General features: G+C 44.7%; 3 protein-coding genes across 4 annotated transcripts; 1 reads left to right on the top strand and 2 right to left on the bottom strand.

Annotated features, from left to right (window-relative positions):
• Window positions 1–25,315: 25,315 nt before the first annotated feature.
• Window positions 25,316–48,303, bottom strand: LOC124010397 (CCR4-NOT transcription complex subunit 6-like). Of its 2 annotated transcripts, none has more exons than XM_046322796.1 (12): window positions 47,805–48,303; window positions 46,942–47,066; window positions 46,427–46,613; window positions 46,096–46,181; window positions 45,883–45,987; window positions 45,734–45,802; window positions 45,428–45,585; window positions 45,107–45,261; window positions 44,272–44,426; window positions 30,327–30,560; window positions 29,885–30,093; window positions 25,316–28,572 (listed from the first exon to the last, which is right to left on the bottom strand). In XM_046322796.1, exons 1-12 carry the CDS (start codon window positions 47,816–47,818, stop codon window positions 28,336–28,338), a joined length of 1,734 nt encoding a protein of 577 aa, XP_046178752.1. In that variant the 5' UTR covers window positions 47,819–48,303; the 3' UTR covers window positions 25,316–28,335. The 2 variants fall into 2 exon arrangements, with proteins under 2 accessions (XP_046178752.1, XP_046178753.1); XM_046322797.1 differs by having other exon boundaries at window positions 47,917–48,303.
• Window positions 48,304–48,426: 123 nt separating this feature from the next.
• simc1 (SUMO interacting motifs containing 1) lies at window positions 48,427–55,322 on the bottom strand. Its single transcript, XM_046322795.1, has 9 exons — window positions 54,663–55,322; window positions 52,430–53,971; window positions 52,022–52,348; window positions 51,683–51,843; window positions 51,411–51,521; window positions 51,122–51,253; window positions 50,853–51,009; window positions 49,565–49,649; window positions 48,427–48,827 (listed from the first exon to the last, which is right to left on the bottom strand). Exons 1-9 carry the CDS (start codon window positions 54,804–54,806, stop codon window positions 48,619–48,621), a joined length of 2,868 nt encoding a protein of 955 aa, XP_046178751.1. The 5' UTR covers window positions 54,807–55,322; the 3' UTR covers window positions 48,427–48,618.
• Window positions 55,323–92,875: 37,553 nt separating this feature from the next.
• LOC124011426 (alpha-2Db adrenergic receptor-like) lies at window positions 92,876–97,028 on the top strand. Its single transcript, XM_046324792.1, has one exon. It carries the CDS (start codon window positions 93,403–93,405, stop codon window positions 94,699–94,701), a length of 1,299 nt encoding a protein of 432 aa, XP_046180748.1. The 5' UTR covers window positions 92,876–93,402; the 3' UTR covers window positions 94,702–97,028.
• Window positions 97,029–124,756: the final 27,728 nt, after the last annotated feature.

Genomic DNA, 124,756 nt, shown 5'->3' with positions numbered 1-124,756 from the left:
GATTAGTGAAATCTGTGTGGGTAGCTGGACAGGTAGGATGACTGACAGTGAAGGTGAACAGGTGGTCACGTGTCAGGTGACAGAGGAATGTATGAGACTGAGGCAGGAATTCCTTTAACCATAAAGTGGTATATTTACTGGTAGTCTGTGCTGCATCACAAAGGAAACAAATAACATGTATACAATCAAATTCATAATCAAAGATCAAATCATAGCAGTCATTATTAACAATTCACATTACACAATATGTTTGAAGCGTGCGCTCCAAGCCGCGCTCGCGGTGATAACTATAAACAATAACTGAATGGCCCACTCTCCCGATCACCACAGATCATTCAGATGAAAGGTAAGAGTCGGTGGACTTACGTGGATTCATGGACGCACAGAACTTCTGGATCAGATGGATTTAGGGAAGAGAAAGCAGCGAGATCAGGCAATGGCAATTTCCTCCTTTTATGGAGTTGAGATCTGTAGGACATTTCCACCTGACCTAATTAAAGCGCCCCTGGCCCAGCTGAGTAAATGGCAATTAATTAAAGGAGTATTCCACCAACTCCATGGGCCTTTTCTACAGCCACCCCGGAAATTTGTTAATTTCCACATTCCTCAAAAAGGCTCATTGCTCCCCGTCCTCTGTCATCTCAGGGAGAGGAATCAGTCGGGCAACTGGCCGGATATATGTCCGGTTCTTCACCTGGATTTCCACTGATCTAACACGACCATCGGTCCCAGGCATGGTCTTAGTTATACGGCCCACCGGCCAGGAGGCTCGAGGCAGCTGAGGGTCCACCATCATTACTACTTGGCCAGTTTCCAGGCTGGCCATTTCTCTCCGCCATTTCCCTCTGTGCTGTAGACTTGGTAGGTAAGTCGCTCTGGATAAGAGCGTCTGCTAAATGACTTAAATGTAAAATGTAAATGTAATCCCGAATGAATCGGGCCCAAAAATGGTCAGCTAAGATTTGGCTGTGTCGCCACCGGAGTCTGCCTACGAGGTTGGTATCAGCATACATGGCTTGAGGAAGTGACGCATCTCGGCGTCCCATCAAGAGCATATTCGGTGTAACCGGATCGGGGTCAGCGATGTCTGCAGAGAGATATCCCAAGGGTTTGGAGTTCAGAATCCCTTCCACCTCTATCAGGACAGTCCTCAAGACAGTTTCAGTGACAGTTTGGTCCCCTAGTACGACTCGTAAGGCCGTCTTTACAGATTTGATCTCTCGCTCCCATGTTCCTCCAAAATGAGGAGCGCCTGGAGGGTTAAATTTGAATGAGATTTGTTGGTCCATCAGCTGATCCTGGAGGCTGGGTTCCATGGCTTGGAAGGCTTCCTCCAACCTGGCTTCTCCTGCCTTGAAGTTCGTACCTCTGTCAGCCAGGATCTCGTAGGGTTTCCCCCGTCGGGAGATAAACCGCCGTAGGGCCATGAGGAAGGCTTCCTTATCCAAACTCTCCAGTAGGTCCAGGTGGACACATCTGGTTGTCATACACTTGAATAGAATGCCCCAGCGCTTTTCCACACAATGACCTAACTTGATCATCAAGGGGCCGAAGCAATCTACTCCTGTTGACCAGAAGGGTGGTTTAAGGAGGCGCAAGCGAGCAGGGGGTAAATCTGCCATTTTGGGCACCGTAGCTCCGGCCCGCCATCTCTGACATTTTACGCAGGCGTATTGGTGCTTACGAATGGCTCCTCGTCCTCCAATTATCCAGTACTTCCGCCTCATCTCCCCATAGACCCTCTCTGGCCCTGGGTGGAGAAGCCGCTCATCATAACTCTTGATGAGGAGCCTGGTAAGAGGGTGTCTGGAGTCGAGGATAATTGGGTGGATAGCATCTGGGTCCAAAACCTCCGCTTGGCGCAGCCTCCTCCGACTCTGATCACTCCAAGGATTGGATCATATTCTGGGGCAAAGAGAGAGAAGACGGCTGCCCTTAGCCACTTCCCTACCGGCTTTCAGAGCTTTTAACTCCTCAGGGAAGCTAACTGCTTGTGCTTGCTGGAGGAGTAGTGTCTCTGCCGCGAGGGAGGTAGGTATAGAAGCCACCCCATCTGAGGTCTGGTTTGTGGCTGTGATCAGATCCGGCAGTGTTTGGGATTGTGTTAGGTCAGGGAGAGCCGTTGTTGGTTTCCGTAGAAATGCTGTAGCATTGGGCGGACTTCCTTAACTCATGAGCTTCAGTTGGTTGCGGAGGGGCCGCACGCCTGGGGGCTGTCGGCCACTCGTTCTCTGGTTGGGACAAGAATGGTGGTCCCAAGCTCCAGCGATGGGGTTTAGCCAATTCCTTAAGGGTTTTTACCTCTAGTAATGTCATCAGCAGGATTGTTTATGCTATCAACATAGCTCCAGTCCTGGACTTCTGTTAGGTCTTGGATTTCAGCGATGAGAGTTCCGACGAACACCTTATACCTGCAGGACTCCGACTTGAGCCAGGTCAATACAGTGGTCGAATCACTCCAGTAGATGACCCTTTGGATTGGCAAGGTGAGCTCGGCTCGCAAGGTAGAGGCCAACTGGGCTCCGGAAAGGGCAGCACTGAGTTCCAGCCTAGGCATTGACAACTGCTTCTTGGGTGCGACCCTGGACCTGGCCATGACAAAGGAGACATGGGTGTGGCCTGCCTCCATAAGGTTATGAATCTCTCGGTTATGAACTTCTGCAAGCTCAGGATTCTTCACCAGGCGTCGCTCTGTTCCACGCATTAGTGGGAGTACAGCCCGTGTCGTGGTTGCCAGAGGAGGATGGTTGGGCACCCGTAGCAGTGGGGTTGCATACCTGCGAACGCCATCCATTTCAGTGGTGGTGGTCCTCTTCTCCAGGAGGTCTAATGCATAGGAGTCATGTTTTGAGCGAGTGACCTCCTGTAGCTTCTGGTTGGAGAAGGTGTCCATCTTCCATAGCATCTCAACATTCCGAAGGAGGTCAGTGGCTGCATCTGGATTGCTTCTGGTGAAGAGGACTTGCTGTGACTGTACAGCTTGGGTGGAGAGAAGTAGATGGGATGGACCTTGCACAGCCCAACCCAAGGATGTATGGACAGCAATGGGTCCTCCTTCTGGTCCAGCTCGTATAGGCTCAGTCGGGGTGATGAGATGTGGGTGGTCTGACCCAATCAGGATAAGTGGTGCTACTCTGGCCAGGTTAGGAAGAGGCAATCCTCGTAGATGAGGATATTGTTTCTGTAGAACACTTACCGGGCAGGAGTGCTCTGCGAGATTCAAGCCATCTGCCGTGAAGGCATTGGTGATGTTATAGGCCACGTCCCTGTTTCCTGAAGGTGAAATGCTAAAGGTTACAGCAGAGCCTTTCATTTGGATAACATCATGTCGCACCGTTCTGAGATTAAGGGTCTCGGGGGTCCCTTCCAGGTTAAGCTGACGGGTGGCCGCTGTGAGAATGATTGTTCTTTCTGACCCATCATCTAGAAAGGCGAATGTATCAATGCTTCTCCCTTCACTTTGCAGAGTAACCTTGACCACCTTCAACATGACCCTTGGAGACCGGTTCTGCTGGTCGAGATACAGCTCCTTTGCAGCTCCTACCATGAGCATACTCTGCTCCTTATTTGCTTGGGGAAATAGATCATGCAACACGGTGAGATGGATTTCTTTACAGCGGTTGCAGGGTTTCCTCAATGTGCAGGTCTCCACCTTATGGCTACGGGCACACTTGTAGCATCGCTCGCCTGAAGTGATCCAGGCCTTCAATTGAGTTTGAGTGAGCTTTTTTACTCTGGGGCATGAGCCAAGGAAGTGCCCCTTACTATTGCAATATGGGCAGTAAGGCTGGAATTTGATGTTCTTGCTCTTGAGAGGGGTCTTCTTCCCGGGTTCCTCCCCGGCCTCACTATTTAAGTACATGGTAGTGGGATTTGGTCTTTTCTGTCCCTGCTGGCGTTCAAACTCCTTCCTTCCCCCTATGGCTATGGCGGAGATTGTGGCCTGGTGAGCGATGCTCTTCGCCTTTGCCTTCACCTCCAACCATGTGGCCAAGTCTCTGAGAGCATAGGTGCTTCTCGAGCCCTCTTTCAGGATGCCCTTATTCAAACAATGTTCAATGAAACTGTCTCTGAGGTACACTGGAAGTTTGCTGAGAAGCCTGTCCACGTGGGAGCCACATTTAAGCTCGTTCCCGTCTTCTCCTTCAACGGATTGGAGCATCGAGGTCAGGGATTGGACAGCCAGGGAGAATTCTTGGAAAGCAGCATGGTCTCCCATTTTAATTGGAGACGTGTTCAGGATGTTGTTTAGTTCATTCTGGACTAGCTGACGTGGCTCACCATATCTCGCCTTCAGGGCCTGGAGAGCTGCAGTGTATGGTGTTGCGGAGTGCATAAAGGATTGGGCCAGCCTGTATGCACTGGGAAACCGCAAATGATCCATTAGTACTTGGTATTTGTAGCGTTCTGACAGATGACCGTGAATACCCAGTAGGCTCTCCAATGCCATTTCCAAAAGGACAAATTCACTCTCCTTTCCGTTTTCAAAGTATGGCAGTTTGGGTCTGGGAATTCCATAGGCTGAGGCTACTAGAAGTTTCATAATGTTGGCTCCCTCTTCTGGTTGCGTGAAGGATAAACCCGGGACTTCTGATGAGCCCACTGTGGCCTCATTGGGCCGGTCACCTACTGTCCCAGACCCACCATTTGTGGCAGCCGGAATTGGGCGAGAGCCCTCCGACCTGTTGTTTGAGGACTGGCCTGGCCCCGGATGAAAGGAACGATTTGCCTTGGTTGGTAATTGGCGGAAAGGCGAAGGAGTGATGCTTTGTCCAGATGGAGGAATGCTAACTTGTGTCACTGGCATAGAGGGCGTTGGCGGAGCGGCCCGTCTTCCGTGCTCCGTGTTGGCTGTTGACCCCGGAGCCTCCGAGGACTGTGTGCCATGCTGTACCAGAGGGGCAGATTGGGAAAGAAAGGCAGGCAGTTCAGGTCCATGTGGAGGGGTGGTCAGGTCAACTCCCTGTTCGTTCCTCTCCAGGAAGGATGAGACCATCCGTGCCTCCTCTAATTCCCTTCTGGCTTGACGGTGCCGTCGCTGCTGTGCCAGGTCCTTGGCAATGAATTCCCTTTCCTGTAGAGCTCTACGGGCCTGCACATCCAATTGGTGACATCGTTCGTCAGCCTGTCGTTCCTCCTCAATCTGACGCTCAATTTCCTCCAAAGCTAATAGTTTCATCCTCTCTTGTAGGACAGCGTTCTGTGAATTGCTGAGGGCTAGTGAATGGCGGCTGCCATGGCCACTTCCAAAGGGGTATCCACTGGTCGAACTCCCACTCCGTCTAGAGTGCTTCGACGATTTCCCATTAGTTAAGGGGTGAGCGGAGCCTGCCTCTGGAAGCTGGTCGACCTGTGTAGTGGGAGTTACCTCTTCCATAGGTTCCTCACGTAGACCACTTTCCTGCTCCAAAGCAGTTTCCGGTCCTTGGCTCAGAGGGGATGGTTGATGGCTGAAACATATAGTTGATCCATCAACTCTTTGAGCTCTGGTGGGCTTGCCCTTTGATGTCGGAACCTCGACCACATAGTCCTTAAGATAACCAGGTGCTTGCCTAGTTGAGGATGAAGCCTTTGTTGCTTTAGGCTTAGCTCCTGGATATTTCCTTTGTTCCAAGACCTTTCCCTCAGCTGCTCTCTCCTCCTCTCTTCTTCCTTCCAGTGGAGACAATTCTTCCCTCTCCGCCTCCATTTCCTTTTCACCTGTCTTTGGTTCAGTCATCATCCGGCTCAAAGGACCATTGAAAGATTAGTGAAATCTGTGTGGGTAGCTGGACAGGTAGGATGACTGACAGTGAAGGTGAACAGGTGGTCACGTGTCAGGTGACAGAGGAATGTATGAGACTGAGGCAGGAATTCCTTTAACCATAAAGTGGTATATTTACTGGTAGTCTGTGCTGCATCACAAAGGAAACAAATAACATGTATACAATCAAATTCATAATCAAAGATCAAATCATAGCAGTCATTATTAACAATTCACATTACACAATATGTTTGAAGCGTGCGCTCCAAGCCGCGCTCCGCGGTGATAACTATAAACAATAACTGAATGGCCCACTCTCCCGATCACCACAGATCATTCAGATGAAAGGTAAGAGTCGGTGGACTTACGTGGATTCATGGACGCACAGAACTTCTGGATCAGATGGATTTAGGGAAGAGAAAGCAGCGAGATCAGGCAATGGCAATTTCCTCCTTTTATGGAGTTGAGATCTGTAGGACATTTCCACCTGACCTAATTAAAGCGCCCCTGGCCCAGCTGAGTAAATGGCAATTAATTAAAGGAGTATTCCACCAACTCCATGGGCCTTTTCTACAGTTATGCATATGCTTATCTTAATTCTTCTGTAAGAAACGTTTCAATTTATCCCGCTCAATAAAGGCCAATTACCACACGTCAATGGGGTTAACCCCATCATGACCGTACTAGTTTCAGTGACACATTGATGTGTAGGCAGACAGACAGTCAGAAGAGCATCCGTGAATCTAATTTACAGTGGAGCATTAGACACTTAGGAGGAAGAAGACAATGTAATAAGTTCAGGACAGGCCTTAATACTTAAGCTAAGTCCCAAATGGTACCCTATTCCCTATTGAAGCTGGAGTCTTATATCTCCCTCTCAACTTTAAGCATCAGCTGTCAGAGCAGCTTACCGATCATCATCTGTAAATAGCACACCCAACTACCTCATCCCCATATTGTTACTTATGCTCTTGCTCTTTTGCACCCCAGTATCTCTACTTGCACATCATCATCTGCACATCTATCACTCCAGTATTAATACTAAATTGAAATGTCTTCGCCTCCATGGCCTATTCATTGCCTTGCCTCCCGACTCTTTTACATTTGTACATAGATTTTTCTATTATGTTATTGACTGTATGTTTGTTTATGTGTAACTCTGTGTTGTTGTTTTTGTCACACTGTTTTGCTTTATCTTGGCCAGGTCGCAGTTGTAAATGAGAACTTGTTCTCAACTGGCCTTCCTGGTTAGATAACGGCGAAATAAATGTAAAAATATATATATATTTTTTTATATATATATATATATATATAGTGCACAACTTTTGACCCTGCCACTGTCCAAACCTAAGAAGGATTATTATTATAACTGACCTAGGAGCAGCTCTGCTGGAGCTTAATTTAAAGGTCAACTGCCACTTAGAACCAACTTATCTGGTTTTAAACGGCCAATGTGGCATCGATATGAGTCATATTCATTCCACTGTCAAAATGTATTACAAAGTGTAAATAGGATCATTTTGGTCATGAAGTCAGTCTCACCCAAAACTGAGTTTGGTAAGTGACTGCGTCATGACATACTTCAGGGTTTGGATTACAATTATTTCAACAATTACCAACATACCCCTTCTGCTGAATAACACGAGGTGGTACTGTGTTGACTGGGCGAGTATGCTGTGTATAGCCCGGTAGTAACCGGCGCCGACTGAGATGGCCGCCTCTCGTCGCGTTCCTAGGAAACTATGCAGTTTTTTGTTTTTTTACGTGTTATTTCTTACATTAGTACCCCAGGTCATCTTAGGTTTCATTACATACAGTCGAGAAGAACTACTGAATATAAGATCAGCGTCAACTCACCATCAGTACGACCAAGAATATGTTTTCCGCGACGCGGATCCTGTGTTCTGCCTTACAAACAGGACAACGGAATGGATCGCATGCAGCGACCCAAGGAAACGACTCCGAAAAAGAGGGAAACGCGGCGGTGTTCTGGTCAGACTCCGAAAAAGGGCACATCGCGCACCACTTCCCAGTATTCTTCTTGCCAATGTCCAGTCTCTCGACAACAAGGTTGATGAAATCCGAGCAAGGGTGGCATTCCAGAGGGACATCAGAGACTGCAACGTTCTTTGCTTTACGGAGACATGGCTTACTGGGAAAACGCTATCCAGGGCGGTGCAGCCAACGGGTTTCTCCACGCATCGCGCCGACAGAAACAAACATCTCTCTGGTAAGAAGAGTGGCGGGGGCGTCATGACTAACGGGACATGGTGTGATGAAGGAAACATACAGGAACTCAAATCCTTCTGTTCACCTGATTTAGAATTCCTCACAATCAAATGTAGACCGCATTATCTTCCAAGAGAATTCTCTTCGATTATAATCACAGCCGTATATATCCCCCCCAAGCAGACACATCGATGGCTCTGAACGAACTTTATTTAACTCTTTGCAAACTGGAAAACATTTATCCGGAGGCTGCATTCATTGTAGCTGGGGATTTTAACAAAGCCAATCTGAAAACAAGACTCCCTAAATTTTATCAGCATATCGATTGCGCAACCAGGGGTGGTAAAACCTTGGATCATTGTTACTCTAACTTCCGCGACGCATATAAGGCCCTGCCCCGCCCCCTTTCGGAAAAGCTGACCACGACTCCATTTTGCTGATCCCTGCCTACAGGCAGAAATTAAAACAAGAGGCTCCCACGCTGAGGTCTGTCCAACGCTGGTCAGACCAAGCTGACTCTACACTCCAAGACTGCTTCCATCACGTGGACTGGGACATGTTTCGTATTGCGTCAGATGGGAATATTGACGAATACGCTGATTCGGTGTGCGAGTTCATAAGAACGTGCGTCGAAGATGTCGTTCCCATAGCAACGATAAAAACATTCCCTAACCAGAAACCGTGGATTGATGGCAGCATTCGCGTGAAACTGAAAGCGCGAACCACTGCTTTTAATCAGGGCAAGGTGTCTGGCAACATGACTGAATTACAAACAGTGCAGCTATTCCCTCCGTAAGGCTATTAAGCAAGCTAAGCGTCAGTACAGTACAGACAAAGTGGAATCTCAATTCAATGGCTCAGACACAAGAGGCATGTGGCAGGGTCTACAGTCAATCACGGACTACAAGATGAAATCCAGCCCAGTCACGGACCAGGATGTCTTGCTCCCAGGCAGACTAACTTTTTTGCCCGCTTTGAGGACAATACAGTGCCACTGACACGGCCTGCAACGGAAACATGCGGTCTCTCCTTCACTGCAGCCGAGGTGAGTAAGACATTTAAACGTGTTAACCCTCGCAAGGCTGCAGGCCCAGACGGCATCCCCAGCCGCGCCCTCAGAGCATGCGCAGACCAGCTGGCCGGTGTGTTTACGGACATATTCAATCAATCCCTATACCAGTCTGCTGTTCCCACATGCTTCAAGAGGGCCACCATTGTTCCTGTTCCCAAGAAAGCTAAGGTAACTGAGCTAAACGACTACCGCCCGTAGCACTCACTTCCGTCATCATGAAGTGCTTTGAGAGACTAGTCAAGGACCATATCACCTCCACCCTACCTGACACCCTAGACCCACTCCAATTTGCTTACCGCCCAAATAGGTCCACAGACGATGCAATCTCAACCACACTGCACACTGCCCTAACCCACCTGGACAAGAGGAATACCTATGTGAGAATGCTGTTCATCGACTACAGCTCGGCATTCAACACCATAGTACCCTCCAAGCTCGTCATCAAGCTCGAGACCCTGGGTCTCGACCCCGCCCTGTGCAACTGGGTACTGGACTTCCTGACGGGCCACCCCAGGTGGTGAGGGTAGGCAACAACATCTCCTCCCCGCTGATCCTCAACACGGGGGCCCCACAAGGGTGCGTTCTGAGCCCTCTCCTGTACTCCCTGTTCACCCACGACTGCGTGGCCACGCACGCCTCCAACTCAATCATCAAGTTTGCGGACGACACAACAGTGGTAGGCTTGATTACCAACAACGACGAGACGGCCTACAGGGAGGAGGTGAGGGCCCTCGGAGTGTGGTGTCAGGAAAATAACCTCACACTCAACGTCAACAAAACTAAGGAGATGATTGTGGACTTCAGGAAACAGCAGAGGGAACACCCCCCTATCCACATCGATGGAACAGTAGTGGAGAGGGTAGCTAGTTTTAAGTTCCTCGGCATACACATCACAGACAAACTGAATTGGTCCACTCACACTGACAGCGTCGTGAAGAACGCGCAGCAGCGCCTATTCAACCTCAGGAGGCTGAAGAAATTCGGCTTGTCACCAAAAGCACTCACAAACTTCTACAGATGCACAATCGAGAGCATCCTGGCGGGCTGTATCACCGCCTGGTACGGCAACTGCTCCGCCCTCAACCGTAAGTCTCTCCAGAGGGTAGTGAGGACTGCACAACGCATCACCGGGGGCAAACTACCTGCCCTCCAGGACACCTACACCACCCGTTGTTACAGGAAGGCCATAAAGATCATCAAGGACATCAACCACCCGAACCACTGCCTGTTCACCCCGCTATCATCCAGAAGGCGAGGTCAGTACAGGTGCATCAAAGCTGGGACCGAGAGACTGAAAAACAGCTTCTATCTCAAGGCCATCAGACTGTTAAACAGCCACCACTAACACTGAGTGGCTGCTGCCAACACACTGTCATTGACACTGACCCAACTCCAGCCATTTTAATAATGGGAATTGATGGGAAATGATGTAAATATATCACTAGCCACTTTAAACAATGCTACCTTATATAATGTTACTTACCCTACATTATTCATCTCATATGCATATGTATATACTGTACTCTACATCATCGACTGCATCCTTATGTAACACATGTATCACTAGCCACTTTAACTATGCCACTTTGTTTACTTTGTCTACACACTCATCTCATATGTATATACTGTACTCGATACCATCTACTGTATGCTGCTCTGTACCATCACTCATTCATATATCCTTATGTACATGTTCCTTATCCCCTTACACTGTGTATAAGACAGTAGTTTTGGAATTGTTAGTTAGATTACTTGTTGGTTATCACTGCATTGTCGGAACTAGAAGCACAAGCATTTCGCTACACTCGCATTAACATCTGCTAACCATGTGTATGTGACAAATAAAATTTGATTTGATTTGATTTGATTTGGTCAGGGCCGGCTTTACTTTCTGTTCTCCTCTTGCGCTCTACTTTAACTCCAAAAAATAATTGAATTAGCCCTTGTTTGTTGTGATTGAATGGCAAAAACACACAAAACAAACACCCACATGAAACCACATCCTGAAGACTGCTCTCATTTGCCATTTCTTAATGCGCATTGTTGAAAAACAAGGCTAAATCACAAAGTGCAGTTCTCCTTTAAGACTGATTGTAGTAAGACATTCTTGGGTTGTGTCACAGCACGAAGCAGTGTGTGTGGAGTCCCGGAGGTTTGGCAGACATGTACCTTTACACTTCAATGCAAGGTATGGTCATATTATAACCTGCTTTCACTCTAAATAGACATATAAGCACACGCACATAGTGTATACACTACCGGTCAAACGTTTTAAAACATCTACTCATACAAGGGTTTTTCTTTATTTTTACTATTTTCTACATTGTAGAATAATAGTGAAGACATCAAAACTATAAAATTACCCATATGGATTCATGTAGTAACCAAAAAAGTGTCAAGTAGCCACCATTTGCCTTGATGAAAGCTTTGCACACACTTGGCATTCTCTCAACCAGCTTCATGAGGTAGTCACCCAGAATGCATTTCAATTAACAGGTTTCCTTCTTAAAAGTTCATTTGTGGAATTTCTTTCCTTCTTAATGCGTTTGAGCCAATCAGATGTGTTGTGACAAGGTAGGGCTGGTATACATTAAATAGCCCAATTTAATAAAAGACCAAGTCAATATTATGGCAAGAACAGCTCAAATAAGCAAAGAGAAATTTCAGTCCATCATTACTTTAAGACATGAATGTCAGTCAATACAGAACATTTCAAGAAGTTTGAAAGTTTCTTCAGGTGCAATCGCAAAAACCATCGAGCGCTATGAGCTTTTTGGTTCCAACCGCTGTGAGATGCGGAGTAGGTGAACGGATGATCTCTGCATGCGTGGTTCCCACTGTGAAGCATGGAGGAGGAGGTGTGATGGTGCTTTGCTGGTGACACTGTCTGGGATTTATTTTGAATTAATGGCACACTTAACCAGCATGGCTACCACAGCATTCTGCAGCGATACGCCATCCCATCTGGTTTGGGCTTGTTTTTCAACAGGACAATGACCCAACACACCTCCAGGCTGTGTAAGGGCTATTTGACAGAGAAGGAGAGTGATGGAGTGCTGCATTAGATGACATGGCCTCCACAATTACCCGACCTCAACCCAATTGATGGTTTGGGATGAGTTGGACCACAGACTGAAGGAAAAGCAGCCAACAAGTGCTCAGCATATCCTTCAAGACCGTTGGAAAAGCATCCCAGGTGAAGCTGGTTGAGAGAAAGCCAAGACTGTGCAAATCTGTCATCAAGGCAAAGGGTGGCTACTTTGATTAACACATTTTTGGTTAATACTTGATTCCATGTGTCAATTCATAGTTTTGATGTCTTCACGATTATTCTACAATGTATAAAATATTAAAAAATAAAGAAAAACCGGTAGTGCGCACACGCACACGCACACACACACACACACACACACACACACACACACACGCACACACGCACACACGCACACACGCACACACGCACACGCACACGCACGCACACACGCACACACGCACACGCACACGCAGCAGAAATCCCCTCCGCACTCTGTGGTGTATCCCAGCAGAGTGAAGAGGGAAAAACATCTCTGAATGCTTTAAAATCCCAACCAGCTATTACAGCAATCATTCTACAGCTGCAGTATAATTACTCTGTAGCCTTAGACTGCTACATACACACAAATACTAGACTACACAGGCATAAACAAAGGCTCACCCCAGCCAACAACAGTCTCTCAGAGATCTGTAACCCACTTCCATGGTTACTGTGCCACACAGCTAGGTCCCAGAACAACGACAGCCGAGGTCAGAGTGGCACCAGCTGAACCTCTCTCTCCCTTTCAGTCCTACAAATCAGATGGCTGCATGGTGGAGGCTATGGGGCCTCTGGTATGAAGACTGGGAGCAGGACACAGGAGGTTAACCAGGTCAAAGAGAGAGAAAGAGGGGGAAAGAAACCAACTGTGTGTCTCCCTCTGTGTGTGTCTCCGTCTCCCTCTCTGTGTGTGTCTCCGTCTCCCTCTCTGTGTGTGTCTCCGTCTCCCTCTCTGTGTGTGTCTCCGTGTCCCTCTCTGTGTGTGTCTCCGTGTCTCCGTCTCCTCTCTGTGTGTCTCCGTCTCCCTCTCTGTGTGTCTCCGTCTCCCTCTCTGTGTGTGTCTCCGTCTCGCTCTCTGTGTGTGTCTCCGTCTCCCTCTCTGTGTGTGTCTCCATCTCCCTCTCTGTGTGTGTGTGTGTGTCTCTCTTTCTCCCGCTCTTTGTCTGTCTGTCTCTCCCTCACTCTGTCTGTCCATCTGTCTCTCCCTCCGTTTGTCCGTATGTCCGTCTCTCCCTCCCTCCCTCCCTCCGTCTGTCTGTCTCTCCCTCCCTCCCCCTCCGTCCGTCTGTCTCTCCCTCCCTCCCTCCCTCCATCCGTCAGTCTCTCCCTCCCTCCCTCCGTCCGTTCGTCCGTCTCTCCCTCCCTCCTTCAGTCTCTCCGTCTCGCCCTCCCTCCGTCCATCTCGCCCTCCCTCCGTCCATCTCGCCCTCCCTCCGTCCATCTCCATCTCTCTCCCTCCCTCCCTCCCTCCCTCCCTCTCTCCGTCCGTCTCGTCCGTCCCTTCCTCCCTCCCTCCCTCCCTCCCTCCCTCCCTCCCTCCAATCATCCGTCAACTCCGTCCGTCCCTCCCTCCGTCCGTCTCTCCGTCCGTCCGTCCGTCTCTCCCTCTGTCCGTCCGTCTCTCCCTCTGTCCGTCCGTCTCTCCCTCCGTCCGTCCGTCTCTCCCTCCGTCCGCCCGTCTCTCCCTCCCTCAGTCCGTCTCGCCCTCCCCTCCCTCTGTCCCTCTGTCCCTCCCTTCCTCCGTCTCTCCCTCCCCCCGTCTGTCTGTCTCTCCCTCACTCCGTCTCTTCCTCCGTCCCTTCGTCCGTCTCTCCCTCCCTCCCTTCGTCCGTCTCTCCCTCCATCTCTCCCTCCCTCCCTCCTTCCCTCCCTCTGTCCGTCTCTCCCTCCCTCCCTCCCTCAGTCCTTCTCTCCCTCCCTCCGTCCTTCTCTCCCTCCCTCCGTCCGTCTCTCCCTCTCTCCGTCCATCTCTCCCTCCCGCCGTCCGTCTCTCCCTCCCGCCGTCGGTCTCTCCCTCCCGCAGTCTCTCTCTCCCTCCCTCCGTCGGTCTCTCCCTCCCTCCGTCGGTCTGTCTCTCTCTCCCTCCGCCTGTCTGTGTCTGTCTCTCCCAATCTCCGTCTGTCTGTCTCTCACTCAGTCTCTCCCTCCCCCTCCCTCAGTCTGTCTCTCCCTCCCACGCCTGTCTGTCTCTCCCTCCCACGCCTGTCTGTCTCTCCCTCCCACGCCTGTCTGTCTCTCCCTCCCACGCCTGTCTGTCGCTCCCTCCCTCTGCCTGTTTGTCCCTCCCTCCGCCTGTTTGTCCGTGTCTCTCTCCGCCCATCCGTGTCTCTCTCCGCCCATCTGTGTCTCTCTCTCTGCCCGTCTGTGTCTCTCTCTCTGCCCGTCTGTGTCTCTCTCTCTGCCCGTCTGTGTCTCTCTCTCTGCCCGTCTGTGTCTCTCTCTCTGCCCGTCTGTGTCTCTCTCTCTCTGTGTCTCTCTCTGTCTGTCTCTCTCGCTCTATCCACCTCTCTCCCACACACACAATCTCAGTATTGCCATCATGTCGTCCCGCTCCCCGTGTTGGCTATATTCATGGCCATCTACCTTCACACTCATTAGTCTGTATGGAGCGTAGGACCTGTCATCCTCTTTCCTGCTCTCCCTCACACACACACAGTGAGGAATGTAGGACCTGTCATCCACCCACCCAGGCGTCTCTGGAGCCTGTGACCCGCGGACACACCGTCTAGCCAGCCGCTTCCAGCCTCAATGACAATTAGCACGGCCAGCGCCTAGACAGGAGAGAGAGATAGAGGGAGAGAGGGTTTCTACCTGACTGTCATTGTGAGGCGACAGCTCCCTGAGGAGAGATGAGAGCATCGACCCCGGTGGATCCCTGAAGAGAGATGAGAGCATCGACCCCGGTGGCTCCCTGAAGAGAGATGAGAGCATCGACCCCGGTGGCTCCCTAAGGAGAGATGAGAGCATCGACCCCGGTGGCTCCCTGAGGAGAGATGAGAGCATCGACCCCGGTGGCTCCCTAAGGAGAGATGAGAGCTGCGACCCCGGTGGCTCCCTAAGGAGAGATGAGAGCATCGACCCCGGTAGCTCCCTGAAGAGAGATGAGAGCATCGACCCCGGTGGCTCCCTGAGGAGTAATGAGCATCGACCCCGGTGGCTCCCTAAGGAGAGATGAGAGCCGCGACCCCGGTGTCTCCCTATGGAGAGATGAGAGCTGCGACCCCGGTGGCTCCCTGAGGAGAGATGAGAGCATCGACCCCGGTGGCTCCCTGAGGAGAGACCAGAGCTGCGACCCCGGTGGCTCCCTGAGGAGAGATGAGAGCATCGACCCCGGTGGCTCCCTAAGGAGAGATGAGAGCTGCGACCCCAGTGGCTCCCTGAGGAGAGATGAGAGCTGCGACCCCGGTGGCTCCCTGAGGAGAGATGAGAGCATCGACCCCGGTGGCTCCCTGAGGAGAGACCAGAGCTGCGACCCCGGTGGCTCCCTGAGGAGAGATGAGAGCATCGACCCCGGTGGCTCCCTAAGGAGAGATGAGAGCTGCGACCCCAGTGGCTCCCTGAGGAGAGATGAGAGCTGCGACCCCGGTGGCTCCCTGAGGAGAGATGAGAGCATCGACCCCGGTGGCTCCCTGAGGAGAGACCAGAGCTGCGACCCCGGTGGCTCCCTGAGGAGAGATGAGAGCATCGACCCCGGTGGCTCCCTGAGGAGAGACCAAAGCTGCGACCCCGGTGGCTCCCTGAGGAGAGATGAGAGCATCGACCCCGGTGGCTCCCTAAGGAGAGATGAGAGCTGCGACCCCGGTGGCTCCCTGAGGAGAGATGAGAGCTGCGACCCCGGTGGCTCCCTGGCGAGAGACGAGAGCATCGACCCTGGTGGCTCCATGAGGAGAGATGAGCATCGACCCCGGTGGCTCCCTGAGGAGAGATGAGCATAAACCCCGGTGGCTCCCATAAGAGAGATGAGCCGCGACCCCGGTGGCTCCCTGAAGAGAGATGAGCTGCGACCCCGGTGGCTCCCTGAGGAGAGATGAGAGCATCGACCCCGGTGGCTCCCTAAGGAGAGATGAGAGCTGCGACCCCGGTGGCTCCCTGAGGAGAGATGAGAGCTGCGACCCCGGTGGCTCCCTGAGGAGAGATGAGGAGAGCTGCGACCCCGGTGGCATTTCTCATCTCCTCCTCTTGTTCAGTGTAATTCTATCCAGCTGCGAGCAATTATTCTATCCTCAACTAGTAATGCCTGTGCGTGAGTATGTGTCTGCCTGCGTGTGCGTATGTGGCTGCAGGTAGAGGAGCAGGCTGGTACAGTGTGAAATGCTGAGCAGTTTGGCTGATGACTTATCATTAAATACACATACCTTTAGATCCGCCTGACACTCAATAGTTCCTCTAGTAAATATAGAGCCATACCCTCTGAGACCTGCTCCATTACCTAACTGACAATATATACAGTGCCTTGCGAAAGTATTCGGCCGCCTTGAACTTTGCGACCTTTTGCCACATTTCAGGCTTCAAACAAAGATATAAAACTGTATTTTTTTGTGAAGAATCAACAACAAGTGGGACACAATCATGAAGTGGAACGACATTTATTGGATATTTCAAACTTTTTTAACAATTCAAAAACTGAAAAATTGGGCGTGCAAAATTATTCAGCCCCCTTAAGTTAATACTTTGTAGCGCCACCTTTTGCTGCAATTACAGCTGAAAGTCGCTTGGGGTATGTCTCTATCAGTTTTGCACATCGAGAGACTGACATTTTTTCCCTTTCCTCCTTGCAAAACAGCTCGAGCTCTGTGAGGTTGGATGGAGAGCATTTGTGAACAGCAGTTTTCAGTTCTTTCCACAGATTCTCAATTGGATCCAGGTCTGGACTTTGACTTGGCCATTCTAACACCTGGATATGTTTATTTTTGAACCATTCCATTGTAGATTTTGCTTTATGTTTTGGATCATTGTCTTGTTGGAAGACAAATCTCCATCCCAGTCTCAGGTCTTTTGCAGACTCCATCAGGTTTTCTTCCAAAATGGTCCTGTATTTGGCTCCATCCATCTTCCCATCAATTTTAACCATCTTCCCTGTCCCTGCTGAAGAAAAGCAGGCCCAAACCATGATGCTGCCATCACATTTGACAGTGGGGATGGTGTGTTCAGGGTGTTGCTTTTACGCCAAACATAACGTTTTGCATTGTTGCCATAAAGTTCAATTTTGGTTTCATCTGACCAGAGCACCTTCTTCCACATGTTTGGTGTGTCTCCCAGGTGGCTTGTGGCAAACTTTAAATGACACTTTTTATGGATATCTTTAAGAAATGGCTTTCTTCTTGCCACTCTTCCATAAAGGCCAGATTTGTGCAATATACGACTGATTGTTGTCCTATGGACAGAGTCTCCCACCTCAGCTGTAGATCTCTGCAGTTCATCCAGAGTGATCATGGGCCTCTTGGCTGCATCTCTGATCAGTCTTCTCCTTGTATGAGCTGAAAGTTTAGAGGGACGGCCAGGTCTTGGTAGATTTGCAGTGGTCTGATACTCCTTCCATTTCAATATTATCGCTTGCACAGTGCTCCTTGGGATGTTTAAAGCTTGGGAAATCTTTTTGTATCCAAATCCGGCTTTAAACTTCTTCACAACAGTATCTCGGACCTGCCTGGTGTGTTCCTTGTTCTTCATGATGCTCTCTGCGCTTTTAACGGACCTCTGAGACTATCACAGTGCAGGTGCATTTATACGGAGACTTGATTACACACAGGTGGATTGTATTTATCATCATTAGTCATTTAGGTCAACATTGGATCATTCAGAGATCCTCACTGAACTTCTGGAGAGAGTTTGCTGCACTGAAAGTAAAGGGGCTGAATAATTTTGCACGCCCAATTTTTCAGTTTTTGATTTGTTAAAAAAGTTTGAAATATCCAATAAATGTCGTTCCACTTCATGATTGTGTCCCACTTGTTGTTGATTCTTCACAAAACAATACAGTTTTATATCTTTATGTTTGAAGCCTGAAATGTGGCAAAAGGTCGCAAAGTTCAAGGGGGCCGAATACTTTCGCAAGGCACTGTACATACACACGCCGCTGTGGGTGTGCGCCAGTGGAGGCTGGTGACTTCAAGAGTTGAGGAGGATGGGAGACCCGCGGTACAGGTGCGTAAACGCATGGAGACGACAATGTGTGTTTCAAAAATCGTCAAAGACTAATTATTTTAACCTAAAGCATTTAATAAAGACATGTATAGTACAGTATTATTGGGGAATGGAAATGAGAGGGCTACTTACACAGTGTTGGAAAGGGATCACAGCAGTGATTGAAGGCGTGAGTTGAGGTTTTCAGAGGCTTGACTTCAGTGCAGGACAGGATTTGACTGGAAAGACAAATAACAATAACAACAAACTACACAGTTCGATAAAAGAGCTAAGAATGAGTTAGTCCACGAAAGGAGTCAAATCATTGATGTGCAATAATGTGATTGTGTTCGTGATTGACTCAAAATACAGTAATGAGAGAAAATTGATCGGCGTACTCACAAATTCAATGTGCAGTGGAGTAGTCATCACCTCTTAATCAGGGGACTTAGCTGGAAAATACAAATAGCAGAAACGTTCCATTACAGCTGCGCCATCGTAGGTTTGGACAACAAGTTTGTCTATAACTTAAACTCAGACATCTCAAAATGTACAAAGCCAAACAGACTGCGCATCTCACCCACTTGACAAATCACAGTAGCCCAAACAACGTTCCTGAATAAAGCCCTGATCGTCCCACATACCTGACAACTGCAAGCAGACTGGTGGCACCATGGGTCCCAGAGTGGGGGGCAAATTTTTACCCCCTGGGTCCTGGAGTTTGTCCTTATATGTTACCCTAACTAGGAAAACTCTGGAACCTATAAGGTATGACAATGAGGAGAGATAGTTGTAAAAGGGTTTATATGGGCTATGATGGGACCAGTTTTTCCATATGATTTTTAAAAACCCTGGCAAAATATTTGTTCATAAAATTATATTTAGACTAGATTAGAAGGAGGATTTCTTCTACCCAGACACATAGACAACTGATAGACAATATAACTCACAGGGCTGAGCTGGCTTTATGCATGTAAGCATCATGCAGGCCTACGCAACTGTAGGCCTTACAAAACATTTACTCACATCAGTCATCACTATTATGTTGATTCATTAATTCCAGTTAATCATTAGGGATTGATAACGTATTGGCAGCCTAGCCGGACCAATTTTGAATATTAACTCAATTTGATCACATTCATCCATTTTCTCCTGACACACAAGTGGACTTTAAATACATAATGCTACCAATGAGTTTAACCTGACCAGATGGACAGTGCATAGGCTATATGCAGCTGCTCTTAATAGTAGCCTACAGTTGATCAGAAAAATAGTCTCAATTTCATCCCATACAGCATGTCAGATCGCTAATGTTTAGAATACAGCATGTCAGATCTCTAATGTTTAGAATACAGCATGTCAGATCTCTAATGTTTAGAATACAGCATGCCAGATTTCTAATGTTTAGGATACAGCATGTCAGATCTCTAATGTTTAGAATACAGCATGTCAGATCGCTAATGTTTAGAATACAGCATGTCAGATCGCTAATGTTTAGAATACAGCATGTCAGATCGCTTATGTTTAGAATCCAGCATGTCAGATCTCTAATGTTTAGAATACAGCATGTCAGATCTCTAATGTTTAGAATACAGCATGTTAGATCTCTAATGTTTAGAATACAGCATGTCAGATCTCTAATGTTTAGAATACAGCATGTCAGATCTCTAATGTTTAGAATACAGCATGTCAGATCGCTAATGTTTAGAATACAGCATGTCAGATCTCTAATGTTTAGAATACAGCATGTCAGATCTCTAATGTTTAGAATACAGCATGTCAGATCTCTAATGTTTAGAATACAGCATGTCAGATCTCTAATGTTTAGAATACAGCATGTCAGATCTCTAATGCTTAGGTGTAGCCTAGGCTGCTGCAACATTTATGTAATGAGTTTTCGCTTGTGTCTGTCCGGAGTGATTATGTGTTATCATCTTTGCTAAATAAATACTGGAGGAAAGTGGAAAGCCTACTCAAGCGCAAGCGAAACAATGCGCTGCGTTAAACTCTATTTAATGGATGATGCGATAGAAGCTATCAAACCATTCAGAGTTGTTTTCAACATCCCATAAAAGACAGTCCAAAGTTCGATATGTTCAGCAAGTAAAGCATCGCAATTACCCCTGCAAGCTCCTTGAAGTTGCCCTTATCGTCGGAACTCTCCATCTCGTCGTATGCTCTAAAAGTAAATTACTGCATGCCCAAAAACGCAGGCAAGGCCAGTCGGATTGATGAAAGGCTCCCTGGTTAACCAGCTTCTTCTTCTTTCTTTATAAAACTGATCTCAGGCAGAGATCGACCCTCGCTTCTAATTTGCACCTTTTAAGGGGAACCCCAGATAATGAAAGAGGTTCTTCAACGAAAAGTCCACAACATTTTCGGCAACGTTGGCCATTCTACCATTCTGGCGCAGAAAACTGCACACTCGCTCTGGTAACGTTAGTTAGCTAGCTACTGTGGTTAGCAAGGTCATTTTAAATCAATTGCACTAACTGGACACAAAAATAAAGTTACAAAACCAAGAAAACAATTGATAATATACCTCCTCTGTGACCTGTAATTTGAAAAAAATCATTTGAGTTTAATAATATCCCAAAAATGCTCAACTATCAATCTCTATCCAACAATGTCACCAAGCTTCTCAATGTAACCCCCATAATGCTCTGTAGCACAATCCCAATACAACTCAATAGGTTCGTTCTCTGATCCTAATTATATGATTGGATGGACAATATGCCAGTTCATACTGCAAAAGCTTTGATTGATTGGAGGACGTCCTCCTGAAGTGGTCATAATTACCATATATGTCTATAGAAGGGGTGAGGCCTACGAGCCTCCTTGGTTTTGTATTGAAGTCAATGTAGGCAGAGGAGGACGGTAGCTAGCTGTCCTCTGGCTGAAACATGGTGCTACCACAGACAGTGCTGTTGAACTTTTTCTTCTTGTCAAAATAAATGTATTTAATCAATTATTTGGTGACATGAATATATTTATTATAGTTTCATCTAAAAATTATAACTTTTTTAATGTTTCCCTGTTTGTATTTTTAGGAAACTTCCCTGAGGAGGATGGCCCTTCCACCTCTGAGGAGCCTCCACTGGTGCGCGCACATCTGATTTTATCAAAGCTCTACATCATTTTATATGTTTGATGTGGAAATATGAAGAGTAGACCACCAAACACACCAGAAGGCTAAAACCCACTTCCACAATGTCAAACTCAAACAGATCCTTTAGACAGGTCAATTTAGACATTTAAGAGCAATATGAAATAACGCCTTAGTCTAGTCCTCTCCCCTTCACCGAAACCCACATGTGGCCTACCACCTGACCACACAGCTCTCCTCTCACAGAGAAAACCCTTCTGCTCTGTTAAAGACCTGCATCCCTTCCAAACACACACGCAAGAACGCACGCTCACACACACGGAATGTGCACGGCACTCACACACACACAGTAGGTTATGAGTGTTTCAGCCATGTGAGTTGGCCGCCAGTCATAACTCACGCATCTCACCTTTCTCGTTAATAAACGGTATACAGCACACACCCCAGCTTTAACAGGAGTGTGAAAGTTTACAGGCCTGCAGCTCAGGTGTCTCTTTGAACACGTGTGTAAAACAAATCTTTGTAAAGTTAGAATTTAGCGACAGCGTGTCAGAACATTACAAATAGGACTTTTGTTGTAACAATACCCGCTAAGTAATCTACCATTGATAATGTCAACCATCGGCTCAAATCCAGTCCTATTTCTCCACATCACTAGATGGCTTTATGAACCCTGCTGTCCATCATAAGTGTTTACATTTCTCATCTGGCTCAGTGTTCCATTCTGGAGCTTTATTAATGGAACCAACAACAGTAGAACCCAGAACAGTAGAACACAGAGCTTACAGCTCTTCACACACAAGAGACTCTGTTCTCCCCTCCTGCTCTGTTCTCTCCTACTTCGTTCTCCTCCCCCCTCCATGGAGAGACACTACATCAGCACCCAACTACATACACAAGCAAATAAGGACAAGTATGCACTCACACGCAAACACACCAAGTGATGTGCCAATGACAGAGAGCACAAGGCAGGCATGTTTACTGATCCTCATGTTCACGCTTGGTCATGTAGAGTTTCTTTTGTAAAGAGGGGGAAAAGGAGGAGGATAGAAGCTACATCTGCAAGCACTTTACAGGCTTCTGGACTTAGGCTGCCACGTTAGCACAACACTGATGTGCCAGCACTGGAGACAACCAGGCAGGATCACACACATGCATGCAGACATCCGCTTCAACATCAAATTCCACATTTACGAGAAAAAGGTTCATGACCTCAGTCTCTCAAAAGCCTAATCTTTAAATGTTTTAACTCCATTGAATTAAAAAAAACATGTTTTAAAAGCTCCGGCTGAATGGCCTACGATAGCAGCCTTAAATAAATTAAATGGGTGTTTTTTTCACAGGTAATTTCAGTGAGAATAACTTCACAGCAATTTCTGTTAGAACTTAAAGGCCCAGTGCAGTCAAAAACATGATTTGTGTTTTATATACATTTCCACACTCAGAGGTTGGAATAATGAAATTGTGAAAACTAGAATTCCCTTTTATTGTAAGAACGGTTTGAAAAGACTGCCTGAAAGTTCAGCCTATTTTGGTGGGATGGAGTTTTGTCCTTTCATGGTGACATCATGCAGTAAATGAGTTAATAGACTAGTGAGAAAGAGTTCCACACCTATCTGCCAAAAACAGATCATTTCCCCCTCCAAAATCAGACCACTCCCATTGCTAAGAAGCTATTTTAATTTACTTTCGAGAATGTTAAGTTAAAGCAATCACAGTAAGGTGCCTAATTGTTACCCAGAAATGATTTGATAGAGATAAAAGCAGCTGCATTGGGCCTTTAAAGAATACACTGGAGCTCAATAAACTAGACAAATAAAGTAAACAGAACAATAAACAGTCAGTATTGCACTTTCCACCAGATTATCAGCATTTAGTGAGATCCTGTACAGTACCTACTGTACCTATGATGTTGGGGAAAGCACTTTCCTCCTAATGTCCTGTCTTAACACCTATAGTGCCAGGTAGGTAGGCTAACCATTCTGGCTCTTTGGCTCAAGAGCTGTGTGTTTCACAGATCCTGAGGCTCAGTGTGTGTGGCTCTATATGCCTCTACGCAATAAGCACATCATCAGGGTTAGTTCCAGATGGAAGGCAAGTTCACCCCACCATCTGTTTCAAATTCTAAGGTGCCTATGGTCGTTCAACCCTAAACAACTCATTTTAAGGGTAAACACCTGCCCTACCTCAGCCATAAATGTCCCTTTTCATCCCAGCAGCCACCCTGTGACTCAGAATATTGGATTATACTGCAGTACATGTCATAATGTTCAATGAAATACCCTGACAGCATGGAAATGTACAACAGATCTGTTCAAACCACATCATCCTTATACAACTCAGCACAACGGTGTTCGTGATCTTAAAGCCCCATCTTGTGGTCAAAAAATCCTTACCTACTTCGTGGTCCTCCATCCAGTAGGGACATCAGGCTGCAACAATCTTCTGCCACTGGAATCCATCTTCTACCCATATTATAATACAGGGAGAAAAAGATCACATCAGGGAACCATATTATGTAACATCCACTGCAAAGAATCAGAGGGAGACAGATTGAAACAGTACTTGAATGTATTTATTACAACCATAAGTAGGAAAATACATAGCTAGGTAGGAGTAAAGAAAATGTGTTCAACAGAAAACTCATCCAGAGGTGAACCAAGGTGGCAAAATTTCCCAAAATTATTAAATAAACTTTACCATTGTCCCTTAATTTTGTATTATTGAGTTTATAAACAGCTGACTTGATTCTTTGAATGTTGTGCCAGTGTTTTTTGCTGGTATTCCATGAATGGTAAACAAGTAGTTGGTCCAGTGTATGTACACAGTGAGTGTACTCAGCTAGCTACAAATTGACAATCCTGACCAACCTACCACCACTATCAGCAGGGGCGAGTGTGAAGCCTAAATATACAAGCTGGAGGAAAGAAAATGCTGGAATGGGGTGATCGGAATCAACAGATATTGCCCTCTGTTTGATAGGGGAAAATAAATAACTGAAATTGTGTTAGATAAATTATTTTAGTTTGAAACCTTCAAAAACATTTTCTTAGTGACTGTCTGGGTATTGCCAACTTTCTGGGGAATGGAAATGACCCATCTGAAATTAGGACTATTGCAAGCCAAACTAATTTTGACATGGACAAATGCAACACTCAGGTTAAGGAAAATACTTTCTTTCCCTTACAGCCCTACAAGTCATTACAGTGGTATTTGGATGTACTGTATAGAAGGTTAAAGAGGGTGCTTCACATTTGGACAGAAAGCAACTGACAGGGAGCGCAGTCGGAGTCCTATAAAACATCTAGAAGTCAACAGTAAAAACACCTTGACAGGGAGCCAGTCAGTCCTATAAATACCCTAGAAGTTAACAGTAAACAGTTAGTGATCACTAACTAACCAATGTCAGTAACTAACTCATGGTGACATCAAGCCGTGTTATTCCCCCAATCAAAAACTATTTTGGGGGTTCAAAACGTGAGGGTTAGTAGGCTTGGCGACCTACTCTGTTTAGCCACTGTGAAACAAGAACAGTGAGATGGAACAAATAGTGCTCTCACAGGACCAGTCCATCTACCAGCAAAACACCTTCAGCTTAGTTTTACACTGGAGTTTGTTTCACACTAGTCAACAATAGTGCGGTCTACAACTGAATCAACCAGTAAGACGCTCCCCCGGTTCTAAGACAACATACATCTTAAGCGACAACCCCACCCCCCAAAATAAGTTGAGAAAAATAAAGTTCAATATCCACGTTTGGAAAGGCAAATTACTATTAGGAATTATTCCTTCAATAAGCATTCTGCGCCCACTTCTAGAGCAACCCAAAGTCGGCCAAGTCCACAGTCAAAAAAGAAAAGCAAATTATCTACCAAAAAGAGAACCATTGTTGGAGAGGTCTGGAAAAGCAATGAGTAAAAGTGAAAACTATGTAGCAATCAGAATACACATTAAAAACACAATTCAACATTTTAGAAAGGAAACATGATACATATTTTATTCACACTTTACAAAAAAGCTACTACAACAGTATCAGCAATTCAGGGTTATCAAACCAGACATTGGTTTCTGTTCAAAACAAACGGGGAAAGTAGGGACCGAAAACAGCTTTCAAACAAGGACATTAATATTTCAATCTTTTTCCTCTGTAAAAATTCATAAAATGCTAACTTTAGCACAGTGGCTTCAGTATCATATTTACTTTAAAAGGTGATATTTTATTTAATTGACAAATTGTGGGCTAGACAGGGCAACTATCATACGTGTGCATCATTACATTTCCTGTTAAAAATGTGACAGTTGCAAGTGTCAGTCACTATTGACATATTTCATGTTTTGGTCCCGGTGATAAAACAGATAGATAACAGCAACATGTCTGTGTGGGCCACCTGACAGCTTGCCCTACAGAGTGGCTGGAACCACACAGGGGCTTCAGTAGAGGGGTTAAAAAGACAGGACTAAAGGAATACACTTGACTGTTAAGGGGGTATGACATGGGACTGGGGGTTGGAGGTTATAGAGGAACATGCTTATGTAGATTCAGAATTCAGATCCGTGGTGGAGGCCGGGGCAGGGTCAAGAGAGGCTAGGTGGCTATGGGGAAAGTGAACAATAAAGGGGTTCTAAGGAGGGTTCCAGAGTACAAGGAGGGTGCAAAACATTATGGAACTGAGGGGGCTTTACAAGAGGTCTTTGCTTTGCCCCAGAAAAAAAAACAAGACAAATATTCCATACCTGATTACTAGATGGCTCACCAAGGAGGAGAGATACACACACACCCCATAACATGCTCACAGCTCATACAAAAAATAATATCCCTAACATAAGCCAAAAGCACATCAAATCTTCACAAATGTCTCCACAGTATTTAAAAATAAACCGAAGAGGTTGTTCCGGCGTTTGCCAATTGTAAATAGTGCAAGACTACAAACTGCGACGGTGAGGCACAATGTTCCGGTTGTACAACACTGGAGTTATGGGATAGTGGAGGTGTGATGTGAAATCCCTCTTAGGACAAATCTGAAATGACACCCTATTTCCCCATGTAGTACACGAGACCAGAACCACACAGGACTGGTCAACAGTAGTACACTAAAGGGAATAGGGTGTTATTGGTATCCACAAAGTGTCTCAGAGTAAGGATCAGTTGTGTCTTTTAGATCATAATGAATAATATGGACAGATCCTAGATCAGCAGTCCCACTCGTAGGCTTTTGTGAATACGGGCCTTGGTGTTACTATGGCCTGAACTGTGAATGGATGAATGATAGGTTAGGTTGGTGGCAGGAAGGCTTATTAATAGAATGGGTGAGAAGCATCAGGAGGTTTCGTCAGTAGATCTATTTACAACCTGAGCAACATGCCCTCAAATCAAAACGACAGCAGGAAACCAATCAATACTGACACATCAAAACAGTTAACCGGGGGGGGGGAGTGAACGCCCAGAACAACCCCTTACGTCTTTTGTACAAGCTGGTAATTTGAATTTCTTAACATTTCATGGATAAAAATGTAGTCATAGTTTACAATACAATCCTGTATTTTCCTCAAACCAGATCAGTACAAAAACCGCCAGAAAACAAGTCTTTAGTGGCTCATATACAATCATGTAAAGACTGAATCTACATTTATATTCTGTACAAACACTGGTGGAAAAAACCCCACTGCTGTAGAGTACGGAATTTATGGCTGGGGGAAAGTCACTACTGGCCTCAAGAGACAGCGCTACAAGATCTGTGTGTGACCGTGAGAGGATTGCTGGTTTAAACTCCTGCAAATCAGCTAGTGACCTCCCTCTGCTTAAAAAGTAACAAACTAAAGTGAAATTTGTTAACAATTCCCCATCCCATTGCCCCTCAGCCAAAACCCCAATTCCCTATTAGGAAAGGTGGTAACTGGTCCAAATGAAGTCATGAACAAGACAATGGATGTGTACGCAAACAGGAGGTAGTGTCCAAAAGGGGATTGCCACATGTTATGCAACTAAAATCACAAAATTTGGTGTCAGTCCAGAGAATCCAGATGCGTTTCTAGCACTATGCCTGACCGGCAAGCCGACAAACCTGCGCTAACTAGAGCTAAGCTTGCCACACGTGGGTCCAGACAAGTGTATTTGGTGGCCTGAAGGATAACACATCTAAAAATCTCAACAGTGAGTTTTAATGCACCAGTGGGGTTAGTTTCTATTGCACCACTTGGATAGGGAGACAATGGACTGAGTTACATTAGTCAATGCAGAGGACTGGTAGCACCAGGTGAGCACCACACTAGTGGACCCACAGAGATGGGCCCTGTAGCAGAGGGGAGGAGCGCTACTCTCTCCTATGGGATGCTCCAGATATATGGTAGATATCTAAGTACCATCACATTGAGCCCAGGTGAGAGAGAAGCGGAGGCCCACCGAGCCTTGGCTGGTAGGGAGTGTGAGACCGACAAGTCTAACACTGTTTTTGCTGGTTTGAGATTGGTATAGGACAGACCATCAGCTCAAATTGAGAAGTGGTGTCTTTTCTCTCCTTGCCTCGTGAAGGGTGTCCACAGCTCTCAAGTGACAGATTTTCTTGTGCCATTGTTCAAGACTGCACAGGTCATGTCAAAGTCAACAAGTCTGCTGGTATTGCTAAAAATTTATCTCAATACTTATAATGGTCCAAGGGGATATTGTGAGATTGGATGCTACCATCCTTTATCTGTTAAGGAGTTACAAAAGCATTATGGGTAAGAATGACAGGGGGATCTAAAACACAAGATAATATAATGGACAGACAGGATTTACTTTAGCATTATCAAAATGAAAACAAGGAAAATAAAAAATATATATCTATAATAACAGAAATCCCTGTCAGCCAGACCTCACTGTACGGCTGATTCTTTTTTAACAGGATGGTTGCCTGTCTTGTCTTGCTCCTTCAGTTTGAAGAAGAGAGGCGATGAGGGAGAGGCTGAAAACCAAATCACAGCACCCCCCTCCCCTCGGTGATGTCTCACGACTACCTGCGGCCTCCAGGCAGGTGGATGCCGTTGACCTGGTTGTTGACCTGGCCCTGGGGCAGGGTGCTGGGCAGCAGCAGCTCCAGCTGGGTGAACAGGGAGAAGTGGTCAGAAGGGATGTGGGGGTGCGGACAGCCGCTGATACTGTTCTCATGGAGCCAGTTGGAGTCCAGGGGACCCAGGATGCCCAACACGTTGAGCTGAGGCTTGGAGTAGAAGATGTAGTCAATCACACCCTGAGGAGAGAGAAAAAACAGAGGGGGATGAGTGAAGAGCAGCCTCTGTTAGGGAAAATGTGTGCCGGGCAATTGGCAGACCCCATTTTAGTTTACCGGACAAATGAGATTTACTGGCCAGATCGAATGGAAACCCAAATAGATCGTCATGTGGCTAATGCCGTTTTAGGAGTGCACAGACCACATGTAAGTGACTGCAATGAATATTGATCTACACAAGCAAAAATAATAAACAATCCAAAGGACAAACTGCTACACGTAACAGAAAGCCTACATGTCCAATGTGATTTGTACTAGCAGTTTAGACACTCAAGTTCACTGCACACTACCCTAGACTGTTGGCTAACCTTAGGCCTAACAGAAAAAAATGTCAGAGTTTCTAAACCCAGAGGGCCACCGCGCAATACTTCACGGAACGCTAGCGAAGCAGACTGCCAGGGTCTTGGGTTTGAGAAGTCAATAAAGGTGAAAAATTCCTTCTTGGGTTGTCAATTTGCTCGATCTCTAAAGGCACAGCCTAAATTGGAGCCAATGTCTTAAGTTGAACATGTTATTTCTCCAACGTTGTGAAAGTGACAAACTGACATGCCTTTGATTTGAAGGCCTGTCCATGTGCAGATCGGCACAAGATGACCATTAGACACGATGAAATGTTAATGTGCATGAGCTTAGCTAGCCAATGCCGCCATGACATTGCCTACACACGTGAACAGGGATTTTTATTGAGCAGCATTTTTTACACATCTTCATAACTAAATATTTATTGATGTACAGGAAAAGAGAAGTAAATTATACTCTTCCTTAAAATGGAATGATATGACATTTCTGTACAAACACTTCTCCGTGCAGGCATACAGCTATGTAGGTCAACCTCTGGTGCGGGCTAGTACCAGTTGATTCAAAGTTGCAAGTCTGACCTCAAAACAGGCAGGTAGACAGTAAGCTACAGAGATAATGCAATTGGAAAGACCTGCACCAACCTCCATAAAATGTGATTTATTATTGTTTTTATTTCTTTAAAATAAATCAGGATGTATTCTGCCAGACATTGTCCAGCAATGTAAGCTTGTGTATTTTGGGGTCAAAAGCAGTCTATTTTTCTGCACACGTCAGATTAGATGAAACCTTTACAAAGCAGGTGTAGGTTCCAGTAAAGACTGACAACAGTGGGGGGGATTAGGTCAATTATAATGTCAGAAAAACAGGATTTCCTGACTAATCAGGACCAGATCAAATAGCAATCTGTAATATGACAAGAGAAGGCCTCAGAGACAGTGCTTCTGATGTGCTTGTGATTGAGCGCCTCCCTCACCTTGAAGTCGAAGGTGTAGTTGGTGTAAGGCATCAGGCTGTCCTCGTAGGCGCTCTTCAGCTTGAAGCCGTGGGTGATCCTGGAGTTGGACGTGGAGTTCCCGTTCTTGCCGTTGCAGTTAAAGTTGGTGAGGCTGTCGAGGTAGCGCAGCTCCTTGAAGTCCTTGTGGGTGCAGTCCACTCCACCTTGACTCAGGTACTCCACCACGCCTGGGGAGAGACGGTAGGGATTTACATTGGTCCGGTTCAATATGGGGGAATGAGCCAACTAAACATTCAATAAGACATATGTTCATTTTCCATTGCCCTACTGAACACAATGAAGACACTTGTCCACCTCCCATACTTCATTCACAGTAACCATCACCTAACAGGCAGCTAGTGTGCCCATCACTACACTGCTTGCTTGTATCTTTCCCTTCATTTCTAACTCAGTCACTCACCAGAGTCTGGTAGAGAGTTGAGGTCAGCACAAAGCACTAGAGGGATGCTGTTGGTCTCCCCAGAGACCGAGGAGAGTTTGAGGCTGCGCGTGGCCTTGTCCACGATGTTCTTCACCTCAGACAGGAACATCATGGTCTGGACCAGCTTGACGTCAGAGTACTCCGGGTCCCAGTGCATGTGGGCATTGGCCACCAGTAGGAGCTGTTTCTCCATGCCGTGCAGAGACTTCCCCGCTGGAGAGGAGAGAGAAGTTTGGGGTTTACTTTAAAGGCAGAGCACAGCCAAGGAAGCGCAGCAGTCACTCCCCTTTTGAAGTAAAAAGAGTTGTACACTCTGGGCCAGATTAAGAAAATCACAGGCCCCGGGCATCGACTACTCAGACACTGACAAACAGATCAATCTGGTCTTTAATTCAAACAATAGCCCAGGTCAATGAAGTGACAATAAAATATTTTAGTTTAATCGATTACACATACAGTGCATTCGGATTGAAGTCACACCCCCTTGACTTTCTACCACATTGTTAAAGTTAGTTTTCTAAAGCCTGAATCTACACACAATATCCCATAATGACAAAGCTAAAACCAGATTGGAAATGTTTGTAAATGTATTAAAAATAAAAAGCAGAAATACCTTTACTTAAGTATTCAGACCCTTTGCTATGATACTAAAATCAAATATTTCTCACATGGATCGAATACAGATGTAGACCTTAGAGGTCGACCGATTAGGATTTTTCAACGCCGATATCGATTATTGGAGGACCAAAAAAACAGATACTGATTAATCGGACGATTTATATAAAAAATAATGACAATAACAATAATGAATGAACACTTATTTTAACTTGATATAATACATCAATAAAATCAATCTAGTCTCAAATAATGAAACATGTTCAATTTGGTTTAAATAATGCAAAAACAAAGTGTTAAAAAAGTAAGTGCAATATGTGCCATGTAAAAAAGCTAACGTTTAAGTTCCTTGCTCAGAACATGAGAACATGAAAGCTGGTGGTTCCTTTTATCATGAGTCTTCAATATTCCCAGGTAAGAAGTTTTAAGTTGTAGTTATTGTATGACTATTTCATATACCTTTGACTATTGGATGTTCTAATAGGTACTTTAGTATTGCCAGCCTAATCTCGAGGGTTGATAGGCTTGAAGTCATAAACAGCGCAATGCTTGAAGCATTACTAAGAGCTGCTGGCCAACGCAGGAAAGTGCGGTTAGAATGAATGCTTACGAGCCTGCTGCTGCCTACCACCACTCAGACAGACTGCTCGATCAAATCATAAACTTAATTATAACATAGAAATATGAGCCTTTGGTCATTAATATGGTCAAATCCGGAAACTATCATGTCGAAAACAAAACGTTTATTCTTTCAATGAAATACGGAACAGTTCCATATTTTATCTAACGGGTAGCATCCATAAGTCAAAATATTGCCATTACATTGCACAACCTTCAATGTTGTCATAATTATGTAAAATTCTGGCAAATTAGTTCACAACGAGCCAGGTGGCCCAAGCGGTTGCATATCCTGACTCTGCGTGCAATGAACGCGAGGTGACAAATTCCCTAGTTTAATATTGCCTACCAACATTAATTTCTTTGAACTATATATGGAGGTTTAAAAATATATACTTCTGTGTATTGATTTTAAAAGGCATTTAGGTGTATGGTTAGGTACATTCGTGCAATGATTCTGCTTTTTTCGCAAATGGGCCTTTGTGAACCTCTTGAGTGTAGGGGGCAGTATTTAGATTTTTGGATTAAAACCTACCCAAATTTAACTGCCTATTTCTCAGGCCCAGAATATGCATATAATTGTCAGATTAAGATTTTTTTTTAAAGTACAACAGAACTGATATTGCAGGCGAAAACCTGGGGGAAATCCAACCAGGAAGTGGCTTCTATTTTGAAAACTCCATGTTCCATAACCTGCCGTCGCTCCATTTAAAAGGGATATCAACCAGATTCCCTTTCCTACGGCTTCCCCATTGGTGTGAAGTCTTCAGACAGTTTCAGGCCTTTATTTTGAAAAATGAGCGAGGAAGATCACATCGCGTTATTGTATGGCTGGGTGCCAGTAGCGTTTGGTATGCGCAACAGAATGGAGCATCCATTTTCTCTCTCTGAAGCTATATTCCCAGTTGATATATTATCGATTATATATTGTAAAAACAACCCGAGGCTTGATTATAAAAAACATTTGACATGTTTCCTCGATCATTACGGATACTATTTGGAATTTGCCTGAGATGTCGTGACTGCTCGAGCCTGTTGATTTCTGAACATACCGTGCCAACCAAATGGAGGTATTTTGGATATAAAAATCATCTTTACGGAACAAAAGGAACATTTGGTTAACTGGGAGTCTTGTGAGTACAAACATCCGAAGATGAAAAGTAAGCGATTTAATTTATTGCTTTGACTTGTGACCAATCTACTTGGCTGCTAGCTGTTTGTAACATTTTGCCTACAGAGAGAAGTGCTTACATAAACACTTGGATAGCTTTCGCCAAAAATATTTATTGAAATCTAACACGCCAGGTGGATTAACAAGCTAAACTGTGTTTTGCTACATTGCACTTGTGATTTCATGAAAATTAAATATTTTTTGTAATTTAATTGGCGCTGTGCAATTTAGCGGATGTTGATGAAAATTATCCCACAAATGGGATGGGTGCGTCAAGAAGTTAACCTCTTCAGTCGACCCTCTACTTTTTCGAACATTCTGTTAAAAATCGCGCAACATTTCAGCGCCCTGCTACTCAGGCCAGGAATATAGTATATGCATATGATTAGTATGTGTGGATAGAAAACACTCAGACGTTTATAAAACTGGTTAAATCACGGCTGTGACTATAACAGAACGTGTGTTTCATCAAAAAGTGCAAGAAAATCTGATCACTTAAAATGGAAATAAATATCCATGTGCCACTTCCAGGAATTGTTCAAAGTGAACCGAATTACATGAGGCCGAGGTTTCAGTGCCTACAGCTTCCACACAATGTCTAGAGTCTTGTCATTTGATTCAGCTTTGATTCTTGGTCAAACCGAATCAAGGGAACTGATTCCCTCCGGTCACCGACCGGATGTTTTGGTCGAGCTCTCTTCAGACATCTTTTCGAGACGGACAGCTATAGAATTTACATCGCCTCCTGATGAATTTTATCGCTTATTAACGTGTACTAATACCTAAAGTTGCATTACAAAAGTATTTCGAAGTGTTTTGTGAAAGTTTATCGTCGACTTTTTGAATTTAAAAAAATGACGTTACGTTATTAAACACTATTTTTTTCCGTTTATCAAAGTCTTCATAGATTGATATCTAGGCTATATATGGACCGATTTAATCGAAAAAAAGACCCAATAGTGATTATGGGACATCTAGGAGTGCCAACAAAGAAGATGGTCAAAGGTAATGAATGTTTTATATTTTACTTGTGCGGTTTGTGTAGAGACGACTATGCTAATTATTTTGTTTACGTCCCCTGCGGGTCTTTTGGGGTGTTACATGCTATCAGATAATAGCTTCTCATGCTTTCGCCGAAAAGCATTTAAAAAATCTGACTTGTTGCCTGGATTCACAACGTGTCACGCCTTGGTCATTGTATTTTGTGTTTTTGTTATATGTTTGGGTAGGCCAGGGTGTGACATGGGTTTGTTTATATGTTGTGTTTCGCATTGGGGTTTGTAATATTTGGGATCGCGGCTGATTAGGGGTGTGTCTAGTTAGGCTTGGCTGCCTGAGGCGATTCTCAGAGTCAGGTGCTTGTCGTTGTCTCTGATTGGGAACCGTATTTAGGTAGCCTGAGTTCACGTTGTATTTTGTGGGTGTTTGTTCCTGTCTCTGTGTAGTGTTCACCAGATAGGTTTCACGTTCCGTTTGTTGTTTTTGTATTTATCAGTTATTTCATGTACCGCGATACTTTCATTAAAGTCATGAGTAACCTACACGCCGCATTTCGGTCTGACTCTCTTCATTCAACAGACGAACGCCGTTACACAACGAGTGTAGCTATAATTCAATAGCCTGCATGTGTATTTTAAATGAATGTTTGAGTTCTAACTAATACTATTAGCATTTAGCGTAGCACATTTGCATTTCCAGCGCTCTAGATGGGACGCCTGCGTGCCAGGTAGGAGCAAGAGGTTAACCTGTTAGTCCTACCCACACCGTATTCGGTAGCGTAATCATAGCCTCAAGCTCATTAACATAACGCAACGTTAGCGATTTCTAAAAATCGCAAATGAAATGAAATAAATATGCCTATCCTCAAGCTTATCCTTTTCTTAACAATCCTGTCGTCTCAGATTTTCAAAATATGCTTTAGAACCAGAGAAAATCAATAATTTGTGTAAGAGTGGTGATAGCTAGCTTAGCATTTAGCGTTAGCATTAGCACGCAACATATTCACAAAAACCAGCAAAGGGATCAAATAAAATAATTTACCTTTGAAGAACTTCAGATGTTTCAATGAGGAGACTCTCAGTTACATAGCAGATGTCCAGTTTTTCCTGAAAGATGCTTGTGTAGGACACAACGTTCCGTTTTGTTACTATGCATTTGGCTACCGAAACTAACCGAAAATTCAGTCACCTACACGTCAAACTTTTTTCCGAATTAACTCCATAATATCGACTGAAACATGGAAAACGTTGTTTGAATCCATCCTCAAGGTGTTTTGTCATATATCTCTTCATTGAAATGCCATTCCTGGAAGCCTGCATTGTTCTCAGATTCGGATGGAAAAATACTGGTAGGTGACTTTTGCGCACCAATTTCCACACAGACACCGTGCGGGACCCCTGGTAAATGTAGTCTCTTATGGTCAATCTTCCAATGATATGCCTACAAATACGTCACAATGCTGCAGACACCTTGGGGAAACGATAGGAAGTGTCCGTTCATTCCTGTCGCATTCACAGCCATATAAGGCGATCATGGAAAACGTGCCATCAGAAATCCTGTTGATTTCCTGGTCGCTCAAACATCTTGGTTTTGCCTGTAGGTTTTGTTCTAAGGCACTCACAGTGAAAATCTTTGCAGTTCTGGAATCGTCAGAGTGTCTTCTTTCCAAAACTATCAATTCCAAGCATAGTCGAGCATCTTTGTGACAAAATATTGCGCTAAAAACGGGCACGTCTTTTTATCCAAAAATGAAATACTGCCCCTAGAGTCTTAACCGGTTAAGGAACTACTGAACATAACGCACCAATGTAAACTCAGATTTTTGGGTATAAATATAAACTTTACAATACATGTATTGTGTAACATGAAGTCATACGAGTGTCAACTGATGAAGATCGAAAGGTTAGTGATTCATTTTATCTATATTTCTGCTTTTTGTGGCTCCTCTTTGGCTGGAAAAATGGCTGTGTTTTTATCACTTGGTGACGACCTAACAAACGTTTGCGGTGCTTTTGCTGAAGCATTTTTGAAATCAGACACTGGCTGGATTAACGAGAATTCCATCTTTAAAATGGTGTAAAATACTTGTATGCTTGAGGAATTTGAATGAGATGTGTTTTTATTTTATTTGGCGCCCTGCAGTTTTCACTGGCTGTTGACAGGTGGGACGCTACTGTCCCACGTACCATAGAGAGGCTAAGAGTTTGCCAAAAGGAACCTAAAGGACCTGCATGCCTCTGGTCAGAGGAAACCAAGATTTAACGCTTTGGCCTGAATGCCAAGCATCACATCTGGGAGAAACCTGGCACTATCCCTACAGTGAAGCATGGAGGTCGCAGTATCATGCTGTGGGGATATTTTCATGGACTGGGAGAATAGTCAAGGTCGAGGGAAAGATGAACAGAGCAAAGTAAAGAGAGATCCTTGATGAAAACCTGCTCCAGAGTGCTCAGAACCTCAGACAAGCAGATGGTGAAGTGTGATTCATTACTTCAGAGAATGCGTTTCTAAAGCGCCAGAGTACAATGCCTGCAAGCTTTACACCACTCCAGACAATGCGTGGCATTGCACATGGTGATCGTTCTTGTGAGCAGTTGCTTGGCCATGGAAACATTTCATGAAGCTCCCGACGAACAGTTCTTGTGCTGACATTGCTTCCAGGGGCAATTTGGTGGCATCCTATGACGGTACCATGTTCAAAGTCCGAGCTTTTCAGAACGGCCATTACACTGCCAATGTTTGTCTATGGAAATTGCATGGCTGTGTGTTAAATTTTATACACCTGTCAGCAACAGGTACAGCTGGAATAGACAAATCCACTAATTTCAAGGAGTGTCCACATACTTTGTAGTGTGTGATATATATTTAGAAACTGGGTTGTTCGAGCTCTGAATGCTGATTGGCTGACAGACGTGGTATATCAGACCGTATACCACAGGTATGACAAAGCATCTTTCTACAGCTCTAAATTAGGTTGGTAGCCAGTTTATAATAGCAATAAGGCATCTCAGTGCTTGGTGGTATACGGCCAATATACCATGGCTAAGGGCTGTACACAGGCACTCTACTTTGTGTTGTGCCAAGCCCTTAGCTATACCACACCTTCTCGTGCATAATTTTTTATATAACACTGAAAATAAATGAAATTTCACAGTTCGTAAGGAAATTTGTAAATTGAAAAATTCATTAGGCCCTAATGTGGATTTCACGACTGAGCAGGGGCACAGCCATGGGTTGGCATAGGCCCACCCAGACAACCAGAATAAATGTTTCCCCACAAAAAGTGCTTTATTATAGACAAATGTATGTGTATTTAACATTTCTGGGATCTTTATTTCAGCTCGGGAAACCGATAATTTGCATGTTGCATTTGAGAGGCTACATCTGAAGATGAGAAGTGCAGCTACTTTGAAAATATTTTGAAGATTAAACAGTGCGAAAATTTCAGCGAGACAGCTCGAAAGCGAAATCCATTAATGCCAAGATAATGTAATTCATTGCCCTTGACAATCAACCGCTCTGTTGTGGATGTTGCCTTTCGCCTACTGGTCGAGCACATCGAGACCTGGTTCACACGACCAAGTAGGCACTATTTTCCCCTACCAGAGTTGGAATATTGTTGAATCGCACCTCCACGAGCTACTTGCTATGGGTGTTTAATTTTTTTATTTTTTATTTTACCTTTATTTAACCAGGCAAGTCAGTTAAGAACAAATTCTTATTTTCAATGACGGCCTGGGAACAGTGGGTCAACTGCCTGTTCAGGGGCAGAACGACAGATTTGTACCTTGTCAGCTCGGGGGTTTGAACTCGCAACCTTCCGGTTACTAGTCCAACGCTCTAACCACTAGGCTACCCTGCAGCTATTAGAGTCACAACTGACATTTGGACGAGCGACATCAGCCCCATGAGCAAGCGGAGTCTGACAGCACAGTTGGTTGACGAGGATTTTGTATCGAGGAAAGCCATATTTAAAAAAATATATATTTTTACCTTTATTAAACCAGGTAGGCAAGTTGAGAACAAGTTCTCATTTACAATTGCGACCTGGCCAAGATAAAGCAAAGCAGTTCGACAGATACAACGACACAGAGTTACCCATGGAGTAAAAAAACATACGGTCAATAATACAGTATAAACAAGTCTATATACAATGTGAGCAAATGAGGTGAGAAGGGAGGTAAAGGCAAAAAAGTAAATACAATATAGCAAGTAAAACACTGGAATGGTAGTTTTGCAGTGGAAGAATGTGCAAAATAGAAATAAAAATGGGGTGCAAAGGAGCTAAATAAATAAATTAAATACAGTTGGGAAAGAGGTAGTTGTTTGGGCTAAATTATAGGTGGGCTATGTACAGGTGCAGTAATCTGTGAGCTGCTCTGACAGTTGGTGCTTAAAGCTACTGAGGGAGATAAGTGTTTCCAGTTTCAGAGATTTTTGTAGTTCCTTCCAGTCATGGGCAGCAGAGAACTGGAAGGAGAGGCGGCCAAAGAAATAATTGGTTTTGGGGGTGACTAGAGAGATATACCTGCTGGAGCGTGTGCTACAGGTGGGAGATGCTATGGTGACCAGCGAGCTGAGATAAGGGGTGACTTTATGTACATTTTACTTTTTGTAGGTGCAGGTAGCAATTGGTTGAAGGGCATGCATTTAGTTTTACTTGTATTTAAGAGCAATTGGAGGCCACGGAAGGAGAGTTGTATGGAATTGAAGCTTGCCTGGAGGGTTGTTAACACTGTGTCCAAAGAAGGGCCGGAAGGATACAGAATGGTGTCGTCTGCGTAGAGGTGGATCAGGGACTCACCAGCAGCAAGAGCGACCTCATTGATGTATACAGAGAAGAGACTCGGTCCAAGAATTGAACCCTGTGGCACCCCCATAGAGACTGCCAGAGGTCCGGACAGCAGACCCTCCAATTTGACACATTGAACTCTATCAGAGAAGTAGTTGGTGAACCAGGCGAGGCAATCATTTGAGAAACCAAGGCTGTCGAGTCTGCCGATGAGGAGATTGACAGAGACGAAAGCCTTGGCCAGATCAATGAATACGGCTGCACAGTAATGTTTCTTATCGATGGCGGTTAAGATATCGTTTAGGACCTTGAGCGTGGCTGAGGTGCACCCATGACCAGCTCTGAAACCAGATTGCATAGCAGAGAAGGTATGGTGAGATTGGAAATGGTCGGTAATCTGTTTGTTGACTTGGCTTTCGAAGACCTTAGAAAGGCATGGTAGGATATATATAGGTCTGTAGCAGTTTGGGTCAAGAGTGTCCCCCCCTTTGAAGAGGGGGATGACCGCAGCTGCTTTCCAATCTTTGGGAATGTCAGACGACACGAGAGGTTGAACAGGCTAGTAATAGGGGTTGCAACAATATCGGCAGATCATTTTAGAAAGAAAGGGTCCAGATTGTCTAGCCCGGCTGATTTGTAAGGGGTCCAGATTTTGCAGCTCTTTCAGAACATCAGCTGAATGGATTTGGGAGAAGGAGAAATGGGGAAGGCTTGGGCGAGTTGCTGTTGGGGGTGCAGTGCTGTTGACCGGGGTAGGAGTAGCCAGGTGGAAAGCATGGCCAGCCGTAGAAAAATGCTTATTGAAATTCTCAATTATGGTGGATTTATCAGTGGTGACAGTGTTTCCTCAGTGCAGTGGGCAGCTGGGAGGAGGTGTTCTTATTCTCCATGGACTTTACAGTGACCCAGAACTTTTTTGAGTTGGTGTTGCAGGAAGCAAATTTCTGCTTGAAAAAGCTAGCCTTGACTTTTTAACTGCCTGTGTATAATGGTTTCTAGCTTCCCTGAACAGCTGCATATCACGGGGGCTGTTCGATGCTAATGCAGAACACCATAGGATGTTTTTGTGTTGGTTAAGGGCAGTCAGGTCTGGGGAGAACCCAGGGCTATATCTGTTCCTGGTTCTAAATTTCTTGAATGGGGCATGTTTATTTAAGATGGTTAGGAAGGCATTAAAAAAAATATCCAGGCATCCTCTACTGACGGGATGAGATCAATATCCTTCCAGGATACCCCGGCCAGGTCGATTAGAAAGGCCTGCTCGCTGAAGTGTTTCAGGGAGCGTTTTGCAGTGATGAGTAGAGGTCGTTTGACCGCTGACCCATTACGGATGCAGGCAATGAGGCAGTGATCGCTGAGATCTTGGTTGAAGACAGCAGAGGTGTATTTGGAGGGCAAGTTGGTTAGGATGATATCTATGAGGGTGCCCGTGTTTAAGGCTTTGGGGAGGTACCTGGTAGGTTCATATTGAATGTTCAAGAATGTGCTGGTTCTCATACAGCGGCTGCCATTTCAATGGCATTTGAGAAAATGTTTGAAACTCTGAAAATCTCCCAAAAAGTTCACTCTGAATCGTGACAATGCACGTAACACGACAAAGGCTTCGGAAGAATACGGAGTCGCCAGTTTGCCATGCATGGCACACGGTGCAACTGGCTGTGAACTACGGTTTTGGTGCCCAATGTAGCATGTCTGACAATGGCAACAGGTAGGAAGATTAGGTAGGAAGTCATTTTAAAACACTCTCCGCTAGCATACAGCCACCTGCAAGCAATACAGGAGCAGCTTGGAGTGAAAATTCAAAGACTTAATTAAGTCGTTTCCAACAGATGGAACAGTCCTATTTACATGGAGAGCCTGCTGGAACAAAAATGAGTGCTTGGCATGTACACTACCGACTAGGAGCTCCCTGCAACAACCAGTACAAACCAGCGGACTCATTGAAAACATGAACAGTCCTAGCTCCATTCGAACAACTGACCCAAGAAATAAGCTCTTCAACTGCGCCTGCACAAGAAATTCTGTGGCATTCTGAGCCTCTTTACTGTGTCACCACCATGCTCGATGCTAGGTACAAGGAACGCTACTTCGACGCAGACAAAAAAAAAGGGTTACTGTGAAATGTTAGACAAGATGGAAACGGACACAGTAACAGCACACACCCAAGAAGACCCACGACTGAAGAGGCCATGGACAGACAGGGCTGACACTTCACTGTTTGATATATGATGAAATCCTGGTTGTAAGTGAAAGAAATACGTTTTGTTTATGTTTTACTGGTAATGGGGACATTTTTTTGTGGGGGGGGGCAGTGGGTGTGTCAGACCCATTTCCATTTTCTGTTACTACATCAGCCAACATTTGCCAAAGTTCACCTACAACTAATGATCCTTTGAAATGAAGGAATAAAGCAATACGTTGTATTAAAATGTACTACTACCCCCCCCCATTATTTGCAGATACTAGGATACCTGAGAACCTGCCATTCCCAGGAAAGATGCACTTGGATACTGGAGAAGGAACAAGCACCGTTTCCCCCCCATGCCCCCATCCTTGCCTGGGTTCTCCCTGTATTAGTGTGGCCAGTGAGCACCTTTTCAGTGCTGCTTCATACATTGTAGACGAAAAAAAGAAAGATTCTCTTGACAAAGCCGAGCAGGTCCTCTTTGTGAAGAAAAACCTCCACCAAATGTTAAAATTGTAAATGGTTGGTCATATTGTAACCCAGGCATCTAGTGTCACTGGAAAAATGTTTACTAAGCCCAATGGATTGTCTGTTCATTCATGGCTGGCATAGGTCAAGATTTCCATTTAATTATAAAGTAAGTGTTAATAAATATTTCTTAAATTAAAGATTAGATGCGTTGTAAATTTGCTCTCATTTTACTAATCAAGTCAGTTGAGCACACTTGAAAAGGTTAAGTTGTGCCATTTATAGCAGTTTACGACAGTCGAGTCATTTTGCCAAGCATTTAAAGCTAAAATGATTAACTGCATTTTAGTTTAAAATATTTATTTGAAAGCATTTAAGTTTCTCCATACGGTCAAAACTGGATAGTAGGAAGAGCCACCAACAACTTCACCATCTTTGTAACGCAGGGCAGCTAAAATATTTGTCTGTCGTGCGCTAAAATACATTCACGGATGTGTAATTTTTCTAATTTAAGTTAAAAAATGTGTTCCTAACTGAACAAATTGACATATTACACCATTTAAACAATTTAATGTAACTACAACCTCTTACAAGGTTGCTAAAATGTTAAATATCTTTATTTTCTGGGGGGGCGATATTGGAATCGGCCAAAAATGTCATATCGTTGCAACCCTACTTATACTTGTTCAGTCTTATGAACTCCAAAGGAGTAAGAACCAGATGCTAGGTGTGGGGTCTAGGGTGAGAAATAGGACGGGGCCACGGGCAGGGTCTAGGGCAGTGGTTCTTAACCTGGGTTCGATCGAACCCCAGGGGTTCGGTGAGTCAGTCTCAGGGGTTCGGCGGAGGTCAAGACACACATCCGACTCATATGATTCGTGATGACACGCCCTGCTTGGCCATCATTGGCTGCAGGTGATCACGCTACAACGCTTGGCCCATCTGTGCTGCAGGGAATTTGGTGGGCCAGTAGTCTACTTGTGACTGTCGTGATGGTATGTCTTGTGATTTCTTTCTTAATATTTGAATCCCTTCATACTTACCATGTCGAGCAAAAAAAGAAACCGGTCGGACGAATATGTACAATATGGATTCACATGTATAACGGAACGTGATGGGAGTCAGCATCCTAACTGCATGATTTGCAATGCCAAGTTGAGTAATTCTAGTCTAGGACCAGCAAAACTAAGAACACTTCCTTAAGCTGCATGGAGATGGAAAATACAAGAACACAACGCTCGCTGAATTCAAGGTGAAGAGAGCCAGATTCGATGTAAAAGCTACTCTGCCTGTTCTCGGCTTTGTACCCATCAACAAACTGACAGCATCGTACGAAGTTGCTTACCTGATCGCAAAGCAGGGCAAACCACACACCATTGGTGAAACACTCATAAAACCAGCTGTGTTGAAAATGGTGAATATATCATGCTGAGAAAAGAGGCTGAAGATAAGTTATCCCAAATTCCTCTTTCAAATGACACCATCAGAGACAGAATAGAGGACATGAGCAAAGACATCTTGGCTCAAGTAGTTGCAGATCTGATTTCAAGCCCGGCAAAATTCTGCCTTCAACTCGACGAGACCACAGACGTTTCCAATCTAAGCCAGCTTGCTCTATTCGTGCACTATGTGAAAGACGACGTGATAAAGGAAGATAGTTGTTGTAAGAGGCAAAATAAACAAAGGCAGCCGATGTGAAGAAACTTGTGGATGACTTCTTCAAAGACAACAATCTTTCGTGGGATATGGTTTCTGCAGTTTGTTTGGACGGAGCTCCAATAATGCTGGGAAGAAAGTCTGGTTTTGGTGCGCTAGTGAAAGCCGATGCACCACACATCATTGTTACGCATTGTATTCAGCACAGGCATGCGTTGGCAACAAAAACCTTGCCTCCAAAACTGGCAGAAGTATTAAATATTGTAGTGGAATGTGTGAACTATGTGCCAACTAGTGCTCTGAGGTACCGCATCTTCAGTGAGCTGTGTAAAGAAATGGGCTCTGAATTCAAGGTACTTCTGTACCATTCCAATGTTCGGTGGTGTCCCGGGGACAGGTGCTGAATCGTGTTTTTGCCGTGCGTGTGGAATTAGCCCTGTTTTTGCAAAAGCACCAACATTGTCATGCAGATTGCTACAAAAATTAGTTCATTCTCATTTTAGCGTACATGGCTGATATCTTCGCAGATCTCAATCAAAAGATGCAGGGCGGTGGAGTCAACATCATCGAAGTGGAGGAAAACCTGAAGGCTTTTCAAAAAAAGCTACCGTTATGGAAACGACGAACAGAGAACGATAACTTCGCAAACTTTTCCCTGCTGGACGACTGTGTAAGTAAGATCGAAGATGTATCTGGAATCGGAGACATTTCTGTACCTGCGGAACTGAAGCAAGCAATGGTCACACACTTAGATGAGCTTCCAAAGTCTCGACGGATACTTCCCTACAAGAGAGTCATATCCAGCATGGGTGAGACAGCCGTTCACGTTTAGTGTTGAGACAACAAGATGTCAATGATGAATACCTCGATGCAATCATTGAAATTCAGCAGAGCCAGGTTCATCAGCAACTCTTTAGAACAACAACGCTTTCAACATTTGTGTCAACAAATGGTAACATACCCTGTTATTGCTAAGAAAGCTCCTGAGATTTTCATACCGTTTGTTACAACATATCTTTGCGAGCAATCCTTTGAGGATGCTGGACATAAACGAAGAAAAGGAACAGACTTTGTTGCGAAAAGGACATGAGAGAAGCCGCGCATTTCTGAACTGGTCTCTGAAAGGCAACAGCAGAAGTCACACTGATTTGCAGTAAATATTCATTATTATGTTTGTTTTTGTGTGAAAATCATGTTTTGATGATTTTGTTCTTTGAACACAGTGATGTTGACGCACGGTTCATTTTGTGCACCAGTAAAATATATACCTATGTTTTGAATTTGAAAAAAAATCATAATTTATTTTTCCAATTCAGGGTTCGGTGAATGCGCATATGAAACTGGTGGGGTTCAGTACCTCCAACAAGGTTAAGAACCACTGGTCTAGGGTGAGAAATAGGACAGGGCCATAAGTACTCACAGGATTCCTCCATCATCTCCTTGCGGACCTCCAGCAGTACAGCCACTCCGATGTTGTCCTTGGTCATGACCCTGTTGAGCATGGCCTCAGAGCCCTCAGAGTTAGCCATGGCTAGCTGGTTAAACTCCACCGTGTGCTTCTGCACCACGCTGAACCTGAGAGAGGGAGGACAGACCAAGAAAGAGAGAAGCAAGGGTGGACAGGGAGAGAAGCAGGGAGAGGTGTTATAAAAGTATCACTAACCAGGTTTCCATCCAACCTTTATGCAATTAAAGTCAGATAGAAACGGACGGAAACATCACATTTGTCAGATTAATTTTCCAAATGTAGACAAGGTGGGATCTTTGTTTAAAAAATGTCATATTGATAACCATCACATTAAATAAACTTGAGTCAGGCGATGACGTGTTGGGCTCCCACTACAACTCGGAAAAGCATGCAGGTTATTAGGCTACAGATTAAATAAACTATTAACTTCAGGGTAGTGAAAGTGCACAGTGATGAGCTTTCCGTTCCTCTCCAATAAAAATCAAGGGTGTTATTCTGGTGACATGATCGATACTTGGTTGCTGTTTGACAAATAAATCGCCCTTATCCATAATAATCTCATCATGTAGGTAGCCTACCCATCCCATCTGCGAACTGTTGGCTAGAGAGCATGTGTCAAGACCAGAGTGGGCACATTAGCTATATAATAGCCATCAGCGGAGATTAAAATACAATGGAAACCAATGTAACTAGGAATTTTTTATATTCAAATTAAAATCTGTTGCCAATGGTATGGATACCTAGCAATTGAGTATTGAGGTCAGGGGGAAACTTCAGTTGCACTCACTTTTCTGTCCTGTAGAATACTGCGCACCCGTCCACATGTTTGCGGTCAGACTCATGCATGGTTCTGGCTCGAGACTTTGGGCTGAAGAAGCCCTCATAGCCCTGCTCCTTCAGCTCTGGCAGGAAGTACTGGTAGTACTGCTCGGTCTCCACTTCCTGTTGAAAACAAAGCAATAACATGAGTGGACAGATATGACTGAATGCAACCATAAGATGTACCAGAGAAATCCAGTGTGCGCACTTTGGGCAATCAGTTACATGAATTTATCAGAGAAACCAAAAGGACAAAAGCAGTTTATTCCTGGTTGAGGTAAACACGTACCTGTAGGCTGATGATGTCAGCGCTGCAGTTCATGATCTCCTGCATGATGGACTTCTTCCTGTACTCCCAGTTGAGGGCCCAGGAGGGGCAGTAGCCGTAGAGCTGGCGTGTGGCGTACTTATCACACAGCACGTTGTAGCACATTACAGAGAACAATGCTGAGAGGGAGGAACAGGGAGAAAAATAGGAAATAGCATCTTATTCAACTTAATGCTTTTTCCTCCCAATTTATACTTATATTGAATTGTGGTTGTGTGTCATGTGCTGGGGTACTGTGTGTACAGGAACTGTCTGCTGGCTTCTCACCAGAAGGCCTCGTCTGGTCAGGCTCCTGAAGTGCGATCCACGACCGGGACGGGGGCTGCTCTGTGGGGGCTGGGAAGACGGTTGTCCACCTTAGCCATAGATATTATTTAAAAAAATAGTACCAAAAACGGTGTGAGAGGCAGACTTACTGCATTTGATTGAACCTGCCAGATTGTCCAGCAGGTAGTTGAGCAGTTTCCTGGTGCCATCATGCTCCTGGTACAGGCTCATGATTTCTTGTGCAAGAGGGTTTCCTGTTAGGAGTGAAGAACACAATGTTGAATGACATCAAATAAATGCTACGGGATCAACAATGGGGTCTCGAGGACAGAATTGTTACCAAGACGATAAGCCACACTCACCTTTCAACCCCAGTGTTTGTAACTGAAACAGTTTCCCCAATTCAAATGGAAGAACCCGCAACTGGTTGTTATTTAAAAGCAGTTCCCTGTTGAGGGCGGACACATGGAAACGCAAGTGTCAGAGACTAGCCCCCCTGACAATACAGCCCCTTCCTCAACCTTCCCATAAACCATAAACACATTGACCAGTCATCAATACAGGCAAAAGCAAATCTTCTGTCAACCAAACAGGCTTTTTAAAATGGGACAATGGTTATTTTCAGCACCAACCAGTTACAAGCCCAGTTTAGATCAAAGTGAATCGTGGGAATCATGGTTCCCAGCGAATCACCTGAGAGACACCATGTTGCCGAGCTCTGCCGGCAGGCTCCTGATCTTATTGGACGATAGATCCAGGTACAACAGGTTGTGTAGTTTGGCAATGTCGGGTGGGATGCGCGACAGACAGTTGTCAGCGATGTGTAGGGCAGTGAGGTGGGTCAGAGTCCACAGAGACGGGCTCAGGCTCCTGACATTACCTGGAGACAGAAATGTGGAGGGGGGAGACCGGTAGATAAACATACACTGGTGAGTCAGGTCTCTGTTTGATGGCTTTCTATGCAAAGCAGATACAGGTTGACTTCTACCCAATTTGAATGGACATAAGTAAACACTCATGCTGGACTTCCTGGTCGAGACAATATACAGGCCTATAATAGAGGCCCTTATCCTCAAAGGATGACGAGAATGCTGGTCACGTTACAAAAAAGGTTGAGAGAAACTGGCCTAGACTATCCCCACATGCTGAGTCCTAATATGAGAACAGCACCCCTCCACAGCCTCCGGGCCAACCCCTGCCGTGCTCACCAGTGATTTCCAGCTCAGGCCAGTAAGACTTCTTTCCATTGGCTGCCTCCTCAGTTGACATGATGGTGTACATCCGCCTGGGGTCTGGCGGGTCATATTTTTCTTTGGGCATTCCTGCTGTAACACTGTGTAGAAAAGGTTTAATAACTATTAACAAAATTCACTGATAAAATACATTCCAAACACCTTGAGGTATACATTGTGCAAATCTAACATTTTTTAAAAGAATGAATTCACTAATGCTACTTTGCAAACACGCACAGGCCAGCCATTCAGCACATCCTTGTAACTTTTCAAGAGGGTGTCATTTGAGTTTGACAACTTCTGGAAATGAGGCTCAAGAAAGGTGTGGCTATTATTGGCTGGCAGATACTAATTTCAGAAATAATTACCTCAGTTACAATGTCACGAGAATGTATTGTTTTACAGATTACCGCCCAGTAATTTAAATAAAGTTGTATTTATGTAATATTCATGGTATGACTAGCCAATTAGCTAGCTACACACCAGGTCGCACAAAGCAATAACCACAATCACCAGCTAATTATAACAAATTGGCTTTCCAGCTAATTGAGTGGCGCGTTGAAGCCATAAAGTCAGGAAAACAATTGCTAACTGGCCTAACATGTTAGCTAGGGGCTAGGTAGCAAGTTAGCTAACGGTCATTAATACCGAATAACTTCGCGAGAATGATAGTTAGCTAACCAATTAATTAAGATAAGGTTCGCGTAATTATTTTATAACAGACCATAACATACGAGCTAGGCTAGCTGAGCAACAGCAAACATTAACTAGCTAACTCACTTATGTTATGGCTAACTAGCAAACCCCCGCTGAAAGCTAGATTGCCACATTTTTCTAACCTGTCCGACTTCATATGGCCAGGTAAGGTAATATCCACGCAGTAGTAATTTGAAACATGAGTTGTGGATCTGTCTCATCCAAATAAACTCGTCGCTTGTGTTGATGTTTTACCTGCAAACGCATACCAACTCGCGAGGACGTGTGCGTGCTCTTTTGTTTCTACTTGCTTCACTCGTTTCCGCTGCTGTATCACAGGGAGAAAACAAGCATCATGGCGACTGTCAGGACTATTTTTTTCCTTCTCTACGATGACAACGCTTGATGCTATTGGCTGGCTTTTGGACGGACCGCACCATCTGTGGTTGAACCAACGACTTTAGGTGAAAATTTATGGACCAAACGCAACTTCAGGGGTGTGTTCAAGAATCAACAGCTGTTAATCAAACTGCTATGATATCACATGGCTCTGAACTTAATGAGGTGAACCATTCATTGGTCATTATAATGACAAATCATGGCCACTGTAATCCAACTCCTAATGAAGGGGCAGGCTGAGCTATACACTAAACTATGTTCTTCATACACTTGTTTCTTCACTTGACTGGAGACCATGCAAACTATCAGCATATGGGTCTGGAATTACTGGCTTACTTCTTCTGATGCGGGAAAAAGAGAATTGGATGCAGTCAGACTGTCTACACAGGTCCCATCACTATTACATCAATAGCAAACATAGATAAGACAATTAGTTAAAAAAATAAATATTTATTTAAAACAATTCATTGGGGGAAAGATTAGAAAACTGAATGAATCATTACAAAAATAAATAGAAATCATTCAACAGCCGCTTGAACCGAAGCGCTGAGCTTATCGTCAATGAGAGGAGGCCAGCAGATGATCCTGCAGGTAGGTGAGGGACTCGTGGACGTGTGGAGGCAGGTCTTGGCCCAGGTCAGCCTGGGCTCTGGACAGGATGGCCTCTATAGCCTCCTGGACCGCCAACCGTGACAAAGAATCATTCACTGTCTGGATTGGAGCACGACCGTAGCCCCCTCGTTCGGTGACCGCAGAGCGCAGGTGACCTGGAGGTTAAGGGGTCAAAGTGCAAATGGGTTAGGACATGATTTCCCAAACTAAGGGTCGTCTGATTTGAAAATAGGTTTGCGAGAGAAATCGTGCTTGGTTTATAGAACCAGGTTGTCTAACTAGCCACTAGATGTGGTTGTAATAAACAGAGCGGTTTCTGTTTTCTTCCTACAAAATGTGGCTCTATCTTCGAACGGTTTAAGCAACAAAATATTATGACCATCACTGAAAGATAAGACTCTGAGGAAAAACGTGTCTTCCATTTCCCTCTGCAATGCCCACAAGTCTTATTAGAACAGAGTGGACAAGATTTCGGCACAAAATCAGACTGGGGAAAAATATATATATATTATATATTAGTGTTATTTTCTACACAGAAGATCATACACAATGATTGCCTGGTGATTTTCTGAACTTCCCAAAACCTTTCAGATACATTTCATTTACATTTCATTTACTTCAAACCATACTTCCGTCAGACTAAAATACTGTCAAAAGTACTTCAGACTGATTTTGTAATAGACTGTCAGACCTAATTAAAAAAGAAAGTACATGGTGGGGTTGTAAATTCTTGAAATATCAAAATGGGGTTGTGGGTCAAAAAAAGTTTGGAAACCCCTGGGTTAGGAGGACAAAACTAAGGGGAAAGCCTAAAGAGGCTGTGACCAACTTAAAAGTTAAATAAACTGTTCAGGAATGCTCGTTTTGATGGGTGAATCGTTCATTGACCCACCTTTCATCACTTCCTCATAGCTCAGCAACAACATCCATAGTAGTTGGACCAACTCCTCCCACTTCCTCCAGCTCTCAGCTCCATCCTGAAGAACAACAGAGACAGACTGAGCCTATGCTACATACCTTTGACTTGTCTTAATATTTTAGTAAAGAAATTGGTCCGTGTACTGTTTCTTGAGATGCCATAGAAATTAACGTGACTTCCTTCATCAATTCAAAATCTAGTGCTTGTACTCACCTTAGAGTCAGGTGGGAGGGTGGCGTTGTGCAGTACTAGTACTCACCGTAGGGTCAGGTGGGAGGGTGGCGTTGTGCAGTACTACTACTCACCGTAGGGTCAGGTGGGAGGGTGGCGTTGTGCAGTACTAGTACTCACCGTAGGGTCAGGTGGGAGGGTGGCGTTGTGCAGTACTAGTACTCACCGTAGGGTCAGGTGGGAGGGTGGCGTTGTGTAGTACTAGTACTCACCGTAGGGTCAGGTGGGAGGGTGGCGTTGTGCAGTACTGGTACTCACCGTAGGGTCAGGTGGGAGGGTGGCATTGTGTAGTACTAGTACTCACCATAGGGTCAGGTGGGAGGGTGGCGTTGTGCAGTACTAGTACTCACCGTAGGGTCAGGTGGGAGGGTGGCGTTGTGCGGGTACTAGTACTCACCGTAGGGTCAGGGTGGCGTTGTGCAGTACTACTACTCACCATAGGGTCAGGTGGGATGGTGGCGTTGTGCAGTACTAGTACTCACCGTAGGGTCAGGTGGGAGGGTGGCGTTGTGCAGTACTAGTACTCACCGTAGGGTCAGGTGAGAGGGTGGCGTTGTGCAGTACTAGTACTCACCGTAGGGTCAGGTGGGAGGGTGGCGTTGTGTAGTACTAGTACTCACCGTAGGGTAAGGTGGGAGGGTGGCGTTGTGCGGGTACTAGTACTCACCGTAGGGTCAGGTGGGAGGGTGGCGTTGTGTAGTACTAGTACTCACCGTAGGGTCAGGTGGGAGGGTGGCATTGTGTAGTACTAGTACTCACCATAGGGTCAGGTGGGAGGGTGGCGTTGTGCAGTACTAGTACTCACCGTAGGGTAAGGTGGGAGGGTGGCGTTGTGCGGGTACTAGTACTCACCGTAGGGTCAGGTGGGATGGTGGCGTTGTGCAGTTCTAGTACTCACTGTAGGGTCATGTGGGAGGGTGGCGTTGTGCGGGTACTAGTACTCACCGTAGGGTCAGGGTGGCGTTGTGCAGTACTACTACTCACCATAGGGTCAGGTGGGATGGTGGCGTTGTGCAGTACTAGTACTCACCGTAGGGTCAGGTGGGAGGGTGGCGTTGTGTAGGAAGTGTAGCAGCAGACTCAGAGACATGGGCAGAGGGGTCTTCTGTGGACTTGCATGGTGCAGCAGGTGCTCTATCAGCTTACACCTCAGTAGTCTGCTCTCCAGGGTCTCCAGCATCAGCATCCTAGGCAAGAAAGGAGAGGTGAAGCGTTGATGCTGTCTGTCTCTACACAGCAAGCATAGTCCTCTTGACGCGTCCATTCATCTCAACATCCCCTCCATCCTCAAACCCTGACCTGTGTTGTCTCAGACAGACAGTGCTGATGAGCGTGTGGAAGAGTTCCCCAGAGAGTTTGCTGGAGTTGAGAGCCGGGGAGCGGTCCACCTCCAAGGCAAAGGACAGCATCTTCTGGAGGAGGAACACCATTCTGACACACACAAGGCACATGACACACACACGCATTGGCTGTGTGTACTCTGTTTCTATTCTGAATCCTTCAAACTGACCTGATATGAAAGGTGGGGTGCTATATGTCCAATCTCAAAACAATCAAGTGGTATGGAATGTTGTCATTTTTAACTCACTTTAGATGTTCATCTTTTTCCTTCTGTGTTCTCAACTCAATGTCAGCAGACATGTTGTCTTTGTCCCCTGTTGATTTCACAATAGCAGCAAAGAGCCAATTGATAACATCTCTGATGGGAGGGAGAAGATGTAGAAAATAATTAAACACTAATAAAATTGTCATACAAACCTCAACAAAATGCACACCTGTCTCTCTTTTCAGGAACTGATCAAGACAAATATATATATATATTTTTTTTATTTTTTATTCTCCTGGACACACAATGCTCACCTGACCTGGGTGAACCGTACATCACATGACAGGGTTGCCTTGGCGATGGAATGGTGGAGATCACGGAAGGAAAGTTTGACCCGGAAGTCATCCTCCATGGTCTGGACGACGTACTGCAACAGCATACGCACCACCTCACAGCAGAGCCTCCTGCCACGGCTCTAAGGAAGAGGAGAATTGACAGGAAGGTGGTCAGATCAACTATCCTAGTAAAAGCATAATACCCCTGTAAACCTGATGCTTGTGGAAACATTGCTTCCCTCACTGCTCTAATAAAAACTGGGTGTATAATCATAATCAATTGTTAAGGTGCTGAGAGAGGCCTGTCACTGTCATTACCTGTTCAGCAGCCATGACTGACGTCAACAGTTCCCAGTCCCATGGAATAGTGGTCTGATCAGTGTGATTGTGCCTCTGGGTCCTCATGAGGAGAGTATAGGCCTCCAGACAGAGAAAGTCGGGACACTGGGGGTCCAGCAGGATGCCTCTGAGGAGGTGGGTGGTGATGTCGATGGGGGGGAAGAAGCGGGGCTGCAGCAGGTCAGACAGCAGCTGCAGGGTGCCCTCTGGGTAGTTCTCCTCCATGGTGCTATACACCAGGCTCAAGCTCTGTCTGCACAGAGGCTCTGGGTCACCAAAACCATCATCCTCCTCTTCCTCATCCTCCTGGAGAGGGAGAGAGAGAGAAACAACAGAAGAGTGAGAGAAACCACAGGAAAATGTGGGGAAAATGTCTCTCCTACTTACCAGGTGCTGAACTGGTCCAGCCATCAGCTGCCTCAGTTTCCTGAGCTGGATTGGACACACATAGCGCCTGTCCTCTCTGCTGACCTCCATGTCATTCTGTCCACCCATCTCCTCTCCTTCATTGTCATCCCTCCATGCAGTAGTCATCAAGCCCTCAGCCCCCAAACCAGGCTGGCTGGCCTCAGGAGATCTGGGCCCTGCCTCCACATCCATGTCCTCAGACCGCAGCGACATGGGAGGGTCACTAGGGATACTACTACACATGTACAGGGGGCTATCCATAACCAGGTCTGCCTCAGTCTCATCCACAGGCCAGTCTGGGGACTCCCCAGCTAGGATGACTGTGGACGTAGGGCTGGGGGTCCGGTTGGGCTGGCTCTCATTATTGCTATGAGTTCCTCCCATGCAGGAGCCAGGGGAGTTGGAGCCGGTGGTTAGCTGGGAATTCTGGGGAGCCTGTTGGTCTGGTTCTATGGAAGGAGAGCAGGGACTGAAGATGGTGCAGTTTAAGGCCTGAAGTTGATTTATTTCCTCCAACAGCACTGATCCTGTGCCATTGGTAGGAGAACAATAGTGGTAGACTGGATCCTGTTTAAGACTGTGTGTACTGGTGGGGTAGTTGTCTGGGTCACTCTGGTTGAGACACACTGTCTGATCATCAGGTAGAGGTGGAGAGAGAGAGCTTTCAAAGGGGATGTGTGTAGGGGAATAACAGGTGTCGTTGTGCCGAGTTTCATGTACACCCCAATCCTCTGAGAACCTGAAAGGGTCTGAGTCTATATCATCAGGGACGTAATAGGGGCTGTCTAGGCTTTGGGGGGAGAGGGAGAGAGTAGCATAGAGTAATGATTGTGGAGACCCTGGTTCTTCCCTTTCCTCTGTCAGAAGAGGTTTGTCCGTTGTAAACATAGACACTTGCTCTTCCAATGCATGCTTTTCTACTTTTCCAGTGCAGCTAGTCAGAGCTTCATTTGGAATGGTTGAGGTTTGGGTCTTGGCCTTGAGGCATTCTGGCTCTTCTTTCCCTTCACACAGTGGTTGAGAAGTTATACCCAAGCACTGTTGTGACTCCCAAGTTATCTGGTAAGAGGAAGACCCTGAGGCTTTTGCCTTCCCTGCTGGGGGTTCAGATTTAGGCACACTTGGTGATTTGACAGGACATTTTGGAATGTCTACATCTGAGCATTTCACAGCGTTCTTGACATCTGGTGTTCGAGTTGAAGATGAATCCCTGAGAGAACTCTGATTGGACTCAAGGATGTCACTTTCTTCTGCTTTTAAAACAGCTTTGTTCTCCAACTCTTGTTCAGTTGGGGAGCAGGACAGAGAATCTGGACTTTTGGTATGTGGTCCTTTGTGTTTTGAAAGTCCCTCAGTCTTTTTCTCTCCCTGAGGTAGTGGACTCACCGGCCCTGGATCTGAGTGATCCGAGAAGTTGCTGTCACTCAAGTCCACCACTTCTACAGGCCCACCTGGGTCCCTCCTCCTGCGCCTCCTTGGTGGTGGTAGTGCCCACCTCCGACCAGTAATGTCAATCACAAACTGAAAGAGACAGGTGAACCACAGTAAATAGAATCTCATTCTAGTTCTATGAGGTAAACATCAGCATAAATGAAATATACTTTAAGTGTATGTATTGACTGATCTCAGGTTGCTGAATATATATGCCATCGACTGCAGACGCAATTATTTAATATTCTCAATATCATCAACAACAAAAAACATTAACCCTGGCCTGACCAGGTGTGTTTTTGGACAGTCACGTCGTTACGTTATAACGGCGAACTATCTAACGTTAGCTAGCTGGAACACGATTTGGTCTACTCTCAAACTATTACCAGGTAAACTTGGTTAAGTGGCTACACCACATTGAATATCTTCAACAACAATGTAACGTTAGCTATAGTTTAAAAAATGTTGATAAAAAAAAGTTAGGTCGGGTCAACAAGTTCAGAAAATGCCAAACTGCCGCGGAGTTGGTGAGTGAAGTGGACCAACCAATGACCGTCTGCCTACAGTATCGCCAGTTTGCGGCACGCGCCACGCCGTCAGCTGGTTTTGCGTTACATTAACCTACAGATAATTAGCTAGCTGTCAATGCCAACAACTTTTTTTCTGAACTACTACATCATTTGGGCCTGCAAGTTACCTACTCTTGTATTTTCACACATGCCAAACATACCTCTTCTGTTGATGTACGGGTAGCCCTTGCAACTTCACGGGGAACACTTACCGGTGTGTAGGCAGCCAGATTGACCCATCCTCCTCTGATAAATGGTATTGCTTCGGCCTTGTTCTCGGTGTCACTGTAAACACCAACAACTTCAACATCCGAGTCCTCTCCGCTCCCGGAGCTGAGCGAAATTATATCATCCATCTCTAACTTTGAACTTCTCAAATTAGCTAGCCATTTAGCTAACACTTAGCTAGCTAGTTAGCCAGCGAACCAGCGGGAAGCACGCATGAGTCTGATGGTACGATAGCTATCTAACGTAACTAAAATACAGCGAGCAAATTCTATCCATTTTATGAAATCGATCCCGTAAATAAAGAGATGATCCAAAATGAGTCACAACATGTATCAAGTAGGCACAGAACAAAGCAAATCAGCAAACTTTTTCGTTTTTGCGGTCACGCGATACTTTAGCTAACGTTACATGGACTTCTTCCGTTTGTGACACCTGCCGCTGCGCTGTGTACGTTACTTATTAAAATTATTTTGATCATATCAGTTTCTAAATAAGAGATGTCACGCCTACTCAAGTTTCTTTACCATAACTAGACAATTCTAATTACAACGTGTATCAGTGATTGAAACCGCATCTAGCTAGCTACATTTTCCATTTCCTTGTTTTGAGCTGGGTCATACTGGAGGAAAATCTACCGCAGTTTAACTGACCCTACACCTACCAGTAGAGGGAGATGCAGGTCATGAATTTGTATTTTATTGTGTTTTTATTTAACGAGGGATGGTCATGAACGAGTAAAGTAGAAGGATCGCAAAGAGGAGACCATACATATTCTGTGGCCGGCCACAGGACATAATTTATCTGTAATGCATGTTTGTGTGGGGAAATTCCCTGCAATACTATGTTTAAAAAATATATATAATGCACCACAAATTGTGTTATGTAAAGGCCAGTTATGTAAAGTGTGTGTGTGTGTGTGTGTGTGTGTGTGTGTGTGTGTGTGTGTGTGTGTGTGTGTGTGTGTGTGTGTGTGTGTGTGTGTGTGTGTGTGTGTGTGTGTATGCGACGTGTGTGTATGAGACAGCTGTGCAGTTACTGTGACTCCAGGGTTATGGAAACTATAAGAGGTATTCCACTGAAAACAAAACATTGTGACATGTGAAGCACTGCCCTCTCCTCCCTGGTCCCTGGGATTTACTTCTGACACTTGACGGCCCCTGACGAACATTATAAAGATCCCAATTATCAGTGACCTTCAATGCCTTGGGCCACAAACCACACTGTGCCACAGCTGTAATTAGCTGTGACCTGGTAACCTGGTGCGGGGGTCTTTGAGTCTTCCTCCAGAATTTGTTTTGGCATCCAAAACTAATTTCCTGCATTTCTACACAATCTATATAATAATACGCATGGCTCTTCTAGCCGTCTCTATTTAGAATAACAAAAAGTAAGCAGAAACGCCCACAGTCATCAAGCTAAGTAAGAGATCATTATTAAATATGTTTAAGTGATTGATAAGACTGAACTAGATAAAAGATAATTCAATAATCAATATTGAGTTGCACCTTTAACCAATAGCCTAACAAATGAACGACTCTTTAAAACATAAAGTACAAATACTTAACATCTTTATCAAGACATCCTTTATATCACATTTCAGCCAGACCGCCCAGCCAGCCCGAGCCAGCTGCACGCCCAAACCCCAACAGTCTAGTCAATTCCTCAACTCTCCCGACCCCCACCAGTCTAGTCAATAAGTCAACTCTCTCCCGACCCCCAACAGTCTAGTCAATTCCTCAACTCTCTCCCGACCCCCACCAGTCTAGTCAATAACTCAACTCTCTCCCGACCCCCACCAGTCTAGTCAATAACTCAACTCTCTCCCGACCCCCACCAGTCTAGTCAATTCCTCAACTCTCTCCCGACCCCACCAGTCTAGTCAATAACTCAACTCTCTCCCGACCCCCACCATTCTAGTCAATAACTCAACTCTCTCCCGACCCCCACCAGTCTTGTCAATAACTCAACTCTCTCCCGACCCCCACCAGTCTAGTCAATAACTCAACTCTCTCCCGACCCCCACCATTCTAGTCAATAACTCAACTCTCTCCCGACCCCCACCAGTCTTGTCAATAACTCAACTCTCTCCCGACCCCCACCAGTCTAGTACAAGGGAAAGGTTTGGTAACAAAAGTAAAAAACACACAAAAAACACATCCACCTACACATACAGTGACAAGAAAAAGTACGTGAACCCTTTGGAAATACCTGGATTTCTGCATAAATTGGTCATCAAATTTGATCTGTTCTTCATCCAAGTCACAACAATAGACAAACATAGTGTGCTTAAACTAATAACACACAAATTATTGTGTTTTTATTGTCTATATTGAATACATAATTTAAACATTCACAATGTAGTTTGGAAAAAGTATGTGAACCCCTAGGCTAATGACTTCTCCAAAAGCTAATTGGAGTCAGGAGTCAGCTAACCTTGAGTCCAATCAATGAGACGAGATTGGAGACGGTCGTTAGAGCAGCCTTGCCCTATAAAAAACACTCACAAAATGTGAGGTTGTTATTCACAAGAAGCATTGTCTGATGTGAACCATGCCTCGAACAAAAGAGAGCGCAGAAGACCTAAGATTAAGAATTGTTGACTTGCATAAAGCTCGAAAGGTTTACAAAAGTATCTCTAAAAGCCTTGATGTTCATCAGTCCATGGTAAGACAAATTGTATGTAATTGGAGAAAGTTCAGCACTGTTGCTACTCTGCCTAGGAGTGGCCGTCCTGCAAAGATGACTGCAAGAGTGCAGAATTCTCAATGAGGTTAAGAAGAAACCTAGAGTGTCAGCTAAAGATTTACAGAAATCTCTGGAACACGCTAATACAGTGCCTTGCGAAAGTATTCGGCCCCCTTGAACTTTGCGACCTTTAGCCACATTTCAGGCTTCAAACATAAAGATATAAAACTGTATTTTTTTTGTGAAGAATCAACAACAAGTGGGACACAATCATGAAGTGGAACGACATTTATTGGATATTTCAAACTTTTTTAACAAATCAAAAACTGAAAAATTGGGCGTGCAAAATTATTCAGCCCCTTTACTTTCAGTGCATCAAACTCTCTCCAGAAGTTCAGTGAGGATCTCTGAATGATCCAATGTTGACCTAAATGACTAATGATGATAAATACAATCCACCTGTGTGTAATCAAGTCTCCGTATAAATGCACCTGCACTGTGATAATCTCAGAGGTCCGTTAAAAGCGCAGAGAGCATCATGAAGAACAAGGAACACACCAGGCAGGTCCGAGATACTGTTGTGAAGAAGTTTAAAGCCAGATTTGGATACAAAAAGATTTCCCAAGCTTTAAAACATCCCAAGGAGCACTGTGCAAGCGATAATATTGAAATGGAAGGAGTATCAGACCACTGCAAATCTACCAAGAACTGGCCGTCCTTCTAAACTTTCAGCTCCTACAAGGACAAGACTGATCAGAGATGCAGCCAAGAGGCCCATGATCACTCTGGATGAACTGCAGAGATCTACAGCTGTGGTGGGAGACTCTGTCCATAGGACAACAATCAGTCGTATATTGTACAAATCTGGCCTTTATGGAAGAGTGGCAAGAAGAAAGCCATTTCTTAAAGATATCCATAAAAAGTGTTGTTTAAAGTTTGCCACAAGCCACCTGGGAGACACACCAAACATGTGAAAGAAGGTGCTCTGGTCAGATGAAACCAAAATTGAACTTTTTGGCAACAATGCAAAACGTTATGTTTGGCGTAAAAGCAACACCCTGAACACACCATCCCCACTGTCAAACATGGTGGTGGCAGCATCATGGTTTGGGCCTGCTTTTCTTCAGCAGGGACAGGGAAGATGGTTAAAATTGATGGGAAGATGGATGGAGCCAAATACAGGACCATTCTGGAAGAAAACCTGATGGAGTCTGCAAAAGACCTGAGACTGGGACGGAGATTTGTCTTCCAACAAGACAATGATCCAAAACATAAAGCAAAATCTACAATGGAATGGTTCAAAAATGAACATATCCAGGTGTTAGAATGGCCAAGTCAAAGTCCAGACCTGAATCCAATCGAGAATCTGTGGAAAGAACTGAAAACTGCTGTTCACAAATGCTCTCCATCCAACCTCACTGAGCTCGAGCTGTTTTGCAAGGAGGAATGGGAAAAAAAATTCAGTCTCTCGATGTGCAAAACTGATAGAGACATACCCCAAGTGACTTACAGCTGTAATCGCAGCAAAAGGTGGCGCTACAAAGTATTAACTTAAGGGGGCTGAATAATTTTGCACGCCCAATTTTTCAGTTTTTGATATGTTAAAAAAGTTTGAAATATCCAATAAATGTCGTTCCACTTCATAATTGTGTCACACTTGTTGTTGATTCTTCACAAAAAATACAGTTTTATATCTTTATGTTTGAAGCCTGAAATGTGGCAAAAGGTCGCAAAGTTCAAGGGGGCCGAATGGGTGTAGGGCCTGATCAGAGCCTGGAGGTACTGAGGTGCCGTTCCCCTCACAGCTCCGTAGGCAAGCACCATGGTCTTGTAGCGGATGCGAGCTTCAACTGGAAGCCAGTGGAGAGAACGGAGGAGCGGGGTGACGTGAGAGAACTTGGGAAGGTTGAACACCAGACGGGCTGCGGCGTTCTGGATGAGTTGAAGGGGTTTAATGGCACAGGCAGGGAGCCCAGCCAACAGCGAGTTGCAGTAATCCAGACGGGAGATGACAAGTGCCTGGATTAGGACCTGCGCCGCTTCCTGTGTGAGGCAGGGTCGTACTCTGCGGATGTTGTAGAGCATGAACCTACAGGAACGGGCCACCGCCTTGATGTTGGTTGAGAACGACAGGGTGTTGTCCAGGATCACGCCAAGGTTCTTGGCGCTCTGGGAGGAGGACACAATGGAGTTGTCAACCGTGATGGCGAGATCATGGAACGGGCAGTCCTTCCCCGGGAGGAAGAGCAGCTCCGTCTTGCCGAGGTTCAGCTTGAGGTGGTGATCCGTCATCCACACTGATATGTCTGCCAGACATGCAGAGATGCGATTCGCCACCTGGTCATCAGAAGGGGGAAAGGAGAAGATTAATTGTGTGTCGTCTGCATAGCAATGATAAGAGAGACCATGTGAGGTTATGACAGAGCCAAGTGACTTGGTGTATAGCAAGAATAGGAGAGGGCCAAGAACAGAGCCCTGGGGGACACCAGTGGTGAGAGCGCGTGGTGAGGAGACAGATTCTCGCCACGCCACCTGGTAGGAGCGACCTGTCAGGTAGGACGCAATCCAAGCGTGGGCCGCGCCGGAGATGCCCAACTCGGAGAGGGTGGAGAGGAGGATCTGATGGTTCACAGTATCGAAGGCAGCCGATAGATCTAGAAGGATGAGAGCAGAGGAGAGAGAGTTAGCTTTAGCAGTGCGGAGCGCCTCCGTGATACAGAGGAGAGCAGTCTCAGTTGAATGACTAGTCTTGAAACCTGACTGATTTGGATCAAGAAGGTCATTCAGAGAGAGATAGCGGGAGAGCTGGCCAAGGACGGCACGTTCAAGAGTTTTGGAGAGAAAAGAAAGAAGGGATACTGGTCTGTAATTGTTGACATCGGAGGGATCGAGTGTAGGTTTTTTCAGAAGGGGTGCAACTCTCGCTCTCTTGAAGACTGAAGGGACGTAGCCAGCGGTCAGGGATGAGTTGATGAGCGAGGTGAGGTAAGGGAGAAGGTCTCCGGAAATGGTCTGGAGAAGAGAGGAGGGGATAGGGTCAAGCGGGCAGGTTGTTGGGCGGCCGGCCGTCACAAGACGCGAGATTTCATCTGGAGAGAGAGGGGAGAAAGAGGTCAGAGCACAGGGTAGGGCAGTGTGAGCAGAACCAGCGGTGTCGTTTGACTTAGCAAACGAGGATCGGATGTCGTCGACCTTCTTTTCAAAATGGTTGACGAAGTCATCTGCAGAGAGGGAGGAGGGGGGAGGAGGATTCAGGAGGGAGGAGAAGGTGGCAAAGAGCTTCCTAGGGTTAGAGGCAGATGCTTGGAATTTAGCGTGGTAGAAAGTGGCTTTAGCAGCAGAGACAGAGGAGGAAAATGTAGAGAGGAGGGAGTGAAAGGATGCCAGGTCCGCAGGGAGGCGAGTTTTCCTCCATTTCCGCTCGGCTGCCCGGAGCCCTGTTCTGTGAGCTCGCAATGAGTCATCGAGCCACGGAGCGGGAGGGGAGGACCGAGCCGGCCTGGAGGATAGGGGACATAGAGAGTCAAGGGATGCAGAGAGGGAGGAGAGGAGGGTTGAGGAGGCAGAATCAGGAGATAGGTGGGAGGAGGTTTGAGCGGAGGGAAGAGATGATAGGATGGAAGAGGAGAGAGTAGCGGGGGAGAGAGAGCGAAGGTTGGGACGGCACGATACCATCCGAGTAGGGGCAGTGTGGGAGGTGTTGGATGAGAGCGAGAAGGAAAAGGATACAAGGCAGTGGTCGGAGACTTGGAGGGGAGTTGCAATGAGGTTAGTGGAAGAACAGCATCTAGTAAAGATGAGGTCGAGCGTATTGCCTGCCTTGTGAGTAGGGGGGGAAGGTGAGAGGGTGAGGTCAAAAGAGGAGAGGAGTGGAAAGAAGGAGGCAGAGAGGAAAGAGTCAAAGGTAGACGTGGGGAGGTTAAAGTCGACCAGAACTGTGAGAGGTGAGCCGTCCTCAGGAAAGGAGCTTATCAAGGCATCAAGCTCATTGATGAACTCTCCGAGGGAACCTGGAGGGCGATAAATGATAAGGATGTTAAGCTTGAAAGGGCTAGTAACTGTGACAGAATGGAATTCAAAGGAGGCGATAGACAGATGGGTAAGGGGAGAAAGAGAGAATGACCACTTGGGAGAGATGAGGATCCCGGTGCCACCACCCCGCTGACCAGACGCTCTCGGGGTGTGCGAGAACACGTGGGCGGACGAAGAGAGAGCAGTAGGAGTAGCAGTGTTGTCTGTGGTGATCCATGTTTCCGTCAGTGCCAAGAAGTCGAGGGACTGGAGGGAGGCATAGGCTGAGATGAACTCTGCCTTGTTGACCGCAGATTGGCAGTTCCAGAGGCTACCGGAGACCTGGAACTCCACGTGGGTCGTGCGCGCTGGGACCACCAGAGTAGGGTGGCCGCGGCCACGCGGTGTGGAGCGTTTGTATGGTCTGTGCAGAGAGGAGAGAACAGGGATAAACAGACACATAGTTGACAGGCTACAGAAGAGGCTACGCTAATGCAAAGGAGATTGGAATGACAAGTGGACTACACGTCTCGAATGTTCAGAAAGTTAAGCTACGTAGCAAGAATCTTATTGACTAAAAATGATTAAAATGATACAGTACTGCTGAAGTAGGCCAGCTGGCAGTGGGTGCGTTGTTGACACTACACTAATCAAGTCGTTCCGTTGAGTGTAATAGTTTCTGCAGTGTTGCTATTCGAGGGCTAGCTGGCTAGCTAGCAGTGTTGTTTACGTTACGTTGCGTTAAAAGAACGACAATAGCTGGCTAGCGAACCTAGAAAATCGCTCTAGACTACACAATTATCTTTGATACAAAGACGGCTATGTAGCTAGCTATGTAGCTAGCTACGATCAAACAAATCAAACCGTTGTACTGTAATGAAATGAAGTGAAAATGTGATACTACCTGTGAATGCGACCGGGTTGTTGAGTTCTATACAGAAGACGTTGGCTAGCGTTGGCTAGCTAGCAGAGTCACCTACGTTAAGGACGACAAATAGCTGGCTAGCTAACCTCGGTAAATTAAGATAATCACTCTAAGACTACACACTCTAAACCTAAACAACACAATTATCTTGGATACGATGATACGAAGACAGCAAAGACAGCTATGTAGCTAGCTAACACTACACTAATCAAGTCGTTCAGTTGAGTGTAATAGTTTATAGTAATAGTTTCTCCAGTGCAGCTAATCAGTGGACGTTAGCTAGCTGGCTAGTGAAGACTACGTTAGGACGGACAATATTTAGTTTGTGCTTCGGTTAAACTGGGCCATTGTTGACATATTGTGCAAGTCGCATGTTAATTGCATCAGCATTGAAAATACAAACCAGAAATACAAACCGATATACAGACCAGTGTACTGAAAGTCGGGTTAATAAGATTACTCTGTGGATATTTTGTCTCAGATTACCTCATACCACAGGAGGCTGCTAAGGGGAGGACGGCTCATAATAATGGCTGGAAAGGAGTGAATGGAATGATATCAAACACATGGAAATCTTGTTTGATGTGTTCAATACCATTCCATTTATTTATTTTCCAGACATTTTTATGAGCCCGTCCACCCGAATTAAGGTGCCACCAGCCACAGGTGCCTTCCACATAAGGACAAAATCTGTAGCCTTTTTGTCCCATTTGAAAATACACTACCATTTAAAAGTTTGGGGTCAATTAGAAATGTCCTTGTTTTTGAAAGAAGCATATTTTTTGTCCATTAAAATAACATCTAATTGATCAGAAATACAGTGTAGACAATGTTAATGTTGTAAATGACTATTGTAGTTGGAAACGGCTGATTTTTAATGGAATATCTACATAGTCGTACAGAGGCCCGTTATCAGCAACCATCACTCCTGTGTTCCAATGGCACATTGTGTCAGCTAATCTGAGTTTATACTTTTAAAAGGCTAATTGATCATTAGAAAACCATTTTGCAATTATGTTAACACAGCTGAAAACTGTTGTTCTGATTAAATAAGCAATAAAACTGGCCTTCTTGAGACAAGTTGAGGATCTAGAGCATCAGCATTTGTGGGTTCGATTTCAAACTCAAAATGGCTAGAAACGAAGAACTTTCTTCTGAAACTCGTCAGTCTTTTCTTGTTCTGAGAAATGAAGGCTATTCCACGCGAGAAATTCCCAAGAAACTGAAGATCTCGTACAGCGCTGTGTACTACTCCCTTCACAGGACAATGCAAACTGGCTCTTACCAGAATAGAAAGAGTGGGAGGCCCCGGCGCACAACTGAGCAAGAGGACAAGTACATTAGAATGTCTAGTTTGAGAAACAGACTCCTCGCAAGTCCTCAACTGGCAGCTTCATTAAATAGTAACTGCAAAACACCAGTCTCAAAGTCAACAGTGAAGAGGCAACACTGGGATGCTGGCCTTCTAGGCAGAGTAGCAAAGAAAAACCCATATAAAAAGAAAAAAATATTCAGATGGGCAAAATAACAGACACTGGACAGAGGACACTGCCGTCCTGTGGGTTGTCACTGGCCTTGGCCTAACACATCTAAGGCTGAAACCAATAATGAATGTTTCACTAAAATCCTAAAGAGCTCTACAGTACTATTAGGCCTATGAGATTAATTATATGGAGGACGTGCTGTTTCTGTGTGTTAATGTATACTGAATGTGAACCCTTTGGAAATACCTGGATTTCTGCAAACATTGGTCATAAAATTTGATCTTCATCTAGGTCACAACAATAGACAAACAGTCTGCTTAAACTAATAACAAACAATTATACATGTTCATGTCTTTATTGAACACACCGTGTAAACATTCACAGTGCAGGGTGGAAAAAGTATGTGAACCCTTGGATGTAATAACTGGTTGACCCTCCTTTGGCAGCAATAACCTCAACCAAATATTTTCTGTAGTTGAGGATCAGACCTGCACAACAGTCAGAAGGAATTTTGGACCAGTCCTCTTTCCAAAACTGTTTCAGTTAAAACATGTTCCTTGGATGTCTGGTGTGAACTGCTCTCGAGGTCATGCCACAGCATCTCAAATCAGGTTGAGTTCAGGACTCTGACTGGGCCACTCCAGAAGGGATATTTTCTTTTATTGTTGATTTACTTCTGTGTTTTGGTTCGTTGTCCTGTTGCATCATTCAACTTCTGTTGAGCTTCAATTGGTGGACAGAGCCTTACATTCTCCTGCAAAATGTCTTGATCATTTTGGGAATTAATTTTCCCATCAGTGATAGCAAGCTGTCCAGGCCCTGAGTCAACAAAGCAGCCCCAAACCATGATGCTCCCTCCACCATACTTTACAGTTGGGTTGAGATTTTGATGTTGGTGTGCTGTGCCTTTTTTTCCTCCACTCAGTGTTGTGTGTTCCTTCCAAACAACTCAACTGTAGTTTCATCTGTCCACAGAATATTTTGCCAGTAGCGCTGTGGAACATCCAGGTGCACTTTTGCAAATTTCAGACGTGCAGTAATGTTTTTTTTGGACCGCAGTGGCTTCTTCCGTGGTGTCCTCCCATGAACACCATTCAAGTTTAGTGTTTCACGTATCATAGACTCGTCAACATAGCTACAGTGCCTTGCGAAAGTATTCGGCCCCCTTGAAATTTGCGACCTTTTACCACATTTCAGGCTTCAAACATAAAGATATAAAACTGTTTTTCTTTGTGAAGAATCAACAACAAGTGGGACACAATCATGAAGTGGAACGACATTTATTGGATATTTCAAACTTTAACAAATCAAAAACTGAAAAATTGGGCGTGCAAAATTATTCAGCCCCCTTCAGTTAATACTTTGTAGCGCCACCTTTTGCTGCGATTACAGCTGTAAGTCGCTTGGGGTATGTCTCTATTAGTTTTGCACATCGAGAGACTGAATTTTTTTCCCATTCCTCCTTGCAAAACAGCTCGAGCTCAGTGAGATTGGATGGAGAGCATTTGTAAACAGCAGTTTTTAGTTCTTTCCACAGATTCTCGATTGGATTCAGGTCTGGACTTTGACTTGGCCATTCTAACACCTGGATATGTTTATTTTTGAACCATTCCATTGTAGATTTTGCTTTATGTTTTGGATCATTGTCTTGTTGGAAGACAAATCTCCGTCCCAGTCTCAGGTCTTTTGCAGACTCCATCAGGTTTTCTTCCAGAATGGTCCTGTATTTGGCTCCATCCATCTTCCCATCAATTTTAACCATCTTCCCTGTCCCTGCTGAAGAAAAGCAGGCCCAAACCATGATGCTGCCACCACCATGTTTGACAGTGGGGATGGTAGGTTCAGGGTGTTGCTTTTACGGCAAACATAAAGTTTTGCATTGTTGCCAAAAAGTTCAATTTTGGTTTCATCTGACCAGAGCACCTTCTTCCACATGTTTGGTGTGTCTCCCAGGTGGCTTGTGGCAAACTTTAAACAACACTTTTTATGGATATCTTTAAGAAATGGCTTTCTTCTTGCCACTCTTCCATAAAGGCCAGATTTGTGCAATATACGACTGATTGTTGTCCTATGGACAGAGTCTCCCACCTCAGCTGTAGATCTCTGCAGTTCATCCAGAGTGATCATGGGCCTCTTGGCTGCATCTCTGATCAGTCTTCTCCTTGTATGAGCTGAAAGTTTAGAAGGATGGCCAGTTCTTGGTAGATTTGCAGTGGTCTGATACTCCTTCCATTTCAATATTATCGCTTGCACAGTGCTCCTTGGGATGTTTTAAAGCTTGGGAAATCTTTTTGTATCCAAATCCGGCTTTAAACTTCTTCACAACAGTATCTCGGACCTGCCTGGTGTGTTCCTTGTTCTTCATGATGCTCTCTGCGCTTTTAACGGACCTCTGAGACTATCACAGTGCAGGTGCATTTATACGGAGACTTGATTACACACAGGTGGATTGTATTTATCATCATTAGTCATTTAGGTCAACATTGGATCATTCAGAGATCCTCACTGAACTTCTGGAGAGAGTTTGCTGCACTGAAAGTAAAGGGGCTGAATAATTTTGCACGCCAAATTTTTCCGTTTTTGATTTGTTAAAGTTTGAAATTTCCAATAAATGTCGTTCCACTTCATGATTGTGTCCCACTTGTTGTTGATTCTTCACAAAAAAATACAGTTTTATATCTTTATGTTTGAAGCCTGAAATGTGGCAAAAGTTCGCAAAGTTCAAGGGGGCCGAATACTTTCGCAGGGCACTGTATCTATATTGAGTCAGTGTTCTGTACATAACATAGTTGTGAAGGTACTGACAGACTACCTGTACTTTTAGAGCTGAATACGAGGAATAATAATATTGTGCGTGTGCGTGTGTGTATCCGTGTGCATGTCTGTGTGTGCCTGAGGTGCAGTGAATCAGGATGTTACACAGAGAGAAAACAGACTGAGTTGAATACCACAAAAGCCACTGCCTGGTAAAGCATCGTCACCTTGATAGATATGTCTTTATACAGGAAATCAATGCTGCTGACAGCTGCATAAACGGCTTAGAAAAACAAACAATGAAATGTAATTGACAAAAATTGACTTTCATACATTTTTATATGTAATATTGTAGATATTCTTTCTAGCTGATATGGACAGATGCTACACCAAGATGTAGGAGTTTGTAATATAAGCACTTTGTCTTGCATAAAGTGGATATTGTCAATGTAATTCATTAACATTGTATATTCAATGAATTGTGTTTAATTTGTTAGCTTTGGAAATCGCCACAAAACTCCAACTTCTAAGCCTGATGAGTACTGATATTCAAAACCCACAAGAGAACGATTTCTCCAACAGACATGGCAGCTCTGCTTCTAGCTCCTAAGCAACTTTGCAATATTTTGTTTATTCCCCATCCTACGTCCTGATATTGCCATGTTCTGAACACTAGATGGTGCTGTTCCTGGTGTTAGGTGATTAAAATTCCATCCTTCCCTGATTTTTATTGGAATAGTTCAACAAATTGGAATAGTTCAACATATTGGTTTTCTTAGCCTGTAAGCATTCTATGGACAAGGTACAACAGCTTGTTCAGTCATATTAAATCATAATTTCCTAACAGTCTGTTTCTGTGTTTGGCCTGATATGGTTCTCAATCAGAGGCAGGTGTTAGTCATTGTCTCTGATTGGGAACCATATTTAGGTAGCCTGTTTGGTGTTGGGTTTTGTGGGTGATTGTCTCCTGTGTCAGTGTTTGTTCCACACGGGACTGTTTCGGGTTTACATGTTTGTTGTTTTTGGAGTTTATTCATGTGTAGTTTTCTTATTAAAAACAAACACTAATTTCAACCACGCCGCATTTTGGTCATACTCTCCTTCGACGGAAGAATCCCGTGACACCCACAACATGATGCTGCCACCCCCGTGCTTCACGGTTGGGATGGTGTTCTTCGGCTTGCAAGCCTCCCCCTTTTTCCTCCAAGCATAACGGTGGTCATTATGGCCAAGCAGTTCTATTTTTGTTTCATCAGACCAGAGGACATTTCTCCAAAAAGTACCATCTTTGTCCACATGTGCAGTTGCAAACCGTAGTCTGGCTTTATTATGGCGGATTTGAAGCAGTGGCTTCTTCCTTGCTTCCTTGCCTTTCAGGTTATGTTGATAGAGGACTCGTTTTACTGTGGATATAGATACTTTCTACCTGTTTCCTCCAACATCTTCACAAGGTCCTTTGCTGTTGTTCTGGGATTGATTTGTACTTTTCTCACCAAAGCACGTTCATCTCTAGGAGATAGAACGCGTCTCCTTCCTGAGTGGTATGATGGCTGTGTGGTCCCATGGTGTTTATACTTGCGTACTATTGTTTGTAAAGATGAATGTGGTACCTTCAGGTGTTTGGAAATTGCTCCCAAGGATGAACCAGACTTGTGGAGTTCTACAATTTTTTTCTGAGGTCTTGGCTGATTTCTTTGATTATCCAATGATGTCAAGCAAAGAGGCAAATAAAATTGACTCAAATGGTGTCAATTAGCCTATCAGAAGCTTCTAAAGCCATCGCTTTTAGCCATCGCCGCTCCACCTTTCATTTTCCATTTGTTTTGTCTTGTTTTTCCGCACACCTGTTTTACATCCCCTCATCGCTCTAGGTGTATATTATCCTCTGTTCCCCCATGTCTGTGTGTGTAATTGTTTATTACTTTTCATGTGTGATGCTTCATGCTGTTTTTTCGCCAGGTCTTGTTTGGAACCCATGGTATTGAATGCTGTACATTATTTGTGTGACGAGTGCGTTATTTGCTTTTGCCGGGAGTGTCGTTACACAGTTGCGTCCAACTGTTTTTCGTTCTACCAAATAAGGTGTGCCTGTTCACTCATCTCTGCTCTCCTGCACCTGACTTCAGTTCACCAGTTGTGCACACCATTGACACTGACCCACTGCCACTGGAATTGTGACACAGCGAAATTTAAATGCTACAATCTGTCTGTAAACAATTGTCGGAAAAATGACTTGTGTCATGCACAAAGTAGATGTCCTAACCGACTTGCCAAAACTATAGTTTGTTAACAAGAAATTTGTGGTGGTTGAAAAAAACCTCCGACTTCAACTGCAGGTACCATCAATTAATTAACTTGATTTGATTTGTGGAACAAATGCTAAAAGTTATTATTTGAAAGAAGTTTAACTACAAAAATGATTTCAGACCAGTCTGAGATGGTGGGTGTCAAAATCCTGTATCTTTTTCCACCTTTTGAAGTGGAACAACCACAGAGATATTTAATTTAAAAATAAATAATTCACAGACCTTGAACATAAAACATTCTCTGGATAGCTTATAATCACAGCAGGTCTGTGGAAGAAATAAAACATCAGAAAGATCCCCTCATCCGAACCCTATTATCTTGCATTACCAGGAATTAGCGTAGGGAGGGAGGACATTCTGCACACTAAATGTCTGGCTTTACTTAATGGCTGAGTCTGAATTGGAGTGCGTTAGTGGTACTTCAGAAGTACTGGTTCCCTTCGAGTTTCTCTGATATTCAGCAACACATCTTTTCACTTGGTATTGATTTTCACCTCTCTCTTTCTTAGCCTGTTAACACATCTCCCTGTGCCCGTTTGTCAGATAATCCTGTGTGCCTCAGACTCATGTAGGAGTTGACTGTAGTCATACCACGCAAGCCGACTCCAGATCGACTGACACTAAAGATCTAATTAACCCTTGGACGGGAAAAGAACTATCGTCCCATGAATCTAACAGGTAGAATAAGCCTATTCAGAATGGCATGGCTCGCAAAGTTTTTATACTTAATCTTGGTAATACCAATTACCCCATCGAAGACATTCTTTAAAAACGTATACTTGGTCATAACAGACTTTCGATGGGCAAATAAAACTCATAGAATTGAAAGGAAAGTTTTACATCATCCTAAGTTTGAGGGTGGTTTTAACTTTCCAGACTTGGAATTCTATCAACTCGCCACCCAAGGCCTTTACTTGCGACATATAGTTCAATGCACTAAAGAGGAATGATGGATACATATTGAAGATGATCATGTTCATCCCCAGAATCTTTTGATGTGTCTATTTTCTAAGGATAAAGCTAAGAACAATAACAACTTCAGAGTTAAGAACACTACAACAACATGGAAGAAAATGTTACGTACTCTACAAGAACTAATATCTTTCCCTAAAAACACGACCCTATGGAGCAATCCTTGGACAGCTTTTCAGAGATCACAGATAAAATTATCCACATGGAAAACAAAAGGCACAGAAACTGTAAATGGCTTGGTAATAGGAAATACATGTATTTGCATAACTGCATTATAGCTGACAGTCATCTGTCAAATATTCAAAAGATGACGTTTACATGACCCTAGAAAGGTCTGGATGGCTGTCTTCTGACTTGGGAAATCCATAATATAAGTAATGTAAACACATTTTTCTAAATGTATTCATCTGTCGAAGAAATGTGTTTGCTGCGTCATTACATCAATGTATATCACTTCACTGCAACGTCATGTCAAAGGGGCGGTCCTTAGAAAAACATTTATCCAGTTCGACTGCTTTACAGCACAGACATGGCAAAACAATCACTGTACAATAAAGAATTCGACCTAAACACTTCCTTAAACCTAAAATAAGTAAAGAACTAATTTTGTGTGGAATTTGTTTACGTTGGAGGCAGACACTGCATATGCTCAGAATGACAAAATTGAGACTTCTCACCTTGTAGGAGGGATGCATGCTGCTTAAATGGCCGAAAATGTTGATTTAGACGTTCGTCATAATCTGTTAAGTTTGCTATCTCCAATGTCATGATGTGTTTGATAAAGTAGTAAAGAAGGTGAAATATTTGGGGTAGATGTTCCTAAAACAGATGATAATGAAAAGGCTTATGCATTCACTCATTCACTCATTCACTCATTCACTCATTCACTCATTCACTCATTCACTCATTCACTCAACTTTAAAAAAAGATCAGATTTGTATATGTTTTATTATACTTTTCTTCCCAGACATAAATAAAAGTAAAAAATCATATCTTTCTAGAACACTGCTACATTAATCAAATATATTGCTAGACTGATGAATACAACTATAGCAAAACAGTGCAAAACAGCTCTCAGCTCAACTGGTTCAAAAGCTATTTTGGATCTATGTAGATATTCTCAAATACATGCAACATCAAAGTTTTATATCACACAATTTGGATTTGAAATCTTTAAGACATCAGAGCCACCTTGAGGGAAACCTATTTGACTCAGCAAAGGATATTCATATGATAGGTAAGATATACAAAATCTTGCGGAGAGCCTGTCCAACTGACAATCTCTTAGAAAAAAAAAATGAACTACGGGAACCAAAACTTAAAAAGAACTGATGTTGTCACAAGATGGAGGGAATGTTGGAGCATAACTAACAAGATTACAGTTAACAAAAATGTATGCTTTATCCAATATAAACACATTTCTGGCATTTATTATACAAGAGACAAAATTCCCAAATTCTACAGGACAATGGCAGTCATGCCTTAAGTGTAAATCTGACAATGACTTAATCATCTATACCTTCTGGGAATGTGATAAAATAATTGATATGTTTAAAGATAATGATTAAATACCCTGAAAATGAACCATTAGGGATTATAGTTTATCTAGCATGTATAAGGAATAATAAAAGTATTAAACATAAGTCCAACTAGGTTGGACTGGGAGGGAGAGAAATGTGTGTGTATGTGTGCCCAAGAAAATACAGAGAACAATTCAATTAAACCATGGTGTAAGGACTACAAGTCCTTACACCATGGCAACCCTGCCTCCCTACAAGCTATGGGTATTGATCAAATTCTGGCATCTATTAGAAAAGGGGACCGTCTTAAACAGTTTAACCAAAGGGAAGGATTTACAAACTACAGGCCACTAAATACCCTGGTTTAAATGAATATATGGATTTCTCACCCTTCCTTTAGGGTCATGATGGGTCCATTTGCTGTCATCTAGTGGACATTTTGCTCAATTGCCCTCGGCTATGGTTAAAAAAAAGAGTTTTTATTTAACCTTTATTTTACTAGGCAAGTCAGTTAAGAACAAATTCTTATCTTCAATGACGGCCTAGGAACAGTGGGTTAACTGCCTGTTCAGGGGCAGAACAACAGATTTGTACCATGTCAGTTTGGGGATTTGAACTTGCAACCTATTGGTTACTAGTCCAATGCTCTAACCACTAGGCTACCCTGCCAACTGTTGTTGTTCATGTTTTGCTGTGTTCTAGTGTACTATGGAATATATTGCTTTCTTATTCTTGACACTTCTCCCAGTCACATTTAAGGTTAGAACTACCTTTCTAAGTGTTCTGATACTTCTAGATTGGAGTTGTATTTTTATGATAACCTAGCTACAGTATTTCACATTTTATTGTGTATAGTATTGCTTACTAAGTGTGTCTAATCAATTTTGTAACCACTCCCCCTTCCAATTAGGGCTAATGGAAAAGCTGTTCAGAGAGGACATTGTATTTAATTTTTTTGTACTACCTGATGAAGGCCATGCAGCCAAAACGTGTCGGTTTAAAAAAATATTTGTTTCTATTGAACATGCCATACTAATAAAGACATTTTAATTAATTATATGAAGAGTGCTTTGGTCCTCCTTTCTTTTTGGTGACCGATTTACCCCTTTTTCCAAAGAGCACCTTCTATCCACCAAAATGTACTATTGTGTACCTTAGTAGCGCTTCCCTTCCTCCTCTTTCTAACAATTAAACTGTGTTTGAACCTACCTGGCTAGAACTCTGAGAAACGTATGATATTACAGGGAGTACCTCAAGGTTTCCCTAATCTCGGAGGAATGGAACTGTCGGCTGGGTAGTGATACACAGTGGTGAGAACTCTGGAGAAGGATAAAACTCACCTGCTGTTCGTGTGTATGAATGTGCGTAGGATATCGACTGTTTGTGTGAAAGTATGTGCATAATTAAGGAGCATGGTATAAAATGGATGTCTTTGTATAATGGACTTCAGAGTGCTCCCGTGAATAAACATTTTGACTATTGTAAGCTGGGACTCGTCTGTTTCATTCAACCAGAATCTTACAAACTCTGGGTTGCAGACTGAGTAGATTAATTGAAGTTTATGAACATCGATAAGGAAATTCTCATAACAGAATGCTATGAAGTCCAAAAGTCATGGTGTTGTCAGAAGTATTACAATATAACCTTTCTTTTAATCTGTCTGTCTGCATATTTCAAGACATGGCATATGGGGGTGTAGTGAGATACCCAATAGGTTGGATGATACTATTGTCATCAATCATCTTGAAAAAACATATACTTGAAAACTGTAAATCAACCAATCTGTCGTTAACACAATGGAAAGGTCAAATGCTGTATTATCTAAATGTTGAAAGTGCGTGGGTGACAGAGAGAAACAACATGGTGCAGTTTGAGGCCATGTGGCGGATCGTGATGCGGGCGCTGGAGATGGGGGTGTGAGCAGGTGGGTCTAGGAAGGGGTGATGTAGTTGACGTCTGTGTGAGGTTGTCGTTTGTATGTGTATGTTTTGAAATGTCAAAATATAAATAATAATGTTAACATAAAAAGGAAATCAAAATATACACTCACAATTGATTGAAACACAACTTTATTAATCTTCATCTTGGAATGCTAACCTACTTTTGTAGTTCACTTTATAGTCAACCTCCATTTGACTGTGGTTCTAAAGACAATGTATCACTGTGTTGTCCTCCCTATTCAGACAGCAGCAGTGTCCAGTTGACAGGAGGGGAGGTGGTTAAGGTTGGAGATAAGAAGCCCAGAGGATGCTGGGTACACGGAGGGACAGCAAGACAGGATGGGGTCTGGGGTAAGTTAAAGAAAATTAGAGCTGTGTCTCATTCCCAAAATTATATTCCATTCCATTCTTCCCTCACTCACTCTCCTTCCTTCTCCCGTCGCCCACACCCCATCACAGATCTGATAGGACTGGATAGGCTAAAGATCCAGTACCAGGCAAACGTTTGGACACCTACTCATTGCAGGCTTTTTATTTATTTGTACTATTTTCTACATTGTAAAATAATAGTGAAGACTTCAAAACTATGAAATAACACATACGGAATCATATAGTAACCAAAAAAGTGTTAAACAAAACAAAATATATTTTATATTTGAGATTCTACAAAGTAGCCACCCTTTGCCTTGATGATTGCTTTGCGCACTCTTGGCATTCTCTGAACCAGCTTCATGAGGTAGTCACCTGGAATGCATTTCAATAAACACGTGTTCCTTGTTAATTAAAAGTTAATTTGTGGAATTTCTTTCCTTCTTAATGCGTTTGAGCCAATCAGTTGAGTTGTGACATGGTAGGGGTGGCTTAGAGAAGTTAGCCCAATTTGGTAAAATACCAAGTACATAGTATGCCAAGAAGAGCTAAAATAAGAAAAGAGAAACGACAGTCCATCATTTATTTAAGACATGAAGGTCAGTCAATGCGGAAACTTTCAAGAACTTTTAAAGTTTCTTCAAGTGCAGTCGCAAAAACCATCAAGCACTATGAAGGAAAGACCCAGAGTTACCTCTGCTGCAGAAGACAAGTTCATTAGAGTTACCAGCCTCATAAATTGCAGCCCAAATAAATGCTTCAGAGTTCAAGTATCAGACACATTAAAACATCAACTGTTTAGAGGAGACTGCGTGAATCAGGCGTTCATTATAGAATTGCTGCAAAGAAACCACCACTAAAGGACACCAACAATAAGAAGAGACTTGCTTGGGCCAAGAAACATGAGCAATGGACATTAGACTGGTGGAAATCTGTCCTTTGGTCTGATGAGTCCAAATTTTAGATTTTTGATTCCAACCGCCGTTTATTTGTGAGATGCAGAGTAGGTGAATAGATGATCTCTGCATGTGTGATTCCCACCATGAAGCATGGAGGAAGAGGTGTGATGGTGTGGGTGTGCTTTGCTGGTGACATTGTGATTTATTTAGAATTCAAGGCACACTTAACCAGCATGGCTACCACAGCATTCTGCAGCAATACGCCACCCTATCTGGGACAATGACTCAACACACCACCAGGCTGGGTAAGGGCTATTTGACCAAGAAGGAGAGTGATGGAGTGCCGCATCAGATGACCTGGCCTGCACAGTCACCCGACTTCAACCCAAATTAGAAGGTTTGGGATGAGTTGGACTGCAGAGTGAAGGAAAAGCAGCCAACAAATGCTCAACATATGGGGGAATTCCTTCAACACTTTTGGAAAAGCACTCCAGATGAAGCTGGTTGAGAGAAAGCCAAGAGTGTACAAAGCTGTCATCAAGGCAAAGGGTGGCTACTTTGAAAAATCTCAAATCTATTCTGAATTGTTTAACACCTTTTTGGTTACTACATGATTCCATATGTGTTATTTCATAGTTTCCATGTATTCGCTATTATTCTAAAATATGGAAAAAAGTACAAATTAAAAAAAAAAATTGAATGAGTAGGTGTGTCCAAACCTTTGACCGATACTGTATATTTCAGAAACTAGATGAAGTATTTGCTCAGTGTCACCCAGTCATTACAGATCCATGAACGGGAGTGAAGAAAGGACAGCTCTTTTGGATTGAGATGCAGCCCTGAGGCTGAGTCACTGTACACATCTGCTGGGAGACACCAGACAACAGAGGGCCAAAGCAGAGAGGAGATAGATAACTATATTAACCCCTCAGCATCCTTGTCTGTCTCCTCAGAGCAGAGATTGCCCAGTGGACACACACACAACTTTCTCATCAAACCATCACAGAGTTTAGTTTCCACAGCCAGTGGCTGACCTCGGGCCGTATTCAATTCAATTAATAAATAATGGCAAACCAGTTCATAGCATGAATTTGAATCAATTTATAGATGGAATGTAGTGAACAACATCACAGAGTACATACTATTCGTTTTATGCTCTGTTCTGTGTAGTGAACAGCACAGAGTACATAGTATTAGTTTTATGCTCTGTTCAGTGTAGTGAACAGCACAGAGTACATAGTATTAGTTTTACGCTCTGTTCAGTGTAGTGAACAGCACAGAGTACATAGTATAAGTTTTACGCTCTGTTCAGTGTAGTGAACAGCACAGAGTACATAGTATAAGTTTTACGCTCTGTTCAGTGTAGTGAACAGCACAGAGTAAATAGTATTAGTTTTACGCTCTGCTCAGTGTAGTGAACAACATCACAGAGTACATAGTATTAGTTTTACGCTCTGTTCACTGTAGTGAACAACATCACAGAGTACATAGTATTAGTTTTACGCTCTGTTCAGTGTAGTGAACAACATCACAGAGTACATAGTATTAGTTTTACGCTCTGTTCAGTGTAGTGAACAACATCACAGAGTACATAGTATTAGTTTTACGCTCTGTTCAGTGTAGTGAACAGCACAGAGTACATAGTATTAGTTTTACGCTCTGCTCAGTGTAGTGAACAACATCACAGAGTACAGTGCATTTGAAAAGTTCAGACCCCTTGACAGTCTCCAAATGTTGCTACATTACAGCCATATTCTAAAATGGATTTAAAAAATAAGCAATCTACACATAATACCCAATAATGACAAAGTAAAAAAAGGGTTTTAGACATTTTTGCAAATGTACTAAAAATAAACCTTATTTACATAAGTATTCAGACACTTTGCTTTGAGACTCGAAATTGAGCTCAGGTGCATCCTGTTTCCATTGAACATCCTTGAGATGATTCTACAACTGGATTGGAGTCCACCTATGGCAAATTGAACTGATTGGACATGATTTGGAAAGGCACACGCACCTGTCTATGTAAGGTCCCACAGTTGACAGTGCATGTCAGAGCAAAAACCCAGCCATTGAAGGAATTACCAAAGAGCTTCGAGACAGATTTGCGTTGAGGCACAGTTCTGGGGAAGAGCATCAAAACATTTTTGCAGCATTGAAGGTCCGCGTGAGCACAGTGGCCTCCATCATTCTTAAATGGTAGAAGTTTGCCAAATTGAGCAAACAGGGGAGAAGGGCCTTGGTCAGGTGACCAAGAACCCGATGGTCACTCTGACAGAGCTCTAGAGTTCCTCTGTGGAGATGGGAGAACCTTCCAGAAGGACAACCATCTCTGCAGCACTCCATCAATCAGGCCTTTATTTTAGAGTGGCCAGACGGAAGCCATTCCTCAGTAAAAGACAGCTCGCTTGGAGTAAAGACTATAAAGACTCGCAGACCATGAGAAACAAGATTATTTGGTCTGATGAAACTAAGATTGAACTCTTTGGCCTGAATGCCAAGCTGGAGGAAACCTTGCACCATCCCTACGGTGAAGCATGGTGGTGGCAGCATCATGCTGTGAGGATGTTTTTCAGCTGCAGGGACTGGGAGACTAGTCAGGATCGAGGCACAGATGAACGGAGCAAAATACAGAGAGATCCTTAACGAAATCCTGCTCCAGAGCACTCAGGACCTAAGACTGGGGCAAAGTTTCACCTTCCAACAGGAACGACCCTAAGCACACAGCCAAGACAACGCAGGAGTGGCTTCTGAACAAGTCTCTGAATGTCCTTGAATGGCCCAGCCAGAGCCCGGACTTGAACCCGATCGAACATCTCTGGAGACACCTAAAAATAGGTGTGTGGCAACGCTCCCCATCCAACCTGACAGAACTTGAGAGGGTCTGCAGAGAAGAATAGGAGAAACTCTCCAAATACAGGTGTGCCAAGATTGTAGCATCATACCCAAGAAGACTCAAGGCTGTAATCGCTGCAAAAGGTGCTTCAACAAAGTACTGAATAAAGGGTCTGAATACTTATGTAAATGTTATATTTCATTTTTTTTAAATAAATTGGCAAACATTTCTAAAAACTGTTTTTGCTTTGTCATTATGGGCTATTTTGTGTAGATTGATGAGGGGGGAAAAAACAATTTAAGCGATTTTAGAATAAAGGACGTAATCTAATGTCAGTCGTGCGCGTACTTGTGGTGAAGTCAGGTGCAGGAGAGCAGAGAATTGTGAACAGGCGCACACTTTATTTCGGCAGGAGAGACATACAGACGGACGCAGCGCATCAAAAAAAATGCCAGCCAACAAGGCAAATGGTAAAGCGTGCAAAAACAGTCCCAAAACATCAAATGTATAACAATACAAACAGGCTTCGTGAAATAACACAGGAAAAAACGCATGCAAGCCTAGTGCGTACAAAAAAACATTTTCACACAAAGATATTAGGGGGAACAGAGGAGTAAATACATGTAGTGTGATTGTGGAATGACAACCAGGTGTGCAGAGAACAAGACAAAACAAATGGATACATGAAAAATGGAGCGGCGATGGCTAGAAAGCCGGTGACGTCGACTGCCGAACGTCGCCCAAACAAGGAGAGGAGTCGACTTGTGGGAAGATGTGACATCTAACAAAATGTGGAAAGAGTCAAGGGGTCTGAATACTTTCCGAAGGCCCTGTACATACTTTACTCTCAGCCAACCCTCTCTATCTGTTCTTTAAATTAACTTGTGCCTACTTGAAAAAATACTATAGCGTACTATTTTATAAAATACCTGTTTTTACAGACTTTATTGTAGTATTTACTGAAGTTTTTTTGCTGACTTTACTGTAGTATACTGTAGAATTTACTGTAGTGTTTTTGGGGACATTACCGTAGTATACTGCAGTGTTTATTGTAGTGTTTTTGGGGACATTACTGTACTTTTTACTATAGTGTTTATGTTTTATTATCTTTATAAAATTAGTGTTCAGTATTCTACAGCACACTATACAATTCTATAGTAAGTACTACACATGATCGTGGGATACAACAGAGTGGATTATAGCATACTACAGTATACAGTACTATTGATTACTACAGAATACTATAAGTACTATAAGAAAGTACTATAGTATTCTGTAGTAAACTGTAATATTCTTTATGTGGGTGTAGAAGTCTATATGAGTGTATTGATTAAGTTGTAATTTACATCTGGGATATTTAAACTCTGGATTAATGTGCCAAGCCCTTTTAGATACCTTTGGGCAGTTTTTAATGAATACAGCAGTAGGTGAAAAAATAAAGATGAACAAACAGGAGACTTTGCTTACTGTAGCACTTCCCAACTCTGCTGACCCATAAGGCCATATCCTCTGTGCATTGTTATTATCAATGATGGATCACTTACTGTTTGGTCTCTGGCCATACATTCTCATAACACAGATGAATTGGGTTCTATGAGTTTTTGACATTACTGTAAAAATGAAGGGTGTTAATAAATATTCAACAAGGCAATATTCCCTTTTGTGTCTGTTTTAGATATTGTTGTTGGATGCTCACAGAAACAATACAAAATGTGCTTCCAGCATTATTAAACAATGAATGCAACAGAATATCAACTCTAACTCAGAATTATGAAAGCTAAATAACTCTAAAATGAATCAAAGGTCATCCTTGTGCAAAAAGAGAACAAATCGGTTTGCCTGCCTGCCTGATCCTCAGACGTGGCTGTTGGCCTGTCACTGCTGTTCTGGCCAAGGTCAGAGTGGCATTTTGGAGTGGTGCACCTGTGACCCCTGGTATTGGTACAGTGATGATAGTTAGGCTGACAATGAGCGATCCTGTGTCGTTACCAGTGAGTTCTGTGGCTGGGATAAGAGCTAAGTGCTTGACAAGCTGGGCCAGATGGCCTGGATGGATGGATGGAGAGAGAAAGATTGTACAAACCCTTATACTTACCTAACTCCACAAAATCCAACCCGTCTCCGATCCCCATCCGCCAGCTATACGATCCAGTACAGACTAAAAGAGCCAGCAGCCTGGAACCACAACACACCTGTCATCCTGCATCCTGCCATGAACACCCCCGGCTCTGCTCTGCTAGTGGCCCCACCCTCTGGTGCTTAATATCCCCTAATCATGGTCCATCTGAGTGGTATAGCATGCCAGAGGCAGGATGTGTTGATGGCTGACCAGGGCTCTAGTGAGTCACACTAGGCTGCACAACGCTACCCACCTGACACTGTCCACAGTGTATGACAAGCGTCTGACGAGCGACAACTTCTGACTGAGAGGAAATAACACGTCATGATACGCAAACGGAGATTTAAAGGGATATAAAGCCTCAAACTGTGTTGTTGGAAATCCTACTTTAACTTAAAGATTGAGAGTGGGATGTTATGTTACTTTGTTAGAAGAGTGGAGCCATTTAAGTTCCCAAACTAAATTATGTAATGGAATAATGTCCATTGTAAGTGTGATAAAGAGGTTTCATATCTTACTTTACTTTTTTAGGGAAGAAATGTTTACTTGAAAAACTGTTGCCTCTGTTGGGTGGATAGAGAAAGAGTTGACGTTCAACTAATTGGAAGGACAAGAATAAATTAATCATGCTGTGAAATTAAGCTGAAAAAAATGACACAATGATTGCTCCATCTCTCCAATTTTTTTATTTGCTAAATGATCTGGAGTATCAAGGAGAGCGGCGTTCGCACCAAGGTAAACAAGCGTTCGTGGATATTTAGAGGAGATGTTTTCTGTGATAATAGAAGCCACAATCAAACTCACCGCCGCCTGACACAAAAATAACAGGGAAAGAGGCCAAACGTCAAATGAGATGAATGTGCTAATGAACACTTGGCACCAGGTAGAGATTCAGATGGATGCCTCGAATTTCGCAGGTCTGCTCCGTAAAATCCAGGAATGGCTGGGCCAAATGCAGTGCCTTCAGAAAGTATTCATACCCCTTGACTTATTCCTTATGTTGTTGTGTTACAGCCTGAATTCAAAATTGATTCAATTGCTGTTTGGGATTTTAGGCTGGGTTTCTGTATAGCACATTGCGACATCGGCTGATGTAAAAAGGGCTTTATAAATACATTTGATTGACTGAGATGTATTTTCTCATGCATCTACACACAGTACCCCATAATGACAAAGTGAAAACATGTTTTTAGAAATATTAGCAAATTGATTGAAAATTAAATACAGAAATATCTAATTTACATAAGTATTCATACCCCTGTGTCAATAAATTTATCAAATTACCTTTGGCAGTGTTTACAGCTATGAGTATTTTCAGATTTGCCTTAGATTTTCAAGTAGATATAAGTCAAAACTGTAACTTCGCCACTCAGATTAGATTTGGCCTTGTGTTTTAGGTTATTGTCCTGCTGAAAGGTGAATTAATCTCCCAGTGTCTGATGGAAAGCAGACTGTACCAGGTTTTCCTGAAGGATTTTGCCTGTGCTTAGCTCCATTCCGTTTATTTGTTATCCTGAAAAACTCCCCGGTTCTTAACGATTATAACCATAGTCATAACATGATGCAGCCACCGCTATGCTTGAAAATATGGAGAGTGGTACTCAGCAATGTATTGGATTTGCCCCAAACATAACACTTTGGATTTAGGACAAAAAGTTAATTGCTTTGCCACAATTTTTGACTTACAACTATAGTGCCTTGTTGCAAACAAGATGCATTGTTTGGATATTTTCACTCTGTCAATAAGGTTAGTATTACGGAGCAACTGCGGTGTAGTTGATCCATCCTCAGTTCTCTCCTATCACAGCCATTCAACTCTGTAACTGTTTTAAAGTGTCCATTGTCCTCAGGGCGAAATCCCAGAGCGGTTTCCTTCCTCTCCGAGTTAGGAAGGACACCTGTATATTTATAGTGACATGGTGTATTGATACACCATCCAAAGTGTAAGTAATAACTTCACCATGCTCATAGGGATATTCATTGTCTGCTTTTTTCTTTGTACCCATCTACCAATAGGTGCTCTTCTTTGCATGGCATTGGTTAACCTCAACCTTGTGGGTGAATCTGGGTTTGAAATTCGCTGCTACTGCTCCACTGAGGGACCTTACCTGTATGTGTGGGGTACAGAGATGAGGTAGTCATTCAAAAATCATGTTGAACACTAGTCCATGCAACTTATTATGTGACTCGTTAAGCACATTTTTACTCCTGAACTTATTTAAGCTTGCCATATCAAAGGGGTTGAACACTTATTGACTCAAGTAAACTTTCAATTTTTAATTAATTTGTAAAAATGTCTAAAAACATAATTCCACTTTGACATTAAGGGGTATTGTTTGCAGACCAGTGGCAAGTAATGTCAATTTTAAATTATGCTGTAACACAATTTTGTTTTGGGGTGGGGAGTGGGTGGGGGGGGATCAAGGGGTGTGAATACTTTCTGAATGCACTGTATCAGGTTGTGGCAGGAATGTGACAAATCTCAAATATGACCAAAGTCAAAAGTAAATGAATTGGCTTCAGAACCACTCGACATGACAGACATGGGAGCTGCCCATTACAAAGCCTTGAGGCTTACATGTGATTGAACATGGAATTCAACATCACTATAGTGTTGTTACAGTTAGTGCATTCATCTTAAAATAGCTAGATAACAATATCAATTAATCATGGATTTTCAGATACTTGAAGGTAGTCAGATACGTTCGGTATGTAGCAAGCTAGCTGAAGCAAACAAAATGTGTAATTTAGTTGCTTCATCAAAGATTAGGCTTTTAGAAAGAGCTTGACATCGTCCTGGTAACGTTGTCAGTCAGACTATTGTCATCACCACTATAGATGGCAATCAAATCAAACAATATTTGTATATAGCCAACTAGTTTGTCCCCTGAAAGTTAGCTTGTTAACTAGCCATATTGACGTGATCTGTTGTTAGCTAGCTAGCCAATTTGTCATTATTAGCTAGCTAGCCAATTCCATTAATCAATGTAACTTATCATGTCTGTCAGCAGCAATCGTGATTAAATACTCTTAAAAACAATGTTCAAAAAGGGATAATGTTAGCTAACGTCACTAGCTCAGTTGGTAGAGCATGGTGCTTGTAACGCCAGGGTAGTGGGTTCGATCCCCGGGACCACCCATACGTAGAATGTATGCACACATGACTGTAAGTCGCTTTGGATAAAAGCGTCTGCTAAATGGCATATATAATTATTATATTATAGGTCTACTTACCACTATTTTTAGCCAACTGTACAAAGTTTCTACTGGTAACTTGCAAAGTAAACATAATCAGCCAACAGTAACGTTGCATTGGCAAATGCGCTCTTCTGCTGCTTGACAGGCAGACCCAACAAAGGATGGGAAATGAACCTAAACCACTCATACTTGCCAGGTATAGTTCATTTTTCTTCATACCAATCAAATATACAATGGTATATAATGGTGGCCAATAATGAGAGATATCATGAGGCAATGCATCTGAAATGACATGATCAATTGATGTTTACTGATCATGAAAAGCTTGAAGTTAGGCCTACTTGCTGTGTAACTCGGATGATAGAGCTAAATGTGTGCAATTGTTTTGCATGGAATTGTCACACCTGATCTGTTTCACCTGTCTTTGTAATTGTCTTCACCCACCTCCAGGTGTCCCCTGTTTTCCCCATTAGTCCCCGGTGTATTTATCCCTGTGTTTCCTGTTTCTCTGTGCCAGTTCGTCTTGTTTTGCCAAGTCAACCAGCGATTTTCCTAGCTCTTATTTTCCCCAATCTCTGATTTTTCCTAGCCCTCCTGGTTTTTACCCTTGCCTGTCGTGACTCAGAATCCGCCCGCCTGACCACTCTGCCTGTTCTGACCTCGAGCCTGCCTATCCCCTTGAACTTTTTTGGACTCTGACCTGGTTTATGAACTCTCGCCTGTCCTCGTCCTGCCTTTTGTCGACCCCTTTAGTTATAATAAATATCGGAGCGCAACCATTTGCCTCCTGTGTCTGCGTTTGGGTCTCTCCTTGTGCCATTATAGGAATGATCAAAAATTTGTAGTTCTGACTATGCTCTTCAAGACTTGATGATATTACAACCAAATTGTTAACATTTATTTAACAATTCCTTGAAAACGGCACACCGTTGTCAATGGTTTTAGCGGAGCAGAAAGTTAAAATAACTTTTTGACAGCAATAGAGAGTGTAGGCCTAAAGCCTCAATCCCCTTTGATTAAGAAGTATATCTTAAAAGCACACAACACTTTGTATTGAATCTTTATTCTAAAGACATGATCAAGGTTTTGCAACAAAAGTTTAATTCTAAGTCTGCGGAGAGAAAGCACAAAGGATTATTAAATGAAAGTGCTTTGTCAGTATGTTCACTTCAAATTGAGGTCTGTAAGGTTAGTGTTTTAAATAAACTTTTAGACTCTGGTTCATTTCACTTGAAAAAGATAATAACATCCTACGACCCGAGACAAAGATAATAACATCCAACGACCCTAGGCAAAGATAATAACATCCTACGACCCTAGACAAAGACAATAGCAGCCTATAACAACATAGTTATAACAGCCTGTCCGACCTATGAATTGGGGATCGGTGCTTAGTACCAATCGAACAGAACAGTGAAAAGAAACTGCTGTATCATCCTAATTTGAGCATTAAATCAGTGAAACGTCACCAACAACTCCATTGATTTCCCATTTATCACCCTCTCCCAACCCTTCAGTCGATACAACAGATGGCTGCTGCTGCCTAATAGACCGTGTTTGGCTTTCATTACTACGCCAGGTATTTTAGCCCGAGGCAATTAGCCACATGTTTATTGTCATCTGGCTGAGGCCCAATACCCCCCCCCTCCCCCAAGAGAAATGACCTGGTCTCAACCTACTCTATCCACACAGCGCTAGGTACATTTCACATCAGGGAATTATCCCAGACGTTTGACCTTTTACCCAGAACTTAATTTGCCATGGTATAGCACGGATGTTCCAGTACAGTTTGTCCGAAGGTGCACACAATCTGAGGTAAATGTTGTCCTTTATTTTGGGCTAAATAAAGGTCAGTAGTCATGTATGTATCCAGAGCTGCCATCTGCCCTGCATACAAACAAACACACACTAAACTGAAACTGTTGTTGTTTTGGTGTAAGAGGAAAGGGCTGTGACTCTCACACACATGGACGATCACACGTGCACACATGTGCACACACACACACACACGCACGCACGCACACACACACAAACACACACATGGACGATCATGCGATATCGGCACACTCACACAGATAAGTGACCAACGGACAGTGTTTGTGTGTGTGTGTTTGCTGCTGACAGGCAAAATTGTGGTGGTGGTAGGTGAGAGTTGAAATCTTGGGAGTGAGATGGGAAGTGAGAGGTTGAATTGTGTTATGGGGTGTCAGGTCGCTGGTATGGGAGTCAGGACAGGGATGAGAGTCAGGACAGAGATGGGAGTCAGGACAGAGATGGGAGTCAGGGCAGGGATGGGAGTCAGGGCATGGATGGGAGTCAGGGCATGGATGGGAGTCAGGGCAGGGATGGGAGTCAGGACAGGGATGGGAGTCAGGGCAGGGATGGGAGTCAGGGCAGGGCTGGGAGTCAGGACGGGGATAAGAGTCAGGACAGGATGGGAGTCAGGACAGGGCTGGCAGTCAGGACGGACGGGGATGGGAGTCAGGACGGGGATGGGAGTCAGGACGGGGATGGGAGTCAGGACGGGGATGGGAGTCAGGGCGGGGATGGGAGTCAGGGCAGGGCTGGCAGTCAGGACAGGGATAAGAGTCAGGACAGGATGGGAGTCAGGACAGGGCTGGCAGTCAGGACGGGGATGGGAGTCAGGACGGGGATGGGAGTCAGGACGGGGATGGGAGTCAGGACGGGGATGGGAGTCAGGGCGGGGATGGGAGTCAGGGCAGGGCTGGCAGTCAGGACAGGGATAAGAGTCAGGACAGGATGGGAGACAGGACAGGACTGGCAGTCAGGACGGGGATGGGAGTCAGGACGCGGATGGGAGTCAGGACGGGGATGGGAGTCAGGACGGGGATGGGAGTCAGGGCGGGGATGGGAGTCAGGGCGGGGATGGGAGTCAGGACGGGGATGGGAGTCAGGGCAGGGATGGGAGTAGGGACGGGATGGGAGTCAGGGCAGGGATGGGAGTCAGGACGGGGATGGGAGTCAGGACAGGGATGGGAGTCAGGACATGGATGGGAGTCAGGACAGGGATGGGAGTCAGGACGGGGATGGGAGTCAAGACATGGATGGGAGTCAGGACAGGGATGGGAGTCAGGACAGGGATGGGAGTCGGACGGGGCTGTGATGCACATCCACCTCTAATTAGGTGTGTTGATAACATCACAGCAGGAAGCTGGAACCCAACCAGCAGGATGTGTGGTGTTGTTTCACAACTTGGAATAGAGATTGCTTGAAGGGGCTGGGATGTAGGCTAGTGAGTGAGTGAGTGAGTGAGTGAGTGAGTGAGTGAGTGAGTGAGTGAGTGAGTGAGTGAGTGAGTGAGTGGAGTGAGTGGGTGAGTGGGTGAGTGAGTGTGTGTGTGTGTGGAGGAAGTGTTTACAACTGTCATGAAACCCCCAACCTGTAGTCTCCGACACTGAAGTCTATATCAATCACTGAAGTCTAGATCAGACACTGAAGTCTATATCAGACACTGAAGTCTATATCAGACACTGAAGTCTATATCAGACACTGAAGTCTAGATCAGAAACTGAAGTCTAGATCAGACACTGAAGTCTAGATTTACATTTACATTTACATTTACATTTAAGTCATTTAGCAGACGCTCTTATCCAGAGCGACTTACAAATTGGTGCATTCACCTTATGACATCCAGTGGAACAGTCACTTTACAATAGTGCATCTAAATCTTAAGGGGGGGTGAGAGGGATTACTTATCCTATCCTAGGTATTCCTTAAAGAGGTGGGGTTTCAGGTGTCTCCGGAAGGTGGTGATTGACTCCGCTGTCCTGGCGTCGTGAGGGAGTTTGTTCCACCATTGGGGGGCCAGAGCAGCGAACAGTTTTGACTGGGCTGAGCGGGAGCTGTACTTCCTCAGTGGTAGGGAGGCGAGCAGGCCAGAGGTGGATGAACGCAGTGCCCTTGTTTGGGTGTAGGGCCTGGTCAGAGCCTGGAGGTACTGAGGTGCCATTCCCCTCGCAGTTCCGTAGGCAAGCACCATGGTCTTGTAGCGGATGCGAGCTTCAACTGGAAGCCAGTGGAGAGAACGGAGGAGCGGGGTGACGTGAGAGAACTTGGGAAGGTTGAACACCAGACGGGCTGCGGCGTTCTGGATGAGTTGAAGGGTTTAATGGCACAGGCAGGGAGCCCAGCCAACAGCGAGTTGCAGTAATCCAGACGGGAGATGACAAGTGCCTGGATTAGGACCTGCGCCGCTTCCTGTGTGAGGCAGGGTCGTACTCTGCGGATGTTGTAGAGCATGAACCTACAGGAACGGGCCACCGCCTTGATGTTGGTTGAGAACGACAGGGTGTTGTCCAGGATCACGCCAAGGTTCTTGGCGCTCTGGGAGGATGACACAATGGAGTTGTCAACCGTGATGGCGAGATCATGGAACGGGCAGTCCTTCCCCGGGAGGAAGAGCAGCTCCGTCTTGCCGAGGTTCAGCTTGAGGTGGTGATCCGTCATCCACACTGATATGTCTGCCAGACATGCAGAGATGCGATTCGCCACCTGGTCATCAGAAGGGGAAAGGAGAAGATTAATTGTGTGTCGTCTGCATAGCAATGATAGGAGAGACCATGTGAGGTTATGACAGAGCCAAGTGACTTGGTGTATAGCGAGAATAGGAGAGGGCCAAGAACAGAGCCCTGGGGGACACCAGTGGTGAGAGCGCGTGGTGAGGAGACAGATTCTCGCCACGCCACCTGGTAGGAGCGACCTGTCAGGTAGGACGCAATCCAAGCGTGGGCCGCGCCGGAGATGCCCAACTCGGAGAGGGTGGAGAGGAGGATCTGATGGTTCACAGTATCGAAGGCAGCCGATAGATCTAGAAGGATGAGAGCAGAGGAGAGAGAGTTAGCTTTAGCAGTGCGGAGCGCCTCCGTGATACAGAGGAGAGCAGTCTCAGTTGAATGACTAGTCTTGAAACCTGACTGATTTGGATCAAGAAGGTCATTCAGAGAGAGATAGCGGGAGAGCTGGCCAAGGACGGCACGTTCAAGAGTTTTGTAGAGAAAAGAAAGAAGGGATACTGGTCTGTAATTGTTGACATCGGAGGGATCGAGTGTAGGTTTTTTCAGAAGGGGTGCAACTCTCGCTCTCTTGAAGACGGAAGGGACGTAGCCAGCGGTCAGGGATGAGTTGATGAGCGAGGTGAGGTAAGGGAGAAGGTCTCCGGAAATGGTCTGGAGAAGAGAGGAGGGGATAGGGTCAAGCGGGCAGGTTGTTGGGCGGCCGGCCGTCACAAGAGGCGAGATTTCATCTGGAGAGAGAGGGGAGAAAGAGGTCAGAGCACAGGGTAGGGCAGTGTGAGCAGAACCAGCGGTGTCGTTTGACTTAGCAAACGAGGATCGGATGTCGTCGACCTTCTTTTCAAAATGGTTGACGAAGTCATCTGCAGAGAGGGAGGAGGGGGGGAGGGGGAGGAGGATTCAGGAGGGAGGAGAAGGTGGCAAAGAGCTTCCTAGGGTTAGAGGCAGATGCTTGGAATTTAGCGTGGTAGAAAGTGGCTTTAGCAGCAGAGACAGAGGAGGAAAATGTAGAGAGGAGGGAGTGAAAGGATGCCAGGTCCGCAGGGAGGCGAGTTTTCCTCCATTTCCGCTCGGCTGCCCAGAGCCCTGTTCTGTGAGCTCGCAATGAGTCATCGAGCCACGGAGCGGGAGGGGAGGACCGAGCCGGCCTGGAGGATAGGGGACATAGAGAGTCAAAGGATGCAGAGAGGGAGGAGAGGAGGGTTGAGGAGGCAGAATCAGGAGATAGGTTGGAGAAGGTTTGAGCGGAGGGAAGAGATGATAAGATGGAAGAGGAGAGAGTAGCGGGGGAGAGAGAGCGAAGGTTGGGACGGCGCGATACCATCCGAGTAGGGGCAGTGTGGGAGGTGTTGGATGAGAGCGAGAGGGAAAAGGATACAAGGTAGTGGTCGGAGACTTGGAGGGGAGTTGCAATGAGGTTAGTGGAAGAACAGCATCTAGTAAAGATGAGGTCGAGCGTATTGCCTGCCTTGTGAGTAGGGGGGAAGGTGAGAGGGTGAGGTCAAAAGAGGAGAGGAGTGGAAAGAAGGAGGCAGAGAGGAAAGAGTCAAAGGTAGACGTGGGGAGGTTAAAGTCGCCCAGAACTGTGAGAGGTGAGCCGTCCTCAGGAAAGGAGCTTATCAAGGCATCAAGCTCATTGATGAACTCTCTGAGGGAACCTGGAGGGCGATAAATGATAAGGATGTTAAGCTTGAAAGGGCTGGTAACTGTGACAGCATGGAATTCAAAGGAGGCGATAGACAGATGGGTAAGGGGAGAAAGAGAGAATGACCACTTGGGAGAGATGAGGATCCCGGTGCCACCACCCCGCTGACCAGAAGCTCTCGGGGTGTGCGAGAACACGTGGGCGGACGAAGAGAGAGCAGTAGGAGTAGCAGTGTTGTCTGTGGTGATCCATGTTTCTGTCAGTGCCAAGAAGTCGAGGGACTGGAGGGAGGCATAGGCTGAGATGAACTCTGCCTTGTTGACCGCAGATTGGCAGTTGTCAAGATCAGGCACAGCAACCCTGACTTTGACTTCTAGTTTTGAATGCTTAAATCAAATCACATTTTATTGGTCGCACACACATATTTTGAAGATGTGTTCTAGGTGCAGCTGTAACGTTCTGGGTGTAGTGGGTGAGAAGTTAGGCGCAGGAAGCAGAGAGTTCAGCGTAGTTCATGGTAATTTAATGCACAAAACGGCGAACATAAGCCAACCCCACGAAAAAACAGGGCGTACAACAAAACAAACGCCCCAAACACGGGGACTTAAACTGTCAAGCAAAACCCACGAAATGGGAAACACGTAACCCACAGACGTGCACACAAGTTACACAAAACAATCCCGCACAAAGAGCAGGCGGGCGGGCGGGCCGGCTGGCTAATAAATCCCAACTAATTAGCAAATACACAACAGGTGTAACCAAAAAAACAGACAAGGAGGGGGAGGAAAGAATCAGTGGCAGCTAGTAGGCCGGTGACGACGACCGCCGAGCGCTCCCGCAGCGCGCTGACACCGGCTTCGAGGTCGACCCGGAGGGCGAGGCGCAGGGCGATCCGGATGGAGGCGATGGAAATCCCTCAACATCGACGGATCCAAAATGTCCCCCACCGGTACCCAGCACCTTTCTTCCGGACCGTACCCCTCCCAGTCCACGAGGTACTGCAGGTCCCTCACCCGGCGTCTCGAGTCCAGAATGGCCCATATCGCCAGGGACCCCTCGATGTCCAGAGGGGAAGTAGGGACCTCCGGCACCTCACCGTCCTTCAGGGGACAAGCTACCACTGGCCTGAGGAGAGACACGTGAAACGAGGGATTAATATGACAATAGGAAGGGAGTCGTAATCGATGACACACCTTGTTTATTCTCCACAGGACTTTGAAGGGACCTACACACTGCGGCCCCAGCTTACGGCAGGACAAGCGGAGGGGTAGGTTTTGGGTCGAGAGCCAGACCCTGCCCCCCTGTCCAAACACGGGTGCCTCACTGCGGTGGCGGTCAGCACTCCTCTTCTGCCGTCCACTGGCTTGTTGGAGGGATTCCTGGACGGCCCTCCAGGCCTCCTTGGAGCGCTGCACCCACTCCTCCACCGCAGGAGCCTCGGTCTGGCTCGGACGCCATGTTGCCAGGACCGGCTGGTACCCCAACACGCACTGAAATGGGGACACGTTAGTAGAAGACAGGCGTAGTGAGTTCTGGGCCATCTCGCCCACTCCCCTGTCCGGTCCTGGCAATACGACCGCAGAAACCTACCCACCTCCTGGTTCACTCTCTCTACCTGCCCATTACTCTCGGGGTGATAACCGGAGGTCAGGCTGACCTGGCCAAAAACAAAGAAATACAAAAACATAGAAAAAGGAACATAGAATGCCCACCCTAGTCACACCCTGACCTCTTCTGTGTGGCACCGTCAAAACTGATATTTACTGTAAACCACATTTCTTTGAATGTAGTTGATGATTGTCCTGACGCTGCCTTAAACCTTTTCTGTGCTGTTGAGGAGATTGCTGAAGTAATGCCAGTCAGTCCAGGATGTGTTTTATCATCAGACCTTGATAAATGGGAGTGCTGTTTTTCTTTATCTAGACTGTGCCAGCACCTGAATACTGAAGACAACACAGTACAGGACTGCATCTCCTTATGGGGGGGGGGAGTTGATGCCGGTTATGCCTACAATTATTCAAACCACAACAACAAAGCCTTTATTGAAGTCACATACTTTACATGATACCAATTATAAAACTGCTCTTAATTCTCCCTCTGGTCTTTCACATCATCAAGGTTAAAAATAGCCTTACAACTGGATGAGTTAAAAATGTTTTGGTGTTGTGTGAAATGTTTTGGGGTTGTCTGAAATGTTTTGGTGTTGTGTGAAATGTTTTGGTGCTGTGTGAAATGTTTTGGTGTTGTGTGAAATGTTTTGGGGTTGTCTGAAATGTTTTGGTGTTGTCTGAAATGTTTTGGGGTTGTCTGAAATGTTTTGGGGTTGTCTGAAATGTTTTGGAGTTGTCTGAAATGTTTTGGTGTTGTCTGAAATGTTTTGGTGTTGTCTGAAATGTTTTTCTGCTCTTCTGCTATCTCAAAAAGCATGTTCTCCTGATAATGACTGGACTGGAGCAGAGGTGAGCTGAGGTGGGGCTGGGGCTGTGTCTGTATTACAGGTGGAGAACTAGGGGCATATCTGCATCACCAGACCTCGCTCTGATCCACTTTGACATTCACCCTTTAGGTGAGGAGAACCTCTCAGCATTCACTGGAAACTACAGCTTAGACTCAGGGATGGATGGGGGCAGGTTGGGGGGATGGTGGTGGGGAGGTAGGGGACCTGCAGAGGGAGGCTAGAACTGAGCCTCCCTGACAACATACACACATTCATGCCCCCCCCCCCCACACCCACTCTGAGTAATACACACAACACTGCACTCAGATAAGTACACACTCACACCTCCTGTCTGCACACCCTGTTTATTTAGCAAATGGAGTGCCCTGGATATTTGTGGCAAACCTAAAATGACTCAATCATAGATCTGCAGCAACGTGCTCAGAGCCGAGCTGCGTTTTGTCGAATTGCAATCAGCCTTGCTTTTCCCTGTTACCCTGGGTGGCCGTCATAGCTTTGTCTGCTCCGTCCACGTGTCTCCATGCCTCTATGGGGTAAATAGCTTTATCCTCAGCCCTACACAGCACAGCTGAACAGAGCACTCTGTCTGTTACGTCACTCTGCCCCTGCAGCAAATGTGGTCTGAGGAACAGACAGACAGGTATTCTGTCATTTCCGCCTCATTGTGTAATATGGGAGAAAGAGAGAGGTGAATGTAGAGTGCACAACATGTCATCACTGATAGGACAAATTAGGCATGCTTTTCTCTGTAAATTGAGACATCCTTATTCAAAACATAGCTAAGTTACTGGTTCAGTTTCCATCTCTTTATTATCAGCTCAGCATTGCATGATGACTGAAGTTCAAGTAGTGAAAATGAACACTATGAAAGCATTTTAAAAACCTGTGACATTGTAAAAACTGTTTAGTCCTTATTTGTTTGTCCCTAATCTCCTACTATCATCATGTAGATGATGATCCTAAACATAGTCCATTGTCTGGCCCTGAAGCTGCTATTATGCCTTGAACCTTACACACCATACCATCATATGATCCAGTCAGCAGACACATTGTCTCCTGCTTAAATGATCTCACTTTCCAGTCATGAACCTCACCTCAAGTCAACATACCAGCATACCAACATGCCATTCATGCTGTTCTCCATTTGTTATCAAAATGAAATAATGGATGCTAATAACAGTTGATGGTTAAATTATTCTTATGTTTATGAATCAACTTCCATTACCATCTGTAGGTGGGCTGTAACGGCTTTCTTTCTGTGCATGAGAGCTGAATAAAGAACCAATTAGGTCATTCTAGGAGCAGTCTCCCTTCAACTGTTCCTTATCCAAAGTAAACTCAAGACGGTCGGTCCTCTCTCTCTCTCTCTCTCTCTCTCTCTCTCTCTCTCTCTCTCTCTCTCTCTCTCTCTCTCTCTCTCTCTCTCTCTCTCTCTCTCTTTCTGTCTCGCTAAGCTTGGAGATGGGTTGGTCTTAGGAGTGATATCACCCACTTTACTCCTGCATGCACACATATACCACAAGAAGTGTCTCCATCTCGCAACGCGCGCTGCCCCTTGTGCTTCACAGAGGACACTCTTTTAACAAAACAACATACAGCACTGCGCGCACAAGACCGACAGAGAGATAACGGAAACAAAATGTTTTGATGCTGCTGGAATATCACCCTAATATGGAGACTTACTCATTTGGATTCCGGACTTCATAGTGGAAAAAACTTACTCAATACGCTGTGAGTACAGAGCAGGGAGCTGTTACGGAGCACTGAGCTGTTACCGAGCACTGAGCTGTTACCAAGCACAGAGCTGTTACCAAGCACGGAGCTGTTGCGGACCCTCCTCTATGGAACTGAAGATGAGGGCAGCTCGCCAGGATGCTGAGGGTCCTCACGTATTTGACCTATGTGCTCTAGGCTATATCTGTTCCCTGATCACACAACTTAGTGTACAGCGTGTCTCCATTGATTAAATGCTTTAAGACTAATGACTTGATCAACAATTGAATGCATCCAAGTTAAGCTGTTTGGGGGTGGAAAGGCGCACGCTATAAATAACCCAGGAGAAGATGCGTTTATGATGGATGTAGCCAAGTTTATCACCGTTACCTACAACACCTTGCAGGATGCCAACTCCTCGAGTGCACCAGGACCTCTCCCGCACACAGAGCTGGGCTCTGCGCTCATCATCCTGCTGGTCACCGTGATCATTCTGGTCACCATCGTTGGTAACGTGCTGGTCATCGTGGCCGTGCTCACCAGCAGGGCTCTCCGCGCGCCCCAGAACCTTTTCCTGGTGTCCTTGGCATGCGCGGACATACTCGTAGCCACACTGGTCATCCCGTTCTCTCTTGCCAATGAGGTCATGGGTTACTGGTACTTTGGGAGCCCCTGGTGCGCCTTTTATCTGGCACTGGATGTACTCTTCTGCACCTCGTCTATAGTCCACCTGTGCGCCATCAGTCTGGACCGCTACTGGTCCGTCACCAAGGCAGTGAGCTATAATCTGAAGCGGACCCCCAAGCGTATCAAGTCCATGATAGCCATGGTGTGGGTCATCTCCGCCGTCATCTCCTTTCCACCTCTTATCATGACCAAGCATGATGAGCACGAGTGTCTGTTAAACAACGAGACCTGGTACATCCTGTCCTCTTGCCTCGTGTCCTTCTTTGCCCCGGGCCTCATCATGATCCTAGTCTACTGTAAGATTTATAAAGTGGCCAAGCAGCGCTCTTCCACGGTGTTCGTGGCTAAGAATGGCCTGGAGAGGCAGCCCTCCCAGTCAGAGACGTGCTTCATGAGGAAGGAGCGGATGGAGATAGAGAGCCCCAGTAGCCAGAGCTCCGAGGACCACCACAGGCAGGAGGAGCTGGATGATATCGACCTGGAGGAGAGCTGCTGTGCATCGGACAAACCCCGTAACCAGCGCTTCTCCAAGCGAATGAAGGTGGAGGGCTCGGACTGCTGCCCACGCCAGAGCTGCCGCCTATCTTGGGCCTCGGCGCGCGCCACACAGCTTTTCCAAGACCCTAAAAATGCTGCCAACCCCGCCCTGGCAGCCCAGCGGCAGCACCTTGCGGCGGCCTCGTCCAAGACCAAAGTGGCCCAGATGCGTGAGAAGCGATTCACGTTCGTGCTCGCCGTGGTGATGGGGGTGTTTGTGCTCTGCTGGTTCCCCTTCTTCTTCACATATAGCCTGCACGCAATCTGCAGGGAGAGCTGCTACATCCCCGGTGGGCTCTTCAACACCTTCTTCTGGATTGGTTACTGTAACAGCTCCGTGAACCCTATCATATATACCATTTTCAACAGGGATTTCCGTAAGGCGTTTAAGAAAATAGTTTGCCGGACTTCAAAACGCACTAATGCCACTTGAAAAGAAGGGTCACTTTGATGGCCATGACTGATTGACTGTGCTTCACTGCTCATCGTATCCAGCGCTCAGCCCTACACCTCTGAATGACTATTAGTTTCAAAATGAACTTTTATATGTAAATAATATGATGATGTCATATCAAAATATCTCGTGTTGTGCACCAATATGTGAATATTAGAAACCATGTACAGAGGGAATAGGATGTATTAAACAAAAGTAATATATATATATATATATATATATATTGTCATAGATGCTTTAGTATGACTACTGAATCATATTGTCCCCTGCTTTCAAAGTTAAGAATTCATTTAATATTCAGTGATGTAGCTAAGTTATGTAAGGCCAAAGCATAATCATTCCAGCACCTTTGTACAACCCGTTCTTTTCTGTACTGTAATTAATATTTTATGTCCCATCTAGATAAAACAAATGATAATTTGGTTCAGAGTAAAAATAATGTCATGAACCCAGATTGCAGAGCTGATAAAGCTGTGTGGGGCGCTGGGTGTTTTAGAATCTAAACATGAATCATTCATCACACTGTCGTCAATAAGGAATGAGAGTGAGAACAGGGGTGTAGCGTCTACTTTTGATGAGTAGCCTATCCTAAATGATTACAAATGACTGCAATTGCTTGGTCGAGTTTGACAGAGGTATCAAAACGTAAAGATTTTATTTCTGTATTTTTTTTTAAACAATACAAAACATACACATACAAACAACAACATAGCGATGCACACAAACATCCACATCACCCCTGCCCAGACCCACCTGCTCACACCCCCATCTCCAGCGCCCGCATCACGATCCGCCACATGGCCTCAAACTGCACCATGTTGTTTCTCTCTGTCGCCGACGCACTTTCAACATTTAGATAATACAGCATTTGACCTTTCCATTGTATTAACGACAGATGATTGGTTGATTTCCAGAAGTTTGTTCAAGATGATTGACGAGAAAAGTATCGTCCAACCCATCGGGGATCTCACTGCACCCTCATAATTAGATGTAGTTTTCAGTCTATTTAAAATAAATCCAAAATGTTATTGATTACAACTTCTGTCAGACGGGTTTGAGTGGACCTCAGGTCTACCTCATTGCTGAACCCCCAAAACCCAGGCACTGTTGTCCATGGGGCTGAAACATGCACTCTGCACTGCTGGCACTATGCTGCGTGAGGAATGCATTGGCATGGCATATTCTATGGTTTACAAAACCACCTATCAAAATATGAGTGTGCCTCTTTTAGATACTTGTAGACAATGTATGTAAACAGGTAGATCATCACACTTTACACCTGCTTATATTATTTCATCCCAATGAGAAAGGAAGATCATGAGCATTTACCTATGGTTTGAGACGCCTTATATCATAATTATAATCTAACATGATTTATTGCTGAAATTATTATCATCTTCAGCCAAATATTTCATTTTAGAAAACTCAACATTTTTCCAAAATATAGCGTGTGTGCATTTGTGTGTGTGAGAAAGGAAGTGAGGAAAATATTAGATCAAACATGTTTTAGTTGGTCTACTACTTCCTCTTCTGTGTTTTGATTGTCATCGGCTTTGTGCGCAGGCAGACCTCCAGTGACAGGGAACCACTGTGTATTGGTTCAACAATGGCTTAACATCCCTTACCAAGCTTAAATCCTTAATCCTCTTTGTTCTGTATGATATTGCAATATAAGGCTTATATGGCTTAGTCTAATTAAACAGTAGGCTGAATGCTTCTGCTTTGGATTACAACTGTTCATCTACCTTTTTAAAAACCTTTTCAAACCGCAAAGCCTCAGGCGTTTATAGCATGACAAATTAATCCACAACTGGCCATGTTGCAGACGTGAGCCACATGACAGTGATGTCAAGGAAGATGTGATTCAGATCTCCAGATGTGGCAAATCTGGGGACTGAAAATGAATGTTGTCATATCATGCACACATCACAAAGAGCGAAGGGTTAAGCAAATGGAGATGCGGAGACTGACAAATTCCATTTGGAGGAAATGGGCTAGCCACTCCAAGGCTGTGGTTTTAATTCCCAGACAGGCCACATATAGAACCTCTGTTCTATAGATAGCTGATCAGAACTTATTACACCTGGGCCACGTTTCATGTTGGATCGGTTACGACAAAGAGGATGTAAGTCCAAATGCAGTGTTATAGGCCAGGATTTCCCAAACTCGGTCCTTGGGACTCCAAGGGGTGCACATTTAGTTTTTTTCCCTAGCACGACACAGCTGATTCAAATAAATCAAAGTTTGATGATGAGTTGGTTATTTGAATCTGCTGTGTAGTTCTAGAACAACAAAAAAAGACCTTGGGTTGCTTGTACGTGAGACATTGCGCTATTCCTCTATGAGAAACGCAGAATGTGGTCAGGGAGAGGGAAGTTATCTTGGTTCTATTGTCTGAGAAATAAATACACTATTTATATCCACTGAGGAATGTCTTCAAAGTCCCCATGCCATCAGATGTATGGGCTTGGTGCCAAAAACACTGAGCTGTTCTAACAGTATATAAGAGTAACACTGAGCTGTACTAATGGTATATAACAGTAACACTGAGCTGTACTAACGGTATATAACAATAACACTGAGGTGTACTAACAGTATATAAAAGTAACACTGAGGTGTACAAATTGTATAAAGCAATAACACTGAGCTGTACCAACGGTGTATATAACAGTAACACAGAGCTGTACTAACAGTATATAACAGAAACACTGAGCTGTACAAATTGTGTAAAACAATAACACTGAGCTGTACTAACAGCACATAACAGTAACACTGAACTGTACTAACGGTATATTACAATAACACTGAACTGTACTAACGGTATATTACAATAACACTGAGCTGTACTAACTGTATATAACAGGAACACTGAGCTGTAGTAACGGTATATAACAGTAACACTGAGCTGTACTAACAGCATATAACAGTAACACTGAGCTGTACTAACAGTATATAACAGTAACACTGAGCTGTACTAACGGCATATAACAGTAACACTGAGCTGTACTAACGGTATATAACAATAACACGGAGCTGTACAAACAGCATATAACAGTAACACTGAGCTGTACGAACAGCACATAACAGTAACACTGAGCTGTACTAACGGTATATAACAGTAACACTGAGCTGTACTAACAGAATAAAACAACAAAACTGAGCTGTACTAACGGTATATAACAATAACACTGAGCTGTACTAACAGCATATAACAGTAACACTGAGCTGTACTAACGGTATATTAAAATAACACTGAGGTGTACTAACAGTATATAAAAGTAACACTGAGCTGTACAAATTGTATAAAGCAATAACACTGAGCTGTACCAACGGTGAATATAACAGTAACACTGAGCTGTACTAACGGTATATAACAGAAACACTGAGCTGTACAAATTGTGTAAAACAATAACACTGAGCTGTACTAACAGCACATAACGGTAACACTGAACTGTACTAACGGTATATAACAATAACACTGAACTGTACTAACGGTATATTACAATAACACTGAACTGTACTAACGGTATATAACAGGAACACTGAGCTGTACTAATGGTATATTACAATAACACTGAACTGTACTAACGGTATATAACAGGAACACTGAGATGTACTAATGGTATATTACAGTAACACTGAGGTGTACTAACGGTGTATAACAATAACACTGAACTGTACTAACGGTATATAACAGGAACACTGAGCTGTACTAATGGTATATTACAATAACACTGAGGTGTACTAACGTTATATTACAATAACACTGAACTGTACTAACGGTATATAACAGGAACACTGAGCTGTACTAATGGTATATTACAGTAACACTGAGGTGTACTAACGGTGTATAACAGTAACACTGAGCTGTACTAACAGCACATAACAGTAACACTGAGCTGTACTAACGGTATATAACAGTAACACTGAGGTGTACTAACAGAATAAAACAGCAAAACTGAGCTGTACTAACAGCATATAACAGTAACACTGAGCTGTACTAAAGGTATATAACAGTAACACTGAGGTGTACCAACAGAATAAAACAGCAAAACTGAACTGTACTAACGGTATATAACAGTAACACTGAGCTGTACTAACGGTATATAACAGTAACACTGAGGTGTACTAACGGTATATTACAATAACACTGAACTGCACTAACGGTATATAACAGTAACACTGAGGTGTACTAACGTTATATTACAATAACACTGAACTGTACTAACAACACATAACAGTAACACTGAGCTGTACTAACAGCACATAACAGTAACACTGAGCTGCACTAACGGTATATAACAGTAACACTGAGGTGTACTAACAGAATAAAACAGCAAAACTGAGCTGTACTAACGGTATATAACAGTAACACTGAGCTGTACTAACAGCATATAACAGTAACACTGAGCTGTACTAATGGTATATAACAATAACTCTGAGCTGTACTAACAGCATATAACAGTAACACTGAGCTGTACTAACAGCACATAACAGTAACACTGAGCTGTACTAACGGTATATAACAGTAACACTGAGGTGTACTAACAGAATAAAACAGCAAAACTGAGCTGTACTAACGGTATATAACAGTAACACTGAGCTGTACTAACATCATATAACAGTAACACTGAGCTGTACTAACGGTATATAACAATAACATGGAGCTGTACAAACAGCATATAACAGTAACACTGAGCTGTACGAACAGCACATAACAGTAACACTGAGCTGTACTAACGGTATATAACAGTAACACTGAGCTGTACTAACAAAAACAACAAAACTGAGCTGTACTAACGGTATATAACAATAACACTGAGCTGTACAAACAGCATATAACAGTAACACTGTACTGTACTAATGGTATATAACAGTAACACTGAGCTGTACTAACGGTATATAACAGTAACACTGAGGTGTACTAACAGAATAAAACAGCAAAACTGAGCTGTACTAACGGTATATTACAATAACACTGAACTGTACTAACAAAAACAACAAAACTGAGCTGTACTAACGGTATATAACAATAACACTGAGCTGTACAAATAGCATATAACAGTAACACTGAGCTGTACTAATTGTATATAACAATAACACTGAGCTGTACTAACGGTATATTACAATAACACTGAACTGTACTAATGGTATATAAGAGTAACACTGAGCTGTACTAACGGTATATAACAACAAAACTGAGCTGTACTAACGGTATATTACAATAACACTAAACTGTACTAACAGTATATAAAAGTAACACTGAGCTGTACAAATTGTATAAAGCAATAACACTGAGCTGTACCAACGGTGTATATAACAGTAACACTGAGCTGTACTAACGGTATATAACAGAAACACTGAGCTGTACAAATTGTGTAAAACAATAACACTGAGCTGTACTAACAGCACATAACAGTAACACTGAACTGTACTAAAGGTATATTACAATAACACTGAACTGTACTAACGGTATATAACAGGAACACTGAGCTGTACGAATGGTATATTACAGTAACACTGAGGTGTACTAACGGTGTATAACAATAACACTGAACTGTACTAACTGGTATATTACAATAACACTGAACTGTACTAATGGTATATTACAATAACACTGAACTGTACTAACGGTATATAACAGTAACACTGAGCTGTACTAATGGTATATTACAATAACACTGAACTGTACTAACGGTATATAACAGTAACACTGAACTGTACTAACGGTATATAACAGTAACACTGAGCTGTACTAACGGTATATAACAGTAACACTGAGCTGTACTAATGGTATATTACAATAACACTGAACTGTACTAACAGCATATAACAGTAACACTGAGCTGTACTAATTGTGTAAGACAATAACACGGAGCTGTACTAATGGTATAATACAATAGCACTGAACTGTACTAACAGCATATAACAGTAACACTGAGCTGTACTAATGGTATATTACAACAACACTGAGCTGTTCTAACAGTATATAAAGTGAACACTGAGCTGTACTAACAGTATATAACAGTAACACTGAGGTGTACTAACAGAATATAACAGTAACACTGAGGTGTACTAACAGAATATAACAGTAACACTGAGCTGTACTAACGGTATATAACAATAACATGGAGCTGTACAAACAGTACGTAACAGTAACACTGAGCTGTACTAACATAACATAGCAATTACACTGAGCTGTACAAACAGCATGTAAGAGTAACACTGAGCTGTAAAAACAGCATGTGACAGTAACACTGAGCTGTACTAACAGCACATAACAATCACACGGAGCTGTACTAACGGTATATAACAGTAACACTGAGGTGTATTAACAGAATATAACAATCACACTGAGCTGTACTAATGGTATATAACAGTAACACTGAGCTGTACTAACGGTATATAACAGTAACACTGAGCTGTACTAACAGCACATAACAATCACACTGAGCTGTACTAACGGTATATAACAGTAACACTGAGGTGTACTAACAGAATATAACAATCACACTGAGCTGTACTAACGGTATATAACAGTAACACTGAGCTGTACTAACGGTATATAACAGTAACACTGAGCTGTACTAACAGCACATAACAATCACACTGAGCTGTACTAACGGTATATAACAGTAACACTGAGGTGTACTAACAGAATATAACAGTAACACTGAGGTGTACTAACAGAATATAACAATTACACTGAGCTGTACTAACGGTATATAACAGTAACACTGAGCTGTACTAACAGCATATAACAGTAACACTGAGCTGTACTAACGGTATATAACAGTAACACTGAGGTGTACTGACGGTATATAACAGTAACACTGAGCTGTACTAACAGAATATAACATTAACACTGAGCTGTACTAACAACATATAAGAGTTGCAATGATCTGTACTTATGGTATTTAGCAGTACCACTGAGCTGTACTAACAGTATGTAACAGTTACAGTCTCCCAGTGTGCATGGTCTAGTGGTTTAGAGGAAAAAGGCATCATATAAGCTGTCATCCAGTCCTCTTGGGTTTCACTGAAGCAGAGATGCTTGAATATGTTTTTGGCCTTTTTTCAGGAGGTGGTTGTCAGAGAAGGGAGTGATCCGGCACTCTTTTCATGTATATTTTCTCTCCAAGGGAGATGGTTTAAAGAGTGTGCACATTATTTATAAACTAAATTAGAGAGTGCATGAGATATTTAGGACTGATGTGTTGATGGAGACTTGCTCCAAAATATATATTTACCTCAAACACATCGATCATCAACCTCATTGTCACGCCTTGGTCTTAGTATTTTGTGTTTTCTTTATTTATTTGGTCAGGCCAGGGTGTGACATGGGTTATTGTGGTGTGTTTTTTGTCTTGGGGTTTTGTGGGGTGACTAATTAGTCTATGGCTGCCTGAGGCGGTTCTCAATAAGAGTCAGGTGATTTATCGTTGTCTCTGATTGGGAGCCATATTTAGGCAGCCATATTCTGTGAGTGTTTTCGTGAGTGATTGTTCCTGTCTCTGTGTTAGTTGACACCAGACAGGCTGTATAGGTTTTCTCGTTCCGTTTGTTGTTTTGTATATATATAGTTATTTCATGTATCGTCTATTCATCATTAAAGAACATGAGTAACCACCACGCTGCATTTTGGTCCGATCCTTGTTCTACCTCTTGTCAGAGGAGGAGATAGAAGAGAGCCGTTACACTCATCCCAAAACAATTATTTTCAAATTATTTTTAAGATTACAGTTCTGTACAGGTGTTATTGATGTGTAGCTCAATTTACCACAGGATATATTCTCTATGTAGCAATCATTATGCATTCCTTCTTCACCAGGTGTCAAGAATGCGAAACAATAATCAAGCACTCACATGCAATTTGTTTTGCAATAGCGTTGCACTGTTTCGATTACTATTGGACCAGGCATGAAACTCCCTTGTCAAATCTCGCTACCCAATTCAATTATCTTTCTAATCAACTCTCTAATCAATTGCTCCATTGCAGCAATAATGAAACACAATGCTGTTTAATTAGCAGTGCTGTTTCTCAGTGCTCTGATCCAAGTGTAATATCTCCAGGCCTCTTCTCTTCTCATGCACCACGAGCACTCCTCACCGACCTCTCAAACTCCACGACGACCGATCCTCTTCACTTTCTGATTGGTTAAGCAAGACTCAAGAAAGAGAACCATTTGCTTCCCTTGACTGTAGATAAACTAGGCCTACAAGAAGGTTTTTACATTAAGAAGATCAAGAGGATATCAGCCCCACTCGAGCAGGTGTGTCTCTCACTACTTTCCAAAGGCGACTTCAGCTGCACCCAACAGCCTATTAGCATGTATTGACACATTATGTGTTGTTTTGGCACTGTACTCCAGCACATTGGATTTGAAATGATACAAGGAGTATGAGGTTAAATTGCAGACTGTCAGCTTTAATTTGTGGGTATTTTCATCCATATCGGAGGAACCGTTAATAAATTCCAGCATTTTAGTACATAGTCCCCCTGTTTAAGAGAACCAAAATTATTGGGACAGATTAACTTACAGTGGAAGTTTGTGCAATTGTGCAAGTTCTCCCACTTAAAAAGATGAGAGATCTGTAATTTTCATCATAGGTAAACTTCAACTATGACAGACAAAATGAGAAAAAAAATCCAGAAAATCACATTGTAAGATTTTTAATGAATTAATTTGCAAATTATGGTGGAAAATAAGTATTTGGTCAATAACAAAAGTTTATCTCAATACTTTGTTATATACCCTTTGTTGGCAATGACAGAGGTCAAACGTTTTCTGTAAGCCTTCACAAGGTTTTCACACACTGTTGCTGGTATTTTGGCCCATTCCTCCATGCAGATCTCCTCTAGAGCAGTGATGTTTTGGGGCTGTTGCTGGGCAACAAGGAATTTTCAACTCCCTCCAAAGATTTTCTATGGGGTTGAGATCTGGAGACTGGCTAGGCCACTCCAGGACCTTGAAATGCTTCTTACGAAGCCACTCCTTCATTGCCCGGGCGGTGTGTTTGGGATCACTGTCACGCTGAAAGACCCTTTCAAAGACTCTTTCATCTTCAATGCCCTTGCTGATGGAAGGAGGTTTTCACTCAAAATCTCATGATATATGGCTTCATTCATTCTTTCCTTTACACGGATCAGTCGTCCTGGTCCCTTTGCACAAAAACAGCCCCAAAGCATGATGTTTCCACCCCCATGCTTCAAAGTAGGTATGGTGTTCTTTGGATGCAACTCAGCATTCTTTGTCCTCCAAACACGACGAGTTGAGTTTTTACCAAAAAGTTATTTGGGTTTCATCTGACCATGTGACATTCTCCCAATCTTCTTTTGGATCATCCAAATGCTCTCTAGCAATCTTCAGACGGGCCTGGACATGTACTGGCTTAAGCAGGGGGACATGTCTGGCACTGCAGGATTTGAGTCCCTGGCGGCGTAGTGTGTTACTGATGGCAGGCTTTGTTACTTTGGTCCCAGCTCTCTGCAGGTCACTAGGTCCCCCCGTGTGGTTCTGGGATTTTTGCTCACCGTTCTTAAATGTAAATGACCATTGTAGCTGGAAACAGCTGTTTTTTGTGGAAAATCTACATAGGTCCCGAGACCCATTGTCAGCAACCACCACTCCTGTGTTCCAATTTCACGTTGTGTTAGCTAATCCAAGTTTTTTTTAATGAATTTATTTGCAAATTATGGTGGAAAATAAGTATTTGGTCACCTACAAACAAGCAAGATTTCTGGCTCTCACAGACCTGTAACTTCTTCTTTTAGAGGCTCCTCTGTCCTCTAACTTTCTCACTCATCATTATTCACTATCCATTCAGGACTGTCCCCTAAAATGGTGTGACTTTGTATAAAAGGTGCTGTGATTTCTAAACAGTCTGCACTTTAACCTCATAGTCATTGTATCATTTCAAATTCTAAGTGCTGGAGTAAAGAGTCAAAACAAAAAATGTGTCACTGTCCCAATACTTTTGGAGCTCGTTGTACACTTTTAAAATGAAGAGTTTTGCAACACTACAACTAGTGGCAACTGAGCTGCCAACAACACGGTCACCACCGATAAATCCATGATTATCGAAAACTTCAACAAGCATTTCTCAACGGCTGGCCATGCCTTCCGCCTGGCTACTCTAACCTCGGCCAACAGCTCCACCCCCCCCCCCCCTCCCCCGCAGCTACTCGCCGAAGCCTCTCCAGGTTCTCCTTTACCCAAATCCAGATAGCAGATGTTCTGAAAGAGCTGCAAAACCTGGACCCGTACAAATCAGCTGGGCTTGACAATCTGGACCCTCTATTTCTGAAACTATCCGCCGCCATTGTCGCAACCCCTATTACCAGCCTGTTCAACCTCTCTTTCATATCGTCTGAGATTCCCAAGTATTGGAAAGCTGCCGCAGTCATCCCCATCTTCAGAGGGGGAGACACCCTGGACCCAAACTGTTACAGACCTATATCCATCCTGCCCTGCCTATCTAAGGTCTTCGAAAGCCAAGTCAACAAACAGGTCACTGACCATCTCGAATCCCACCATACCTTCTCCGCTGTGCAATCTGGTTTCCGAGGCGGTCACGGGTGCACCTCAGCCACGCTCAAGGTACTAAACAATATCATAACCGCCATCGATAAAAGACAGTACTGTGCAGCCATCTTCATCGACCTTGCCAAGGTTTTCGACTCGGTCAATCACCATATTCTTATCGGCAGACTCAGTAGCCTCGGATGACTGCCTTGCCTGGTTCACCAATTACTTTGCAGACAGAGTTCAGTGTGTCAAATCGGAGGGCATGCTGTCCGGTCCTCTGGCAGTCTCTGTGGGGGTGCCACAGGGTTCAATCCTCGGGCCGACTCTTTTTTCTGTATATATCAATGATGTTGCTCTTGCTGCGGGCGATTCCCTGATCCACCGCTACGCAGACGATACCATTCTATATACTTCCAGCCCGTCCTTGGACACTGTGCTATTTAACCTCCAAACGAGCTTCAATGCCATACAACACACCTTCCGTGGCCTCCAACTGCTCTTAAACGCTAGTAAAACCAAATGCATGCTTTTCAACCGTTCGCTGCCTGCACCCGCACGCCTGACCAGCATCACCACCCTGGATGGTTCCAACCTTGAATATGTGGACATCTATAAGTACCTAGGTATCTGGCTAGACTGTAAACTCTCCTTCCAGACTCATATCAAACATCTCCAATCGAAAATCAAATCAACAGTCGGCTTTCTATTCCGCAACAAAGCCTCCTTCACTCATGCCACCAAACTTACCCTAGTAAAACTGACTATCCTACCGATCCTCGACTTCGGCGATGTCATCTACAAAATTGTTTCCAACACTCTACTCAGCAAACTGGATGCAGTTTATCACAGTGCCATCCGTTTTGTCACCAAAGCACCTTATACCACCCACCACTGCGACTTGTATGCTCTAGTCGGCTGGCCCTCGCTACATATTCATCACCAGACCCACTGGCTCCAGGTCATCAACAAGTCCATGCTAGGTAAAGCTCCGCCTTATCTCAGTTCACTGGTCACGATGGCAACACCCATCCGTAGCACGCGCTCCAGCAGGTGTATCTCACTGATCATCCCTAAAGCCAACACCTCATTTGGCCGCCTTTCGTTCCAGTTTTCTGCTGCCTGTGACTGGAACGAATTGCAAAAATCGCTGAAGTTGGAGACTTTTATCTCCCTCACCAACTTCAAACATCTGCTATATGAGCAGCTAACCGATCGCTGCAGCTGTACATAGTCTATCGGTAAATATCCCCCCCATTTTTACCTACCTCATCCCCATACTGTTTTTATTAATTTACTTTTCTGCTCTTTTGCACACCAATATCTCTACCTGTACATGACCATCTGATCATTTATCACTCCAGTGTTAATCTGCAAAATTGTAATTATTCGCCTACTGTCACGCCTTGGTCTTAGTATTTTGTGTTTTTGTTAATTATTTGGTCAGGCCAGGGTGTGACATGGGTTTATATGTTGTGTTTCGTATTGGGGTTTTGTAGGCATTGGGATTGCGGCTGAGTAGGGGTGTAGCTTAGGTTGGCTGCCTGAGGCGGGTCTCAATCAGAGTCCTGTCTCCGTGTCCTGTCTCCGTGTTGTTGTTCACCAGACAGGCTGTATTAGGTTTTCATGTTCCGTTTGTTGTTTTGGTATTTATTAAGTTATTTCATGTATCGTCATTTGTTTCATTAAAGACATGAGTAACCACCACGCTGCATTTCGGTCCGACTCTCTTTCGACAAACGAAGAATGCCGTTACAGAATCACCCACCACACATGGACCGAGTGGCGTGGTAACAGGCAACGACAGCAGGAGCAGCGAAAGGAGGATTAATTATTCGGAGAATGGACATGGGAAGATGTGTTGGATGGCAAAGGTTGTTACACTTGGGAGGAGATACTGGCCGGAAGAGATCGCCTCCCATGGGAACAGGTGGAGGCACTTAGGAGAGCAGAGGCAGCAGGAGATAGGAGCCGACGATACGAGGGAGCACGGTTGGCAAGGAAGCCCGAAAAGCAGCCCCCAAAATGTATTGGGGGGTGGCTCAGGGGGCTTACAGGGAGTATGGCTATGCCAGGTAGTAGACCTGCGCAAACTCCCTGTGCTTACCGGGGGGCTAGAGAGACCGGGCAGGCACCGTGTTATGCTATGGAGCGCACAGTGTTTCCAGTGCGGGTGCATAGCCCGGTGCGGTTCATACCAGCTCTTCGTATTGGCCGGGCTAGAGTGGGCATCGAGCCAGGTAAGGTTGGGCAGGCTCGGTGCTCAAGAGCTCCAGTGCGCCTGCACGGTCCGGTCTATCCAGAGCCACCTCCACACACCAGTCCTCCGGTAGCAGCTCCCCGCACCAGGCTTCCTATGCATGTCCTCGGCCCAGTACCACCAGTGCCAGCACCACGCATCAGGCCTACAGTGTGCCTCGCCTCTCCTGCTCTGCTGGAGCTTCCCGCCTGTTCAGCGCTATCAGAGCCTTCCTCCTCTACAGCGCTGCCAGAGCCTCCTGCCTGTTCGGAGCAGCCTGAGCTGCCAGACTGCATGGAGCAGCCTGAGCTGTCAGTCTGCAAGGTGCTGCCAGCCTGCATGGAGCAGCCAGAGCTGTCAGCCTGTAAGGAGCTGCCAGTCTGCAAGGAGCTGCCAATCTGCAAGGTGCTGCCAGCCTATATGGAGAAGTCAGAGCTGTCAGTCTGCATGAAGCAGTCAGACCTGTCAGTCTGCAAGAAGCAGCCAGAGCTGTCAGTCTGCAAGGAGCTGCCAGTCTGCAAGGAGCTGTCAGTCTGCAAGGAGCTGCCAGTCTGCAAGGAGCTGCCGGTCTGCAAGGAGCTGCCAGTCTGCAAGGAGCTGTCAGCCTGCATGGAGCAGTCAGAGCTGTCAGCCTGCATGGAGCAGTCAGAGCTGTCAGCCTAAATGGAGCAGCCAGAGCTGTCAGTCTGCATAGAGCAGCCAGAGTTGTCAGTCTGCATGAAGCAGCCAGAGCTGTCAGTCTGCAAGGAGCTGCCAGTCTGCAAGGAGCTGCCAGTCTGCAAGGTGCTGCCAGCCTGCATGGAGCAGTCAGAGCTGTCAGCCTGCATGGAGCAGTCAGAGCTGTCAGTCTGCATGGAGCAGCCAGAGCTGTCAGTCTGCATGAAGCAGCCAGAGCTGTCAGTATGCAAGGAGCTACCAGTCTGCAAGGTGCTGCCAGCCTGCATGGAGCAGTCAGAGCTGTCAGCCTGCATGGAGCAGTCAGAGCTGTCAGTCTGCATGGAGCAGCCAGAGCTGTCAGTCTGCATGAAGCAGCCAGAGCTGCCAGTCTGCAAGGAGCTGCCAGTCTGCAAGGAGCTGTCAGTCTGCAAGGAGCTGCCAGTCTGCAAGGAGCTGTCAGCCTGCATGGAGCAGTCAGAGCTATCAGCCTGCATGGAGCAGTCAGAGCTGTCAGCCTGCATGGAGCAGTCAGAGCTGTCAGTCTGCATGGAGCAGCCAGAGCTGTCAGTCTGCATGAAGCAGCCAGAGCTGCCAGTCTGCAAGGAGCTGCCAGTCTGCAAGGAGCTGTCAGTCTGCAAGGAGCTGCCAGTCTGCAAGGAGCTGTCAGCCTGCATGGAGCAGTCAGAGCTATCAGCCTGCATGGAGCAGTCAGAGCTGTCAGCCTGCATGGAGCAGTCAGAGCTGTCAGCCTGCATGGAGCAACCAGAGCTGTCAGCCTGCATGGAGCAGTCAGAGCTGTCAGCCTGCATGGAGCAACCAGAGCTGTCAGCCTGCATGGAGCAGTCAGAGCTTTCAGTCTGCATGAAGCAGCCTGAGCTGTCAGTCTGCATGAAGCAGCCAGAGCTGTCAGTCTGCAAGGAGCTGCCAGTCTGCAAGGTGCTTCCAGCCTGCATGGAGCAGTCAGAGCTGTCAGCCTGCATGGAGCAGTCAGAGCTGTCAGTCTGCATGGAGCAGCCAGAGCTGTCAGTCTGCATGAAGCAGCCAGAGCTGCCAGTCTGCAAGGAGCTGCCAGTCTGCAAGGAGCTGTCAGTCTGCAAGGAGCTGCCATTCTGCAAGGAGCTGTCAGCCTGCATGGAGCAGCCAGAGCTGTCAGCCTGCATGGAGCAGTCAGAGCTGTCAGTCTGCATGAAGCAGCCTGAGCTGTCAGTCTGCATGGAACAGCCAGAGCTGCCAGTCTGCATGGAGCAGCCAGAGCTGTCAGTCTGCATAGAGCCGCTAGATCCGCCAGTCAGCCATGATCTTCTAGATCTGCCAGTCAACCAGATTCTTCCAGATCTGCCAGTCCACCAGTCTCTTCCAGATCTGCCAGTCAACCAGAATCTTCCAGATCCGCCAGCCAGCCAGGATCTACCGGAGCCTACTACCTGCCTGAGCTTCATCTCAGTACTGGGCTTCCTCTCAGTACTGGGCTTCCTCTCAGTACTGGGCTTCCTCTCAGTACTGGGCTTTCTCTCAGTCCCGGGCTTCCCCTCAGTCCCGGGCTTCCCCTCAGTCCCGGGCTTCCCCTCAGTTCCGGGCTTCCCCTCAGTCCCGAGCTGCCCCTCAGTCCCGAGCTGCCCCTCAGTCCCGAGCTGCTCCTCAGTCCCGAGCTTACCCTCAGTCCCGAGCTTCCCCTCAGTCCCGAGCTCCCTCAGTCCCAAGCTGCCCCTCAGTCCCGAGCTGCCCCTCAGTCACGAGCGGCCCCTCAGTTCAGTGGGGTTCTGGGTGAGGACTATTAGGCCATGGTCGGCGGCGAGGGTGGATTATCCCAGGACGCGAAGGGGAGGAACTATGACATTAATGGCGTGGGGTCCACGTCCCGAACCGGAGCCACCACCATGGACAGACGCCCACCCGGACCCTCCCTATGGTTTTGAGGTGCGTCCGGGAGTCCGCACCTTAGGGGGGGGGGGGGTTCTGTCACGCCTTGGTCTTAGTATTTTATGTTTTTGTTAATTATTTGGTCAGGCCAGGGTGTGACATGGGTTTATATGTTGTGTTTCGTATTGGGGTTTTGTAGGCATTGGGATTGCGGCTGAGTAGGGGTGAATTTAGGTTGGCTGCTAGGAGGCGGTTCTCAATCAGAGTCAGGTGATTCTCGTTTCTGATTGGGAACCATATTTAGGTAGCCGGAGTGTCACTGTGTATTTCGTGGGTGATTGTTCCTGTCTCCGTGTTGTTGTTCACCAGACAGGCTGTATTAGGTTTTCATGTTCCGTTTGTTGTTTTGGTATTTATTAAGTTATTTAATGTATCGTCATTTGTTTCATTAAAGACATGAGTAACCACCATGCTGCATTTCGGTCCGACTCTCTTTCGACAAACGAAGAACGCCGTTACACCTACCTCATGCCTTTTGCACACAATGTATATTGACTCCCCTTTTTTTCCTACTGTGTTATTGACTTGTTAATTGTTTACTCCATGTGTAACTCTGTGTTGTCTGTTCACACTGCTATGCTTTATCTTGGCCAGGTCGCAGTTGCAAATGAGAACTTGTTAAATAAAGGTGAAATAAAACATTTTCTTTTTAATTAAGGAGACGAAACCTGAGCTTTGCTGGAGTTTTGTAACAGATGGGCCTAAAAGGGGTTATGACACATATTTAAGGTGTTCTGAAACATGACTTGGTGTGTTGTAACACAACAAAGTCAGGAGTTGTGCAACATCTTGCCAGAGACTGGGAGCACTAACACGGAAAAGGTTTAAAACACTATGATGGTGTTTCTTATCCTGTCTCGTGCAGAATTAGATCCCTTCGTCTGGAGTTTCCAAATAGTGTAAATGTGAGTCTCTCCTCTTATTGTATTCCCTGCTCTTATAGTGAGTTTGTAAACTCCTCATTGATCATTCTAAAGGTCAAATGTACGTTATTATGCTCAAACAAAGGATACAAGAAAATATAGTTTTGTGAAAATACAAAATAGTACATTTGTCCAGGATGATAAAAATAATGAGTCCAAAATTACTTTTTCAATAAATTAATTTGAAGCATCAAATGCTTTCTTTTTTATTTGTGAAAACTGTTGTGCTGATTAAAGAAGCATAACACTGGCCTTCTTTAGACTAGTTGAGTATCTGGAGCATTATCATTTGTAGGTTTGATTACAGGCTCAAAATGGCTAGAAACGAAGATCTTTCTTCTGTAACACGTCACTGTATTCTTGTTATGAGAAATTAAGGCTGTTCCATGCGAGAAATTGCCAAGAAACTGAAGATTTCGTACAACTCTGTGTACTACTCCCTTCACAGAACAGTGCAAACTGATCCTAACCAGAATAGAAAGAGGAGTGGGAGGCCTAGTTTGAGAAACAGATGCCTCACAAGTCAACTGGCAGCTTCATTAAATAGTACCCGCAAAACACCAGTCTCAACATCAACAGTGAAGAGACAACTCTGGGATGCTGACCTATGTTTATTACAATGTTTACTACAACAACAGGGGCAGGCAAACGACAGATCAAGGCAGGCAGGGGTCCATAGTCCAGAGTAGGGGCAAAGGTAGGAGGACGGCAGGCAGGCTCAGGGTCAGGTCAGGCAGAGGTCGATAATCCAAAGGTGGGGCTAAAATACAGGACGGCAGTCAGGCTCAAGGTCAGGGGCAGGCAGAGTGGTCAGGCAGGTGGGCTCAGAGACAGGACAGGCAAGGGTCAAACCAGGAGGGTGAGAAAAAGAGAGACTGGGGAAATGCTGCTTGACAAAACGCTGCTTGACAAACAAGACAAACTGGCAGCAGACAAACAGAGAACACAGGTATAAATACACAGGGGGAAATGGGAAGATGGGCGACATCTGGAGGGGGGTGGAGACAATTACAAAGACAGGTGAAACAAATCAGGGTGTGACAGAAACTTATTCAATTCCCATCGTCTTCTTAAAAATGTTAATTCAAACATTGTCTGGAAATCGTCATCAATAAATATTTATGCTATAAACCATTGGCATTTGAAAACCATTTGATTGTATGAGAGACACAGTCTGCAAAAAACATGCTTTTTGTGTTTTTATGCAGCCGTTCACATGCACTGAAACACCAACAATGGTTTTCACAAGGCTCTCTTAAAAACATCAATATTCAGATTGGAGAACCAGAGTTCAGAGTACTTTCATTGTGTTCTAAAACACCAATATTCAGATAGGAGAACCAGAGTTCGGAGTACTTTCATTGTGTTCTAAAACACCAATATTCAGATAGGAGAACCAGAGTTCGGAATACTTTCATTGTGTTTTATAACACCAATATTCAGATTGGAGAACCAGAGTTCGGAATACTTTCATTGTGTTTTATAACATCAATATTCAGATTGGTGAAGCAGAGTTCGGAATACTTTCATTGTGTTTTAAAACACCAATATTCAGATTGGAGAACCAGAGTTCGGAATACTTTCATTATGTTTTATAACACCAATATTCAGATTGGAGAACCAGAGTTCGGAATACTTTCATTGTGTTTTATAACATCAATAATCAGATTGGTGAAGCAGAGTTCGGAATACTTTCATTGTGTTTTATAACACCAATATTCAGATAGGAGAACCAGAGTTCGGAGTACTTTTATTGTGTTCTAAAACACCAATATTCAGATAGGAGAACCAGAGTTCGGAGTACTTTCATTGTGTTTTATAACACCAATATTCAGATTGGAGAACCAGAGTTCGGAATACTTTCATTGTGTTTTATAACACCAATATTCAGATAGGAGAACCAGAGTTCGGAATACTTTCATTGTGTTTTATAACACCAATATTCAGATTGGAGAACCAGAGTTCGGAGTACTTTCATTGTGTTTTATAACACCAATATTCAGATTGGAGAACCAGAGTTCGGAGTACTTTCATTGTGTTTTATAACACCAATATTCAGATTGGAGAACCAAAGTTCGGAATACTTTCATTGTGTTTTATAACACCAATATTCAGATAGGTGTTATGCAGGTGAATGAGGACCCAAAAGCGACTTGGCGAAAACAGAGTCTTTAATCCAGTTTAAGGAAATAGCAATACTCCTAGACAAATCGGAGCGGTAACTAAAGCAAAAAACAAGTTCACTCGTAATCACGAGAGCTGACTGGAGACTCGATAATAAACTGCAGGTTGCCTCGGGAAGGCACTTGACCGTAGCAGACTCAGACACCTGCTCACCACGCAGCATCTGAGGGAAACACGACACGACAGGGCGATACAAAGACACAGCACGGTGAACAATATACAAGGATCCGACAGGGCAGAAACGGAAAACAAGGGGAGAAATAGGGACTCTAATCAGGGGAAAAGATAGGGAACAGGTGTGGGAAGACTAAATGATTGATTAGGGGAATAGGAACAGCTGGGAGCAGGAACGGAACGATAGAGAGAAGAGAGAGAGGAAGGGAGAGAGAAAAAGGGGAACGAACCTAAAAAGACCAGCAGGGGGAAAACGAACAGAAGGAAAAGCAAAATGACAAGACAATATAAGACAAAACATGACAATAGGAGAACCAGAGTTCGGAGTACTTTCGTTGTGTTTTATAACACCAATATTCAGATTGGAGAACCAGAGTTCGGAGTACTTTCATTGTGTTTTATAACACCAATATTCAGATTGGAGAACCAGAGTTCGGAATACTTTCATTGTGTTTTATAACACCAATATTCAGATAGGAGAACCAGAGTTCGGAATACTTTCATTGTGTTTTAAAACACCAATAGTCAGATTGGAGAACCAGAGTTCGGAGTACTTACATTGTGTTTTATAACACCAATATTCAGATTGGAGAACCAGAATTCAGAATACTTTCATTGTGTTCTAAAACACCAATATTCAGATAGGAGAACCAGAGTTCGGAGTACTTTCATTGTGTTCTAAAACACCAATATTCAGATAGGAGAACCAGAGTTCGGAATACTTTCATTGTGTTTTATAACACCAATATTCAGATTGGAGAACCAGAGTTCGGAATACTTTCATTGTGTTTTATAACATCAATATTCAGATTGGTGAAGCAGAGTTCGGAATACTTTCATTGTGTTTTAAAACACCAATATTCAGATTGGAGAACCAGAGTTCGGAATACTTTCATTATGTTTTAAAACATCAATATTCAGATAGGAGAACCAGAGTTCGGAGTACTTTCATTGTGTTCTAAAACACCAATATTCAGATAGGAGAACCAGAGTTCGGAATACTTTCATTGTGTTTTATAACACCAATATTCAGATTGGAGAATCAAATCAAATCAAATCAAATTTATTTATATAGCCCTTCGTACATCAGCTGATATCTCAAAGTGCTGTACAGAAACCCAGCCTAAAACCCCAAACAGCAAACAATGCAGGTGTAAAAGCACGGTGGCTAGGAAAAACTCCCTAGAAAGGCCAAAACCTAGGAAGAAACCTAGAGAGGAACCGGGCTATGTGGGGTGGCCAGTCCTCTTCTGGCTGTGCCGGGTAGAGATTATAACAGAAAATGACCAAGATGTTCAAATGTTCATAAATGACCAGCATGGTCAAATAATAATAAGGCAGAACAGTTGAAACTGGAGCAGCAGCACAGTCAGGTGGACTGGGGACAGCAAGGAGCCATCATGTCAGGTAGTCCTGGGGCACGGTCCTAGGGCTCAGGTCCTCCGAGAGAGAGAAAGAAAGAGAGAATTAGAGAGAGCATATGTGGGGTGGCCAGTCCTCTTCTGGCTGTGCCGGGTGGAGATTATAACAGAACGTGGCCAAGATGTTCAAATGTTCATAAATGACCAGCATGGTTGAATAATAGTAAGGCAGAACAGTTGAAACTGGAGCAGGAGCATGGCCAGGTGGACTGGGGACAGCAAGGAGTCCTCATGTCAGGTAGTCCTGGGACATGGTCCTAGGGCCCAGGCCAGTTGAAACTGGAGCAGCAGCATGGCCAGGTGGACTGGGGACAGCAAGGAGTCATCATGTCAGGTAGTCCTGGGGCATGGTTCTAGGGCTCAGGTCCTCCGAGAGAGAGAAAGAAGGAGAGAAGGAGAGAATTAGAGAACGCACACTTAGATTTACACAGGACACCGAATAGGACAGGAGAAGTACTCCAGATAAACAAACTGACCCTAGCCCCCCGACACATAAACTACTGCAGCATAAATACTGGAGGCTGAGACAGGAGGGGTCAGGAGACACTGTGGCCCCATCCGAGGACACCCCCGGACAGGGCCAAACAGGAAGGATATAACCCCACCCACTTTGCCAAAGCACAGCCCCCATTCCGAACCAGAGTTCGGAATAATTTCATTGTGTTTTATAACACCAATATTCAGATAGGAGAACCAGAGTTCGGAGTACTTTTATTGTGTTCTAAAACACCAATATTCAGATTGGTGAAGCAGAGTTCGGAGTACTTTCATTGTGTTTTATAACACCAATATTCAGATTGGAGAACCAGAGTTCGGAGTACTTTCATTGTGGTTTAAAACACCAATATTCAGATAGGAGAACCAGAGTTCGGAGTACTTTAATTGTGTTCTAAAACACCAATATTCAGATAGGAGAACCAGAGTTCGGAGTACTTTCATTGTTTTTTAAAACACCAATATTCAGATAGGAGAACCAGAGTTCGGAATACTTTCATTGTGTTTTATAACACCAATATTCAGATAGGAGAACCAGAGTTCGGAATACTTTCATTGTGTTTTAAAACACCAATAGTCAGATTGGAGAACCAGAGTTCGGAGTACTTACATTGTGTTTTATAACACCAATATTCAGATTGGAGAACCAGAATTCGGAATACTTTCATTGTGTTCTAAAACACCAATATTCAGATAGGAGAACCAGAGTTCGGAGTACTTTCATTGTGTTCTAAAACACCAATATTCAGATAGGAGAACCAGAGTTCGGAATACTTTCATTGTGTTTTATAACACCAATATTCAGATTGGAGAACCAGAGTTCGGAATACTTTCATTGTGTTTTATAACATCAATATTCAGATTGGTGAAGCAGAGTTCGGAATACTTTCATTGTGTTTTAAAACACCAATATTCAGATTGGAGAACCAGAGTTCGGAATACTTTCATTATGTTTTAAAACATCAATATTCAGATAGGAGAACCAGAGTTCGGAGTACTTTCATTGTGTTCTAAAACACCAATATTCAGATAGGAGAACCAGAGTTCGGAATACTTTCATTGTGTTTTATAACACCAATATTCAGATTGGAGAACCAGAGTTCGGAGTACTTTCATTGTGTTTTATAACACCAATATTCAGATTGGAGAACCAGAGTTCGGAGTACTTTCATTGTGGTTTAAAACACCAATATTCAGATAGGAGAACCAGAGTTCGGAGTACTTTAATTGTGTTCTAAAACACCAATATTCAGATAGGAGAACCAGAGTTCGGAGTACTTTCATTGTTTTTTAAAACACCAATATTCAGATAGGAGAACCAGAGTTCGGAATACTTTCATTGTGTTTTATAACACCAATATTCAGATAGGAGAACCAGAGTTCGGAATACTTTCATTGTGTTTTAAAACACCAATAGTCAGATTGGAGAACCAGAGTTCGGAGTACTTACATTGTGTTTTATAACACCAATATTCAGATTGGAGAACCAGAATTCGGAATACTTTCATTGTGTTCTAAAACACCAATATTCAGATAGGAGAACCAGAGTTCGGAGTACTTTCATTGTGTTCTAAAACACCAATATTCAGATAGGAGAACCAGAGTTCGGAATACTTTCATTGTGTTTTATAACACCAATATTCAGATTGGAGAACCAGAGTTCGGAATACTTTCATTGTGTTTTATAACATCAATATTCAGATTGGTGAAGCAGAGTTCGGAATACTTTCATTGTGTTTTAAAACACCAATATTCAGATTGGAGAACCAGAGTTCGGAATACTTTCATTATGTTTTAAAACACCAATATTCAGATAGGAGAACCAGAGTTCGGAGTACTTTCATTGTGTTTTATAACACCAATATTCAGATTGGAGAACCAGAGTTCAGAGTACTTTCATTGTGTTTTGAAAGACATCCAGTGTATTATAACACTTCCATTAGGTTTACTTTCAAACACCCTCCAAACACCAGATCTCAGTTTAGGAGCACTACTTCTCATGGCTTTACTACACAATGATGGTGTTTTGCGTCTAAGTATTTATCCTTCTTATCCTCCATTATAAACTAAGTCAGAGAGAACAGTCCAGGAAAAGAAGAGCTACATTCACCCCTGACCTCCACGCTCCCATCCCATAGTACATAAAGAGAGCTCCAGATCGACGGGACCAGCACAGATGGAACCAAAACAATCCACAGCTAGTTGGGAAATCAAGCTCTCTGCCTGTCTCTTAAAGGAAGGAAAATAATATATCTAATAGTGGAGGTCTTGAAGAGAGAGCAGCGAGGGGTTGTTTAGGTCGACAGGATGGACAAGGCTATTTGCAGGCACAACAGGCATGACGCGGGAGATGTGTTTATGAATGTTTCAAGATGTGGTGGAGGAGAAAAGTAAGGGTTTCATTGGAGAGAGAGAGAGAGAGAGAGAGAGGAGAGAGAGAGAGAGAGAGAGAGAGAGAGAGAGAGAGAGAGAGAGAGAGAGAGAGAGATGCCAGGTTACCTTGCTTCTTGTTTGTCAAACACAATGGAAACACTCGGGTAATTTATATTCTTAAATTGTTTTTAACAAGATAATGCTGGAAGCATACAAGGTCTTCTGACACGTCACTCCCAGGACGTGTGTATCTGCAGGCAGGGACACAGGGCAGAGAGTCATTAAATCATCTGGGCAGAGAGAGGGGGAGATCACATAAGGCTACTGTCTGGCCCAGTGTAAATCATCCTAGTGGTTGGTCACCTACATGTGTAGGATCTACATTTGATCACCCTGTTCCAGGCAAACTTTCCTCCTGCAATGCAGGACATTTAAACCGAGTAGTGTATTTTTCAAGTTTTCTGAAGTTTGAAATTTCCACTTTGACATTTCAAACTTGATTTTCCCTTATGAAAAATGTATCAACCCATACAAAAAAAGTCAATTCATTTTATTAATCCACATTATAAACGCTGCATGATTATTTTCCTGATGTCGCAAACTGGCTCAAATTAAGATCCTACATCTGTACTGCTAACAGACCACTGTGTACTACAGCAGCGAACACTAATTACAGCTACAGGTGTAGGATCTTAGTTTAAGCTAGTTGCTACAGCAGGAAAATAATTCTGCAGCAACAGGAAATGTGAATTAATGCGTGGATTATAATGAACTACAGTTTTTGTTGGGATCTCTCTCTACAGAGAATGGAGTTGTGTCTTCTCTCTACAGAGTGTGGAGATGTGGCTTCTCTCCAAAGACTGTGGAGTGGTGGCTTCTCTCTATAGGGTGTGAAGTGGTGGCTTCCCTCTACAGAGTGTGGAGCATTGGCTTTCTCGCTCTACATAGAAAGGGGTGGTGTCTTCTCTCTACAGAGTGTGGAGATGTGGCTTCTCTCTACAGGGTGTGGAGTGGTGGCTTCTCACTACAGGGTGTGGAGTGGTGGCTTCTCTCTACAGGCTGTGGAGTGGTGGCTTCTCACTACAGGGTGTGGAGTGGTGGCTTCTCATTACAGAGTGTGGAGATGTGGCTTCTCTCTACAGACTGTGGAGTGGTGGCTTCTCTCTACAGGCTGTGGAGCGGTGGCTTCTCACTACAGGGTGTGGAGTGGTGGCTTCTCTCTACAGGCTGTGGAGTGGTGGCTTCTCACTACAGGGTGTGGAGTGGTAGCTTCTCACTACAGGGTGTGGAGTGGTGGCTTCTCTCTACAGGCTGTGGAGCGGTGGCTTCTCACTACAGGGTGTGGAGTGGTGGCTTCTCTCGACTGTGTGTGGGGCGTTGGCTTCTCTCCAAAGACTTTGGAGCGGTGGCTTCTCTCCAAAGACTTTGGAGCGGTGGCTTCTCTCCAAACACTGTGGAGCGTGGCTTCTCTCCAAAGACTTTGGAGCGGTGGCTTCTCTCCAAAGACTGTGGAGCGGTGGCTTCTCTCCAAAGTCTTTGGAGCGGTGGCTTCTCTCCAAACACTGTGGAGCGGTGGCTTCTCTCAAACAAAGCGGTGGCTTCTCTCCAAACACTGTGGAGCGGTGGCTTCTCTCCAAACACTGTGGAGCGGTAGCTTCTCTCCAAACACTGTGGAGCGGTGGCTTCTCTCCAAACACTGTGGAGCGGTGGCTTCTCTCCAAACACTGTGGAGCGGTGGCTTCTCTCCAAACACTGTGGAGCGGTGGCTTCTCTCCAAAGTCTTTGGAGGTGGCTCTCTCCAAACACTGTGGAGCGGTGGCTTCTCTCCAAAGACAGGCTTCTCTCCAAAGTGTGGAGCGGTGGCTTCTCTCCAAAGACTGTGGAGCGGTGGCTTCTCTCCAAAGACTTTGGAGCGGTGGCTTCTCTCCAAAGACTTTGGAGCGGTGGCTTCTCTCCAAATACTGTGTTAGAAGGTGGCTTCTCACTACAGGGTGTGGAGCGGTGGTTTCTATCCAAAGACTGTGGAGCGGTGGCTTCTCACTACAGGGTGTGGAGCGGTTGCTTCTCTCCAAAGACTGTGGAGCGGTAGCTTCTCACTACAGGGTGTGGAGCGGTGGCTTCTATCCAAAAGACTATGGAGTGGTGGCTTCTCTCTACAGGGTGTGGAGCTTTGGCTTCTCTCTACAGAGTGGATCGTGGGGTTCTCTCTACAGTGTGGAGCGGAGGGTTCTCTCTACAGTGTGGGGCGGTTGGTTCTCTCTACTGAGTGTGGAACAGTGGGTTCTCTCTACAGTGTGGAGCGGTGGGTTCTCTCTACTGATTCTGGAGCAGTGGGTTCTCTCTACAGTGTGGGGCGGTTGGTTCTCTCTACTGAGTGTGGAGCGGTGACTTCTCTCTCTACAGAGTGTGGAACGGTGACTTCTCTCTACAGAGTTTGGAGCGGTGACTTCTCTCTACAGAGTGTGGAGCGGTGACTTCTCTCTACAGAGTTTGGAGCAATGACTTCTCTCTCTACAGAGTGTGGAGCGGTGACTTCTCTCTACAGAGTTTGGAGCAATGACTTCTCTCTCTACAGAGTGTGGAGCGGTGACTTCTCTCTACAGAGTTTGGAGCGGTGACTTATTTCTCTACAGAGTGTGGAGCGGTGACTTCTCTCTACAGAGTTTGGAGCGGTGACTTATTTCTCTACAGAGTTTGGAGCGGTGACTTCTCTCTACAGAGTGTGGAGCGGTGACTTCTCTCTACAGAGTGTGGAGCGGTGACTTCTCTCTCTACAGAGTTTGGAGCGGTGACTTCTCTCTACAGAGTGTGGAGCGGTGACTTCTCTCTACAGAGTGTGGAGCGGTGACTTCTCTCTACAGAGTTTGGAGCGGTGACTTCTCTCTACAGAGTGTGGAGCGGTGACTTCTCTCTCTACAGAGTGTGGAGCGGTGACTTCTCTCTCTACAGAGTGTGGAGCGGTGACTTCTCTCTACAGAGTGTGGAGCGGTGACTTCTCTCTCTACAGAGTGTGGAGCGGTGACTTCTCTCTCTACAGAGTGTGGAGCGGTGACTTCTCTCTACAGAGTGTGGAGCGGTGACTTCTCTCTACAGAGTGTGGAGCGGTGACTTCTCTCTCTACAGAGTTTGGAGCGGTGACTTCTCTCTACAGAGTGTGGAGCGGTGACTTCTCTCTACAGAGTGTGGAGCGGTGACTTCTCTCTCTACAGAGTGTGGAGCGGTGACTTCTCTCTACATTGTGGATCGGTGACTTCTCTCTACAGAGTTTGGAGCGGTGACTTCTCTCTACAGAGTGTGGAGCGGTGACTTCTCTCTCTACAGAGTTTGGAGCGGTGACTTCTCTCTACAGAGTGTGGAGCGGTGACTTCTCTCTACAGAGTTTGGAGCGGTGACTTCTCTCTACAGAGTGTGGAGCGGTGACTTCTCTCTACAGAGTTTGGAGCGGTGACTTCTCTCTACAGAGTTTGGAGCGGTGACTTCTCTCTACAGAGTGTGGAGCGGTGACTTCTCTCTACAGAGTTTGGAGCGGTGACTTCTCTCTACAGAGTGTGGAGCGGTGACTTCTCTCTCTACAGAGTTTGGAGCGGTGACTTCTCTCTACAGAGTGTGGAGCGGTGACTTCTCTCTCTACAGAGTTTGGAGCGGTGACTTCTCTCTACAGAGTGTGGAGCGGTGACTTCTCTCTACAGAGTGTGGAGCGGTGACTTCTCTCTCTACAGAGTGTGGAGCGGTGACTTCTCTCTCTACAGAGTGTGGAGCGGTGACTTCTCTCTACATTGTGGATCGGTGACTTCTCTCTACAGAGTTTGGAGCGGTGACTTCTCTCTACAGAGTTTGGAGCGGTGACTTCTCTCTACAGAGTGTGGAGCGGTGACTTCTCTCTCTACAGAGTTTGGAGCGGTGACTTCTCTCTACAGAGTGTGGAGCGGTGACTTCTCTCTCTACAGAGTTTGGAGCGGTGACTTCTCTCTACAGAGTGTGGAGCGGTGACTTCTCTCTCTACAGAGTGTGGAGCGGTGACTTCTCTCTACAGAGTTTGGAGCGGTGACTTCTCTCTACAGAGTGTGGAGCGGTGACTTCTCTCTACAGAGTGTGGAGCGGTGACTTCTCTCTACAGAGTGTGGAGCGGTGACTTCTCTCTCTACAGAGTGTGGAGCGGTGACTTCTCTCTCTACAGAGTGTGGAGCGGTGACTTCTCTCTACAGAGTGTGGAGCGGTGACTTCTCTCTACAGAGTTTGGAGCGGTGACTTCTCTCTACAGAGTGTGGAGCGGTGACTTCTCTCTCTACAGAGTGTGGAGCGGTGACTTCTCTCTACATTGTGGATCGGTGACTTCTCTCTCTAAAGAGCGGAGTGGTGGCTTATCTCTACAGAGTGTGGAACGATGACATCTATCTCTACAGAATTTGGAGCGGTGACTTCTCTCTCTACAGAGAGGAGTGGTGGCATCTTTCTCTACAGAGTTTGGAGTGGTGGATTCTCTCTCTCCAGATTGTGGAGCAGTGGCTTCTCTCTACAGTGTGGAGCGTTGGGATCTCTCTCTACAGAGAATGGAGTTGTGTCTTCTCTCTACAGAGTGTGGAGCGGTGGCTTCTCTCCAAAGACTGTGGAGTGGTGGCTTCTCTCTATAGGGTGTGAAGTGGTGGCTTCTCACTACAGACTGTGGAGCGGTGGCTTCCCTCTACAGAGTGTGGATCTTTGGCTTTCTCGCTCTACATAGAAAGGAGTGGTGTCTTCTCTCTACAGGGTGTGGAGTGGTGGCTTCTCACTACAGAGTGTGGAGATGTGGTTTCTCTCTACAGACTGTGGAGTGGTGGCTTCTCTCTACAGACTGTGGAGTGGTGGCTTCTCTCTACAGACTGTGGAGCGGTGGCTTCTCACTACAGGGTGTGGAGTGGTGGCTTCTCTCTACTGTGTGTGGAGCAGTGGCTTCTCTCCAAAGACTGTGGAGTGGTGGCTTCTCTCTACAGACTCTGGAGTGGTGGCATCTCTCTACAGGGTTTGGAGATGTGGCTTCTCTCTACAGACTGTGGAGTGGTGGCTTCTCACTACAGGGTGTGGAGCGGTGGCTTCTCACTACAGGGTGTGGAGTGGTGGCTTCTCTCTACTGTGTGTGGAGCGGTGGCTTCTCTCCAAAGACTGTGGAGCAGTGGCTTCTCAGTACAGGGTGTGGAGCGGTGGCTCCTCTCGCCCCTATGAGAGGTCCCTGTCGGAGGAGTGAACTTAGGACTATACAGGAGTCAGACAGACTGAGACATTTACTGGGAGTCAGCGTTAGATATCATTGAAATCAAACCTTCTTGCAGAGCAGATATAAAAACAGCCTTTTCTATGCATTTTGCCAAAGTTCACTCATTTACCTTCAAATCCCTGCCTGTCCTCTGGTGCTGAGAGAGAGAGAGAGAGAGAGAGAGAGAGAGAGAGAGAGAGAGAGAGAGAGAGAGAGAGAGAGAGGACAAACACACGAGTCAAGTGGAGCCTGGCCAGTTACGCACACTAGAGCACATTTAGCAGCCCAACTCCTAACTCTGCGAGAACGTGTCTGCAGTGTTACTGAGTGTTGTAAAGATAAATGAGTTCATGTTGCCGTCTCAATCAATCAAATGTATTTATAATGCCCTTCTTACATCAGCTGATGTCACCAAGTGCTGTACAGAAACCCAGCCTAAAACCACAAACAGCAAGCAATGCAGGTGTAGAAACACGGTGGCTAGGAAAAACTCCCTAGAAAGGCCAGAATCTAGGAAGAAACTTAGAGAGGAACCAGGCTATGAGGGGTGACCAGTCCTCTTCTGGCTGTGTCGATTGGATATTATAACAGAACATGGCCAAGATGTTCAAATGTTCATAGATGACCAGCAGGGTCAAATAATAATAATTAGGGTGGTTGTAGAGGATGCAACAGGTCAGCACCTCAAGAGTAAATGTCAGTTGGCTTTTCATAGCCGATCATTCAGAGTATCTCTACTGCTGCTGCTTTCTCTACTCATTCAATGGAATCATATGGTAACCAAAAAAGTGTTAATCAAAATACATTTTATATTTGAGAATCTTCAAAGTAGGCACCCTTTGCCTTGATGACAGATTTGCACACTCTTGGCATTTTCTCAACCAGCATCACCTGGAATGAGGAAGGAGTTCTCACATATGCTGAGCATATATGCTGGCTGTTTTTCCTTTATTCTGCTTTCCACCTCATATCTAACCATCTCAAATGGGTTGAGGTCGGGTGATTGTGGAGGCCAGGTCATCTGATGCAGCACTCCATCACTCTCCTTCTTGGTAAAATAACCCTTACACAGCCTGGAAGTGTGTTGGGTCGTGGTCCTGTTGAAAAACAAAAGACAGTCCCAATAAGCACAAACCAGATGGGATGGTGTATCGCTGCAGAATACTGTGGCAGCCATGCTGGTTAAGTGTGCTTTGAATACTAAATAAATAACAGACAGTATCACCAGAAAAGCACCCCCACACCATCACACCTCCTCCTCCATGCTTCACAGTGGGAACCACACATGCTGAGATCATCTGTTCACCTACTCTGCATCTCATAAAGACACAGCGGTTGGAACCAAAAGTCTCGAATTTGGACTCAGCAGACAAAAGGACAGATTTCCACCAGTCTAATGTCCATTGCTCGTGTTTCTTGGCCCAAGAAAGTCTCTTCTTATTTTTGGTGTCCTTTAGTAGTGGTTTCTTTGCAGCAATTCGACCATGAAGGACTGATTCACGCAGTCTCCTGTGAACAGTTGATGTTGAGAAGTGCCTGTTATTTGAACTCTGTGAAACATTTATTTGGGCTGCAATCTGAGGCTGGTAACTAATGAACTTATCCTCTGAAGCAGAGGTAACTCTGTGCTTTTCCTGTGTTGGTCATGAGAAGCAGTAAAATCATAGCGCTTGATGGTTTTTGAGACTGCACTTGAAGAAACTTTAAAAGTTCTTGAAATATTTCTAATTGACTGACAGGGGAGGGTATAGACAGGGGAGGGAATAGACAGGGGAGGGAATAGACAGGGGAGGGTAAGGACAGGGGAGGGTATAGACAGGGGAGGGTATAGACAGGGCAGGGTAAAGACAGGGGAGGGTATAGACAGGGGAGAGTATAGACAGGGGAGGGAA

The sequence above is a fragment of the Oncorhynchus gorbuscha genome, linkage group LG23 (genome assembly GCF_021184085.1).
Source record: "Oncorhynchus gorbuscha isolate QuinsamMale2020 ecotype Even-year linkage group LG23, OgorEven_v1.0, whole genome shotgun sequence".
NCBI lineage: Eukaryota > Metazoa > Chordata > Actinopteri > Salmoniformes > Salmonidae > Oncorhynchus > Oncorhynchus gorbuscha.
The sequence above is the reverse complement of the archived record's forward strand: the minus strand, read 5'-3'. Positions and strand labels throughout refer to the sequence as shown.

Coding starts and splice junctions, on each gene's coding strand:
- LOC124010397 (XM_046322796.1), bottom strand. Junction 45,803..45,882: donor GGCAGGTTCAATCAAATGCA/GTAAGTCTGCCT, acceptor CCGTCTTCCCAG/CCCCCACAGAGCAGCCCCCG. Junction 45,262..45,427: donor CTGACATCATCAGCCTACAG/GTACGTGTTTAC, acceptor TGTTTTCAACAG/GAAGTGGAGACCGAGCAGTA.
- simc1 (XM_046322795.1), bottom strand. CDS start 54,806: ATGGATGATATAATTTCGCTCAGCTCCGGGAGCGGAGAGGACTCGGAT. Junction 53,972..54,662: donor ATCTGGCTGCCTACACACCG/GTAAGTGTTCCC, acceptor TGTCTCTTTCAG/TTTGTGATTGACATTACTGG. Junction 52,349..52,429: donor CTGGACCAGTTCAGCACCTG/GTAAGTAGGAGA, acceptor CTCCCTCTCCAG/GAGGATGAGGAAGAGGAGGA.
- LOC124011426 (XM_046324792.1), top strand. CDS start 93,403: ATGATGGATGTAGCCAAGTTTATCACCGTTACCTACAACACCTTGCAG.